General features: G+C 40.4%; 1 protein-coding gene and 3 long non-coding RNA genes across 5 annotated transcripts; 1 reads left to right on the top strand and 3 right to left on the bottom strand.

Moving 5' to 3' along the window:
- Window positions 1-22934: 22934 nt before the first annotated feature.
- Window positions 22935-26429, bottom strand: CBLN1 (cerebellin 1 precursor). The gene is made up of 3 exons (XM_027733480.2): window positions 25827-26429; window positions 25513-25632; window positions 22935-24340 (listed from the first exon to the last, which is right to left on the bottom strand). The coding sequence occupies exons 1-3, from the start codon at window positions 26091-26093 to the stop codon at window positions 24143-24145; spliced, it is 585 nt and encodes a 194-aa protein (XP_027589281.1). The 5' UTR covers window positions 26094-26429; the 3' UTR covers window positions 22935-24142.
- A 64-nt stretch (window positions 26430-26493) lies between these two features.
- On the top strand, window positions 26494-67628 carry LOC113994018. 2 transcript variants are annotated; one of them, XR_005565403.1, is made up of 3 exons: window positions 26494-26619; window positions 57999-60055; window positions 63819-67628. It is a non-coding gene; the product is annotated as an uncharacterized LOC113994018 (long non-coding RNA). The 2 variants fall into 2 exon arrangements; XR_005565402.1 differs by lacking the exon at window positions 26494-26619 and having other exon boundaries at window positions 42337-60055.
- On the bottom strand, window positions 34837-67247 carry LOC113994007. The gene is made up of 9 exons (XR_005565404.1): window positions 66713-67247; window positions 63808-64076; window positions 59365-59529; window positions 48348-48648; window positions 42599-42680; window positions 42028-42108; window positions 37305-37386; window positions 36167-36209; window positions 34837-35196 (listed from the first exon to the last, which is right to left on the bottom strand). It is a non-coding gene; the product is annotated as an uncharacterized LOC113994007 (long non-coding RNA).
- Window positions 67629-73949: 6321 nt separating the features above from the next.
- On the bottom strand, window positions 73950-97051 carry LOC120324242. Its single transcript, XR_005565406.1, has 5 exons — window positions 96835-97051; window positions 96414-96483; window positions 89576-89731; window positions 82267-82433; window positions 73950-73970 (listed from the first exon to the last, which is right to left on the bottom strand). It is a non-coding gene; the product is annotated as an uncharacterized LOC120324242 (long non-coding RNA).
- Window positions 97052-144179: the final 47128 nt, after the last annotated feature.

Raw genomic sequence — 144179 nt, forward strand, 5'->3', positions numbered from 1 at the left:
TCAGCTGTGGGAGCTTAGCAGCTTTCCACTCATTTAGTTATCTGTGGGGACTGCTAAAGACCAGGTCTCACGTAATTCTGAGTTCAAGAAAGTGTTCTGAAAAAGGACATTTAAACTATTTATGATCCTTGTAGCAGTTCAAATCCTGCTTAGTATTTTTGATGAAGCTTTTTTACTCCAAAAATCCACAACCTAAATGAAGGTCTGATAAAACCCCTCTGATTTGCCACGAAAAATCGATCATCTGCTGCCCAATTCCATTCTTAATGAAAGAGACAATTTAGAAACCTACAGGAACATGTTTTATTGATTCATTCACAAGTCACTAAAGCCTGTGCCTGTGTTCCCTCCAATAAGACTAACCACATAGTGCTTCTCATGCACTGAATTACAGGAAAAGACAATGACCTCAGATCTGTTCTGCTGGGAGTCCACTGAGACTAAACACGCCCAATAAATGTAAACACAGTGCACCACTAAGTTAATGATAAAGGTGTGTAGGAGACAAAGAGACTTATATTTCCTCTTTATTATCCCTTCATTTGAGCCTCTGCCTTCTTTGTAATCTATTTACCCAGGACAGTTGTGCCCAGATGCACACCTGTTTTTTCATGGAGGTACTTGTTTTTCTCAATTTTGTGGATGTTAAACAAACCAGGAGGAGGCCAACCTACATGTGTGAGGTCACACAGTGAACTGTAATCTGAACTGCAGCAGATGCCTGAATTCATTCAGGTTCAAGACCTAATTTGGCATAAACCTGCAGTGTAGCTGCACTGCACTGTATCTTTTATAAATATGTCTTTCAATAATCTCCCACTCTTCTCATGAAAGCAATAAGAAGCAGTAAGAACAGCAGAGTCAATACTGGGCAAGCTTTCCTATTTAATTCCACTAATGCATTTCAGCTGTGACCCGTGGTAATTTGGGCAATCTAGTACAGCTGAATGCCCCATAAAAATTTGGGATGATACACCGTCTACAAGCAAGATACAAGGAAGTACAAGAGAGCAGCTGGATACCAAGAATCATCTAGAAGTCAGAAAAAAAAGAACTTAAAAAATAGAGATTAGAAAATACAGGAAAACACATCATCAAGAAAATATGTTTTAGATAGTCCTATAGGTACTTTCAAGTACCACCAATTCAACATTCATGTCCAATTCAAAACATTACATCTGCTCGTCCTGCTCAAGGAAATATGATACACTCAGATTTAGTATCAGGTTTTGTGGTAACTACAGTTATTACAATTATTCCAGTAGAAATACCTCAAAGTATGGCATGATTTCAGGTTCACCCAGGTTTTGCCAGAAACCCAAAGTCTTCTTCCTTCTACCTTATGACAGAATAGATTTTAGGGAGTCCATTTTTCTTATATCACTCTAATATTTCTCTCCCTTTACATATGTTTTTGGTAAGTGTCCACAGACCCAGTCAATAACACTCTTCACTGCAAAACTTGTCTGTTCACTTCATGATTTAGTGGTTTTAGTACAATTCTATGTAGAGAATGGCTTCAGAAAGCAGCCTCTGCTCTCAGGTAGCTGTTACTTGGATAAATAAGGTAACAAGTAATTTAGTGGTGTATAGAGGAATTAAAATATTTTGTTATGCTCTTTAATATTTCCCCTAATTCTAAAATCAGACAAAACCCCAGCATAAAAATCACTTTTCCTTTAGAATTGTCTCTCAGCAGGGTAGTGTGCACAAGTTATCGCTTTGTGCCATACTGTATGTTCAAAGCCATCAGTACTCAATGTGCTAAGAAGTGACACTGAATCCTACAATCAGAAATAAAACCGAAAGTTTCAAAAAGATTTCAGAATTTAGATGCATATAAATAGCTGCTTTGAAGATGGAAAGCATTTTACAGATTTACATTTTGGTCTGGTTTGAACGGATAAACAGACAAAAATATGTTTTTAAAAGGAGCAATATGATTTCCAGTTTAACACTTTCCAGAATTAGATTGTAAGAAATACTAGGAGCGACAGAAAGAATAATTTATATTCACTGTACAGAAAGCTTGTTTTGCTTCTGCTTATTATTTGAGCTTCTGAAAAGCATCTCATTTTATAACCTTAACAACTATTAATGTAAGCCACAAACTTTCTGCAAATGTACATTCCCACTATCACCTTTCCCAACTAAAAGGATTCAAAATAATCACGGTGCTATCATTGTTAAGTCAAGAGATTCAGAAGGTTTATCAAAGGCTTCCTCTTCTTTTGAAACACACAAGTAATGTTGCCAAAGATTTCATACACACTTAGAATTAAAAATGTTGGGAAAAGGGCCCTGAAAGGAAAATTAATTGGAAAGATTCATTCTCTAACACTGCTTCCTGTCACTTCACTCCTAATGACTGAAGTGTTTTTATAGTTTTCTGTGTTCTCCCTTAGTGCTGTATAATTTGATTTCCAAATCCCCTGAGAGCTCTGTGACAAACCTCCAGGGTGTTTCCAGGATGTAAAGGTCAGAGCTGAAGACAATGGGGATGGGGTGTGCAGAAGACAAGTCTCAGAATCTCTTGCTTCAAATCCATCACTGACACAGAAACCAGGGTCAGTAAAGCACAAAGGGGAGTCTCTTCTAGGAAAATCTTAAAGGAACCACTTAAAGAAGTTAAGAGTAGCTGCCAGCAGAATCCAAGTGACATTCCTTAAATCAAAGGAAGAAGACAGCTTTCTCAGAGATCTTCTGCATGGAAATCAAACAGGCTTCCAAATTTCTTGAATAAAAACCACTTGGAAGCCCAAACTGTGGCTTGCACACGTGTCTCATGTATAATGCCTGGAATTTCAGGAAATCCTCCTGTGCTATATTCCTGGACTTCTTCCCACCCCATGCTCCAAAGAAGTCTTTTCCCAGTCAGCTCCTTCACTGCCCTCACAGCAGCCTCCAATTTCTGACAAGAAATTGCTGTTTTGGGCTAGATATCATATGACCTTCCCTATGCTGGCTCCATTACTGTTATATTAATGCCAGCCAATCTCTATCTTAGGGTTACCTAACAACCTTATTTTCCTTTTTATTAGTTAATTAACATAATCACTTCCTAAGAACAACTGTAATGCTAGTTAGTGGAACAGGTGCTGTAACTAGTAAAAAGTCTATAAAGAGAAAAATCAATATCCCACCAGATGTATGTAAAGGATGTACCTTCCAACATCACAAATTCCCTTTTGGGGACCTGAAAATATTCTTTGCTGCTTTTGCATGATTTGCCTCAGTTTTAACTCATTTTTTATTCTTTGTTTAATCAAGTTCTTCTGTAGTATAAACATGAACATCATTATGCTAATTTCTGCACTAGACATGCAAATATATAAACATTTGTGTGCCAAATTATTAAGGTTCTGTCTATAATGTTATGCCCCTATTTACTATCTATATTTTATGTCTTATGGATTTCTAAACATTTAAATTTGTATCAGTGCTGTCACATATCTGCAAGCAGAGACAGTTTTATGAGCACTAAAAAAGCTGCAACACACAGCCACTAAATACTAATGACATAAATGGTATCCACTAATGGTCTCTATTTTTATTACAATGCAAAACTTCAATACATTGCAATTACCATTGCTCTAAGGCTGAACCATACACACTGTATAACGCCAACTTCCATCTCCATAGTATAAAATGACATTATTTGTTGTTCAGCCCTGTACTGCAAATGTTGACTGAATGCCCAAGTCAGCAGTTGTAGCTAAAATTCACTCTATTTACAGAGTCTCACTGTTAACTAATACCCTAAATTGTCAGATATGCCAATGCATTAGACATTTTTCAAAGCCTGCTGCACTAATAGCATGTAAGCATAGCACATGTCTTGTTGTACCTGTCAACAGCCCAGTAACTTTGCAAAGGTAAAGTGTGTCAAAAAAGGGAATTATCTTCTTATGCTTCTCTGTTAAAAAAATCTTTAGTGAGTGATTTTTCTAAAATATTGCAATACAAAAGTGTATTCAACAAAGCTTACTGTCTTGTAACTGGGTTTCTATTTTGCCTTTTTAATGTTAAATTTTAAATTCTTCATTCACAATTAGAACAGTGCCTCCTTTTACTTCAGCTATCAAAGAGACAAAAGCTTGGTCTTAGAACTTTGAGACAGTGGAAACTTCAATGTTGTTCATAAAACTGGATGAAAACAAGTGCTTGGCAAAATCCCTGATACATGAATCAGGGGGTGGAGAGGTAATTTAATTTCATCTATGCATTTTGCTTGCCAGAAACTTTCACCAAAAAAAGGAGAGCTAAGTTCATCTCTGAGACTTTCTCACGCCAGTTCATCTCACATAAAACAAGTCCAGTTGGGTTCCCTTCCACTGACTTCAAGAATAACCTCCAGAAAGCCGAAACTTTTGTTTGAAACGAGATATTTTTTCTATTTCCATGCAGCTGGGAAGTCATTTACACAAGGAAAACACTGGAGACAAAGTAGGTGTCAGACTTGGTAGCTTTTTACATGCATTTTGTGACACAAGGCAGACAACAGAAACGTGCACACAAAATATTTCTTTTCAAGGGCTGGCTAGTGAGAAGAGCAAAAACTAGGAGACATTAATGTAATTATTACAGAGTTACCAAATACTGCTGGTCCTTAAAATACACTCCAATTATCCCCCATAACTTTAAAGCACAGAAAACCATTCCACCAGAAAGCAGTACTTTCTTTAAATGTTCTTACTCAGTTTGCATAGAGCTAAACACACATGACTGACTATAGAAGAACAAATGATTTGAAGTACATAGAATAATAATGCCTAAATCTTACAACTGAGAATACTGACAGAATATTACTTATTTTTGATTCTTCTTTTCTCTGCCAATAATCTTGAACAAGGCAAGTGCTCTCTAATGCAATCTGAACCCACTTCAGTCTTCTAATATTTTGACTAAATAGGTTTTAACATGGATCCCAGCTAACTACCTCTGTTCTACAACTGCAGCAATAAAATATTCCAACTGAAAATTAAATGGCAGTTTTAATTTCAGAATACAGGATTTCTCAAAAGAACAAATTCATTACTTTAAACATTTGTAGTAAAACACAGTTTTTCTAAATAAGTAAAATATGTTAGCTCATTTTCTCAACTAGGATTTAAAATAATAGCTCCTTTTTGCAATTCAAAATGGTGGGTGGGGGGTTAATTTTTAATCCTCTTGACACATCTTAAAACTTGAAACAAACCAGACTGACTGACTTCACTAATGCAAAAATTAAATATTTGAGTATATGAAAAGCATTTTTTTTTTTAATTAATTCCCTGCTTTTCTTGAGGAAACTGTTGGGTAACCACAACCCATTCCGAGGAGTATTTTGGACCTTTTGAGATGCCATCTTTGACAACTTGTATTGTTCACTGTAATTCTTTCTCCTTGCTTAACAATCACATTGTAACAAAGGACGCACTGAGCTCTTTTTAATAAGACCTGGGACAAAATCTGAGGCCTATCAACTTGAAAGAAAATGTTGACTTTGTTTCAGTTTGTAAGAGTAGTGCCTCCAACAAAAAAGTAGTAATAGGCCACAGATCTGCTAATGTCAAGCCAACAAGTGCCCAACCCATTTTTTGTCATTTTGGTTTTTTACTGCGGTTTCTTTGCTTGTTTGGGAGATATTTTTTTTTGTTTGTTTTATTCTCCCTGACTGGGGGTTCACAAGTTTGCCTGTATAACTCTGCAACAAAGCCCAATGTCATTCCCCTAACAGACCACACTTAAGTGAGGTCCCTAATTAAGAAAGCAGCTGCCCTAGAAACCCTGTAGTATCAAGGAGAAAGGAGGAGACACCTGCAGATGCCAAGTCAGATGGTCTCTACACGAGAGTGCTCCCAAGCTCCTAATGTAGATGCCTTAAGATAGCACAGCTTCATAGTCTGAAACCAGCCCAGGATCTAAACTGTCCTCCCCTAAAAGTCCGTTTCTATTTCGGCCTAAAAAGTGTATGTTCAGTGAGGGCACTGAAATAGAACACAGGGAGGAGCACAGCTGCTGCCTGGAATCAGAGCTACAAAGGTCTCTCTGGCTATTCTGTACGTTCCCAGAGTATGTCCGGTGGGTTTCCAAACTTATACACTTGACAGCTGTCTCTGGGCACCTCTCCCACCCTGTTGCTCAAGTCTCATTTACAGTAAAAAGAACATAAGCTCTTGTGGAGCATACCTCTGCCTGGTTACACACAGTGAAAACATGCTCCTTCACTGAAAAATAAAAACAAACATGGAAAACAACTAGAGGCTTTCTGTACTCTTCTATGGGTGGTCAATCCAGCCCTAAACCGAAAGTCTCTTGCCCCTGTTACCTGCTTAGAATATCTGGTTATAGTTTTGGGGGGTTTTTTAACATGTAAAGACACCATTTTAAAAAGCACTCCAGGAAGGTTGGCTGCCCGTATCTGTGTTCCTTCCAATGGGAATGGGGTGGAATATTTACACCTTAGGCAATGGGCTTTTTAAGGTGTTTCTTCTGATTACGACAGGACAATGAAACAGCTATAATATCTGAAAGCTTTAGACTTCTGTCTTGTAACCATGCAGATGAATAGTTTCAACCTTTGCAAGAAATTGCAGTATGAATGTCTGTTTTATTCCACAGTTGTGTCAGAGCAGACTATTAATAGAATACTGATAAATGCTACAATAGCTATTCTTTTTCCTCCCCTTTTGCTTTTACGCCATTGCCAATACCTATCCTTTCCCTGGTGCTGTCAGCTGATGCCTGTCTCATAACTCTTGGGGTAACAGCATTAGAAGAAAAAGAAATTAAGTTCAAATAAAGCTGCCAGGTGGAATTCAACATTATGAGATTATGGACTGAATTGTTTTCTGAAGCAGGCACCTATATGCAGAGTTATACCACTAATGACCTACAAAGAACTTACATATTAAAATTTAATTACTATAATATTATTTAAGAGAAGGGAAAAGGTACTAAAGCTAGATGCATTTCTTTTTCTAGTAGCTATGTGATTTTTAATGGCAAGTAATAACTACCTTCACCTTCTCTGTACATTTCCTAGGGACTGTGTTTGTGGCACCACACATTGCACCGTGCTCACATGAATCCAAAAGGGCTTACAAAGTCTTTGTAAAATATGCATGTGACTAACAGGACATTTACCCAGGCCTTTGCCAGTCTGTGTGCCGTTCTTGGGCACACAGCTGCATTTGTACCACTCTCTTGTGTTCACTCTTGTGTAGTAAATCTAAAGAGATTGGGAGCTGCAACCATTGGTCCTGTGAGTAAAAATAAATCAGTGACATTATGAAGAAGAACAGACAATATAAAGACTACACAATAACTATGAGGAAACCTAAAAAGTTGGATTTCTTGCAAATACTTGTAAGCCATGCAAGTAAAAATAAATGATTACTTCATTATGACACCAACAGCCTCAAATTATCAGTGTAGAACTGTTTGGATGCCTTTGTTCAGTGAGTGAAATTGTTTAATATATAAAAGTTATCCATGCTATAATTTATGTCACAAATCCTAGAACCACAGTCAGATACTTCATTCCGATTGCAGCAACTGCCATTGCCATCAGAAGCAACCAGCTCCTTAACTGGCTCTTTCAAGAAAGCCAAATAATGAAGTGCCACAGAGAACAAATATATTTTTTGTTCCCTGAAGCAATGTCTTCAGTGAGTTAGAGGAAACAGCTTTGTTAGAGAAGCCTCTAAGGCTGCAACTGATGTTTTGTCTGCTTTGAAAATTTGTATTTTCTATAGTTCTCAGACTATTAAGGTCAGAGTAAAAATAACACATGTAAAAGAAACTAAGAGAAACAAAAATCTAATTTTCTCAAAAATATCTAAATAAACTTGGGAAGAATTAGAAACATCTAGGTGTTTTTCCAATCTGAACACAATCCAATCCACAAATATTTTGTTCAAAAGGCTCTAACATGTCCACAGTTAGGAGTAACAGTTCTACTGAGTAATAAATATTTATCTTGTAAGATCATGGTGGCAAGTACTGTTGAAACATGCATGCACACATTTTAGGAATTGCTAACATTTGCTCATTACTGGAAAGCCATCTTGGTGAGGACAAACAATCTTATAAAAATGCTGTAATAAAACTAACAAGAAAACTGAATACATTATGTGTGAAGCGAGATAGTCAAGGAAAAGAAGAAATTATGTGGTGTTTTCAGGAAAGCTGAGTTGGCTGTGGCTCTGATAGGTGGAAGCCTGGACAACCACAGACATCACAGGGAATCCCGTGTGTTTGCTCACCAAAAGAAAACTGATTAGTGGGAATTTCCACACACAAAGGACTAGACTGGACACTAAAACTGTATTAAAACACTGTTTTGGGACTGGAAAAAAATTAGCAATGTCAGTGGCTGAATGCCAGTGAATGCAAACAGTGTAGGAAATCAGAAGGATGCAGCAGTTATGGTGAAACAAATATCAAAAGATGAAAGGAGATCTAAGGACATCTAAGTAGGTCTGGGAAGGCAGGTAAAACTGACAAAGGGTGCATAAAACAGGAGCTGATGGAAGAGAGGGACTGGCAATTAGTACACAGAAGAAACAAAAAGAAGCTGGAACCTTTATCAGGAGACTTATATAAGGTGATTTGTAAATATATCTTGGTGTGTAAAAAGGCACTGGTTTCTCTTCAGCTGGGTTTCTTGTGTACTTATCTGCAGTTTTAGACACTGTCAGTTTTGGAGATTACATTTTATGCATATTAATCTTCCAACATATTGAAACTTTTTTTGACCTTTTCTGAATAATAAAAGGTATTTTTATGTAATGTAGTTTTTTTCAATCTTTGTTGTGCTATCAAATACCTAAAAAATGTTGGTCATGCTTCCCATAGCACAACTATTTCAAAGAACAAACAAACTGAGAGTAAACAAACATAGGTGTTAACTTTAACAATTATCCAAAGGGACACTCAGAAACTGTATTTTAAATGCTTGGAAATTTACAGTTTCTCTCTGAGAAGTCAGAAAGCCAGCACTTTTCACATCCCATGGCCACTCGCATCGACATCTGCTCCAAGAGAACTGGAAACATTCGATTCTGCAAAGTCAGGCTGACAGACTTTGCAAGCCACACTGGAGAAAGTGTTTGTGGCATTAAGATCAGCACTGTTGAAACCTGTTCCTCACTTCCTGCACGCTGGCTCTGTGGAAGCCTGGTTGTATTCCTATGTATGTAAGCATGATACAGAGATGGAACATGGCACTAAACAAGAATGCTGTTTCCCCTCATGATTTCTCACAAAAACTACCCCCTCACATGCCCCTCCAACCCCTACTTCTCCTTTATGGTGGCTAAATCCAGCAGTCACAGCCTTTCCAGAAAGCTGTGGCAACTCATAATCTCATAACAGCACCTGACAGCCTCGAAAAGAGGTGACAGAGAGGAATGTCTGTCAGCATCTGAAGGGAGGGTGTCAGAGGATGGCTCAGTGGTGCAGAGCAATTGGACAGGAGACAATGGGCAGAAACTGATGCACTGGAAGTTCCATCCAAACATGAGGAAGAACTTCTTTACTGTGCAGTAACCATGCACTGGAACGGATTGTCCTGAGAGGGTGTGGAGTCTCCCACACTGGAGACATTCAAGAACCATCTGGACACAATCCTGTGACATGTGCTCTGGGTTGACCCTGCTTAAGCAGGGAGGTGGGACCAGATGACCCACTGTGGTCCCTTCCAACCTGAGCCATCCTGCGATCCACAGATGTCCCTGCCACCAGATCAGTCATGTGACTTCAGAAAAGCTCCAACTGATTCCCTTATCCTGTCTCACTTGTACTCATGTTGCAGACATAGCATCCAAGGTTCCCTTCCCCTCATCCCCACTTTTAAAGCTAGAAGCAGTTTGAACAAGCAAAACACTGAACTGAGAGCCCACTGGCTAACATCTGGTTATTGTTTGCATTCAGTCTTTCCAATCTGTGTTTAGAGTTAACAGGAGTTTACCTGCTATAGCCCACCTTCACCTGGAACCTTCTTCACCTCTCCCTTTCATATTTACCTTAAACCCCAAATCTCTGAGATGTCTAATCATGGGAATGGATCAGAATAGATTTAAAGAAGTCTGCACAATAAAGGTGAACAGCTACAGATCACATAGCTGTGCACTAAGCAGTAAGCAGTTGAATTAAATGCAATAGTAATGCAGAGCTGAATTTTCAGATGCATCCCCTCCACTTGCTATGTCTTTCCTAGTAATAGAGATACTGCTCAAAAACATAAAACCTAACTAGCTGGTATAAACTAACTTTACATAAGCAGTTATGACCTAAACAAAGTTTGAACAGTACATAGCCTCTGGGTACTCTTTTGAGTACATTTTGAGTTTAAATTTAGATTTTTATTGCCCTTGGAATGCTGAAATAAACTTTCAGTCCCACTGGTACAACTCCAGGAAGAGACTATATTAAATTTCTCTGTTCGTGAAGGTGTGTGCCTTCCTTCTATTCATTACCAGGCATGCAAGTCACACAATAAAGCTGAGCTGGTTTTATTCTTATACAATGTGCACCTTATTATGGGTAGCAGAATTCTGCAAGGGCAGTTCCCATTAGCAAGTGTTATCACGTAAGAGCTGAGAATCACATCAGGGGGCTGTGGGATTGAAAACACAGATCTGACACACACCGGGGCCTATCAGGGAATGGTCACAGATTTAGTTCTTTACTTCTCTAGCCTGGGATAGATATCCCAATTTTCCCTGTTTCTGCATAACAACATTTAGAACTAACTCAAATCAGACTAATCAGATTACTAAAATGGCAGTGGGAAAACAGAACAGAAAAATTAAACAACTGAGTTTTGAAAAGCCAAGCCAAGGATTTGCTTATTTGACAAGGAAAAAAAGTCTTGAATACCTTAATATTAGTAACATGCATGAGCCTTATGCATGTAACATTTTACTAGCAAAAGAATAAAGTAGGCATTGTTAGGTACAAGCAGCATTAACAACTCTAACATGGGAACAACCTGACATACTAGTAAAATTAAAAATCTGTTGTTTTGTCTGAGGTTTCTTCATCACTTCCCAAAACAGGTCTGTCTTGGAGTCAAAACAATTTAGTTACTGGGAACAGGGAAACACTTCTCTTACAAATCACAAGGAAAGATTCACCCATTCCAATAGTTGTTTAGCTGTGTAACTGGAAGAAACATTCCTTGTTTCAAACATACAAATCCATAATGCTGCACAGGCCCTGGGCAGAACATTTAAGGTAGCAGTTTTAATATACGATGAAGCAGAGACTCCTACACACGAGAACAGATGCAAATCAACACTTGCCTAAATAAATAAACAAATAAATAAAGTAAGTTGCTTTGTGAGTTTAAAGATAGGTAGATTTCAATGAGTTGAAAATAATCTTCGGGACAAAATAGCAGTAACCACGCCTATGAAAAAGAAACTATAACCAATGTATCTCTTGATGCATCTTATCATTATCTTATTGATGTTCTCTTCTCAAAATCTCATTCAGTTCTGCTTTTATGTCAAGCAAAGGTCGTAAGTCTCCAAGGCACTGTGCCCTTGACATAAGTTGTAGAGCCACACTGGTGGCAGAAACACATCTGTCTGGGGGAAATTGGACAGAGGTTATCCAAAGCTTTACCCCGCTAATAGCAGCTGCAGCTGGTATGAAATTCATGTTAACTTGGAGCATGAAACACTTTATCAATATAGTTCTCCACTGAATTATTTGCATTTCAAGGTGGCATGGAAGGGAACACCTATCGTTCTAACCATGTTCATTATAGCAGAAGAGAATTTGTGATCTAACATCTAACAGTAAGTTTAAAGAAGAAACTGTCATTTTGACAGCTCATTTTTGAGATTTATATTTTGTCGTGGGTTTATGGAGTTTTTTATGTTATTTAAAGACAGAGAGGAAGTTTGAGGAGAAAGCTGGGAGATTGTTTATTTTTAGACACTGTCTCAGCAACACAGTCAAACTGACAGTGTTTCTCTGATCCCCTTTACCCAGAGGAAAGTTCGTAATTATTTCTTCTTTTTCCATACAACATAAATTAAAATCACTTAACTTTTCCTTCCTCTTCAGCTCCTAACCTATTCAGCTAAAACTGGTTTAGATGAACTTCTCTTTTGCTGGGTTGGGGGGGCGTCTTCCATCTTTTGGCTTCACTTCTAGATGTTTCCAAAGTTGTTTTTTCCACAATAGCCTGCAATTTGTGGTTCTGGCCCTTTCTCCTCTTCTACAGTATTTTGAAGTTTAATTTTATATCTTTTACAAGGCTTTTGATTTTTTTTTTTGTAACTCCTACTGCTGCTTTTTCTTTATGCTTTTATAGGCATTGATAACATTATGAATTACATTATGCTGCACAGAAATAAAGCTCACTAGAATTGAAACTCGCTGCCATTTTTTTTCCAGTTTTTGCCAGGGGTTGAGACTCCCTATGAATTTATTTTAAAATCTCCTTTAATCCCCCCACTGGACTGATGTTTCCTTTCAGAAAAGGAGGACGTTGTTCCAGCCAGAAGAAATGACATAGCGTGAAGGAAGTGAGAAAAAAAAGTCCTGAGTCATGAAAGCAAAGAAATACAAGTGAAACAGACTTGAGAAAGGATTAAAATCCACAAACTGGAAGGGACAGAAAAGTAGGATGGAGCTCTAATTGAAAGGAAATAGAGGACTGACTCTACGTAAGAATTAGGTAGATCAAGGAGGGAATACTTGACCAAGGGAGAGCTGAACTAGCAGATAGCTCTCACCTTTTAGCTCTATTCATTATTCTCCCTCTGTCTTCTGTTCCCAGGGAGAGCTGGGAGCCCTTCCGACAAACTTTCTCTGGCCACAGTCAATGTTGAAGCTTGAAAGAAAAGCACTCGGGACAGGAGCTGTTCTCAGAAGGTCACACAAACACTACCAGCATGTAGTGATGGACCTGCACTGTCCTTCCAAGAGGGGAGGAATATCTGGGCTCCAAGGAACGTAAGTCAGTTCTTGTTCCCACCTCACCAAGAAAAGGGAAGGCCTGTATCTAAAGTCTGCCAATTGACGTGTTCTGTGACTAAGTGCTTCCCTTCTTTCCTGGTACTCTGGAAGACTGACTGCTGTGGAGGCAAAACCCCACTGCTAAGAGCTGGCACACTGCAGCTGTGTGTCAGCAGAGCCCTAAACACAGCCATCAGTAACGAACCACCACCCTGGACCACTGACCACAGCCCCCGTGCCTCCCTTGTGTGCAGCCTGGCTGACTCCCTGCAGGCCTTTTTGTCAATTAGAGAAGCAATTTTGGTTTTTCGGTGTTCATTAATCTCCTTTCTCCTCCTAAACACTATTTTGAAAAAATCCATGTTTACAGTAACTAAGTGCACTGTGCACTCATCAAAATGACTACTGTAGTTAAATCAGGGCCCACGGTTACAGATACACTGCTTAATCCACCATTTCTGACCATTCTGTCATGTGAGGTAACAGCACTTAAAATGAGAGCTGTGCCAACTAAAAAAGCTGAAAAGGCCAATATTTTCTGCAATTATTCCCAGGGAATGCCCAACTGGATTTTAAAAAACTATGATCTTTTAATATTCATCCTTCTGAATAGGATGTTAAAAAGTAAATTCCCCTGAGCATCATGGCTATACTTTAAAGATGATTCCAGCAATAAAAAAGATTTCACATGGATAACTGATATATTTTCTACTAGGTGGAGGGAAAAAAAAAAGAAGAAATACCCCAAGGTATGACAAGTTTGCAGTATAGGTGATATATGATAGTAATTGACATCCTAACAATAGGAGACTATAAAGATACCCTGAAATTATTTCCTTTTCTATTTCTTCCCTATCTGCTCTTCCTCCTCTGTTTCTTCAGTAAGGCAGATCTACCAGCAAGGCAATTTAATCTTCCAGGGATAAAGAAAGGCTTCCTTGTCTAAGAAAAATAAAAACTTCTACTGGTCAAGGACAGAAAGCCCAAGAGAAGGAATTATCTACTGACAGTGAGCTATGTTTTTTTATCTCTAGGAACGGAAGCAGCAGTATTCTGGAAGAAATAACATTGATTTAGCTAGAACGTAAGGAAGGCATCTTCTGTTTGATGTATGCAGCCTTCTGGACAAGGGTAGGACAATACCTTGTATTCCCTGAACAAAATACCTCCTACTGTGTTTTCACTACCATTTACTGAGAAGAATTTTATTCCCTTGTAACATTTAACTCTGAACCACAAGAAACCATGCTCAGTCATGAGCCTGGATGGATGCTTATGTAAGGAACTACCAATAGGATAATTCTTCTGGGCTCTTATGCCATGTATAACTGGGACAGGGAAGAGTCGTTGTCCCATCCTGTATGGCTAATAAATTAATCCACGCCAGCCAAAGAAACAGGTACAATTTACCTCCTTGGTAAAACAGATACAGAAACTAAACCTCACGTATTGCACAACTTTACCATGCAGAGCAACCTTTTTTTAATGGTTTTTGCTACTGCACTTCACAACATAGCAGTATACCAGTCAGGGTCAATAACGTTCAATGAAGTAACTTATTAGTCAAAGAAACAAACTTGCTAACTTGGGTTTATGTGTAAATACAGAACAAGCCTCCACATTTGTCTTCTTCACAAATGCACGTTTGCCATCCACCTTAGAAGCAGCTGAGTATTCCTTGTGATTCCTTCTAAAGGAATGTTCCAGTTTTCAAAAGGCCATTTTATCTGCTAGTTTAGATATAAAACAACTCTTGTACTTCTGTTACCTAGCCTGAAGGCATACATAGCCAGTAAGCTTATGCTTAAGTGCTTTAACTTTGAGAACATGAAGCACCTTGTTGCTTTCAACTGGATGAACATATTTTTCACATCAAGCACATTTTTAAGTGTTTTGCAAAACAGTAGGCTTCTCAACAGAGTAACTAGATATATTGGTATCTATCTCCATCCTCTCCTGAGGAACCAATCACAGATATGGGTAGTCAGTACTTCATCCGGAATTAACGTATTACTGGTTTCCAGCAGAGACTCTAATACTGTATATCAACAGGGTTCTTCCAAACAAGAAAAAAAATTAAGTTAGAAAAGCAGAAGCACAGCACGAACAACCTATAAAAATAGTGAAAAAAACTGGAAAGGGCTACTAAAGGCAAGAATTATTTTAAGTTAATCTCCAGGATGATAGGCAGTCAACACACAAACAGGCAGGCACAAACCCAGTTACCACAGTAAAGAGGCTCTCCTCATGACTGGCAGTGCTCAAGTATTCAAGGAGAGGAAAGATTACTAAAGCAGCTAAAACTGAAAAGCTGCACAACTTGTAGAGGAAACTCAGCAAAGGAGCAACTGCAACAGAAGGAATGTACAAAGTATGTCTCCAGATATAAAGGACTGTACTTCTACAGCACATTACTGATGTTGCAGGCAAAGACATAAACTGCTGTGGCAAAGGGTTTAAAACTCTGCCACAAGTGGTCACATGTGGCCAGGGCTTACCTCGCTTGCTCAAAAGTGTTTAGTGCTTCCTACCGTGCAATAGTCCTTCTGCTTCAAGCTTGCAAAAACACTTTCCTGATGTACAGCTGCAGGAAGAAGTGTCTTGCAATCTTCCTCTGGCCCTGAGAACATACATAGGGTTAGTCCAACCGGGCCACAGTGTAACAGGAGGAAAATTTCCGTAAACTGCAGGGGCTGAGTGAAAAGCACCTGAGTCAGACAGGACCTCACTCAGCTGTGCTGTGTACAACAGCCTTTGTGCAGAAGCATTCATTAGACACTAGTGTAGGTACAGTAAGACAGAAACACAGTGTGATATGATGTGCTGGCACCATTAAGGTAGGATGTGACAGATACATTTGGAAAATATAAAATATGTTCACACAGCTTCAAATTAAGTGAATACATGTGAAGCCAACGTGAATAAACAGCCCTGCCTTCTTTGGAACATGCTGACACTAACAGCATTGATCAGACCACCTCCTAATTATATCAATTTACAAACAACACCCCAACGTTGTATTTGCAACATCTTTAGCTTTGTTCAAAGCACATTACAGTAAGGGAGCATTAAAAACATACTTAAACATTAAACTAAAATTACCATTCTGCAGTTGATCTGTGGTTATACAGAACTCATCTATGCAGCTGCTGAAGTGTAACCAAAGGGATTTGGCTCCATTACCACTGTTATGAGCATAAAGCAGTCACGGCCAAACCTGTTGGTAGTGACTAATTGGCCTAGGGAAATCAGTTTGCCTGGTTTCTGAGGAGCGAATACGATGACCATCTCAGCTATAAAAACACACAAAACCGTATCAGAAACAAAGTTTGTATTTGTCCTTTATATTCTGTTCTATACATTTTTGTAAGCACTTTACTTGTTTTGTCTTAAAACAGCTCTAGAACAGTTCAACTATTTCCATTCCCACTTCCCAGGACAAGTCTTCAAATCTTAGGTACCCTCTGAAAGACTGCTGGTAGACAGAGGGGAGATGGTTTCTTCATAAAACCATCTACCATTTCAAGAGAACATAGTAACAGATATTATTTAAATAAATACCTTACTTGATATGTTAATTTCAATGGATGTTATTCTTTTTCTGCACCTTTAATATAAATATTTTAAGCAGGAAATGTTTGCCATGGGTTATGCACCAAAATCCCTACACTGATGGAACTTAACATGACCATCAATATAGCACTGGACCAGTTTGTCCCTGTGACATTCCAATGATTTTCAAAAAAAACCCCCCAAAAAACAGCAAACCTATCCTAGGCATCTTATTTTTTTGGACAACAGAATCCTTCCACCATATGTTTGCCACTAAAGCTATTAAATGCCTCCATACTTGTCCAGAAGCTTTACACGATCTTGAAAACATGGTCAAAAGAATTAAGCTGTGTTATGTAAAGTCACATGAAAAAAAATAAAATAAAATGGGAGAAGAAATATGAACAGGTTTCTTCAAAAATCCTAGTAATCCAAATAATCTTTGTCTCGTGCAAGTGTATCTACTGTTTGCAACAACTGAGGAAATGGGACTGGGATATATTTCTGTAACAGCACAATTTCCTGGCTTCTGCCATAAGATCCCATGGGCAGAATAAGTTGCAAGAATCTGCACTGCAACACAGCTATGCAAATTTATGTCAGCAGAAAATCTCATTTAATGACCCACTGGAATTTAAAGCCATATCTTATAAAGTGAGCCCTGGCACCTCTACTTTAAAAAAGAAAGATCCTTTCACAGGTCAAAATGCTACGTTAAACCAGTGCTCCAAGACTCAGTGATGTCTTACTTCAGGATGGGAAAATAATTTAATTCTGAGTTTGGTCAGAGCTGTGCAATTTTTCATGTGCACGATAAGCCAAGTGCAAAGCTGATAAGTTTATGTATATTAATGGTGGTTAATTACTAGCAGGGCTCTCAATTAGCTTAATCAAGCCACAATAGGGACCTGGGAATATTGCAGGAAACTCAGTGAAGATCTCTGCTCAATACATCACTGCAAGAAGTTGGCCACATGACAAACCTCACAGCTACTCAAATTAGTATTTCTGTTATGTATATAATAACTGCTGAGCCTCATCTCACTCTTCTGGATAGAGCTGGACCTGCCATTTCAAAAGAGGCATTTCAAAACTAGAGACTGCAATTCTCTGGGTTGTATGAACAATTGAGCCTCTGGAAATGCTCTTTGAAGGCTAAAATAGTGAGATTAATCACTCAGAAGACAGCAAAGGAACAATAAAACCAGATTAAAAAGAGAGACATCAGAAGCTTCTCCTTCCCCACACCTGAACAGACAGAGTCGTAGAGAAATTCAACTCTATTGACAGCTGGGAGATGCAAAACCAAGAAATTGTAAAAACATTCAGAAGGGAATTATGAGTCCACGCCAATCAATAATTTTAAGACATAACTCAATATGTGCCAAAGAATTTGGGAGAGTCAAAGTAAGGAAGGATAACTGACCCATCTGGTCCTGTGGACCAGATTTTAAAAATTATGAAATCAGGAATAGCACCACATGCATGGCAAAGCACAAAATACTTCTCCATTTTTTTCCATGGAAATGGTATTTATAAGGTCAACATAGCAGGCAGTCTGACCAATATCCCACAGTGTTTGAGAAGAAATTTTGAAGGAAAGAACTGTAGAGTTAGTAATATGACATGTCCATAACTTTTTTTTCCTGAGACTTAGTATTTTTATTTCACAACAGAAAGAAATATTGACCTGCTTTGGTGACAGCAACACCAAAACCAGTTATCATGCAATTAGTGGCATGGCGGTTTTATTATCAGAAAAGATGCAGGACAATGTTAATTTCCATTTTAAATACCTTTTTAAAAGGGTTATTACTACTGGAAAAATTGGAAAAAACTGTCAGTACAGAAGCAGCTCAAGGAGGATGGCCCTGACTTGAATGACCCTGAAGCCCAAAACATTGAAAACACATTACAGTTATTAGCATGAAGCCCAACAATGAAGTGAGAATTTCCACTACAAGCTGCATGACTATTAACTGCAAACAAAGCAGGAGTCCTCCTGTGAACCTCTAGTCCTTGAATGAGTGTTGTGTAGATGAAAAAAATCCTGGAAATATAACTGAAGTTGAAGCACGAATATTTCATTTAACATACTCTACCCAACATAAATTACTGATATGAATGACAATTATTCACATGTTCTGTCTTCATTTTGCTCAAACTCTTCCAGCATCTCTTCCTCGGGTCTTCTTTGTTCTGATAGCTTAGCAGAATTACAGTCAATTAGAAGGTCACCAAAAACAAGAGTGCTGGGAGCAGCATGCTGCAAGGAACACTCAGTACTGTCTGAACCCGTTTTTGTTAGTGATCTAGGCAGAAAAGACAGGAGACCCTTGGGAATATTTTTCCAGTCTACATGCCCATGCAATGCTAGAACCATTCTCCAATAGCTCCACAATTCCTTCCTGAACGAAAATTTTCCAAGCAGGGCTTTTCAGCATCCCAGATATGTCCTGGAACAACTGTTTCATTTCAGGAATCCCATACCATAAGAAACTAAGTGCAACTGGTGAAATGTGACAGAGCTCATTATCACATCTCCCCGCCAGCACATGAACACAGCTGCAAAAAGGCAAAGGGCATTATCTTGCTCACTTGTCCAACAGAAGGCTCAAAGCTGTCATGGGGCAGAGGGAGAATGCTCTGCACCCAGACACACACAGCTGTTTACACTGGAATCAACACTACTGTTGACCCAGGGCCACCAGAGCGGTGGCACTCCACTGCCCTGTACCCCAGGAAAACATCCTAGGAAGCCTGGAGGTGCTAGTGGGAGGTGGGGAAGTGTACCTAATGCCAATACACCCTGTGAAGGCAACGCTGCTTCCAGCCCATACTGGGTTTTCAGTGAGTGCTGAAAGTACAGAGGTGCAAATGCCCCAAGACACAGGGACTGATTACTGCTAGCCTTGCCCAAGCCCTCTCCTCCCACAGCAAGGCACACAGATTGTTTCAGTCTCCACAAGAACACAAGGCCTCTTTTCTTTTGGGGCGAGCAACAAGAGAGGCCTTTTGGCAACTCTTAGCTGGCAGAGCAAACGCCAACTTCACCCACTGACCCTGACCAAGTGGAGGCAAACAAAACAGTTCTACAAGTTTTCCCCCACCCCTGAGATTTCTGCACTATGAGGTTTCCCTCAGAACCTGAGCTTTCCCCCTGCATATCTCACTGGAGATGACTCCAACAAAATGCTCCCATGTCTCCGCTCCCAGACCACCTTTCTTTTCAAGCGGAAAAGAGTCTCAGAGGTCACCCTCACGGACACAGAGCACAGAGGGGGTACGCAAGCTGCTTAAAATCTGCTCACCCCCAGTCCTCACGGTACTGTCCCCTCCCTCCATTGCCTCTAAAACCCCACCCGGTGGCCGGCCCAGGCAGTCCCGCTGCTCTCCCCTTACCTGTTGCAGCCCTTCGCCCTGCTGCAGCCAAGGCTCTCCAGCACTTGCCGGTCTCCAGCTCCAGCCCCAGGAAGGATGCGGGCAGCGAGGCGGGCACGGCGCTCCCTGCCGGGGGCGGCACTGCCGATGCCGATGCCGCAGCTGGGCGAGCTGCCCCCCTGACCCCGGGCAGGGCTCAGCTCTCCCCGCCCGGCAGCGGCTCTGCCTCCGAGCCGCGCAGCCGCCGGCGGGGCTGGAGGGAACCGCCTGCCCGGCCATGCACGAAGCCCTGCCTCCGCTGGCTCCTCGGGAACGGCCGCTTCCAAACGAACTTATTGGGCTTCCAGCTGTACCTGGGGGGCAGACGGAGGGAAATTATGTTTTGCAATGTCGAGTGTGCATTAACTATTCCCAGAGCTAACTGCATTTGACTTGCTCTTCTGTTGGACCAAACTCGCCGTCTCCTGCTGGAGTCATTAATCTGTACATTCGCATCATCTGCGCGTAAGAGAGTTCGTTTGTTTCTCCCTTTCCACCCCCTTGCCCCCAACACGCACTCCCTAAAAACCCAACAATTAAAAATGTGGATTTTTCCTTTAATTCCCCTACATTGTGTAATTATATTCACATTAGAAATCAATCAACACTGGTCATTACCATTAGTGATATGCTCATAAACCAAACACTAGACATGCTAATGAACTGAATAAAACATAATTTCTTGTTGTGTAAACTGATGCTCAACGCTAATCAGCAATAAATTCAATCAGACATTACTTACATCAACTGAAAACACATTAAAGCCGGGTACGGAGCAGCGGCTGCTCAGTTCTGAGGGCAGCACGGCCCCGTGCCCGGAGCAGCCCAGCAGTGCCACGGCTGCGGGGGCCGGGGACAAGGCCGCCGGAGCCCCGAAGGGACACGGCCTCGCTGCGAGGGACCCCTCGGTAGAACAGTGGCTCCCGCCCGCTGTTCACGGGTCGTGGCGGGGGCACCGAGCAAAGCCGGTCCCTTGTCTGTCCCCAGCTCCGCGCAGCCCGGACGGCGGTGCCCGCAGCCAGACACCGGGGCCTGTCTGGCTCCAACACTTAAAACGGCACCTGTGTCCAATTACTTCGCCGTGGTCACCCCTTCAGAGCCCGTTCTCCTCCTAGAAACCGCCCGCGGCCCTGCAGGTCGCACGGCCCAGCATTGCCCCAGGAGGAAAATAGCATTGCCTCGCCCGCCCGAGTGCGGGCGGTTTCCAGGAGGAAAACGGGCTCCGAGGCGGTGCAACCAAACGCCCATTTGACATTTCTCTGCCAAAAACACGGGGTCAAAGCACCGGCGATGGCCCCAGGCACGGCTACGACCGGCCGGCCTGGCGGTGCCCCGCGCCCTGCCCGCCCTGTCGGAGAGAAGGCTCCCCCCGCCGCCCGATCAAGGGGCACCTTCACGGCCTTCTTCTCCCGGGGCCGGCGCCCTCTCCCCTGATCGTCGGGGTCATAGGGATGGCAAAAAGGGGCAGTTTTTAAACACGGACCGTTTGCTGAAGTAAATAACCGGGCAGCAGCCCAGACACATCCCTCGCGCTTCCCAACGCCGCCGTCGGGGGAGCTCCGGGCGGGGCCGGGGCGGGGAGGCGGTGGGACCCTCCCGCCCCGGCGGAGAGACGGGGCGGGAGCAAAGTCCCAATCCCAGGGCACCGGTAAGGGCTCCCTGGCCCGGCGGGGCAGCCGAGCTCCATGGGGTCTCCGGGCCGGCGTCTTTACCTCCCCAGCAAAGACGCTGTAACTCACGCCCCTCCCCGGGGCCTCCGGCGGCCCCGAGGTGCGGGGGGCTCGCTGAGCGCGGCGGGAGGGGGGGGGGTCGCTGCGCGGGCGCGCAGCAGACGAGTCTGTTTCAAGCAGCCACGGCGGCGTTTTGTAACAGCCGCAGAGCAGCGATTTGCTGCTATTGGAGTAATGTAATTTCCAGCTGCACAATATTAATGAGACGCTCAGAACCAGGGGAAAACTTTCAGCGGAAGGTGGCGGGTTTATTTGCTTCGCGTTAAGGGAGACGAGGGAAAAAGAAGGGGAAAAAAAAAAAAGACAAAAGACAAGCATCAGCATCATCAGCCCCCGCACCTGCGGCGATGGCCGGGGGTCCCCCGCGGCGGGCCCGGACGGGAGCTGCCGCCTGGCCCCGGCGCGGTGAGGGCACAAGGCCGCCGTCCTTTCTCTTGCAACCTATTAATTGTTGTTTCGCTCCCCCCTCCCCTTTTTTTTTGCCTACTTTGCTCACTCGCCGCGGTCACGGGAGGAAGGAGCGGTTCTGCTTGCCTTGACCATACCTTTCGCTTGCGGGGGGGGGCGCGAAGGGGGCGCGGCTCTGACAGCCGGGCGGGTGGGAGGCAGCGCGGTGCGGGAGCGGTGAGAGCCTTCAGGGCAGAGCAATGAAGTCTCGCTTTGAGAGAGGAGCGTGCGGCCGGAGAATGAGACGTGTGGGCTGTCTTGGCCAGTTTGTAACTCCAGGTGAACACAGCCCAGCTGCTTTCCGTCATTATTCCTTCTTCAGAAATCTCCGTTGTTCCCTCGCACGGCTCCTGGCCAGCGGCAAGGCCGAGGGGGCTGAGGAGGGCCGGGCCGCGACTCCACCTCTCCTGCGAGGCGCAAATCGCAACATGCGCCAGGCAACCGCGGAGCCAGAGTCAGTTTTGGCCCCCACACCCCTGGGCGACAGAGGAGCAGGAACTGAGAGGAGGCTGGTGTGTTCCTCTTGGAGTCCAAGGGCCGCGGCCATCCCCGGCTGCGGCTGAGCCCGGCCGGCCCCTCTCCCCGCCGCCGCCCCTCCGCGGAGCGCGCTCCCGCCCGCCCCGCCGGTCTGTTTCCAGGGCAGAACCTGTGAATAAAGCGAGAAGCGTTGCTTATTGTGCTCGTATTAATCCCCCCCAACTGCTTGGAGCTAATTAAATTCCTCCACGGGAGCCGGGGGTTCGTGCGGCTCCGCCACTGCCGCAGCCGGGGCGCGGGGCAGCCCCGCGCCCGCCGCCGCCGCGCCACGCACACAGCCCGGGGGTCGTTTCACCGGTTTATTTCACATTAAAGTTTAGATACAATCGAAATCCTCGTACGCACCTTTTAATAAAAGTAGTAATCTCTTTGAGTACTGCAAAATTATAGCATTTACATCTTTAAAAGACGGTAAACAAATAATACTAGCGAATCAATAGTACCAGCATCGAGAGCACATGGTCGGTTGTTTTTAGGCGGCCGTATAAAATGCGATCTGGTTTATAGAATATAATACAGATAAATGCTATAAATAAGTGGATATCAGAGTCGGTGACAAACTTCCTAGAGACGGGTCCGCTGGGGCTGCCGGCACCGCCCGCGGGGCTTGCGGGACCCGCGCGGGGGGGCTGCGGGGCAGGGGGGTGCAGGCGGTGGCCCGCCCGATCCGGTCCCAGCACCGCAGCCCCAGGACCACGCCGGTCCTGCCCCCACCTACCTGCATTGAGAAACCTTATTTCTGGTTAAGAAAAATAAAAGTCCCATTTAAACTTTATTGAATTAAAGCAAAAATTAATTTTCGATATTCACACATTATATTACAGAGTAATAGTAAAAGTTCAATATACTTCCTGGCGTTTGGTTGGGCCACATTGTACAAGAGCAAAACAAGCATCAAAACATTTAGCAGCCTTAAATTTCACAATCACTCAGAATTACATAGAAATATTGAAATACTCTAGTCAGCCTTGGCTGTGAATAGTTCTTCATGTAGAAATTTTTCCTTTTGCCAGCCAGTACACAGCAAGAATTGCATTTTCCCTTCCATCATGGCATCCATGTATTCAAAAAATACTTTGCATTTTTTTAAAAGTTAAACTCAGAGAAAGAGTCAAGATTAACATGTTTTAAAAACAAAACTACAAAATATGCTGTAAAGGACAATGAAAATATCTAAAGTCTACTTGTGTGAGGCAGAAGCCATGGGGGAACAATGGCAGATTACACCAGTGACACAGAGATGGGAACTAATTTTGTGGGAGGAGAGAGAAGAATATAAATGGGGGTTTGATCAATTATAGTGTCTCCCGCCTGTTGGCCGCAACACAACAAAAATAAGTAGTAATTCTTCAAAGCAGATGTACACAAACCTAAGCAGGATTTAGCTTCTTTAATATCTGAATGTAAAAAGTCTGCTGTCCATGACTCTTTAAACCCAGCTAGGACTTGGGAATTTGTAAGAGATCTCTCCCTTTTCTTGGACGAGAAGTGATTTAAAGTGGGAACACTAGAAATCCAGAGAATGTTGAATACTTCCAGCCTCCCATCAAGTTTCCTCTCTCCAGTTTTAGATAAGCTCTGTCTCCTTTCTCCATCTGAATCAGGACTCCATTGCTAGCAGCTTCTCGGGTCACATCTTGGTCCCCTGCAAAGGCAGAAATCACTGGCCACCCATTTAGCATCAAACTCACCTAAAGAGCAAGATAAAACAAAGCCCTCTGTCAATTAAAGTCAGACAACGACACCGCCGGGGCTCGCCTAGCAGGAGAGATACTTAGTTAAGAAAAGGCCTCTTTTGACAGCTGAAACTCCAGTCCCATAAAAAAAAGAAATACCAATCTGAACCCAGCTAAGGTATGTACTCTAAAGGAAGAAGTCTTTCACCGCTGTTTTAGACCGACAACCACATCAAAACACCCGGTGCATATAAAGCAGAACATTGATCCTATTTTGGAGAATTTCAATAGGGTGCCTGTGTTTTCAGGCTATGAAAAGAGGTCTGCTCGTACTTATTGAAAGATGGCTTTATGCGAAACCTCAGAGACAGCGAGCAGCAGAGCCACAGCCGCCGGAGTCAGCGCCTTTGAAGTGTATTCAAGAGGTAGTTTTCCTTTGTTAGGCAGCAAAGACAATATGATACAACACAGTCAATAAGCTCTGCTCAGCTCGCATTAATGATCCCGGGACTGCATACCCCACATTAATAATACACTACCTGCTGAATCTAGAGGTGTGAAGCCACTTACACCAGAACAGTGCTATATAGCTGCACATTCACCTTTGCAATGTGCATTGCTATGCAGTCCTTCCTGTCTGGGTTATGCTACCTGGCTTCAGGCCGGTAATTTATTAACCCTATCTAGAGGTGTGTATGCATCGAACCACATACAAAAGGCATGTAAAAGGTAGCTGCATACACATGCACAGATTCCTTACTGCATCCATGCCATAGGCACCTCCGTGAACCCCAAATCCCTATGAAACCTTCTGCCATCAGAGAGCGAGTGAGGAGCCCACTGGGGGCCGCGGTTCCCACGGGCTCTGTTCAGGGATGCTCCTGCCGGCGCTCCGCGACACTGGGCAGCCCGCGGGCCCGGGCAGGCTGGGAGGGGGCGGCAGGCAGCCGTCGGGCGATCACCTCCCGTCCCAGGACAGCTCATGCGGGCAGGGGCCGAGTGGAGGCCTGGTGGGGCTCCGCGGCCCTTTGGGCACCGTCCCCTCGAAGGGTGGGAACGCGGCAGGTCTGCGCTCCCGCGGCGGTCCCCGCACGGCCGCCCGCACGGCCCCGGCCCCGCTGGGCCGCGGACCCGTCCGCTCCCTCCCGCGGTGCCCGCGGAGGCAGGCGACGGCGCTCGGGGCTGACCTGGATGGTTTGCCTGTTGTACACTTTCACCACGTGAAAATTGAAACTGTAAATCCCTTTCCTGGGCGCGATGAAAGTGCTTCGTTCCGAGTCGAAGTTGCTGCCGATATTCACTAGTACCTGGAAGGGAAGGGCACCGTCAGCACCAACGCGGGGCCACCGCCGTCCAGTCCCGCTGCCCCGCGGCCGCCCCCGGCGCCCCCCCTCCCGCGGGCAGGGCCCCGCGGGGCGGCGCGTCCCCGGCCCGGCCCCGCCGCCTTCCCCGGCAACTTCTCCCGCGGCGCCGCGCCCGGAGCCCCCCGCGCCCTCCCCACCTGGTCGAAGTAGATGATCATGGTGCGGTTGCTCATCTCGGAGGGCTCGTGGTTGGTGCTGCGGATGGCGGAGAAGGCGACCTTGGCGCTGCCGGAGCGCACGGAGATGCCGAGCGCCGTGCCGGTGGGATCGGAGGTGGGGTTGGAGTCGCACACCACGAGGCACTTGCCCTCCAGCACGATGGGCTCCGTCTCGTTCTGCCCGCACGCCACCCACGCCGCGCCCAGCAGCAGCCCCAGCCCCAGCCCCAGCCCCGGGCCCCGCATGGCGCCGCGCTCCCTTCGCTCCGCGCCGCTCCGCGCCGCGCCGGGCGGCACGTCCAGGCTCCGCTCCGCTCGCTCCCTCTGCCCCGCCGCGCTCAGAGCGGGGCCGGGCGCGCCCCGCCGGCTGGGAAGCGGCCGCGAGGAGGAACGGGAGCGCCGGCACACATAGCGCGGCGCGGAAGCGCTGCGGGTGCGGGAGCGGGACCGGGCGGAGCGGAGCCGCCCGCCGCGCCGCGCGGGGCTGAGGGAGGCGGCGGGAGGCGGCGGCGCTGCCGGGGCTGCCGGCGAGCACAAAGACGGCGCGGGGCGCGGCCCCGCCTCCCCACCGGCCCCGCGCTCGCGTCAGCGCCCCGCGCCCGCCCCCGCCGCGCCCGCCGCCGCCAATGGCCGCGCGGTCCGCCCGCCGCCGCCCGCCGCCGCCGCTTTTGTGGGGCGGCGCGGCCGCGGGCGCGGGAGCAGGTGCCCGGCAGCCGCCCGCAACGCACCGCACCGCAGCCCCGCACCTCGCAGCCCTCACCGCGCCGCGCAGGTAGGAGCGCCGGGGAGCGGCGGGGCGGGGGGCGCGGGGCTCGGGAACTCCCGCGGAGCAGCTCGGCGCGGACCGGGGTATCAGGCAAAGGTTTCCGCGGTGCTCCTGGGCGAGGCGGGCTGGAAGGGAGCGCGCTGCTGCGCGGGGCAGAGGCCTGCCGCCGCCCCCGAGCAGCTACAGCATCACCCGCGGTGAGCCCGCGCCCGCCCCGCCGGAGAGCGCACCGAGGGAGGGGACGTCACTGGTCCCCCTCCCCGGGGTGTCCAGGCTCTGCTGTCTCCTTCAGCCGTCTCGTTCGCATCCCGGGGAGGAACAGACCGCAAGGCTTCCCGAACAAAAAACTCTTGACAGCGTCCAGAGCCTTTCCTGGCCGGCAGAGCACCCCGCTGTTAGACAAAGTCACTACGTGCCCTGCCCACGGATGGGTCCAGCCCGGAGCGCGGTTGTAGGGCTGTCGTCGTTTCCTAAAGTGCAAAGATTGCTTTGTGTCTGTGGACATCTGACCACTTTTCGTTCTGGATGTGCTGTCAAAAAATATCATCACCCGATATTGTAAATGAAGAAATTTACCGATGAACCGTTAGAAACAAACGACTGGAACAAAGTAATTTTCTAACTGGCAGATCTGTTTCTAAAGTTAAAACTTATATTCAGAGATAGAAACTTACATGGAGTTTGTAGCATCCTGTCTGGGAAACTGAATATCATCCAAAACTGGGCTTCTCTGCAAATCATTATGAATTTTGGTAACGGCTTTAGTTTATTTTACTGTGCTGTTCGACTGTGGGGTTCATAAGTTTTTGCCTGGGAAATCGATCTCTCTTTCTGAAAACCGCTTTAAATAAAACTTTCTTCATATTACTGCCCTGCTAAGTTAAATGTGCGTCTGTAAAGTTACTCAGAGTGTCTGCGAAGTATCCGAGTTTGCCCGTGGGTTGGTACTGGCTGGCTCTGAGGGGACGGGATGTAGCGGTAACCAATGGCATCAGGAGCCTCCTCAGGGAGGATCAAAGTACCACGCACCTACTTTAGACATTCAGCAGTGAAGCGCTCTGGAAACCAAATTAGTGGCAAAATGATTATAGGGGAAGGAGAGTGGTCAGAGAGGAGTTGGGGAGATAATAAAATAGAAACAAAAACTCTCCTGAGAAGTAGAAAATGAGATAAAAGTGAGTGGGCGGAGTCACTTCATGTAAGACATAAGCTTAAGATTTGCAATGTGTTAGTACTGTTGACGGTCTTAACTGAGTTTGAAGTCAGAATCAGAAACTTTAAAATAAAATTAATATTTCTAAGGGGTACTAATAAGGTTAAAGCAAATAAAAATCACCAAAAATGAGCATTTTGCATCCTTGTCAGAATTGACGAAATGACAAGGGGGAATGGAAACTGAAGGAGCAAGACTCTGCCCTTTTAATTTTTTTGAGGGCTTGACTCAAAACATACCTGTTCTTTCAACATACATAGCTGTTTCTTATGTAAAAAAATACTCATATATTACTCTTGTAAGACACTTCTTGTGCATAACAGAAGTCAATTCTCCTCTTTATTTTTGGCTTGTGGATTTGAATCCAGGAGAGTCTTCCCTCCTGAGCTGGAAGTTGCTTGATGTTTAGTGGTAACCCCCCTGGCAGGAAGCTGGGTGGGCCTTCCACCCCCAACCACCTTGACCACTTTGAGGGCTTTGATGGATGGAGTTACCAGAAAGAACGAGAACAGGGGGGCCTGGAAAAATGAACTAATTGCTTTACCAGGAGCCCTATTCCTCACACAGGAGGTGGGCAGACGGGCAAGGGAGAGATGTAAAGATTCCTGTGCCAGACACCCTCGTTGCCACTGGCTATCAGTCTTGCACACTTGACTAGCACCGTAGCACCCAGCTTCTGCAGTTCTGGCTGGAATAAAGTAACACCTGCCATGCAAATGAGACATGACTTCATTTTCATTAAATGTCACATGCAGTGCTAGGCAGTTGTGTTGATTCTCTCTGTATTGACAACAGTCTCTGACTCGTACTGGGAACAAAGAAGAGATGCTCAGCAGGAGGATGTAGGGACTGATATATAAGAACATGGCGTAATTAGTGATGTGTGGCAGAGAGCTCCCAAGCTAGGAGTCGAGATCTGCAAATTCAGATGTTTACAGAGGGACAGGAATTATGTTACCCATCTAATTACAAACTGCCTTGTTAATCAATGTCATTGAGATACAAAAGGGCAATTGTCATTCAGATACAATGGAAATGATGTCAAGGTATTTACAAACTAATGGATGTTGTAGCTGTTAGACTGAAACTAAGGTATTTGTCAAGCAGAGCTCTTTGATGTTTGCTTTTAAGAAAAAATTTCTTTGAATGTGGAGAAAATATGTAAACTGTGCATTGTGTGGTAACTAACTACTACCCTAATGTTGACAGATTGACCACAGACTCTTAGTTTGTAGAACTCCCCTAATGTTTCACCCAAAGAAAACAAACAAGCAAACAAACAACTTGGAAATAATCTGAAGGGAAGAAAATAATGAGTGATTTTCATTAAGTTTCTGAAGAACGGCTTCAGGACTGGATACTATCCTGCTCAGATCACAAGAGGGTTGCTTATTTTGTTCCAGAAAAAAAACTATGGAGAGCCAGAAGTAAGTTTAAAGCTCAGAGGTACTGAGCTGTTTATCTGTAGAAACCAAAATATAGTTTAGCCACAAAGCGGTTTAAATCAGGAGCAGCAGCAGCATTACCTGCCCTCCATTAAACTATCAGTGAGCCTTAATCCTGTTTTAGGAAAATCATCCTTAGAAACTCAGTCTCGCTAGACATTTAATTTCAGCTTCACTTATGAAGAAAGCCTCTAGGGGCGAAGGCATCAGCTTCTCCAAAAACAAGTGCAGAGAAATCTACTGGAAACGTTTATTTTTCCTTTGAGAGAATAATTTAGTAAGAGTTTAGCTAGCTGTGTATAAAATCACCTTTTCACTGACTACTTGCCTTTTGATTTAATCCTTCTTGAGTAAGAAATGCAAAGTCTGGCCCATAACTGGATAACTTATATGAAATTCAGTTTGTTCACAGTTCTGAAAATACAGTTTGTTCACTGCTATATTAGCTTATGAAGTATAAACAGCAAAAAGCAATTCGGGGATTTATATATGCCCATATAAACTTAAGATACTTGTCTTCCCAAGCATCTGCTGGGATTCCGTGCAAAGTCCAAAGATGTGTGAAAATGAGATTTAGTGCAAAACAACTCTTGCTGGTCCACACTGTGGCCTATCTACAACCATCTGATTTGCTGTTATAAGAGAGGTTTGCATGTATTTATGGTGATTTGCTTATGGTGTCACCTTCAGCTTCCACAGCAAGCAGTTAAGGTAACTCAAAGAGCAGACTGAGTTCACTGAGAGAGTGCACAGCAGGAGCAGATGAACTGCTAGGGTGCCATCCAGCAGAAATTATCTGAGGTGTTCCACACTCTGTCGAATGACAAAGGCCAGAGACTTGCTGTGCCACGTGCCTGCCAGTGCAGGTCATACTCAGCAGACAAAAGACAGAAAATGGCACAGACAGGCTGGTTCGGGTGCCAGGAGGAGAACACCACCAGCCAAGGGAATTCTCTCATGATCACTTGTGCTTGCAGGAGAAAGAGGGCATTGCTGAGGGTAAAACCCACCAGTAGATGGACAACTAGACAGTGCATATGCTTTCCAAGGTGTGCACCTGACAAAAACTGCCAGGTGGGCATTTGCCTGTACTCATATCTAAATGTTCTGTAATTTTATTTGATCAAATGAAACCAGATTGCTTCTCAACATTAATCATGCAGTCCTTCCTACAGAAAAAGAGTTCTAATTTTTACTTTCGGATCTCGCTTCAGGCTAGACAATATCAAACAAAATAAGCTTAGTGTTTTCCCTGAACTTCCATGTGTTTTGAAATGTTCAAAAAGATTGTGATAAAATGTTGAAATAAAAATTTGACTATTGCAGTTCAAAATAGTGGCAAACCCAAGTATCAGGAGTGGAAATTTTTGGTGGATACAGGTAGTTGCAAACTGAAGGTCAAAGGGGAAACAGTTACACAATCTTAACCAAAGTGTGGATTGTAGCAGTAAATTAATATCAGATTATCTACCTTGAAGCATCCTTGGGCTACACATGTATTTGAGTTTGTATAGTTTGAAGAATAACAGAATTATTAAGCTTATTAAGATAAAATGGATAAATGTCACCTGCTGCATTTTACTGACTGCCTGCAATACAGTATTTGACTTCTGATTTCCCATACATATTACACGCCATAGGGGAGACACAACCATAGGTCCAATTATAGGTAGATAGAGATACCACCCAATAGGAAGAGTTGGGAGGGAGAACCATAGGAGAGGGAATGAACGGAGAGAGAGGGGGCTAGTTGCCTAGGATAAGGGGTAGGATTAGGGAAGGCGAGTAATAGAGGAGATAGATAGAGAGGGAGCGAGGAGCGGAAATAGAGCGAGGAGAGAGACCATAGGAGACTGGTGACCGTTATTAGATTATTGGCCCGTGTCATTCTCCTCCTTACACAATGTCGTCTATTATTTCTTGATCTTGTCATCGCTCTCTGCGTCTCTTCTTGTGGTAGCTAGGCGACCCCCTCTTCCAACAGGTCTCAGTCTTCGCCGCTTTCACCTTTCCCCCTGGGAAAGAATATTATCTCACGGCTAAGGAAATTTGAAAACACCATCCTTAAGACAATTGTTAAACATTCTGGTTTATACAACCATAATTGTTCATATGTCGTATAGAACTCTCAGCTTTTTTTTTTTTTTTTTTTTTTTTCTGTAAAGTAACATTGGATTTCAGTCTTACCTTGAGATGTCTGTTTTACAGCTGTATTTACTGATGACGTGAGGTGATTTATTACTTACATGGGATATCAGCAGATTTTCTTTCAGGTACAAAAAATTCCTAAGTGAGCGATGATGCCAAGGTCGGGAGCTTGATTTGTTTTTCTTGTCACAGACTTCTGTCAGAACAAGTGCATTGTTACAAGTGAATAACTCAAACTGGAAATTAGTTCCCATTCAGATAGGTAATTATATTTTAACAGGGCAAAATCCCAACCCAAGCTGCCAGAGAACACTCAGCTGAAGCCAGCATGGACTGGAACAGCGTGTGTGCTCACTGTAATTGTAAATGGGGCCACCTCGGTCATGCTGCCTCTTCAAACTTAAAAGAATTAAGACCAAAGCTGTCCAAATGTTAACTGAAACTCCTAATAATTAAGGGTTATTAGGGGCTGTTGGCTGGCCTTATTTTCTACTGCAGTGCACTTGTATTTGTGGATTCTATTTATACATAGAATTAAGAGCTCTGTTTGAACAGGTAATCCAATCTCCTCTGTGTAATTTAGCCAATGATTTTTTTTCCTGGCCCTTAATTTTGGCTATGTTTCAGGGTGTACGGTGCAACTGCAATACTAAAAATAATCTCATTCAATGTACTTTGTCTGAAAGGATAAACCAGGCCACCTTACAAATGCTGGGTAAAATTCTGATTTTTTTTTTTCCTTACGGAGGAAGCCCCAGAGGTGCTGAGGGGAACTTTTTCTGTGTGCATCTTTCCCTCTAGGGGCTGCTCTTCTTGGGAAAAAGCAGCAACAGCAACACTTCAGCACCTCCATATTGGGTACGAAGTGATGGGCAGGATGGAGGAAAGGAGACAGGCAGACAAACTTTTAGGTACCAGAAAATTCAAATCTCGTGATGAGCCATATGAAGACAAAGATACAGTAGCCTTGGATTTGACAATATTTTTGTGAAAAAATGCAATGTGTTCTTGAAATATTATAGTAATTGTGATCAGTTGCATACAAGACAAGCTTCTCATAGTGTCTCACACTGATCCTTTTTGTTGGTCTGTCATATTCCTAGTGCTTGCAGGACTCACGGGGTTGGAAAACACACTGGTGACAGCCCATAAACCAGCTCTCCCTCTTGTATCCATTCCATACACTTTTCTCCTGTCTGCTACATGCTTTCTCCCCTTTGTCCTTTTCAGCAGCATTAAACCCCAACCAAGTCACCATGTTCATTGCTTCCTGTTCAGCTATTCCTTGTCTGGGATTAGTGTCTATCATACACCCCAGCACCCCTTCCCAAATTGCTATCAAAGTGATGACTTAAAGCCACAACCATCAGGAGAATGAGGTGGCTGAGACAGCACTGCAGAAACACAGATACCCCCAGGCAGAAAACAAGGCTACAGGGGTACAACCAGCACATGGAATATTTCATTGGGACTAATTTCTTGTCTGCATGCGGCAGTGCGTGGTCACAGGCAATGAAGACAATGCACTGAATTACATCTCTGGCCAGCTTTTCCAGGTGTTGAACCAGTGACTAAAAAAACAACCAAAGCCAAACAAAACAAACAAACAAACAAAAAAAACCCAAAAACCAGAGAGGGAGGAAAAACATGCTGGAAACATTCATATCTCACATGGATGCCAAACTAAGAGAGTTTTCCAGCCCTTTAGCTGAGATGTCTTTGTTCCTCTTTGCTTACTCCCACCCCTTTACTTTCTTCCATTTTTGCTAGTTTTATAGCAGAGTTGCTCTCTCCAGCCATACTCATTTATTCTGGCTCAGAACAGAATGGTCCAGTCCTTGTAACCCACAGTAGCTTGGAGATTCCCTTAGCAGTTGTCATTTATTGCTCTGACACTGTATGATAACAAAGGCTATTAAATGCCTTCTCTTTTTTGCTGCACATATTGGACATATGTGGTACCTGGCACAGAGACCATTACAGGGCATCCTGGGCATCCCAGGGCACACTTCCATCAGAAATCAAAATCTGACAGGATAATGATGACTAGCAGATCTAGGGGGCTAACTTATAACCATAAGTTACCAGCAATTAAAATCCTGACATGTTAATATTTCATTAAGGGCTTCTTCTGAGTAACTTATTTGTTATTCAACCAGTTAAAGTCTGTAGACTTCCCAGAAGAATTTAGACCAACCCATGGTTAAAAAATAAATCTTTATAATAATGGATTACTTACAAGATCTTTGAACTTCTACTGGGACAATTCTTGCTGCAGTTATTTCTCTCTAGGTTTGAATGGGAAAATTATTAGTACTTATATCTATTTTCAGCAAAAAAGTAGAACAGTAAATTTCATCAAACAGTGACTACAGCTACTTTTTATCGTAATATTTTACAAATTCCCCACCAGTGAGCTCATTAGTGTAAATGATAGAGCCTTATCTCAGGTTTAAAGTCAGCATTTTTCCTTAGCTACCAAGCAGCCTGTTTTCTTTTGTGACGTGGTAATGGAGGACTTTACTCCAGAGAGCAGGGAAAATATTCCTCTCTCTTCTTGCAGGGCAGTTGAGTAGGGCTGGTAAAAACCAAGCAGACCAAATGGGATTTCAGTGCTGTCGGTATCCTTCTGGAAGCCTTTTCTAAAAGGAGCAGAGCCCTTGTAGAGGAGAGAAGTGCTTATTGCACCACAAGCCTGTTGTGAGGGGTAGATGTCGGGGGATGACAGAGGAGGAAAACTGTTTCTAAAGAAAATAATAGGTTCTCTCTATTCTACCCTCCAAAATCTTAGTGACATACAAGCACTGCATAACATACATGGTGGTATCCCAGGAGAGCATCAGTGCTCCTCACCACACACTGGTACCTCACCAGAGCTGGAACACTTCAGAGTCCTGCTGGGAATAGCCAGGGGTGGTGGAGGTCTCCTGCCCACTTTTCAGGAGCATCTGCAGAGGTGGTGGTAAGAGGAACGGGGCTGAGCTCTTACTGGCAACTACAGATACAAATAACACTTAAAAATATTCAGTTGAAAATTATTACTTCAGATTACTTCAGTGGCAGAGAGAGGGGAATGGGAGGGCAAAACCCTGAGTACCAAATTCTCCTGACTTTTGGCTGAAAACTACTAGCCCAGTAGCTGTAGGGTAAAGCTGTCAGCCAGCATATGGACACTGTTCCATACTGGTTACTGAACTCTGCTTTTAATGTATAGTGATCTCTTGCATTCATCACAGTGCATCAAAATAATGTAATGAATCTGAAGCTGGATTGTTCAGAAGGCTCAGTGGGTTTGAGTGAGCTCTTCAGAGCTGGGGGGACTTGTCGTTATGTCCAGTGTTCATCTGCTGTTTTCTGAAATCATAATATAGCAAATTTCCATCTTCGGAGCACTCCGAAGTATTTTAACGAGTATTTTAACGAGTTGTTTGTGGCTCTGAACGAGTGCCCACCCCCCAGTACTCATTCAGGCAAAATCCCATTTGGCTCTCGGCAGCGCTGGGGAGCTCAGCTCGTGTGTGTGTCTGTGTGTCCGTGTGTGTCTGTCCGTGTGTGTCTGTCCGTGTGTGTCTGTGTCTGTGTGTGTGTGTGCCCCCGGGGCTCCGAGCGGGTGCTGGTGTGCGGGCTCCCGGCGGGGGCCAGAGGGCAGCGGTGGCTCTGCTCCGACCTCGGCAGCAGGGAAGCTCAGGGCAGTTTGCTTGAGTGACACGAGAGGGAAAATCCGAGAGCTGCGGACTGGAGAGCCTTTTCTGGTGAAACGCGAGCAATCCTCCAGCACTGCAATAAACAAAATAACAAACAAGGGGAGGTGGACACGTAGATTTTGACAGTTTGAGTTAATAGAGTCTGGAGGAACATAGCTGTTTGTGCCATCAACTCAGCAAAGATTTCTGAAGGAAACCTGTACCTAGAGCCAAGTGCAATCTAGTTAAAAAAAAAAAAAAAATCCTGGAAGTAAATTGCCTTAAGTCGAGGAGGAGAGAATACATCTCATAGAAGACAAAATGTCTTCAATTGACTAATTGGAACAACATATTAATCTGCGAAACAAAAAGTCATTGTTAATTTGGCTGGGGCCAAGCAGTGCATTCCCTCCTCTCAATTCTAGATTTCTGATTTTCCAGACAGCTGGACCCGTGTTTCCCCTGCATGGGCAGCTGCCCCCTACAACAGCATCCTTTGGTGTCCTGATTCCCTGTAAAGCTCCATCCAAAGCCTATCAGACTAAGAGTCCATTTTTTCTTTCATCATCTCTCAACCTTGAATTTACCTCACCGTCGGTGGACTCAGATGTTTTGTCATTTCTGGAGCTGCAATTGCACTACAAGATTAGGGCAGAAAAAGAATAAAGAGAACTGTTTCACATGAAGAGGACTTCTAGATTTCCATTTCTTTTCAGATGCACAGAGCACAGGGAAGTGCCTATATGCTGCAGGAAGCTCTGGGCTGTTACAAGGCTCAGGGGAGTAGAGAAGGGATTTTTTTGTTTGCTGAGCGACACAAAGACCCCCTCCATGGTACCAGTGTGAGGGGTGACTGGGCTATGTAGGCAGATCTGCTCTTCCTCGAGGGCTAAATCTACTTGTTTTGGAAACTGCTGATATATGTGAACTTCAGGGGAGATACTAATTGCATTTCATGTAGATGTGGTTGCTACTTGAGCCAAATTCTTATTTACACTGGAGTAACTTTTGTATATATATTAAATACCAGAGAGGTGGGAAGAATTGTTAATGAAAATGGGTACCTAGTTCTTCATCAACACCGCCTCCACATGTACATTTCATCCCCTGAAACAAAAAAAAATCCAAGTTAAGCCTGTCACAAATATCATATTTTCTTACATATTCCTTCCTCTAACTATATCCACAAGCAGATTGTCCATCAGTGCTGCAGGCAGCTTGTGACAAACTGCTGTTTCAGTAATTACTGAGGGTCTGTATCACATTTGTGATGCTGTTCACCGGAGGGGGGTTCAAACCTAGAAAGACAGGCATCATCATTTTTCTTCTGAAGCTGAGACCAAGACTGAGTCACTGGGCTGGCCACTGACTGGCTCAGCAGATCAGCAGTGGCACCAAACATATTGTATTTATTGAATATTATGAGGGGAACAATGAGCTGTAGGATGGTAACAGCAGTGATACAAAGGGAGCTAGACAGCACCGGATAAGGAATCCAGTCAGGTATTGGCCAGTCACCAGGATGAGTATATTTATAACAAAGATCATTTGAGGGTCATAATCGGGACGTAAAGGGAATCTGCTTTGTTTGCACATCATCATCACCATTGTTCGGCACATCTTTAGGGTACAAAAATGCTCATGTATTTTCCAAGATTTTACTAAAAAGAACGTTTTTCTTTTTGCACATGGTGACTTCTTTATTCTTTTATCAAGTAAGCTGGGAGTTCTTCATTTAGGTTATGTAAAATATTTACCCACGGAGAAGCTTACCTGCATTCAATGACTCTGCACCACACCATTTTTTTACAGGGTCAGCAAAATTCTTAAAGGCTGGAGTGTAAAAATTGTGTTGCACTGCATTTGTGCATTGCCTTTCCTTTATCCAGAGAAACTCACCTCACTTGCCTCCGTCCTTTTGCATAGTAGGTTTTATTTACAAATTGGCAGTAAAGTGCTGTAGTCTCTTTGACAGTTTGCAATTAATTGCACACAATCTGTTTAGGCTTCAAGATGCACCGTTCATAAATGATGATATATTCCAAAAGGCAGCCCAATTGGCTGCTTTGCATATTGCATATATTTTTCATATTTCTGAGACAGGACATATGCAAAATCATTTTACTGTGGCACAAACACAGGAAAGATTATTTGAAAGAAAGGCCAGAGGCCAGAGGTTCTGTATCTAATTCTTTCACTCACCTGCTGCAGACTGTGGATAAGTCATCTAATATTTCTCTGCCTTTCTTCTGCATCTGCACAAGGTTGTTTATTCTTCTAAGAACTGGAATTCAGTGAATGAAACTGTAATTTATTATTATTAATATATTCCAATAAACGATTGCAGTGCTTTAGCATTGCTTTGAAGTCAGTCCAGTATAAAAGAAATAGAGAATTGTAAGAAACGGCTGTTCAGTCCATCTGATACGTGTGCATTGAAATGCTTCTTGTGGAATGACCTCCTCTGACCAAGAAACTGATACAGGAGTATGTGCTAAATGGATCCCAGAGTCTTGAGAAGCTTCGTCTCCTTTCCCTTATCATGTGTAAAGAGTGGCATGAGTCATGTGGCCCAAATCAGTAAAAGCAACTTTTACAACATAAAGCCTTTAAATATGCCAGTAAATATCTTATATTGACATCATACCTATCACCATTCTTACAAGAAGCTCCTACCTATTTTCATTTTTCTCTCTTTCCTCCCACCCTGCCTTCCTGTTTTGATTTAATGGACAACTCCCAGAAAAGCAACATACACTTTAATGATACATGTAGTACTATAATTGAATCAAACTACTTTGTTTCCCCAAAATGCTATTCTTTATTTGCTGGGAGGCTACTTGTTTGTGATCCTAACATTGTCAGTCACATCAGGAAAGCCTTCTTAGTCATAAAATATCTACTTAGAGCAAGTACTATTGGTTCTGTATGGGGCTTTTTAGCAGTAATTATGTACAGCTTTTAGTAATTTTGAGTCACCCAAGCATCATTGATAACAAACCATTTGCAATGACATGCAATGATGCCTGCACAGTATTTTTACAAGCAAAATAAAATAAGACATTTTGGTGGTAACATGTAAATTAGCCTTGAGGCTTGCAATGTAATGCTCATCAAGTGTGTAACATTTAATTACAAGACCACTGAGCATGAGTGAGATCCCCTGAGCTTTTCATCCCTACAATAGAAAGATTCTCCCACTGAACTGACAATTTGGATCCTCTCATCAGATGTGAAGTTGCTCATCTCTCAGCAGGCCAAACTGGCTTTTAAGGGTCTGATGTCTTTCAGGACCCTATTTAGTAAAGTACTTCATGTTATTGGTGCTTGAGGTACCTTGTTGAATCCCATCTGCAGGGAACTGAGAACAGCAGGCACAAGGTATAACATACCATCAGCCCATAATCAGGGGGATTTGCACCTAAAGTAGAAGAGCTCAGTCTGGGCCATTCTGATTTCTACCTTAATAAACAAAATTGTACTACACTTTAGGAGTTAAAGTGCAGTGTCTTCATACTGGTTGCTTTTGACATACCCGAATGTACAGCAGCACAGAAAACTCCAGTGATTCTGGGTTCTGCACTGAATTAGTGCAGTTTGCATCCACTTGTGCATGGAAGCATAGATTATACCTTTCGTTGGGTCTAGCCTACATCAGTAGCACAAACCTAAAAAGGTAGTGAATGGTTTGTTGGGGTCCAGGTTTCAAACTAGGTGCCTATTTTCTTCATCTTGACCTCTGAAAATTCACAGGGTGGCTGCTGTGGCCAACAAGGGAGAAATGCCCCAAGCCAGATAAAATACACAGACTTAAGTCCTCCAAGCCCATTTAGGCCTATATAACTGCCTGTCCTCTGCAGATAGCTTGCAATCCTTTTGTTGGGGCTGCCAGTGGAGATGCCTGGGGGTCCACTGACAAAGCAGAGGACTAGCAAGTGCCTAAGAAGATGCACATTCTATCTTTGATGAGCTACTCTAAAAAAGTAAAGTAAAAAAAAAAACCAAACCCAACAAACAAAACACCCCCTAACACAACAGAAAGATAAAGAGCAAAATATACAAATATGATAGAGTAAACTATATAACAGTGTAGTCTTGCTCAAAATTTTAAGGGCTTCCTCATTTTTGAGTTTTGAATACTTCAAGCTGACAAAATTAATATGTAAAGAGGAAGGAAAGTTTAAAGTGTTTGATTATAAAAATTGATTGAAATTAATTGAATTAACTTCTTGATTACAAGAATCAAACAGAAAGCTATTTCAAAATCCAAAATGAATGCAGTTTTCCAGTAAGTTTGAGAGAGAAAGCATTACTCTCTAGGTTTGCTGGAGATAGGAGTTTCATTTTCAGTATCTGTCCAGTATAGCAAATGTATTTGATAACTTACTTGTTACAGACAGCATTCATTATATGTGTGTTGTCCCAGTTCTCTAGACCCTGGAAAATGAGAAGCCTGAAGAACTGGTAAAGGAATATGACTCGATCTGAGACAGCTACTGTTAGTGTTCTGAAATGTCTTGCCTTCCCAATATTGAAGTGTTACCTTTTTATGCAAATGGTAGTCACAAAAGCATGTTCAATCTATGCTATTTCATGATTAGTATTCTCATGTCCAATCAATAAATCCCCAGAGTGTCTCCCTGAAATGGCCATGTTGCTCAGTCTCTCCAGTAGGGAGGTCTATTTAGCAGCAAACCAAAATGTGGAATCAATACCCTGAGAATAATCTGCCCACTTGTCCTTATGAAATATTTGTATTTTTCCATGCAAGTTCTGACAGACCAAATGACTTTTCCAATATGTAAGGGTTTAGTGCCTTGTATGGAAATGCATCAACTACACAATTGCCAGCACATCTGAGAGGATCTCTCAAGGTCACTGGTGAATTGACTGAAGAGCTTCAATAAAAGTCCTACAGATACAGAACACTCACCTGAATGGTTACAAACTGCCTGTGAGCTACTACAATTTGTAGGTGAGGGTAGTCTGGGTAGGACACGGAGCTTTCCTCTCCTGAGCTTGCTGCACACAGCTTCTGTTACATGAGACAGAAATGGAACACCTCTCTGCTGTATGCATACCTTCCCTAGGGAAGGGGCACCGATGCCAGCTTCCTTTTTCACTAGTTTTTACCTGCTGCATGGTTTGCAGCCCAGTGCAGTACAGGACAGCAGCCACTCCTCAGTCTGTCCCTTGGGCAGAGAGCAGGTGCAGGGGAGCACCTCTGCATTCTGTCCCCCAGGTATCCCTCTCTGGTTTTAACTGTACCATGAGACCATTTTTTCCTTTGAAAAGTGAATACAATAACATTGTTATTAATAATTTTAATAATAATGGTGATTTAAGAGGACTTAAAAGTTATTCACAATTACTTTCTTTTCTTGGCTCCTTTAATATAGTCACAAGAATACAGTAATCTCCACATGTCTCTTCTGATCTGGAATATATCTGTTCTCATCCTGGCTTTCAAAAGGGAAGCCCTCAGCAAAGGGTCTGAGGTTACATTTTCATTTTTAGCTTGGTTTCCTAAGGAAATGAGGGTCATGCCATTACTGTCTGTCTGTCTGTTCTTATTTTTCTGTCATATTGCCTTACAGGAACCTTTGAGCCTGTCAGTCAACCTCAGTCAGAGTAAAAAAATCTTTGTAAGTCTCAAGAATAAATACATGCCTGTAAGACTTCATGGACACTTTTTGGTTGGGGAGCAGAAGGACACACAAATTAGAGCTTTTGCTGAGCAAAGGTGAGGGAAACACAGCCAGTGCCATCTGCTTGGCAGCAGCTGATGGACAAACCAAGACTAGCCACTCAGCAGCATGAGGATAAATTTGGACAAGCCAGAGCAGAGACAGCTTCTTGGCTGGCAAGGGTGCAACAGTGACCCAGCTGCTCCCATGAGTGGGAGGCTCCCAGGAGTGCAGGGCACCTCTCCCTCCCAGGCACATCTCTACTTCTGCGCTTCACAGCTGCAATTACAAGTCTGTCATCAAATTCTGCCTTCCCTGCCAAAATAGTCAGGATGTTTTGCAGATTACACACAGCAATACCATTCCTGTTCTAGAGAGATTACAATTTAGGGATATAATTTATGTTCAGTCCTAAAACCTACTAGCTGTCTAAATTTTTAGTTACAAACTGGAATATAACCTCACTGTATCAAAAACATCCAGCTGTTCTCAGATAGGGTCTGATCCTTTATTTAGTGTAGCTGAAGTAAAGCTTTCCCTGAGTTTAGTGATGCAGGACCAAACTTGGGCTGTGCTGCCTTGTATTTGATTAGCAGCACTTGACAGGATAATGTAAGTGCATTGGTTGTATATAGTTCATACACAGCAGCACTGTGTGGCAGGCAAAAGTAGTGAGAGAAATCCCCACAAAAATAATTAAAAAAATGAACAACCAATGACAGCTAAGAAAAAAAAGCACCATGGAAATCCTACAAAATCAATAGATTATGAAGGGTACTCTGAGGCTTCCACTGCTATAATCTCAAGGCTTTATTATCAAATATCAAAAAATCATTACTGCAATATCAAAACATTCATAATAACAATATAAAAACTCCACTCAATCTGTTCCTGCAGGGATCTGATCTAAAATCCACAAGAAAAAAATATAGTTGCTGTGAAAATGGCAGCTAGCCAGTTCAATCAGTCTGCCAACCTGGTTCTATAATTGTACACTAGCCACTGCACCTTGGTGCCACCACTGTAGATAACTTCAAAAGAAGTGCTCAGGCAAACAAATCGTAACTAAATCAGACAAAATATGAAATCTTTCAAAAAAAAGCTCATAACTGCTGTTATCAGGTGAGCTATTTGTGGCTTCATGTCTTCTTATCCATAGAGTAACAGATTCCCTATCGTTTAGAAATTATAACTTAAACACCCTGCCTTGCATCCTCCTGCAAAAGACCAGTTCTTACCAGCTTTAATGTTCTCCAGATTGCCTTATTTCAAAAGCAAGAGTCACTCCAGATTGCATGGGAAACCTTCATCTTTGCTGCCTGTGGGAATGAAGTTTTAAGAATAACAGGTTTCTACATGGAAGAGTTCTTTTGTTTGAGAGTAATTCCGTACCTTTACTGAGTACTTATGCATAGTATTTTCAAAACTCCTTTTGGAACCTACATACAAATAGAGCCTGCAGTTCATAATGGCAGTATTTGGCGGGGGGTGCTGGGGGTGGGCAGGGAGTGTGGGGGTGAATGTCATTCTACATTTTCTGGTATTACAAAAAAAGAAAAGAAAGCTTTCTGGTCCAGTTTGTCCAGAGTGATCTGCTTCATTCTTCACACTTGAAACCCCAAGGCTGACCTGAGATTTATAACCCTACTCAGCTCTTTACTGTGCACCTTTATTTTTAACAGATTTATGGAAGTCTCCTGTATTTGGGGACAAATCATAAATACATGCTAATAACAGATGTCTGTCTTTTCTTAAGCTTAAAATAAGTAAAGCTCACTGTAATTCCATTATAAGTTGTAAAATTCATACCTTCTTTTTTGTTTGGCTTTCCTCTTGACTGTGTGGGTAGCAGATGGCCCTTCTGAATCCCAGAAAATGCACAGTTAGCTGACTAGACCAAAACAAGAAGGTTTAAAAATTGAGGGATGTACACAGGAATGACAGGGTTAAAGCAGGATGCTTTCGGTTGGTCATGTGAGCTTACTCTGTGATTTTACATTGTGGGAAAAGATCTGTGGGAAAAGTACCCAGGCCCCTCTCCCCCCTCCCCCAAAAACCTGAGATCTTTGTAGGTGAGGAATATCAAATCACAGTGGTATGTAAGCAGTGCAGACCTGGCTTGTATGTGTTATATACTGCCTACATGTCCTTGGCTTTTCTTCCGCTACAGGCAGACTGTCTGAAGTCACCCTCCAGCCTTTCAGCTCATAATCTACTTCCTGACAATAACTAGCAAAAGACTAACATTGCACTTGGCTCTGCAGTAGACTCCAAACAGCCCAGAGGCACGGCAGGGTCAGCCTGCTGTGAGGCTGTTTGTTTATCTTGGTTGACATTTTCCTTTGTGGAGAATCTGTTCCTTGTTATTCAGTACGTACAGCCCTGCACATATCCTGTTTGACTGTCTTGGGATAAAAGTGGGTATTTTCCCGTGTCAATAAATGTTGTGGTGTGAAGCTGTGAGCTGGACTCTGAGAGAACCACCCCCTGCTGAGTATCTCACTTTTGTATTGAGTTTTCTTTGTTAATCAAGTGCAAAATAAGAAGGCTTTCTGTCTAGCAAAAACCCATCATTAATTTTTCATGTGAGCACTAAAGTCTCGAGCACAATTCTTGTGTGGCTTCAAAGAAAAAGAAATAATAAAACCAAAGAGCTACATTTTCCTTTTCCTCATCTTAGTTATTTGATATTTTAAGAAAACTTTTTAATGCAGAATTACAGTTCTCTCAGCTTCACAGTGACACATTCATTCTGAAAACTACATTTGACCTTCAACTTTGTCCTTCATTAGCAGGATTACACCTAAACACTCCTTCATTTTACTGCAAATGAGACAGATGCAATGCATATTCTGTTCGGCCCCAGCATTAGGATTATCCCAAGAGTGGCATTTATGTTCTTGTAGTTCCTTGGTATAAATAAATATCAAAGTAGGAAGACCAATCTGTACTCCACCAGGAATAATAAACTAAAATAATATGGCACTGATTCTGTTTGGGTTGTCTAAATGTGTTTTTATGATTGTATATGTTTATGGCTTTCTCACACAGCCACCATGAATTCCAGGCAATTAAAAAGGACATGAGTTCTGAAGCATTTTAAAAGGGGCTTTGCTTTCCAAATGGTGTGTATTAAAAGTAGAATATATTTTTTTGACAGAACTACTGCAAAGTCAACAGTCACACATTTGCCCTGCTCCAAATTTCTTCCCCTTCTCCCACCTGAAATAACTAATTAGAATATTTCTGTAAGTTGAGAAGAAAGGCAGGGAAAGATTCCTTTTATGTTTGCACATGTATTAGATGCATTGCTAACTTAAGTCTCAGCCTGCAGGCCCCAGGTTTGAAAGTAGCTCAGAGGGAGAATGTAGCAGGTCTTGTATAAGGTGCATCAACCCGCTGTACCATCTGCTTTTCCAGGGTGAACCAGTCCAGTGTCACCACTCCCATGATGGAGAACAGTCCTGCTGAACACTGCCTTGTGTCCACCCCTGCTTGACTGAGAGGCACAGATTTTTCAGTTGTAGGTGTAGAGAAGAACAGTATTTAATTGGATAAATGAGTAACTCTGCTCTAACCTACCTTGAACTGCTCGGTCTGTGTGGTGTCATGAGTTATCCAACAAAGAAGTAAAAATACAAGTAGTGAAGAAACAGTACTTTTGATCAGACCGTTAAATATTTTTTGCTTGCTTCTGCTATTTACATCAATTCAAATAGAGTGTAAAGGGCCAAGAGAAGAAAAATGTCCTTAAAAATTTTCCAATTATGAACTAAGTCCAGGTTCAAGTGGTTATGTTCAAGAAATACTTTGGAAGACTAGGGTAAACTGGATTTGATAGGTACCTCAAACAGGTACACTTTTAAAGGTATAAATGCATTGTTCCTCCCTCAGGTCAAACAATCCCTAACCACATGACTTTATACATGAAAGAAGGTGAATAAATGGAAGAGAGAGAGAGATAAAGCTCAATATTTTGCTGCTCCACAAAGTCTCCCACAGCTGTCAGTGGAACAACTTAAGGACTTAGGCGTTAACAGCATAATGTTTCAAAATTTAGCCAGATTTATCATGAAAGGAGAGTTTATTGAAGTGTATGGCTACAGCAGTCACTCACCTGTTCATAACACATCTGGAACAAGCACCTGAAATCTCTGCAAGGGCTGGAAACATGGCATAGTAGTTTCATAGATGGCACAACCTTTAATACACAATGGATGTGGGCAAACATACATAAAAATTCTGGGCCAAGAGTCCTGAAACTCTTTCAGAGTTCACAAGTAGTCATATTTTGTGAGAAAATCACTAAGGATTTCTGCTAGTTTGGTCATAAGGTGTTGCCTCTTCTGCATTGTTCACTGTACCTTTGGTCCATCCACCTGTTACATAAGTATTTTACTGGGTGCACAGTCCTAAAGGGAATTGTTAGCCCATTGTGCTTAGGTGCAGAATGTCAGCTGTTTAGTAGAAATGTATTATCCTGTCATTATTAAACATTTATTTTTTGTAGCACCAAGAAACCAATCCTATCAGGTTTCCTCTGTAAATTTTCAGTGAATGATAGTCCCTGACAAGCTGACATGAGTGTGAAAGAGCAGGAATTGACACAAGCTTCTGGTGTTTCCAGAGGAAGGGTGTAAATCCTGCCCAGGGGACTCTTGTTTAGCAATAACATCCCTTATGGAGATAAAACAGGCGCTCCTGAGGCAACCTCTGGCAGCAGCAGGGCAAAGAAGAAAACCCTGATGAGCCAGAAGTGTTTCCAAAGGCAAGAAAAAGCAGTCCCATCCCTCTGGGGAGGTTAGGAGGCAGGAAAAGAAAATAAGCAGAATGGGGGAAGTCCAACTTATTATTTGAAAATTATAGCCCAATTTTCACACGTTTAATCAAAGCAAGCTCTGAGCCAGCAAAATTACCCATCATTAGTGGACACAGCCAAGGTGGCTGTTCAGTACCAGCTGCAGCAGCAGAACCAGCACTGCCCTGGGTAAGAGCTGCACTGCAGGAGCCCAGCTCTCCTCCTGGACTGGCTGGAAAGTCTCTGGCTTGTCTATTACAGCAGGAAATGTTTTTAAATCTGAACAATGCAGGAGATCTGAGGACAGGCAGCACAGATAATGAAAAGAAAAAAGAACTATTACTTGCAAATGATTGTTGCTTTGTCACTTTTCCTTAATTTCCTCAGTAACTGGTAGAAACCGTTCCTTAGAAAATATTTAGGAAATAACATCCATAACACTATTTCCCTGTCTCCCTTAGCTATTGTTTCCATCCTTTTACTTTCGATGACAGGTGAGTTTCAATTGTAGTCCTTTTTATGAATACTCACTGTATAAATTATGCAGAATAAAGTCTCTAATTTCACAGTAAATTTCAAAGATTCTTTTCTTGTTGTGGTGTGTAACAACTGCATAATGTTTTTATTTAGTTCTTCAAAGGCTTTATGATCAAAATTTTTGTTTTAAATAATGCCCATAAAATCCCTACATTCACTTATGAAAGCAGAAGATGAAAGAATTAAATAGCAAGGTTTAATCTTCATTTGATTTGTTAGACTCAGGTAAATAATACTGATGTCCACACTGTAATTTGAAAGGAAGAATGTTTTATGGTTTTTTTACTTAAGTATGGTCCATGGCTAAAACCAACTGACCATGAGTCAGACCTTCACCTGGTGCAAAGTATTCTTGAAGTTAATGCAGAAAAAGCAATGTACATCAACAATGAAATAAGGTATTATCAAGGCTCTGATTCTGAAAAAAAACCCCTTTGTTGATCCACACTGAAATTAGGGAGCTGCATCTAGGGGGCAAGGATTCAGCTGTTTGGATTTTAAGGCTCAGAGCTCAAGGTTGGGAAGTAATTTCCTGCATTGACATTTTCATTTTTGAGCTTTCTGATCTGTTTCTCTTGAATACAATAAAGAAAACTTTCCTCGTTCCACAAAAGATTTTTGACTGTCAAACTTCTTGTCAGACGTTGGTATGGAAGAGGTCTCTCAAAGCCACCAGCTCTAATAGTAAATATTTCCCTCCAGTATGTAGAAGACCAGAGTCCAATGGATACTTATTTATGTAACATGAACCAGTTTGATCAGGAGCAGTTGAACAAGGCCCTGGAAAAATCCACTGCTTGATGGCTGGTAAATTAGTAAGGATGCAAAAGGTATACATTTGTGTGCCTGGTTAAATCCAGCATAGAGATCTGAACAGCAGGTTCCTGTGTTTCTTGCATGAGCTCCCTGACTCTGTGCTGCTCATCACACCAGTGCAGGCAAAGGCTTTGTACAATCAGTATTTTAGCTCCTACAGGACAGCTTTGGCTTTGAAATTTGGTGCCTTACAAGGACATGCCATTTATTGGAATATACCTAGTTGTCCTGAATTGCAAGTTCTACTATTAAAGCCCAAAAAATTAAGATGGTACCAAAACAGAGAAATATCAAATTATCCTGAAAATCATGCATAGCTTCCTTTTGTGCTGAATGACAATTAAACTGCTGAAGGTCAGCCACAGCCTTACAGCTCTTAGGTTTGGATTGCTGTGCGTCACAAGCCTTTTCACGAGCACCTGACAAATCTCTCTCATTAATAACAAATGACAATCTCACTGGTGCTACAATGCATGTTACATTTAATCAATTTGCTATTTGTATTCATTATGTACATCTCCTATTTTGAGTCATGAAAAATTGAGAAGTAATTACAACGCGGAAGAGCATCACGGATAACAAATGAGATAAGATGAGAAAAAGTACTAATAATTGGTCAGTTGTTCTTGTCAGTACATTTAAAGTAATTAAGGCAGGAAATGAGATAAGACAACTGTATGCCTTTGAAGTGAAACAGAGCATCAGGATAACCACTGGTATGGTACACTGATTATGAGAAAAATTCAATCATCTAAACATGTATGGTAGTGAGACAGGCTTTAGAGAGTTGTTTAACTACAGCTATTACTTAAAGAAGCCAAAGTAACTTCCCTGAGTGAAATCTAATTGTAGTGCCTGGTAGCCTGATCCTGCTACAAGTCTGCCTGTCAACATCTCCATTATAGCCCCTACTGCCAGGGGCTGCTAACTCATCTTTTTTACATTTCAACAGCCTCAAAGAAGGCAAATAAATTAGTGACTCAGATGTCTATTTCTGTACTAAAAATAGGAAGACACATTAAACTTTTTAATCAAGAGAATACCAAGATGATGACAACTTTTAGGATTTCAATTGCATTTTCTTCTGAACCCCAGGATTACCTTAAAAAACGGAAAGGGAAGAAACCGTGTCTCTGACACGGAGACAGGCTGATGCAATTTTGCACCTTGGTAAGATTTTGAAAAGTGGAATAGCCACACTATCTGCTTTTGAAAAGTGGAATAGCCACACTATCTGCTTTTAATGAACAACTGCTGAGTACTTCTACCTGTTAGTTCATAGGGCTTTTACCAAACTCAGTAGTCCACATTCCCTGTTGCTGTGATAGACAAACACAAAAGAATGCAGGTCCACCTTAAGAGACAATGCACCTAATTGAATCTTGAACAGAGCTTTGAGGAACTTACATGTCTACAGCAGATGCAGCAGTCCCAGGAAGTTCTCTGTCCAGCCATTTCCTCTGGGCCCCAGAGATCCATAACTCTCTCCATGTGCCAACCAGGATCAAACTGAGCAGAATGCTCACATCTGGACCCAACCAGTGCAAGCAGGAAGCACCCAGGCTAGTCCGAGTAAGCACCCTGGATTTGGCTTCTTAAAAATGCTATTGTGAACCCCACTTCAAATTAAAATCTCTAACACCTAAGACAGTACTCAGAAGAGTCTACTGGTCACAGGTAGTATTCTGTGTCTGTATGGTAGATCTTCCTGAAAAAAAAAAAAGGCAATTAAAATTAACACATTAAATTCTTAATAACTACTTTTTGTGCTTCAGAATTAAAATTCATTCTTATAATCATGCTTTAGGAGAGGTAGTGGCCAGAGGATCCTGCTATGCAGAGTCACAAGTATAAACTTCATGCCATTTATGCTTAAAAGGGTATGTTTAAGGTTGGATTCAAACAGAAAACAGAGTAAAGACACAAGAACAGAAAAAAACATGGCTGACAATCACTTTCTTGAGAAAGAGAACCACAGTGACAAGGGAAGGCAAAAGTGCTGAGGAAGGTGATGACTGAATTGCTGTGACATCTGGAAAGTAGAGTTTGGTCATAAAAAACGGCCCAGCATTAGCAATTATAGTAGCTTTTCTTTGACATTGCCCCTGAAGTTTAGAGGGAATATCATTGATTTCATAATGAAAGCTATTCATTTTGTAAAGGTTTATTGTAAAGTGTCATGAGGAAAGGCATCCTCAAGACAGTAAGGAATATAACGAAAAACCTGTAAAAAAGGTGTAAAGAATTCTAAATCACTGCATTGCCTAGATATTAATGTAAGTAGGTACTAAATGCACTGGCTGATTAATGCTTCATTCCCCTTAAGGAAAGAGAATTAATAAAACAATATTTAAAGAAATGCAGGAGTGAATAAAACCAGCACTAGCAGCACAGTGATTACATGGGAAACAAGACTCAGTAAGGCTAATGTGCTTTCTCAGGTAGGATTTGGTGTAGAAATTGACAGCTAAAGCTATTCAAAGAGGCAACACGAAGCCTTCATTAACTTCAAGTAAAACATTTTTTAATCACCTAAGTCCCTTACCAGCTCTCTGTGTGTCTATTCCCCATCAGCAGTGGGGCGCAAAAGTTCTCGGCTTAAGCCATTCTGGAAAAAGAGTTTCAGCTTATCAGGGAGCTTTTTTAAGCTGCCTGTTCAAAAGGATTACAACTGTTTATTTGTCACCAACCTGCAGTCAACAGAAATGATAGGTTTTTGTGAAATCATAGAAGTATAAGCTTTTTGAAGAACAGACTATACATGTATGTCTACTCTGAAGACCCTCTCTGAAGGAGAACAAGGATGTCTGTGTGCTGGATACAGGGCTTTGTAAATAAGGCTCCAGACAGTTCATTGGTATAAACAAAGGAGTAAAGGCAAAGCTAAAAAAAGCAAGTGATATTCAGGACAGGATTTTCTAGACTGGTGTGAACTTCAAATGGAAATAGAAGAGTTTCTGCCAGGCCAACAAGACCTCAATCCCTGCTCAGTGTCTCAAACTGCTGCATTGGTGCAGAGCCTCCTGCAGCTCTCTGCAGGCACAGCAGTCCCACAGCTTGTAGGGCTGGGGCTGGAGTAGGTATATTTTATATGCAAACACACAACAGATATTTCAGGTATTACAAATATTAGGTGATGTAATTATGTAACTTAGGACCATGCATCCAGGCTCCTAGATTTATTAATATGTTGTAGGTCTTGTGTTTATTTAGAAGGAAATTTATATATCAAGCACTCTGAGTAGTGGTATGTACTCAACTGCTATTGACTCACAGCTGGTTGGAAGTAATTATATGATTTCTCAATGAGCATCAGAAGTCAGCCATAAAGTTCAATTATTTTGACATAAGAGATCAATACCAGGAATCTGAAGCAATTATAGGCCCATGATTCAGAAACTACTTGGCTAAAAATGATCATGTGTTGAATCAGTCCCTGACTACAGCTACAAGTTCAATTGGCAGTGTGGTTCTTCACATCAAAGCACATGTAATCAGTGGTTTATGCTACTAACATAAGCTGTTATTATTTTGCATTTCCAGAGCACACCCTGCACCATGGACAGCATCCTGGACTGAACGCGTCCTTTCCCAGAGTAATTCTGAATGTAATATTGAAATCTGTCATCATTCATATCTGTGAAAAGCACAAGAGATAACAGTGTACATTCACTTCTTTTAAATCAGCATCAACGTGTTGTCTCTCACATTAAATATTAATCAAACTTCTGAGTCAACAAATTTCATCACTGAAGCAAACAGAAGGCAGTACTAGGATGCCTACTGTCAGGGCCAGTCCTGAGCAACTGTGCTGGATGCTCTTCCAGAGCACTCCTGCTGCCCTTTCCCTCCCGGAAAGTGGACTGGCAGCAAGCACTGCTGTCACAGCTCAGCTGAGTGGCCAAGTCATTTCCATGTGCTTCCCAGCTCCACACCACGCTGCCTCCTGCCACTATCCCACAGTGACACTGCAAACACCTAAAAGTGTCAATAGTACAGAGGTACCATATCTCTATAATGATTGCCTTGCTCCTGGTGTCTTCTCCCACTTCCTTTGCTGGAATCAGCAGACAGCTGGCACTAAACACCAGGGGTTTTTCCTGGGTATGATAATGATTTGACATAAAAGATAATGTTAGACACAGTTAGGTACAGATGTGACTTTGGCAATTCCCTTCCTTTCCCATTTCCTTCTGCTGTCTTTAAAACAAGTCTACAGCAAGCAAAAATGAGCAATGAATGTTGCTGCTCTCTGTTTTGATTTATTTACTAAGTGGTGCTACATCCAAACAGACATTCACTGCAGTTTCATCTGAATGGACCCAAACAGGGTCCACCCTTAGGAAACAGAGATATTTCCACTTCTTCATTCCAAGAATGTGGAGAACAGTTCTGAAGTATAACACGTTATCTTACAATGCAAAAGAAGTAAAGATACGTGTAATTTAGGCTCCAATATTTGTGCTTAGGGTCACAGCCCAGGCTGTTCAGAAATATATTAAATAGAAGATATCATGTTGGAAAATTTGACCAACCATAGGGCTATGCTCAAAATGCATTGCCAACAAACCCCCCCACACCAAACACAAGAAGGATTTATTTTAGTAGGTTCAATAGTTCAGATATTGTTCACCTTAGTGATGAACATGTATTGTGTCCTTGTGAAGACAATTAAGAATTTTTCTGTGTCCTTCTACTGGCGACAGTAATAAGAGACCACGGCTTCAAAAAAAACAAGACAAAATACTTTCCCTTCTTACTTTCTGTCCTAATTCAAAAGTCATTTTTATTTTAAATGGTTTAACCAATACCAGAATAGCTTAAACACAGGAAAAAAATGTAATGGTGTTATTTATATTTTTCCCTTACCAACAGTCAAAATCCTCACATTTTATTTGCAAAACTATAAATTTTGGTGAGCTTTTCCCACCAAAAATAACTCCTGAAAAGCAAGACAATCTCATATCACTGAAAAATGTTAAAGAGTACCCTTCAAGTTTCCTGGACAGCTGACCATCAAGAAACCAGAGCTTTCTTTGGAAGCAACCAGAAAGACTGTGTGTAGACAAACACCTGAGCAGCATAGCCTGTAAGAAAAATATCTTAAGTCTTTTAAACATTGCATGTAAAACTGTTTTGTATCCTAAAGAGCTATAAAGGAAATTACTGATTTTACACTAGTATCATCACAATATCAGTGTGGTCTTAATCAGTCATCATAATAGCACGTCTCGTTTGCAAGTGTGGGTTCATTAACAGGACAGAAATATCCCAGCTTGTTCAGACCATTCAAACTGTGCCTTAAACCAACATGGTTATGTGCTGGTTGTGCTATAGGGACATCTCAGATTAGAGCTTGGCACTGTTATTTTCCCAAAGGCTGCTGCTGTGAGTACACAGGCTACTACCCATGTGTAAGTGCAAGGTGATAGAAACAGCTCCTTGTTTCTTTTGAGCACTCCTGAGAGCAATCCTGCTTGGAAACTCCCAGGCTCGTTAAGGCTAAAACATGCCAGGAATCCAAGGCCAGCCAGCTCCTCAAAGGAATCTCAGGCTTGGCATTATGTGTGTCCTTTGTCCAGGGACAGAACATTTGTGTCTTGAAACTGGAGCAACCAGCGTAACTCGACAGCCAAACCAGGTCTCGCTGCCTGGACTTCTTCCTGGCGCCTCTGCCACCTGTTTCCACGCCAAGGCTCATCTGCTCCCTGCATGAGGCATTCCAAAACCAAACTCCTTTCTGGCCTTTCCCCAGTGAGCCACTCACTCCTAAGCTGTCCCTGATCACTGGGGCACAAATAAGGCAGCAGAAATGAGACTCGGACCACCTCTGTTAAAAGGAGGCAACATCTCCTGCCACTTGACACTAGCATACAGGTTTAGTGCTATCCTGTGTTTTCTGCCATGTTTTTTACTGATTTATAAATATTCATATGTGTATTTTATTTGTGGTGGGGTTTTTTTTGCCAATTTGTAAAATTTGAGGTGAAATTATTTTACTTTTTCCTTCCTTGGGATCTGTGGAAGGCATCTGTGCCATTCTGCTTGTGTAAGTGCTGACAAATCCATCCCTTGAGAGACAACTAATTAGTCACAGGGAAGTTTAAGTCTTGTTCCTTAAAGAAGGAGGTAATGTCATGGTGGCAAAACCTGTCACCTTTGCCTGACCAACCTGAAGGGAGAAAGACTGTTATTGCACAGTCCAATCCATTTGTGTGACAGGGAAAATGAAACTGTATTGTCTAGGGTAGAAAACGTAATAATCTAAAAATATTCAAAGAGAAATCATCTCCAAGCAGTGCTAACATTTTCAGAGGCAGCTCTCTCTTCCAGTGCCACAAACGAAACAGATTATCAGCAACTAAGTGATGGGCAGTTATTTAATGAGTTAATCTCATTAGGATATTTGAACTCTCAGAAGAGACTCAACTCATTAGATACATGAGAGCTTTGAAATAAGCCTTTCAAAAGGACTATTAGAATATGTTAAAATGTGGTTAATACACTGTAGACTTAACCAGGCTGTCTGGCAGGAGGAAGAGCAAGAGGTCAATGCCATAAGCCCCACAGTCATGGCAGCCAACAGGCCCCAGTCACCCCTAGAGTCCATCAAGTAACATCACTAACAATTTGGATTCTTGTTTCTAAGGTTAACTTTGCCATTCTGTACAATTTCACCTTGCTTTCCAATTTTGAAAGCTATGCTTTTACCGGATTTGGATAGTCAAATCTGGACTAGTCTTATTTTGTATATAAAACAAACAAAAAAAACCCCAAAACAAAACCCCCCAACTGTAATAATAGCTTTAAGTTACTTCACCTCACATTCTCCATAGTGATGGAATCCCCTCTAATTCTCTCTCTTTTTTTTAACTAGAACATAATTCAAAAAAATGCAGACTGTGATTAACTACATTAAGAACAACAGCAGTCTCATCTAGAAAAACATTTTGTCATTACTTCGATTTCAGTGGGATACCACAGCTTACACAATTGCACCTTTGGAACTTACATTCTATAACTGGTTTCTGCTCTTTATATTTACTTATATTAGCTTCAATAAAATAATTCACATTACTAAAGTGAATAGTATTTGACCCTATAACATTAAATGAAAGGCATTAATTGCAGAACCTAGAGAATATCTTCCAGCAATAATTAAAACTCAGGAATAAATTTTTCCATCATCATATATCACATTGAAGTGTGGATACCTAATGCCTGATTATTCAGATGTGCTCTACAAAACAGTCGAGAAATGTCCACCACATAATTGCTAATGCTAATTGATTTAGTCTATGGTTTTAAAAGCAGCGATATGAAAGGTTCCAATTGTTTACAGTGTTGTAAAATGTGACTTAAGTAAGGCATTTTCAGGAGTTTGGGGAACATTATTAAAGTTCATTTCCATTGTGCAGCTGCAGGAGTTGGAATTATGGAAGTGAAGAAGCTGTAAAATCGAAAAGGTCAGTAATGACATTCATCTATTCCAGCTGTCAAATCAAGGGAATGTTAACAAAACTAGTCTCTGGTAGAAAAGCTAATTGTCTACTTGTGTTTTGGCTGCCCCAATACACATACTCTACTGTGCCTAAACCATAGGAAAGACCACACTGGAACAGTATATCATTTTTTGAACAGGCTTCTTGTAAACAAATAAACCTAATTTCCCTGAATTAGCAAGCTGTAATGATTCCGTAACATAAATCGGTCTACAAAGCAGCCAAAAGTTTCAAGTTTAAAGAAGACAGTAGGTGAGTAAAGTTCACTTGTAATCCTGGAAGCTTTCAGAGTGCTGAGAGTACAGGGCAAATTTTAAATTTTACACTGATGCAGTCCTGCAAGCAGCATTTCAAAAGTGTCTCCTGCCAAGGCATGTTTTATTACAACAACATATAGGAAAGTTTCTTTCACAGACCAAATCTTTTATAGATGACCTGGATTTAATGATCCCACAGTGTGAGGGACCTTGTCTTCAACAGCCCGTTCCCATGGGGTGAGACAGTGCAAATGTAAGACACCTAAACACAAATCATCAGTGGAGACTGAGTCTAAGACCTTTGTTATGGAATGACAGGCTCCTGCCACATGCAGAAAGAGCCCTCATCAAGAAACAGTGAGAGACATGCTTTTTATGATGCACCAAATCCTGTCCTATGCAGAGAATGACATCCCTCAGCAACTGAGGCCAAAGAAAAGGGCCCGAGACGTGTAGCATGCAACTCATTCAAGGGAATCCAGTGATTAACCTACACAGTTTTATTGCAAGCCCCCCTGGCTATTTTCTGTTGCTCTCTGGGTTTGTATTTTCACCCTATATGCTGCAGATGTTACCAGAGGTTTATGAGGACTGCTTGAACAACCCCACACAGCTGACACTCGGTGTGAAGACAGTATTCCCACAGTGCACATATACACCACCTCAGATTTTTATTTGTCCTGTGTTATGTAATAAAAATGTGACAGAAAAAAATCCAACTTAACCAATGACAACATAATAATGGGTCAATATGTGGGTTATTTTAAAAATCTTTCTGCTATCTCACTTGTTTCCTATGCAGAAGTGTTGCAAAAGCTAAAAATACCAGCAATTCATGAAATATTCAGGTGTACAGTTGCAATTCTTTAATAAATGGGAGTGACCTTCAAAACAGACATCTCAAAGATTAAGAGAACTTCTCAAAAGATGGCATTTGTCACTAATCAATGGCTTGAAGAACTTACACTTTTCCTAGCAATGAATACAAAAAAGACCTTTCAGGATTATACCACTTTAAAAGCAAATCATTCACAAAACCCCCACAAAAGAACATTAATGAGCTAACAAAACAGCAGAACAAAACATCACACAAGGCAATTGAAAAGATAAATCCCCTTCTGTCTATCAGTACCTACATCCATATCTGGATTGGTGGAAAGCCACTGACACATCCATCTGCTGTTTCCAGGGGCTGGACAATGCTTTTCACATTAAATACATGTCTTTTATTGTGATACTGTACATCAAAATACTTATAACATTTTACAAATGGATTTCCTCTTTCATAGACACACAAGTATCTTGGCTCTAACTGGGTCACTATATTGGAACAGGTGTAATCTCAGCAGAATACTGTAGGAAATCTGGGCTACATTAATGGCTGATCCAATTACAGCGGAAATCTCTAGAAAACCCAGATTTATTAAGAACCAGGAGATAATTACAATGTACTTCTAGGGATGACCAGATGGACAGGCCAGTCTCAAACTCTTTAAGGGCACTGGAGCTGAACAAGAGGTGCTTATGCCATTGCCTACGTAGTTGGAGAAATTCCCATTCTGAGGACATGGTGAAAAAGCTGGAGGCTCACTGCAGACCCCTGGGGGGACTCAATCCCAACACATCCTAGCCCAGGAAGTAGCATGGTTTACATGCTGCTGTGAGGACAGGGTGGCAGAGGAAAAGGTCTCCAGGAAAGAATGACAGCAGGAATCAAGAAACCCCAGGCAGTTTTTTGTCCAAGGAGACTATTTACACAAAAGAGCTCCTTATGACTTAATATCAGGTCCTCTTGACAAGCTGCATTTTCTCTCCTGAATAGGAAATAAATGCCACCTCCCAGATGCCCATCTGATCTGACACTTAGAAACACAACCATCTACCACAGGCTTGGACCAGAAAAAGAGAATGAAAAATACTTGAAAAATCCGAGTATAAATAGGTCTTTTTACCAATCCAAAGGCAAAACTTCATAGCAGCCTCTGTGATTTTGCCAGCATGCTTCATCAGAGGGACCTGCCCTTGTCTCTAGTAAAACTGCACCTGTGAGTTGTCCCATTAAGGTAATTTGGATCTAAGAAGATGTCTGACGTTAAGCATTTAGTTAGTTATGAACTTTGCTGAATCACGGTCTTTTTTTTTCATCTAAATATTTCCCTAAGAAGATACATTAAACAGTAGAACATAATGTTTCTAATTTATGGAACTTCCTGCCAGCTTCAAGCTAGTAAATATTTACATTTTAGCCACTGATAGCTAATGTGACCTTTCTGTTATACACTTTACACCTGTGCTATATTTTACTTTCAGTGTTAACATTCTCTCTAGTCCATCTTTCATTAACAAGCAGTATTTAAATATATGCAAATTTCATATTTTAGCTGATGTTTTAGGAACATTTTTAAGGTCACCCTGTTTGATCTATCACATAGACATAGCAAATTTATGCACCATATATCCTGTCTCTACTTGTTTTTTACCTACATCTGTCTTCTCTGATTGCATTTGAATGAGCTTATTTTTTATTTTAAATAAAAGATTTATGCCTTAGCTGTCATTTTGCCTTTATTTGAAAATTTAATTTTGTTTCTAGAAGTCTAGATTAACTTATTAGATTTAACTGTCCTTTGTGCATTACAGCAATAGAAGAAGTATATTTTCCCCTGTGGATAGAGTACATAAACAAAATGCTCTTGACTTAAAAATGAAGAATGTTATTACTCAGACCAGTACAATACAGTCCAGGATACAAAAACTGGTGTTGTCATTTTTAATAATAATAGTGAAAAATGGGAATTGACTAATAAATATGACAACTCACAAATCCAGCAGCCTCCAAAACCTGGGAAGTGCTTTGCAGAAAAGGCATGCTCCCCCAAAAGTGTCCCCTACACTTAGGTTAGTGAATATCCTTTCATGACACAGCACCACTGGGACACACAACTTGATTCCTGATACTAATGGATTTATTTAAATGAGGCAGAAATGAGAAACTGCACCACTGTTTCCAGTTAGTCAGAGGGCTGTTTATTGATTCCATGTGGTATATCACATCTTCAGTGTGACACGTTCTTTAGCATCTCTCAGCAGTGCTACATTCATAATATTTTCTCTCAAGTCCTGGAATTGTAGGGCTTTCCTGAAGGGATAACCATCTCATTGCAATTGCTGCCTGTGGTCCTAGCAATGTCCCAAACAGCTGAGGTCTCTGGAGCAGGGGGGGCTGGTGCTTGGGGAAGGTTAATATTTTCAAACGTGTTCATACATTTTGACACTTTTTCCCCATTTTTCATTTCTAGAAGTACCTGGGCTTCTGACCACTTGTCTTATTTTCTCTTCACACTGTGACATCCACGTAGACCCAGACAGAATCTGGTTTTAATCAACCTCTGCAACTCCTATAAACACTCAAACCCTACAGCTTGTGATTCTGCACTTCAACAATATGCAATGGGAACAGAGAAAACAAAAAGCTGAAGGATAAGTATTTACCTATGTTAGTAAACCTTTAGTCACAAAGTGGCAAACCTTGTCCTGGCTCCCTTTGTTAAATACTGAACATCATGAAAACAGGTCTTTTGAGGAGAAAGGAGGAATTCCTTGTACAAAGAAGACAATGAAGGTACCTGATGGCTTTTATCATTCACAAAATATCAGCTAAGAGTTCAATGGCACACACGACTACAAGGTCCCCTACTCCCCCAGTTCAGGGCAACACAGCAGCTATTTAATATCAGCTATATTTATAAGCTATTTAATATAATGATGAAGAACAGCATGGCTACCCACTCTTAAGGAAAGTAGGACAGGGCAAAGCTGAACCTGTTGGCAGCCTTCAGTCTGTGCCACTATATGCATAAAGTGCTATCAAATCCAAGTAACTGCAGTAACTGGTCAATCTTGACATTGGCCCAGTAAAAGTTAAGTGAAAATACCACAAGACACATCTCCATGTACACAAAGCCATCAACACAAAAGTGGAGCCTTCCCAAGATTCTTGGAAAATCTTATCAGCTCAGAAACACTCTAAGATACATATTTTAGACACTATCGTTAATATGAGCCTCCTGCTGTCCTGTCCTGCTAAAGAATACGTGACCTCTGTGGCACAGAATGACCACACCAGTGGAGGTACTGGGCAGGTAACCACCCAGCAGGGAGGGCTTACACTTATCTGCTCTCCTGGTAGCAGGTTCCTCTGCTGAGGATCATGAGTAAAGCCATTTCAGCCTATTGCTTCTGCTCTGATAGCAAAAATTCATCAAGGATGTGTTACATTAAATCTTAAACGGCCTTTCAAAACATCATACAGGACAAAAATAAAAGGCTAATACCTGCAAGGAAGCAAACTGTGCAGTACACACTTAAAGGTTTCTTCATCATGCTTAAGAAGTAGAATATATTATCATGACAATTATTTGTTACAGATAGCACCTTCGAACACCAAATAAATTGTACAAACCACTGCACCAGCAGAGCTGAAAAGGCTGCTCCTCCTCCAAAGTGGTGTCGCTTTAATTTAACAAGTAATTAATGAATACATAAACCCCGGACAGAACTTTAATCTATCCCAGTGCCAAATAATTAATCATTCATTCCACGTTTAATCCTGCTCTGATAAATGTAATTAATATTTCACCATGACACTGCAGAATAGAACAGTACCTGGGAGCAGAGAAGCCTTCCATTTCTCCTTTGTTGTAACTCTGAAGTGGTAGCTGCTGTCTACAACTGACAGGTAATCCAGAATGCAGTGTTCCCCCGCAGTTGTAAATTAGGGTTTATGCATGGCATATATTGTGATTGTAATGAGCCTTTTCTTCCTCTGACCTATAATTAAAAAAACACAAAGCAACATCAACAAAACAAAGCACAACAACTATGAAAAATAAGTCACCTGAGCTTGGTCAACCATTTTTCTGACATGACAGCGTTTGGGAAACCAGAGCTTGCAGTAATGTTTTGGTCTATACAATGTCACTGACCATGTGCCAGGGATGTGGACAGAGAACAAAGCATGTGCAGATTGTCTGCTTCTGTCCACAGAGAGCAGTGCTGTGAGAAAAAGCAACTGGGTGAAGATTTAAGTCCTAATTTTACTGCAGCAAAACACTGGCATCTTTTTTGAAAGCTTAAAGTCTAATCAAGAAACGTGTTGATGTGTACAAAATTAAATTTCAGGAACTCCTCTGCTGATTTTTTTCAGGGTGACACATCTCAGGTATCCACATATTTCAGCAAAGAGTTTTGTGAGGAAGATTGTATAAGAAACAAATTGCTTCGGGATCCTGCTGCCCAATTACTCCGAAAAAGAGAGGCATCCCTTCAGAGTTGTCTCCTTGCTCAGCGTTCTCCAGTATGGCTACAAATTCTTCTCTCTAAACAAATGCTAACTATACTGTTATAATTTATTCTCATTCAAATGCAGAAAAAAACCCAAACCCCTTGATCAAGAATGCCAATCGTTCTGACAAGTTTTTACAAGAAATCCAGCTCGTGGCACAAAACCTTCCCAGAGTCACGTACTGATGCTCAGACAAAGGCAGCTGTAATATGTCCCCTTCCTAACATGCTATATCATGCTGCTATCCCAGCTATCATTAATCCAGTTCTCCATTATGTCCCAAATCAGTAAAGAGACAACTTTCAGGTGGGGGGCTCTGGCGAAGTAGGACTAAATAGTGCCACAGAGAACCAGGCAGTTTTAATTTTGGGACCTGTCAAGACCTATTTTATGTGCAAACTAATTTGCACACCTGATAACAGCTTATCTGAGGTGACTGATATTTTTAACATCTAGATGGCAATTCGAGGCAATTATGCTGGACAGCATTAACATAGTTACAGAGAACTTCAATTTAGGATCATGGTTTTATCACCTGATATTAATTTCAAAATACTTTGTTTTTCATTAGCTCTAAATACTTTTAAAATGCACGTAACTTCTTCCTACTTGAATAGAATCTACAGCTGTTAGGAACCTGAGTCATACCCCTTTTTCAGAACACTTCTCAATGCTAAAATGAGACCAAAGTACCTAGTAAATGCTAGTTTTGTAAGAAACAACTGACCTGATTAGGAGTAATGAGTCACTGAGGCAAGTGTCCTGCCTCAGCCAGCACCTGAAGCTTCAAAGGAATGCCCTGGCCCCACAATAAAACCTAAACCATAGGTTTTATTTTTTGTGTTTCCTGATTGAGACAACAGTTCTTTTGCACAGCAGACAACTTAAAAACTAATCTATGCCACATCTTTAACTTGTGCTTGCAGCAGTGGATGATATTTATACCCTTGTACCAATAGTCACATGGATTTGTTGGCCAGCTGCTGCACTGTCACCTCATTTCTGAATCCCACAAGGAAACCTTTTCCATATTCATGAACACTGCATTAATTTCTAAGATCCTGGAAACCCTCACTGAAGCTATGTGTTATAATCCAGTTGATTCTTTTTTTTTTTTTGCTTAGGATCAACAAAGCCTTAATTCACTGTAGAAACAGTGTCAAGTGATATTTCATATACACATGATATTATCTCTTTGCTATTACATGTGGATTTTATTTCTATTCATTCATTCTAATTATTTAAAATAAGGGGAAGATTAAATTGATAGACATGAATACCATTCTACATTAGATTTTACGAGATTGCATTATGAAGAGTAACTCTTGTAGGAGAAACATATTTCTACTTTATAAGAAAACCAATGTTAAATTGAAATGGTAGCTATCAGCCAAGGCTAGACCCTTTCATGCTAATATGACCTTCAATTAGTGAAGCACACATCTTGAGACCCAGCCATTTTATCAGACACACAGGATAGGATAAGGAAATGTTGGTATCCTTGAAAAATTCTACTTTGAGGTGACCTTCTACTTAGCCAAGCTCATTATGCAAAACAAAAATAATTGTGCATCTTCTTCCTGGTCTCACTTTAGAAGATTTTCAGCAAACTTCAAATTACAAATAATGATTTAACTCATGGATTTATGCTAATACATAGCAGCTCAGACAGTCAACACATGCATCCTGTACAATTCCCCTGAGGCACTGGTTTACAGAGTTTTCTTTTACTCAGCAGCAACAGCTATTAGCTTTTACTTAAAAAACACTACACATCCACTTGGGTCCAGACTTTTTAAATAGTAGATACCATTGTGACACCCTGAAATAGCAAAGAACTCAATGGTCCCCCACAGTAGTTTTCTCACTGAGGTGTCCAAATAGCAGCAAAGTTCTGCTGAAAATGTGGCTAACTTCAATGCTGAAGTAGCTGAACGTGAGATTCTTTTATTGTCATCCAGAAATAAATCACCTTCGACATGACAAACAAGTGGATATATGTTATACTCCATTTGTAAGCTATAATATGTTCAAGAAGTTTGTTGTGCTAAACAAATGTTTTTCCTAGCCAGAAGGAAAATCAATGAGATCATCATGTGGAATTTTCTCTAATTTTTTCATGAGCCCTTTCAGCAACATGCTGTAGGCAACAATAGAGTTCCATACAATGCTTATTTATAAACAGTTGTATTTCTTTCAAGTTGCATATTAGAATAGAGAGAATTAAATTAGAGAGATGCTTAAGTACCTAAGTAGAACCAACAAATACAGGTAAGAGATCTTAAGGTAACTGGAAGGTTGACTATTGGAAAGCAACTACAAGGACTAAGAGCAGTACAAAGTTTATGAGACTGGAAAGGATTGTAAATCATCATAAGTCTCAGAATTGAAAGACAGAACAATTGGTGAAAAAAGGAGGTCTTCCTGAAAAGATTAGAGAACTGGCAGGAACAGAGGGGGATGCACAGGGAGAGACAGCTGGTATATGTTGCCAGTGCTGACTGAAGTCAGGTGAGATATAACAACTTACATAAAAGGATTTGGCTGTGCAAAACAATAGATGGGATGAGATAATAGGTACAATGGGATCACGTTATATTGTTAGTACAGGAGAGAGAATCTGAAATAAACTTTCTTGTACAATACCTGTACGCTTCCCTTTAGCTTTCTGGCATGATCTGGGTACTCAAATACGTCACAATACTTTTTTTTCTTCTTTCCAAATTTGTCTTCTCTATTGAAACTGTTTCATTTGTACCCCTCTTTGGCTGTGCTTGTCATCATTTCTCCACATTTCTCCAGCACTCCCCCAGTCAGCTGAGGATGGAGACATTCCTGGGTCTTTCAGCATGTTCATACAGACCTTAGATTGGGGATTTGGGCTGTTTGTTGGTTTGTTCCGATTTGGTTTGGCTTTTTTTTTTATTTGTCGGTTTTTTGGTTAGATTGGGTTGGGTTTGTTTGTGTTTTTTTTTCTTTTGGCTCTTTGTTTGTTGGTTTTTACTTAGTTAAGCTGTTTGAAAACAAAGCACATTTTGAGCACAGCCTTGTCACCAAACAGGACAAAAGAAACTTATCCAGCACCAATTTGATGTGAACATGCAGACACTTCTTTATTCAGCTTGCTGGGAACACGGGGCATCGCTCCTCCAAATTTGTTCCACTTAGCAATAATACCCATTCATTTTTATACCTTTCTGTTACATAAGCCCATTCTTCCATTCATTTCTATACTTCTTTTCTGTTACATAAGTCCATTCTTGAATTTAACCTTTACAATGATCGGTTCCATAGTTATATATCTTTACTCAAAACCAATCATTGCTTAGTTCTACTTAGCTATACTGACTGGAATTCTTGATACTCAAATCAAGATAAGAAGGATAAGGGGATTTCCAAGCAGTATACATGGTCCAGTAACTTCTTAGTGAGGTATCTGTGGTTGCATACTTCAGATATAGCACTCCTAACAATTCTATACAATATGCTTCACAATTTTCTACCTTTAATCGAACTACTCCTTTTATACGATCAGATCTCGATTATTTTACTGCAACTACTACTTCTGTACGATCAAATTTCAGTTATTTGTGAGACTATTGGCAACAGCCTTATGCTGGTGCGCTCAGTCAAATAGCTGGGCACACAGTCCGCTATTTTTGAGTAGAATTTGTTAATATTTACCACTTTCTTTTTCCCTAAACGATATCAACAGCCAGAGAAATGAGTCCCTGGAAATGCCTTCCTTTTCTCCCCCTTTTTACCTCTTTTCCAGTCAATGAAGAGGCAGCGAGCGGCGGTTCCTGCAGCACCAGCACCATCTGCTGCCTCGCCCCGGCAGCACAGAAGCCCCACGGAACTTTCCTCGCTGGAGCGTCCAAAATAACAGCAAAGCAAATTTTTTTATTTTTTTATTTTATGGGGGGCAGCCCGATCCGCAGCGTGCCCTGCAAAGCTCCTGCTGGCCGAGCGGGTCGGTAATATTTACGTGACATTTTCCGGCAGAGTGGTTCTAAAATCCCGGCTTTCTCTGCTGTGGTGAAAAAGGATAAAACCAACAAAGGAAAAAAACTGGTATGATTCTGATTAAGTGCGGCCACCAATGTAAACACTGAAGTGGGAGACTGTCACTTGCTCCCCAGAAAGACATCCGGCACCTCTGTTGGAACATCTTACGGGGCTGAGAGGGGTGAGATACAAGTGTGGCAGCAGACCAGGATGGTATATTAAGAAGAGTGTAGCTGCATTTCCTAGAATAATATTTCTAAGTCATGTCTTTAAAGTAAAGGAGTGTCTCGTCTCCCAGGATTGTGTTCTCTGTCAAGCTGTCACAATAGCTTAATTTACAACTAATTAAGACACATTCACTGTTAATTTTGCATGCAAACCCAAACTTTGCTTGCTTACATTTGTGGGAATATGCTTAGGGTCTTTTTAAGAGGAGACTTTTTTTCTCTTTGCCACAGTTTGACAGAAGTCCTTCTGATGTCTTACAGAGCAGCAGTGGCCTACAAGACCAGAGCCTGAGAAACAGCCCCACAGATGGAGCTGCAGGGATCCTTCATTTATCAACTACATGATTAATTTGATGTGGACCGATACTTGCTCTTGGCTTTGCTCTCTTTGCTCTTTGGGTTTTTTTTGTTGTGGTTTTGGTTTTGGGTTTTGCTGTGTTTGGTTTGGTTGGTTTTTTTATTTATCTTGTGTTTATAATATCTGCAGTAGATCCTTTTATGTATAAAAACATAAAATCATGTATTGTACACAGGTAGTAAAAGCACTGATTTGCTACTGCAGTGTGTTTCTCAAACTAGCTGAGTTCATTTAGGCAATGTACTTTATCAAAGCTGTATTTTGCCCACAGCAAAACAAACTGTCAGCTGTTACAGAGGAATAATTATTTTTCATATTAAAATGTGGCTATATGACAGTTCATTGCATTCATTAAACAACTACCTATTCTTCAGTCTGGAGTCAGAACTGCTTTCAGAGAGTATCCAGCTTGCTACTGAAATGATTTAAATAGGTCGAGTGTAACACTGTAAATATGACCAAGGCAAAAAGCCAGTCAATAAAACTGTCAGTTTTACCCTAATAAAGGAGGAAGGCCTTTGCTATTTCTCTGTAGCAGACAGTTTATTGTCCAGCTGTATGCAGCAGCTTCAGGACATCTGGCCACTTAATCACTGAGTATCAAGTCCAGAATGCCAAAGGAGCCACAAGCAAAATAATCAGTGGTCTGATTTTCTTTAGTACTGAAGACCCTGCACATAGCTCTGACATCAGCAGATGGTTTTGGTGTGAAATGCATGAGATTTCAACATTCCTGGTGGCTGTCAGAAAATGACAAAGAGTTTTGATGGAACAACAATCTGAAGAAGCACATATTGCCTAGGCGAGATTATATTGCTTATATGGTGGGGCATAAGTCTGGGAAAGACAGGAAGGCATTTATCTCTGCCAGGAGATGGTCAGCCTTGTCCCAGTGCCTGCCTTAAGCCACAGTTGGAAGCAACAAGAGCATCAGTGGTCCCAGCTGGAAGCATACACAACAGTCTCAGCCAAGGCAGGGTGGCTGTTAACTGTTTCTGCTTTGAAAATAAGGTACCTGGTTACCTGTAACCTAATTCAGAGGCAAAAAGGATGGGCTCAAGACTATGCCAAAACAGTGTGGTCAATGCTCAGTACTGCTGGTGTGTAAGGAAAGGGTGTTCTTTGCTCTAGTTACCCTAGAAGCAGCTCCTGCCCAGACTAAAACATCCACCGAGTTACACAACTAAGTGAACCAGCTCCTTCCCCCTGCAAAGCCTTCTGTAAGGCCTCAGGTAGTCCTGTGCACATAGAAATCCCCTTGCTTTAGCAAACACATCAATCTCTCACTTTCATTGCTACAGATTAGGGCTTAAAAATAGACTTGACATCAGGATTTTCTGGTTTATACAACAAAGTTAAAGTTCAATATATTGATATGAGCTGTAAGGCTTATTTCCTTCAGGGTGCAATCAAAACATGTGGATTTCTACAGCTACAAGTGCACAGCTTTGGTACGACTGCAGGTGCAAAAGCTGCTGTGGGAGCCCACAGGCAGCTGAAGTTAGACAAGACTGAGACCATACCGGTGGGCAGTGTTGGCCTATCTGTGTTTCCACTTTGGGAAGGGATCCCACATCCTGTGCTTTAAACCAGGAGAGTTCTGGAAAGCAATTTTGCATCATGATAATGCCTGCCCTCATCACCATTTTCTCAGGACACATTGCTCCTCCCTGTCTGATGAGTCTATCAGGATCTGTGTTATCTCACAAAAAGGACAGCCATGGATCTGGAAAGCCATGAGGCTTAAGTGATCTACTTCCCACAACTGTGCACTCAGAGGGGCAGTTACAAGGAGGTTGGGCTAACACAGACACTGAATCTGCTGCAGAACTGACAGGAGGCAGTCATCAGCTCATCTGTTTAGTTGTAGTAAATTATCACTAAATCCCCAGACACCCTCGGACTATAGAGGTTTCCAAGGTACCAAAAGGGAAGCATTAATACATTACATGGAGGAGGAAAACAAGAGAAGGACACAGAGTGTTAGGGGTAAAAATAGGAAAAAATCCCCAATATCCCTTCTTTTCAGGTGAGTCCCTCCTCTACTGAAATACAGAGCTGTCCTCTGTCACCTACCATGTTGTTTGTGCTTGTTCAGCTGTGGAGAAATCCGTCTGATGAAATGAAACATCTCGGCCCAGAAATGAGGTAGCTGCTAAGTGAGAGTACTGGCTTCACACAGCCATCAAGGCAAACGCCTTAGGACTGAGCTGTTCAACCTGCAATGGAAAACAATTTTGCTTTTTTTTCTTCCCACTGGGTATAAGTCTTCCCTGTCTCTCTGTTGTGCTAGTGAAAGCAAATTTCACTGGAAACTGAATCCATTTACAAATATTTTGACAGATTGAGACAGTTGCTTAGGAAAAAAAATGATTAAATGTATGCAGATAAAATATAGTGTCATGTGAACAGCTGCTGCACAGACCCACAGCCTGTGTGGACATAATTTTATTTATGCTTTCTAAAGTCTATGTGGGTGTCCCTGTAAAACAGAAAGTGAACATTACTCCTGTTGGTGATAAATTAAAGAAAAATCTCAGATGATTAATCCTCCAAAATGTGCAGTCTTGACTTTTTTTTCTTTAAGTTTTTTGACAGGAAGATATACATGCAAAATGGTACCAACACTGCTCTTGTATACGCTCACACGTCCCATTCTATAGATCTCATTGGCAACACCCTTTGAGGCTGTCTCTGTTTCTGACTGGAACAGGTCATTATGTGTGTCCCTCAATCCATCACTTTTGAAGTATCCTGCAAAGAGATTGCCATTAGAAGCCAGTGCAGCAAAACCAACTATCTTCCATCTAAAAAATGACTTGCATTTTTGTATCACATCTTATTTTTCTATTTCTAACATTATATTACCTATTTATATAGTTACTCTTCTGCAGGGACAGAGACCATGCTGTATCTGCTTTTCCTGTACCAATTACTGCTATTTTAAGATGACTGTGTAGAAATGTCTGCAAATAAATATTTGCTGGAAGTTCCTGATGCTTTCCCCTGACACTGTCATTGGAACATTATGACCATAAACCCCCTTGCCTATGGCAGTTATAATTGATTTTGTTTTAAATTCTGGACACCTGAGCAGTGAAACACTCTAAGAGTTCCAAATACCAGGATCAGCCTATAAACAAAGGGCAACAAATTTCAGATGCAGCTGTTGCACTGAGTGATATGAACGGACAAACTGCTTCTCCATAAATGCCAGAACTTGCTATAACCTGCCTTGCCAGGCATTATATAGAGTACTGACAATCTGCACAAAGCTGTGATGCTGACTGCATATATACAGACACACTTTCTCACCTTTTCAGAACTCGAGATACATGTTTTGACACCCAAATTCACATACTCAACCCAACACTAGAAAACAAAACATCATTGGGGGGGAAATAATTCAATGTCCATTGCTCTCTGAGAGTTCAAATAATCTTTTCATAGAGTAAGGTTGCAATATCTATATAAAAAACATGCTAGTTCAGCTGGATTCCCACTTAAACAGAAAATGAAAGCACAGGGTGTTCAGACAGCAACATGAAGCTGCCTTGCACACTCAGAGCCACGCTGCATGTGAGCTACCCCCAGCATGACACAATCCATGAATGAGAGGGCAAGGTCAGCAGGTTTGCTGACTCCTGCCTGGCCCCAGCCAGAGCAGGGCAGATGATATTCAAGGCCCTCACAGTGCTGAACCAGCTCCTGGTCTCAGACAATCAGCACCGTAAGACACCTTTATTCTTAAACGCAAGAAGCCTCACAGTACCCAGCATGAGGTTGTAAAGAATTTAGAGGTGAAGGGGATATGCTCACCCAAAGGCAAATCTTGCAAGGATAACTTGGAATAGTGCTGAGAGTTTTAAAGAGTAAACCACCCCACAGTAAAACAGGTGATAATAAAAATAATCTATAAGTGCTCTATTCAAATGTACAGGATGTCTCTTACTGCTTATCGCCCTTTGAGCATTTTCCTTGTCAAATTCCACTTTGCAACTGACGAAAAAAATATCCACAGCATTTCATAATGACAGGGCACAGCTACTTTAAGGATGCTGATGAATAAGGAGGCCTTGAACACCGCTATGGCCGTGCTTTTTTTTGTTGTTTGCCACATCAGAAAGCAAATGCCAAACCACTTCATTCAGGGTCTTCTATTCATCAATCCCTTTAGAAAAAAAAAAACAGGAGCAAAAGACTGGGACTAGAACTAACACTGTGTGGAACAACATTCTCAACACCAGTGCCAGCTTACTGGGAGCTGCTTGTGAACTGGTTCTCCAGCTGACCAGTATGCCCTGCTCAGGGAACAGGGACTATTTGGCCCTTATTTTCTTTTGCATTGAAAATTTGGTGAGCAACAACTGAGCATACATTTAAGAAACCTTTTCATAGCATTGGGCATCAACAGCTGGATTATATCTTTGCAATCGTTTGTCTTTTGGAATTGTGGTGCATTTGCTGACCCCGACTAAAAGGCTTTTTTTTTTTTGGACCAAAGTGGAAAAAGAAGAAATATCTACATATTCACATAGGATGATAAAAAGCACGTCACATCACAGCAAGGAGAACAAAGGCAACAACAGCAACCTGCATACCCGGCAAACCGGCACCGTGTCAGCAGTTACTGGGGTCTGCCAGGAGCAAGGATGGGGCTCAGGAGCACAGAGCAGTCAGACTGAAAACCACAAAGCAGAGTTTACCATCTGATCTCTTGAGAGGAAAATACTGCAACTTCTAATCTTACACCAACAGTTTCAAATTAATTTCAAAAAGAAAGCTTTCTGAACTATGGAATTTATTTTTTTATCACTTTGTTTAGAAATACTAAGCAGGTGCATTTACCACAAAATTTCTTCACGATAAGATGTATTCCAACTTTATGAAGAAGCTTATACTGCTGCTAATTAAGATGAATAGTTTCAGGAGATTCTGAGAAAAATAACACCTATACTCATAAAACTTGATGACAACATCTGATGCGTTAGAGAGAAAAGTGATTACTCTAATGCACTATAATGCTTGATACATAGTCTCACAGCTCTCCCCTGCTGTGCTTTGTATAGCCTATGAAGTCAACAAAGCACTGATAAAGAAACAAATTAAAGGTAGGATTCACATGATTCATACTTCAATAGAGAGGAATTAAAATAGATAATGGCTCCAAGACAAAGAGGAAAAAAAATAGCTTTTTTTTTTTGTAGTATTTCAGTCCTGACCCCATTAGAACTTTGTTATACTGCAGATCCATCCTCTCTCTAATTAGTCCATACATTAAGAGTCACCTGAATTCGAATTATGATTTACATCTACAACATAAAAACTTGGTACTGTTATGTGGCAGTTGGATATAGAAAAAGTTGTATTCTTAAAGTACATGCTTCAGCAGCAAAAAAAACTATTGTAGGGAATTTGCAAATACCTTTGTGGAGCACTAAGCCCCCTGCAGGCTGCTGCTGGCATGTGGCAGGTCCCGTCAGTGGAGCAGGATTTTCCACATCCCTCACCTCCTTCTGTTGTCCCTGGTTATTAAATTTTGGAAACACTATAACCATCTTCCTCTTCTGCCCACTCTGCAGGAGGCTTTATACTCTCTCTGCTTTTTTCCTTGTCTTCTATTTCCTTTCTTTCTTGAAACAAAAACCTTGTTGCTATCGGTTCTAATTTTAATCATAAGAGTTTTCATGAATGGTGCTTTCCATCCATCTTGAACACACTGAGTTTCTTGGTTTCACTCTGCAGCTGTGCTGGCCCCTGCATGGTGCCTTCTCAGCCTTGTAATGATGAACAGCCACAGGGGAAGGAACAATTAAAACATACCTGGATTGTCACATTGATTTGATAGGAATTGTTTACAAATAGACTTCTGGCAAATGAATATATGTAAGGAACATATCCCAACACAGGATCACAGTTGGGGTGACATTTGTTATGAGACTCAGAGAAGTAAGGTGAATTGTTGGTTCATTTAAATCTCATTGACATTGTTTGCATGGCCTCCTCAATCCATGAAAGGGTCTCTCAGAGCAAATGACTCCAGGCACCCACAGACAGCTTTATGTGATAAAGAGTGCCACCAAGTGAAGGCTGAACACCTCTGTGGTGTTCGACTTACTCAGATGCCACATTGAAATCCTTGTTGAGGTGGAAAGGCAAAACTCAACAGCACAGTCACAAAAAACATCGGTCACTCTCATCTCCTCTCAAGTGTGAATCATACCCATGGTGAAATGAAGTATTTCAGGTGTTTAACCCTTAATAAAAGAGCAAGAACTTGGACAGCAAAGGGGTTGAAGCTCAGGAATTTTCTAAGTGCACTTGGCAAGCTTTCAAACCCACGAGGCCCTGTTCTGGTAACACACCACACAGGCAGCTGAGCCCACACACACAACACAGAGCCAGTTTCTGCTGTCCTAAACATTGCATAGTTGTTCATAACAGGCCAAAGCACATAGAAGGGTACCAGAACACAGACACATGAGTACTGTTACACTCTTTTTGTCACCTTCCCAAAATGCTCAAGAAAACCCTCCACATAAACAGAGGTGGTGGGGTTTTTTTAAATCTATTGAAGTGGGGGAGAAAAGAGAAAAATAAACCAGTTGGCAAATAACGTATTTGAAAAACACCATACCCTGGTATAAAGTGTTTGATGAATGTTTGAGAATCTCTATCTTTTACTACAGATCTGCATTTTTAGCAAGCCTGAACAGCTGTCCTTAAGCTCCTCCTCATCCAGTGAAACAGCAGTGACCTCTTTGAAAATTTCTTTCCATGGACTATTCTCACCTGCACCCTCCTCAGCTCATCTCTCTCAAAGAAACAAAGGAACTGAAAAACTGCTTAAAGGAATAGGTGAAAAGCAGAATGTGACTGCTTTACCAGTGCCACACACTAACAGGAATCTCATCCTGTAGTCCTTTGTTTCTGAGCACAGAACGGATTTGCTCTGGTGGCAGCAGCAGCGTGTTGCCAAAGCTGCAGTGGCACAACAGCCTTGAGCAGGGCAGAAAAACACAAACACTTTTCCTGTGAGAGACCTTGACAGTACTGCCCAGGAGCCCCCAGCTTTGAGTGCCATGAGAAACAGCTTGCTACTTTTCTGTACAACAAAAATATTCGGGGCTACCAGCTGCTGACAAGAATTTGCCAAAGACATCAGCTTTGCTGTTTAGACAAGACACTGGAAATGCCACAGTAAACTCTTCAAGGGCCTTCTGAGCTGTATCTTGCTAATTATGGCTGAATATATAAAAGTCATCATTGTGTTTAAACATCATTTCTGACACAGAATCCTGGGCCTAGTTACACCTTTTATTTCTCCTGTGCTCAGCACAACACAACAGGATACATTTTAACTAGTTCATTGTCTAAAGCATCTATATGTATATCCATGGCTTGACTACAGGATTGTTCTGAATATATTCTGCGTTGCATAGCTGGGCACAACAGAGAATAATTGCTCAAAATGTGCTCTCCCACTCCAAGGTAAACACTAAAAACTGATTTCAGTAAATATTTGTGCTGTGTTATAGCAGTTGAGTATTTCATGTGCTCTGTGTTTGGCAAATGAGCTGTCCCAGGGACACGTTCATGGACTGTTCGCAGTTCTATAAAGCTCTCATCACACCTACTCACTAAAATAATTTGGGATATTGAACTATTGAACATCAAAAAGGGCTCTACAATGCAAACAGTCATGGCCTTCATTGTACTGCTTAGAGTTTGTCAGCTGTGAGAGCACTTGATGGAATTAAGCTGAGCGGGAACAGGTGCTCTGCCTCTGCCCTGTGTGCCAGTGAGGTGTCCACACGATCCTGGGACAAACCACAGAAACCTGAAACTGTTACAGGCAACCAGGAACTGGAAACAGCAGCTTCGATGGCTCATTCCTTCAACTGCAAAGGGAAACCTTCAGACAAACCTTACATAAATGCACAGCAATGTCCCTTTGGTGACACAGGCACTTCTCCTCACCCGATATCTGTTCTTGGACCTCTTAGATTTATCCAAAATAATGGCGAAGTCACCTTCCCCTGCTTGCCCCATCTCTTTCATGCAGTGAGGTCCTAAACTTAGCAAAATGAAGAATATCTATCAGCAAAGCAAAGGAGCCAACAGTAGAAGAGTAGAAGGAGATACTTGGCAGCCTGCTGCAGGTCCCAGGGCTTACTCTGACTCTCCTGTCTGGACTCCCTAGGGACAGCAACAGTCTTTCAGACTGTAGGTACTGAACTGAGAACTTGGCTGGGGACAACAAAATGAATGCTTCAGTCAAATACTGCTGAGACGGGGGTAAGGATGACTTCTCTCTCTGTCCCAGGCTGCCCACATAGGAGAGTCCACTCCCTTGTTCACTAAGTAAGTATGTAGCCTTCCCAAGTAGCACATAGCACCTCTGTCCCAATCTTCTGATGAAAAGGAACAGAAAGGGTGGAGATCTGTTGCTCAGCTGATGTCTCATCTCCTCTTTCTCAAGCCTTCTCAGTGATTTTAAAAGCCAGCAAAGGATAATTGTTTTTCTGGGAAAAGCTGTGGCAGTACATATAATAGAGAAGCAGGAGATGGCCTTTGGAATCTGCAGCACTCCAAATACTGTAAAATAGATGCCCAGTCCAAAAAGTAACTGGAACACTTTTGGAGCCAATGTCCAAGTGCCAGACGAGAAATAAGGGATGATTTTCTCTTTTCCAGATACAAAGAGGGCAATACGCTTTTCTCTCTGAAGAACGAGTTGTTTTGTACAGAAAAAACAATTCCTCGTTGCTCCCATGAATAACATTGTCAAGAATCATAGAGAAAAGAAAACCAGCTCTTTAATACAAAAAAATAAATTCTGATACTTGGGATATGTAGGTGGTTTGTACAAAGATGCACTCTAGAAACTAAATAACAGATGACCAAATCAACTAGGAGGATACAATGGTGTGCTGGTAGGCACTTATCTAACTGAAAAGCAAATCTTGACTTTCTATGAGGTATTCTACCTTGTGCATTCTTGCTGAGAAAAATAGACACTTACCAGCATTTATCTGTAAAGGTAACCCTTGTGACTACAAGACTTGCTGCAGGAGGAAAGCAGCAAGGTCTGTTGATGAGGTACAGAGAAGAGGTATTGCCCCCATAGCCCAGATTTCCATGAGCAAATCTGTATCTGGTTCAGAATCCTTTACCCTGCAGATAACAAAGACCAGAAGAGCAAAGGATAAAGAACTTACATGTGGAAACAAACAAAAATAGACAAGGACTCTGTCCTCAATATTCAGGTCAGAATCTAACTCTGCCCAAAGTTCAGCAACATCCAGCTCTGGGGTTTTCTTCAAGGCCAAATCTGGGAAAAAGAGAGAATGAAAGATCTCATTATGTGTGTCCATTGCATGGAAAAATCTCTTCAACACACCATGTGAAATGCTTTATATTTTAGAAATCTATCAACCAGATCTAGTGCACATTGAAGTTAACAGAAAGCCTCCCACAGGCTTCACTGGGCTTTGGTTTAGGTTACGTGTTTTAATTCTTTTTTCCTTACAACAGAGAAGCACAGTAAATTATAGAGGTTCTCCTTGCTCTGTTCCCCTCCAGGCTACAGGCAGCATGCACAGAAGCTGCTCTCCATCTTCTTCCATGTTCATCTTTGATGGGGGCTCCATTAAACTCTCCCAGTTGTTACTGCTCAGAAGGATTTAATGACTGGTGTTCAACTCTAATAGCACTTAAAAATAGCATTTATGGAAGGAATTTATGCTACAATGGTTTTATGACTTGCATAAGAATGTAGGAGCAATGATAATAAACCGGACAACAACGCCTTTTTTAATTCAAACTCTAAGGCAGACGTCACAACTCTTAATAGTTAAGACAAGTGAAAATATATTCTTGAATCATAATCTCTCATTATATCATTTTCACAATTAAAAGCCAGAGGAAAGAAAAAGACATTTTCCTGTACTTATCATAATAGAGATTATACAAACAGAAATGTGCTGTTTAAATTTTTTTGTAAGTTTTAGTGAATACCAGAAGAAATCAATATAAGCAGTGATCAAACCCAACCTTTCCAAACTTCTGTGTAATGCTCTGGAGGCCATGACTCCTGAATGTATGCAATCAAGTATTTTAAAAGGCCAGACACCAAAACTTTGGTGATTAAATACCCCACTTAGCCCTGGGAGAAGCATTCAACATATGTTTCTTCTGTGGCATTAAACATTAATTTTGGGTCATCACATTCATAGCATATTTTATTACTTTAAAGCAGCATCCCCTAATGTATACAATTGCCTGAGAGAAACCCTGAAAATGAGGACTGATATTTGGTGGGAAGAGACATCAGAAAGATCATTTACCATTTTAAAGTGCAGTAGATGGATGACCAATGAAATCATCCATTCCAAGGCAATTTTCTTCCTTTACTACTAAAAGGTTTCATCCCCTTAGATAAGGCACTCAGTTAAAAAAAAATGCAGGCAGTTCTTCATGATGATGCATTAAACAAGGTTTGGAGGTTTTGTTGGTAGTTGTTTTGGTTTTTGTTTGGGTTTTTTTTTGAACACATTTGAGCATTACTGGGTTTCTAAGTCAGAGAAAAACAAAGTTTCTCTCAGAGGGACATTTTCAGGGAGGAAGCAGAGAGACTTCCTTTGTTTGCTTGCTGTCAGAAGGTTTAGTTTGATTAAAGTATAAAAACAAGCTTCAAGTAGTCCTATGAAGCATGTCCAGTCTCATCAGCATTAGAAACATTGCTCAAATCAAATGTATTTAAGAATCCTCATGCAACTCTTTCCAGCCAGTCTCTCGGTTGGCTTGTCAGCATCATGGGACACACTTCTAGTTCTGTTCCATGTTTTGACCATTTTCAAAAACCTCTTGCCAACCGTCCCTTGCCTTAAATTCATCTCTACCCAACTGCTCCACCAAATGCTGCCTTCTCCCTCCTGCTCCATCTCTCTGCCACTGTACCCACTCTTTTGCCGCCTGCTCGGGGCTGCAGCCACAGCTGTTCACACAGCCAGGGAGCAGCGCCGCTGAATTTTGCAAGAGAAGAGCAAGTGCAGCCCTTTGCTTTGTTAAGAGACCCTCTGCATTATTTGTTTCAGAGGCAGCCACCTTCACTCTCGGATTTCTAAATGGGACAGGGGAATTAGGCAAGCGTGCAGGCAGATGCCTGTGCAAAAAAGCCCTTTCTTATAAATAAATCTTCCAGATTTTAGTTTGCAAATCAGATTAATAATGCAATACTGGATAGAATTTAGAGAAACTTGGAACAATGCTTTACAAAAATAAGGTAATTAACCCTGTAGCATATGAAAACACTGTCTCAGTATTAGTGCATGTCTCTCACCTTAGTAACAGGAAGAAGTATATTTTTTTTCGTTTTGAACATATCAGGTTCTCAGAAATGTAGACTACCATGCTATCTAGTTAATGGCAAGGTTTATAGACTCTAAACATCAGAGCATCTGCTAGGTACTTAAGGATTTATTCACAGGCTGCCACGATGAGGCAGTAGCAAGTTGTGGTGAATTCAGCACTTAGAGCACAAATGATGCTGCTGAAGTGCTAATTAGTGCTAATTTGACTTGGCCCACTTTGGACCTCTGACAATCACAGCTCTTCAAAAGCAAACGGGTCTGGCATATGCTCATCTAAGGAAAACTTCCACCTCTCTATTTCCCCATCTATTATGATATTTCTAAGGCAATACATTAAGAAATTTAAAATATCTATGTTTTCCTAAAGTAGTAGCCCAGGCCAGCTGTCTCTGCAAATTGATTTCTAGAAGAAAATGTTATGATATATTAGGCTTAATGGGGATTGTCAAAAATATTAGAGCAAAGCTAGGAAGAAAACATGTCACTGAGTATAGATTTGTGTGTTGAGTTACACACTTGTTCAGAAGTTAATAAAGAAAATAATTTTTTTTCCTTCGAATAAGCAAAAACTGTTTCCCAAAGAGAGGGTCATGAAGAGACAAGCCAATTTTTCTACTTTTATCCTCTGCCTTTGGGCCTTGATAACCGTACTTGCCTTCCCCCCATTTTCGCTAGATGAATCAGGCTAGAGAAGAAAAACAGCTTAGAGATTCAGTAGGTTCATCCTTTGAGAAACATGATGCAGTAAAGTGTCTTGATCAGGAATATTTTTTTCTACTAAGATGAGCTATATAATTTGGTTCCTTAAAAAAATGCGACTTTGAAGCTACACTCTGCCTCCAAATACTTGTCATTTGACCTAGAAGGCAGTAAGTGAAAAATTCTGAACAAATAAATCAAAAAAGCTGACATGCTTTTCCAGGTGGTAAAGCTTTCGTGTGCTTGCAAAAGGCTTGATTCTCACTGCTTTTGATCTCTGCAGAGTGACAGACCAACAAAAGCACTACTGGGTGATCGACAGTGTAGCAGAATGAGGCCAACGGAGTCAATACCCAAAAGAAGAGAGTAACTACTCCAGTGAGTTCTCAGGTGGATTAAACGCTGGGCACTGTTTTCTTCCTTATCTAATGAGAAATCTAAAAACACTAATAGAGGAAGAATCTTTTTTACATATACAAACTCACACACTGGTGATAATGTCCTGCAAATACAATGATATTTTAAGTTTTCCTTAGTGTCTTTTTACTTTTTTTTCTTTACCCAGACAACCAATCCCTCCTAATGCCACACGAGGTAAAGACACACAGCCTGGAAACTCTTCTTTGCAGGGGACAACACACGTCAGTCATTCTTGTTTAGCCCTATTCCAGTTTTCTGTATTACTGTACAATCTATTTCTGTGGCATAATTATACCCGTGGAGTTCCCCGAGAGCAACAACAGGGAGAGTTTATGTATAATATTATCCTTTCTCTCTGGTTTCTGATGGATGACGTCACATTTAAGTGACTCCAAAATCATTCCAATCTCAAAAAGCAGACAAATATTGCAATAACAGAAAGACTTAGAAGACTTAGAAGTCTTAGAGGAAAAAAATAGGTTGCTACTTGTCTTTTGGTGACCATTGAAGACTGCTAAATTACTTTCCTTCATGTATTTGATGGCAAACAAATTTTTGAAGCTCTGATTTTATGTCTGCAGATTTGAGGATTCAGCTGCAGCAACTGTGACTTAGAACAGGCAGTTCAGAGCAGCAGGAAAGGCAACATACTTGAGAAATCTTTCACAAAACAACACCTGTCATCATCTACTATTAATGTTCCTAATAGCATATTTTCCTTAGAGTTGTCCTGTGCAAAGTAACATTGTTGGGACTTCCATAAGAAAAGTGGTTTTAATTTGCAAAATTCCTGTTGTGACTCAGGGACACACGAGTTCTTCACCCCTCTCAGCACCAGGGGGCTCCTGGAAGTGAGAAACTGGAGTCCACTGACTTCTCAGGAAAAACATTTTAAACGTGCTCTCTGCACAAGGCCTGTGATGGTGTCTGTCTCTGCAGCAGAGGTACTCTGAGATCAGGGCTGGGCTCTGAACACTGGCCCAAAGTTTCTCATCACTAAAAAAATTCACTACTGAGATGTGCAAAGCCCTTCTGTGCACATCTGAATGAATTCTCTTTCATCTTCAAATTGGACAGTTCAGAGAAATACCACTTTTAATTAGGACTAAAACTTTCATCCAATGAATATCCTGCATGTACAATTAAGACAGATTTCACAGCGATGCTGCTTGTACCAACACATTCTCAATCCCCTTTCTGCCTTTCACTAGTGTCTCTTCCACACCAGCCTTATTTGTTTAGCAGGTAACACCTATTTCTAACACTGCTGATGAAAACTGCACAGCTGGTGCATGGGTACAATCCACACATGTGCTGACAGGACTGAATGCAGAGTGAGTTAAACTATTAGCTGTCAAAGACGATTAAGAACTGTGTGCAACTTAATTCAAGCAAATCAAACACTGCTGTAAAAGTGCCTCAATAGGAAACAAAGCTTTAGAATAAGCTGATAAGTGGGCATTATACACAATGAAAAACTACTAGAATTTTGGGATATTTTGTTAAAGGAATTTTAAAAGAGGCAATAAGGACAAATTACTACAAGGATACTTTTTAATAAAAAAAACAAAACAAAAGCAGCCCAGACAACTCTCAGATCCAGAGTGCAGCAAACCATTTGCATAAGTAATTAACAGTTTTCATGCACAATTACCTTGTTATTCAAAATATACTTATGATTACGATGCATTTAAGGTGAAATTTAATGCTCTGGGGACAGCCTTTGCACAGTTTAGTGCTATTAAATACCTGTTTGCTGAGGTGTTAAGAGATACATTTCTTAATGGATGAATTTCACTAGAGATAAGCATTACCCTTTGTTGATGCAGCTCCAGGTTGATCAGCCCTGGAAACTGGCTACATGTAATACAGGATAAATAATATTTCTAGAGACAAAACTTGGCACTGTTTCAGACAGCTTTTTTAAGAAAACTACAGTTTTAATTCCTTTTGTGTGCAGGTGAATTTTCCTCCTAAATAATCAATTAACATGAGGATGCTTTCAGTCTCTATTGCAACAGTAAACCTGTGGCTGAAATCATTCCCTTAACCTGTTCAAAATGCGAGTTTTGCTTCCATAAGTATTAAAGAACTAGTTTTAAACAGGTCTGCAACAAAATGGACTGCAAAAAAAAAGATTTCTAGGGCAAACTACAGTCTCAAAATGTCCAGTATTTGGCTCATACATCAAACAGGTTTCCTTAAAACAATACAGCTACTCCATGCATTCCAGCACCAGCAGCACAGGCCAGACTTATCAACACTGGGGAAAAACTGGATCTTAACACAGAAAAAATATTGTTAAATAATTTTAAACTAAACATCTTGTGCTTGGATTTTTAAAGAGCTCAGAGTGTGTGTCAGATGGGGGATAATCCACAGTGATATAATGATACAGTTAAAGTGCAGTGGCCTGCCTCCACATCTCTCTCCATTAGAGCAACTTTCCTCTTAAGCTGTCCTCTCTGGTTCTCAAATGCTTTTGAAGAAAGAAAACTAAAAGTTTTTGACAGTGCTATTAAGGCAAGTAACTTGTGCTTCCAACTCCCTTCTCCTCGTGCCAGTAGGCTGACTCACCTCCAGATATATATATACACACAAGGAGAAGTGGTTTGGGTGCTCTCTTCTTCTCCAGGTACCTCCAGCCACATCCTCACAGATCTTCCCTTCGCAGCTGACACGCACCAGGTCTGAACGTGGTCTGATGAAAACTGAGTATTGACTCAGGTGACATGGGAAGCCTCTGGGAAAGCTCTCACTCAGCCTTTTATCAGTCACTTGGGTTGACTGCATGCCTCCTTGCTCTCCATGTATTTCCAGACTGCTTTTTAGCATTATGATGTACCAGGTATTTCTTCAATAACAGCAGTGGAGACAAAGCTGAATGTTGTTGATAATTTCTCTTTATTCTCTTTCTTGCTTGGAAAAAGAAACCAGAAGACTGAGGTCAACACTCTTCCAACTGCCTCTCCTCTGAGAGACACCAGGGGGCCTGCTCTCTCCAGGGCCAAGGGAAACCCAAAGCACCTCTATCTGTTTTAGAGTGCACACACTATTTGGTCACTCATTCTGAAACCAACTCTGGCACAGCTGCTTGGGACTAGGATACATGGTTTAAGAGCCAACTGCAAAACCTCTCTCTCTCTCTCTGGGATCTCCATTGTAGTAACATGTTACACCAGCTCCATTTTGAAGCTTAAGTTTAATTTGTCCATGGCTTTGAAAATAAACCTGATTAACGAATATGCACGAGCATATCTTAGTATGGTCAAATTATACTTGTATACTTATATCATGATTACTTGCTTACAGAAAAAAGAGTGATAGATTTTGATGAGAGGATGGAGATGTTCCTTCAAAACCAAGAAGGGCTTGCACCAAGGGTGCAGACAGTATTGGTACTGTGTGGAATGCTATAATCAGTCATGAATTTTGATTTCTTTCTCTGCTCTCACCTGTTGAGCAGATATCTCAGACACGACCCACCTCCTTCCTCCTTTCCTGGTTTGTCTGTTTGGATTGCAGATCCATGAAGAAAGAATGTTTTATCCAGTGGTAGTATAACACCTTACACAACACAAATCTTTTATCTGGAACCTGAAGGCCCCCCTCAGATATACAAAAATATACAGGAGTGCAGGCTACAATGAAAGCTGCTTGGCATGATGGCTGAACAGAATACTGAATGTACAAAGAATGAAATGTTCAAAGCGTTAGATATCATCAGTTAATGAAGTAAACTCCTCCCCTGCAAAAGTACTGCATAAAATAACCCTCACACCATTGGAAGGACTCCCATTCAGCTAACTGTCACAGTATTGTGCATCCTTGTAAAGCTTAAATGGTCCTTTTCCCCATGAATTCAGAGAATTTTCTTTTAGCTGCATATGTAATTTTAAATAATTACACATGAATAAATAAATGAAAATCAAAGAAACTGCTTGTGCTTAGAAAACCAGCTTAATTTGGCATGCTCTGCTGCACACTTCTGAAGGCTCAGAAGCTTTCAGACCCTGCTTAAACCAAATGCCTCCACACTGTGCAAGTAATCTTTATAAAAAAATATTAAATTAAATCTGGCACTAAGTGAGGTGTGAAATTCTTAAGCTGTCTCCTAAAAAAAAGAGACATTGGGTTCAGAGGGTGACTGCCATCTTCTTGCCCCCAAGCACATGTTTATTTAGAAAGTAAAACTCACAACCAACCATCAAGTTAGGTGGAAAATCAGTGTTGTTACAAGTCCCCCTTTCTCTCTGCAAGAGTCAGCACGCTTTTTAAACTGCTCTTTTGAAATCCATTCATTGCATGGCTTGCACTGATTCAGCTGAGCTATTTCTGCTTATTCTCTTCTTGGAGCAGGCTGCTCTCCAAGGTGCCTCTGCTCACTTTTACTGCTTTGTGGATCTCCCAGAGCCTGCTGTGCCATTTTCACTGCCCACTCTGGAAATAGAAAGTCTCAAATTTTACTGATCACTCCATCCACTTCCTTTCAGTAGCTATCATATATCTCCAGGGTAGCTGGGCACCAGTTATGTCCTAACCAGGACACTTAATGAGGGGACCACAGCTCTGTGATGCCTTTCCTCCCTATGGCCTGAACCTGCTGAACAAAGGAGGAAATGTTGAGTCCTGGGGACTCACTTGCTCAATTTTCCTCTCACAGAGGGGGTCTCACAGGTGTTCAATATGACAGTGATGCCAGTTCCTTGAAACAAAATCATAACAGGAAATCCCCTAAACTAAACCCAAAACAAACAATTCTAAAAAAAGCCAAATAAAAACACAGAAGGAAAGGTGTGGAAGTCTAATTTATATGATGGCACACAATTTCTTGCAACTATAAATGTGCAAAGCCTGAAATCAAATACATTTAAAGTGTAGTATAAAAATGGAAATAACTAAGGGTTATTGGCTATAAAACCTACATAAATACTTGAAATCCTCAACTCTGAAACACATTATAAACACACATTTAGAATGGAGACATGAAGTAGCTCAGAAGTTTTAAAGTTCTACCACTTTCAGGACAGAACTTTTAGAGAGCTCTGAACTGCATCGATTAACATTTCAAATCCACGTGAGTCTCCCTGGAGTACATGGAATCAGCTCTCCGTCTGGACAGTGTTTTCTACTTACAGGAGCTAAGGATCTGAGGACCAGACGCTGCATTGGCATGTCCACTTCATTTCAGAAGGAGTCTGACAGTGTGGTATCACCTAAATAATGAAGCGCACATCTGGCGGGAGATTGCTGAGGTTGGCTAAGTTTGTACAAGGTCAGTTCATCCTCTAAGCTTCTGGATGCTGAAAATTAAGCAAGAAGTTTACATAGCAACAAGCAGAACCAACTGATTGATCTCAGGGCTTGTTTTTCCAAGTAGCATGTCCTTTGTGAGTCTGTTTTGATTGCATAAAAATGGGAGGGAGTGCTATTGTGCTGCTCTGAGCCATATTTTCTGAACCTTTTCATTAGCTACTGCATACCTATTCTAAAATACAATGCTTTTTCTTTTGTAAGGAAGTAGAAAAACTACAATGAACCACACATGGCACATCAAAAAGTGTACATATCTCTTCACAGAAGAACTACCCCACTACCCTGCTTTGCAAGTTATAGGCTGGTCTTAATAAAGGGTGGATGGTTGTTGAAGCAAGTGGAAATAACACAGGATCAGGCTTTGGAAAATTTATTTAGTTAGTGTTTTCACTGATTTTCACAGAAGGAAAATACCTGCTAAATATGAAATTTGAAATTCAATATATTTACACATTGTTATCATCTTCCTTTACAAAAAATTCAAATATAAAGTTCTAATATAAAGTTTCATCTAGAAATTCTTTCTATGTTAAAAAAACCTGACATTTTAATAAACTCAGAGTAACACAGATATGAGACAAACATAATGAGAAATTATTTTTATCATTCAATGGTTCACAACATTTAAAAGCAATTTAGAAAGTAAGGGTTGTATGTTGAAGGTCAGATCTCAATGAATTTTCTCATTCTAACAATTCTACAAAGTAGCCTTTCTTCAGCAGGTGGAAGTCAGCTACCTGCATCCCATCTTGGTGCTTTAACTGCAAGCAATCTTTTCATCTGAGTCTCTAGCATTTAAAAATTAAAAAAAGCTCAAATTTTTCTTATTCTCCAGTATTTGAAGATATTAACTTCTGCTTCTTTTTTTTGTTGTTGCTTTGGTGGCTTTTATAATTTCTCCATTTGGCAAACGCTGGTTTTTCATCAATGCTCCTGTCAGAGCATGAACCAGCACTATTCTCTGTCTCATGCAGTGACAGAGAAAGAGGAGAACTCACCCTCAGATGGACACACATACAAACACTGAACTATCAGCAAGAACACCACTCACTCTCTCATTGATCCTCTCCTCCTGCTAGCTTGTTCTTCTTGGAAGGGACATTGTCAAGTAGATACCAAGGGAAGGGATCAGAAAACACTATCAGAGTGTTTTCTGACAGATATCAGGACTTGATAGCTGAGCTCATGTGACTGGGGCTGTCTCTTCCCACAGAGCAACTCAGTGCTTCAGCCATCACGAGCCATTCTTTCTGATCTCATTGTTTCTTGGCATCTCTTTTCTGGGGTTTTGTCCTGAAGTGACTGAAAATCTAGAGGAGAATCTTAACAGAGAAATCTGAAACAAGAGAAAGGTTTTCCTTTCCTGGCTTTTCCCATTGCTCTCAGCTTTATATTGCCAACCTGTAAGAAAGGTCAGCCTCCTCTGCACCCAGGATACTATAACAGGGACTATATTACTGTTGTTCCCATTAAAAAAATGGCCTTTTCAATGAATTGCCTTTTCTAGAGTAATCTTGGTTTTAGGATTCAGTTAAAAAAAAAAAAAGAAAAAGGTTAAAAGTCCCTCTGATGACAATGGAAAGTTCTGATATGTTGGCACAAGTCCGTTATGATACCAAAGTAACATCCCACAACCCAAATACAATTTGAAGTATCTCTCATCTGTGGTGTTCTTGGTTGTTTATTTCAGAGAGCTAGTCAAGATGCTTTCTTCCTGTGTGGCTTAAGAGCTTCCTATATGCCTTACCACAAAAAAAGATGTTACTGATGTAACATGTTACCATGGAGAGGAGCCACTTCATGCTTTGCTCGTGTTGCACTTATTCCCTTTGTTTTTCTACCTTGAAAACAAGGACATTATATTCTTCTTATATGTGGAAAGCACAAGCACATTCACTTTAGCAACACTTTTTTTTATTCTTTTTTCCTCTCAGAGCAGCAAAGAAGCTGTACTGTCAGATCAGTTTGTGCCAATATTTGATTTCCTTCTTGCCTCTAACTCGGTCAGTAGCTATTATTTTGCTTTCTTAATAGAGACAGACAACTTCTCTTGGCAAGCTCATTGCAGGTCAATCTCTGCTGATGTCTTTCTTCATAGAAAAACAACTACCTGAATGGGGGGAAAACAGCTATTACCCCTTTTTAAAAGAGGTGTCAAAATCTGGAGATTCATGCACTGCAGCACAAGTCCTGCAGTGTTCCCACCTCTGAGCCCCATAGCTGTGCTACAGCCTTGCAGCCCTGGGGACAACCCTCTTCTGAGAGGGGCCTGGAAACAACTTGACTTTAGTAATGACTATCCTAAAATCATCTTTACTTTTAGGTACTTTGCACTGGCTTCTCCACAGTGCAACAAGGGACCTGAAACAGAAGGATGAGGGAGTTTAACAAGTGCTTCACCTTTTCAGGCTTCTGGACAGCGATCAACAATGCTTGGGCTGCTCTGTCCATGTCTTCCACTCAGCACATGAAAATCCCCGGGACAGGGTCTCAGCTCTGCAGAGTTACATGCCAGCAGCCACGAGGTGGCACGCAGAGCAGAACAAATTTGTCCTGTCTGCGGCAGCACCAGAAAAGTGCAGCAGTGCCACGAGGATCCAGAGAAGGACATCCTGGCTTTCATCAGACACCAAGAGACTGGACCTCTACTTGACACCTTTACCTTCTGTGCCTGGCCTGCAGCTCACTGCTCATCTGTTTTGCTGGAGACTGGGCAGTCAGAGCAGCAACACAGGGGAGTGACAGCAAAAGGGATTATCAGGGTGATGAAGGGGCACAGACCCTGCTTGACGGGAACACGAGCAGAATGGCTGCTGCCACCACAGGGGCAACCAGTCAGTCTTATTATTCTACCTATTTCCTGAAAGAGAAAAGCTGGTTGCTTATTCTTCCAAAAGCTCTGCTTTGGGAAAAGCTGATTTCACACTGAAGCACAGTATGTGCACACCAGCTGGCCATGGCAAAAGGGACACTGGAGGTAATAAATGCTATTTTTTCCCTCAATTAGATCTAACTGCAGAGAAGTAAATGATCTTCAAACTGTATCAAGAGAATAAGTCCCAATTTGCCTTGGTGTTGGGTGAGATAGCCTGTTCTAGCCAAGAACCTCTTGTGCACAGTGTACGTGTTTAATTACTCCAACCATTTCTTCCCATATTAGATACTGCTACCCACAAATTTGAGAAGAAAGAGGACAGAGGCTGAATATCCTGCACTCACAGCCTACACAAGTCAGGAGTATGACCCAGACATCCTTACATGCAGGCAGAGCACTTCACTGCTGGAAGAAGAAGCCATTTTATATTGCCAAACATGCTCACACAGGAACAATTATCTTTGGCAATCTGTAACAATAATTTTAAAATGTTCTCTTCAGTATCATCACTGAATTCGAACTGTAATTTTTTTTTTTTTAAATCCACTGTCATTCTCCTTTCTAGCTCTAATTGTCTGGACTGCATCCACACCATGAAGCAGAATTGTGACAAAAAAGCAATCACCCCAGAGATTTCCTAGAAATTTGCTTTCTAATTGGGTTGAAAATGCCTTGGCTTTCTGCATCACATTTTGCACATAACTGGGTTTTCTATGATCACAATCTATGAAATGCAGAAATGCAATATCGTAATTATTTGTGTTGTCACACCACAGCATCTTATGTTGCTAGGTGCTGTACATAAATTTAGGCAAAAAAAGTGTCACGTCCTGTGCAAAAGAAATGAATACGAGGGTAAATCTTTAAAAAACAAACAAACAAACAAAAAACACAAACAAGCAAATAAAAAAAAATGGAGAGAGTAAGACAACCTTGAAGTGAATATGTGTTACTCTATAAGCATGATTTTATAATTCTACTGCAAAGAAAATAAATATCATCTGCTGATGAAAATCCAGACCTTTCCAGGCTGTTGTTTACAGACATATCAGTTGTCATGTAACATCTCTGCCCCTTATTTACTCATTGGTAGAATGGAAATAATACTTAGTATGTCTTCCTCGTGAAACATGATTAAATGCTCACAGTGCTTTGCAATCATTTGTTTGACAATATGGTTGTGAAATACCTTTGCTAAAGACATGCTATGCTGTAGGTATAGCTGATACAGTATTGACTAAGCTCATCTTTTCTGGTTTTAAAGTTTTAGCTAAGCAATGCTTAATGAAATTTGCCAGACTGACTGCTCATGTTGTCTCTGCTGGTAATGCAAAAGCAAACGGCTGTAAGTACGGTACCCTGAAGGCAGACATTAGGAGTTTCTCTGTTGAATCCAGCAGAGAAGTTTCTTGCATCTCCGTTGAATGCCATCACGCTGTGATTAGTTAATCATTAAGTACATAGTGCTTTTAATTAACTGCCAACTCTGCTTGGGCATCTGTTCTGAAAATCACATCCGATCATGCTTTTCCCAGTCTGTGGCTATGGAGCTCTTCAATAATACAGTTGTTGCTCCATTCTCCAGCTCTCTCTGCTACAAGACAGCTCAAGTCCAGAGTGTCCTACATGAAATGAAATATAAATGAACTATCCTTCCAAGGGAATAAAAGTAAATGGGAATTAAACAAACTTATTTGCCTCAATAGGTAATAAATGCCGCTATTAAAAAGCGGATCAGGCCAATTAGCATTTTTTTTCTGGAAGAAAGAAGAGGTTGGAAGAATCTTTTTATTCTTCATTATCATCACACAATTTTAACAGCTATTTTTTTAAAAAAAAACCAAACAAACAAACCTAACCTTCAGTTGCAGACAATAATCCTTTCTATTTTATAAGGGGCAGTGAGGTCGATAATAAATACAACAGATTCTGCAAAATATTTTGCTTGACTTAGAGTGAAACATACCCAGTGCAAACATTCCCTTACAAACACTACGTTTCACCATCTACATAGCTCAATCTCTGTTGTCTTCAAAAGCTTAATTTAAAGTGTATTTTAAAATGAATCATAGGATGCCTTAAGTTGGAAGGGACCTCAAAGATCACCTAGTTCTAACCCCTCTGCCACGTGCAGGGACACCTTCCACTAGATCAGGTTGCTCTAGGCCCCATCCAAACTGTCCTTGAACACCTCCTGGTATGGGGCACCCACAGCTTCTCTGGGCAGCTTGGGACAATGTCCCACCATCCCCACAACAAAGTAAATAATTTATTCCAAAGATTAAATCAATATCTTTGCAGCACATACCTGATCTTTTGATACAATATTAGCAGTTTCAGAGAGACCAAGAACTGGCTGGGTTCTTCAGCCTAAACACGGGGGGCTGGACCCCTCAAGAGTTCTGCCCTACACTAGAATAGTCTGACCTGCCAGGTTAACAACAGAGCAGGTGTTTCATGGTATGAGAAGTAGCTGTGCCAGTACACACCTGCTCTGTTATCCCAACCAGAGCTGGTACAGTTAGCCAGAAAGCAACAGTCTCAGTGAACACTCTCATGGTCCAGGTGAGATGCTCGGTCACTCTACATATGTGTGTGGGCCATGTAAAGGCTCCTGGATGCATGGCCATGCAATAGAAAAAGCTGTAAATGCAGTCACACGACTCATTCTACTCAAAACTTCTTGATATAAGATGAGGACATGCAGAAATGCACTGTACAGTACAGAGGACCACAGCAACTTCCCTCGCTGCCACTCCCACACCAGTGTGTGCTGTCTCAGATCCTCCATCTCAGAGCTGCTACTTACCACATATGAATCCAGCCTAGAAAAAAGAGACAATTCATAGAGTGTCTATTATTTCTATATAGAAATATATGTCAAGGAAAAGGGTACTCTTTGTCAAGTGCTGAGAACAGAAAAGCATAAACCATCACTAAGCTTTAAACTTGGGGTTCTTTCAGGAATGGAGTTAAGAAACTCCTATGAACCTTCCAACATAGAATGAAACACTACAGTTAAACAATAGCCAGCCTATAGGACAGGCACGTAACCATTGTGGTTGATGTAAAAAACACTCACTGTCAGACACACATTTTACATAATAACCCTTTTTCAAGAAGTTCAAAGCAATTCTACTGTTTTCTTTAAAAATTCCACCACAGATGTCAAGATGTGCCAGTACACAGAAAAGAGGTATTTCATAACAATATAAAAACATGCATTTCTTATTGTTTCCGTGCTGAACTACTCTGAGGGCAGCACTTTTATATATGGAGTTCAAGGTATTCCTGGGAACAGGCTGTTTTCTGATGACATCATGAGAACACTATCACTCAGGCAACAACTTGCTACTATGGCAACCACAGCTTTTACAGATGCTGAACACCAATGAGGTTAAAAACACCATTCGGAGATTTGTTAGTTAAAAGTTTCCCAATATTTGATGCAAGAAGCAATACAGAGTCCATTGCAGATGCACAGCATTGTGCAGTTCTCTACCCATTATTGGAAAGCTGAGAACAATCAGTTTTATCTTCCAGCCAAGGGGTTCCTGGGGTAATTGCACTTTCAGGTACAACCTTAAATGCACTGCAGACAGAAATGTGTGTGAGCATTAACTTTGTGATTTGGAGGCAGCTGGAAGAAAAGGACTGCTGCCTTGTCTGAAAAGTCCCTAAAAATGTAGACATTTGGACATCTAGAGTTTTAATGCTCTTAGAGCAGAGACCACACAGAATGTGAAGACAGTCTGTTGTTATTATATAAAGATACATCTTTGGGAAACTGGTTTATTTATTTTCCCCCGACTGTAAAGAATTATAGAATATGAGATAAAAACATCTGGTTTTGTAAACAATTGCTATCTGTGCTGAGACTACTGTCAGATGAAATCAGTCAGTTACAAAATGTTTTAAAACTAAAAGCCACATGTTTCTGTTCTAGAACTTTATGCATTTTACTAACTGCAAGCAAATCTCAGAGGTACTAGAAAGGTGTCAAATTAAGGATAGCAACCTGGCCAGTAACCTGCCCTCTGCAGGACATTATATGATTTCATAACTTCAATCACAGGTTTGTTCCACCGGTGTTATCCACAACCTATACAGCAGAGATTTGCAGTCAGCATCCCAGTAAATCAATTTCCTGAATTATAAAGGGTCCCAAACACTCTGAAGGGTCAGAACCCACTCAAACTTAACTGAATATCAGCAGAGTATTTCTGAATTTTGCAGGAGCAAACCTCTACTCACTTAGATCCTTCAGGAGTTGTACATCTGCCAGGTTGGAGAGCTGCTTGGAGTGGCCTGGCCAGAGAAGGAAAAACAGCAGCAGAAGAGGGGTGTACAGATTTATCCTTGCAGCTTCTTTTCTTGGCAGCACCTTACAGTGAAGGTCCTCAACTAAAACTGTAAAAAAGTGGAATTTAACTATGTGTGTTAAAAATGCAAAACCTAAGTTGTACTGCTTATAATGAATTTGCTGCCACATTTGAACTAACTGGCCACTACTGGCAGTCTCAGAGGAATATGTAGCCAAATTATAACACTATTTGTGGGATGGTCTCAATAATGGGATATTGAAATGCAACAACAAGCTTTAAGAGTTGCTCCTGTTCTGGATTTGTATGGAAGTCATCTAACTCCAGGGCGATGAAGACAACATGCTTGCAATACATCCACCTACTGTACCCTAATGTTTTTTTCCATATGTGTCCTACTGGGCATTTTGTAGTGTTCAGGACATTTCTTTTTAGTCCAAGAGGATATTAAGGCCATTGCTGGTTTTCATTTCTGCACGTTAACCAGCAATCCTGGATCCTACTGGCAGCAAGCACCCTCTCCATGCAATTCTCCCCCATCATCTGTGAGAAAAGAGATGTGGAAGAGGCCAATTACCTTTTGGAGAGAAGAAAATTACTTGCTTATAATTGAGTTCTCTGAGCGTGGTGTCCGCTATTAGAGCCACACTCATCCTCCCACCTCCCCCTGAGAGCTGGGGTTTTATTCCTATTTAAGTTCTAATTATTATAATTAGTCTGAAAAGGATTTGGGAGTTAGGGGCTATGATATGCCATATAGACCCCTTAAGGCATCTTTTTGTACTAACTCATTATGACCAGTTCTAAACTTTACCATTTAATCTAGTCATTCAGTACCCAAGGTCACAACAGCTGAGACCCCCTGAGCATCAATCCATAGAGACTCCCACCTTCAGAGAACTACAATTAAAAGGTAAATAATTCCCTTGCTACCTTCTCTGTGAGGCAATGCTATAAGTCAGAGAACGGGATCCAACCTCAGCCTAATTACTACTTTGGCAATTTACTCAGTTGCAATGAAAAAGTTGGTGAAAGCTTTTTCATTTAGCAAAACAGAAGCACAAGGCCGGCTACAGGTCATTTGAAACTGGACAACACTCAGCCTTGCAACAGTCAAGTTGTAAACCTTGTCTGTATCACCCAAACTGCAAGAAATTCTGAAAAGCTATGCTCCAAGAAAGTCAAATCATCACAACATGCAGACCACAGAAGCAGTATTCTTCACCATGCTAATAAAGATGCAATCCTTTCCTTTATTTATTCATTCACAAAACTGTTGAATAAATACAGCACTAGTTTTAAATTATTTTAATCAGTCTATGCTTAAAAGGATTTGAAACACTCAAAGTTGAGCTGAAGTTGAACAAGTACACAATCTTAAAAATACCAATACCCAAAGCTGACAGATTCCAAGAAATTCAGTAGATGCTGGTATTTCCTGAAGGACAGCAGCCTACAGGCCTGAAAACTGTAAAGGAAAACAGTTTTTCATAGGGCCAGAAGCTGGAGTCATAGACCAGAGTGGCTTGGGTTAGAAGGGACCTTAAAGATCATCTCATTCCACCCCCCCTGCCAGGGACACTTTCACTAGGCCAGGTTGCTCAAAGGCTTGTCCAACCCAGCCTTGAAGACTTCCAGAGCTGAGGCATCCACAGTGCACTGTGTCAGCGCATGGAGAAGGGGGCAGTTACAAATACTTCTATTGATGAATTTTTTGAAAGATAATGAATTACACCTGCAAATATGCATCAGAAAAACGCATCCACAATTCTACCAACAAAATACACTGTACCACAATGTAATGTTTGCTAATTACACACGCTCTTAACCACAATAACAAGTACAAAACTCAATAGCTGTATTTAATTCTTAGTAAAACAGTGGCTCTTTGAGCCAGAATTCGGAAAGAGCAAGTAATAATATACACCAATTTCTAAGTAGACAAATCCATGTTTAGTTCATTAAAAAAAAATTGGTAAATTAACTGTCTCTAGATGCTTTTAATGAGCAAATTACAGCTTGATACATGTTATTACAAGTCTGTTACAAGGTAGCAGGTGAAATGTCCATAGTGGTTTGGTAGTACATACTGACATCACACCTGAGGACTGGACAACTCTTTGATTGCAATGCTGGGGGGATGGGGTTTTGGTATTTGTTCTCATTTTCTGCTAGAACTATGAGTGCCAATTCTTCAGCTTGAAAGCAAGCTGAATCTCTGTCCTGGGATCACAGGTGTATCAGCATCAACACTGTTCCCAGCCATACAATGTCCTCCTAACCAGGCACACAATTAAGCACAGTAGGTAATCTTTGCTCTGAAACAGGGTCCACAAAATGAATTATCTTCCTCCCAGCCAACATTAGTATCACCCTAGGGACCAATATGAAGAAGTTTGCACTGTTGCTGTCTGAGCTCTGTGTTTGCAGGTGACAAATAGACTTCAATTTCTAATGTTGCTGGGTCAGAAATAGCCTTCTAATTTTCCTAAATTAAATTATAGGCTACTGCCATATTTGTAGCCAGGTATATTAACTATAGAAGCAATATTTCAGCTGCTATTTCATCCTCCAAGAAAACAAAGTGGGGGAGAATGTTGAAGGACAAAGGTGGGGGAGTAGGTCGCATATTATATCTTAATATGGACATGAAGATGCTCTTGTAGCTGTTCAAATGGATGAGGCCCCATATAAGAATTGTGGCAAGACTAAAGATTAGCCCCAGCCATCATGTTACTTACAGTTCCTGAAAGTCAGTTTTTACTGGTGGCCATTCAGCTTTAACTACATTGTCAGAGGCACACAGACCTCTGGGGGCATCATTTAGGAGAGTAAAACCACTTTTGTTTCCACCTATTAACTGAGAAGGTTGTATGTCATGTGCTGCTCAAAGTTTTCCAGCACCACAGTCAAAAGTTAATTTCCCCTCCTAACAGATGAGAAACAAACCAGTATATTCTGTATTTACCACTGGCAGCAGCAACACTCCACACAAGGGTGCAGGAGCCTGGGCAGATGTGTAGTGCTCCAGGGTGGGTTGTGAGCTCTCTCAAATCTCCAAGCTGCTTCCTTCCTCCTGCTAACGATGTTGACCCTGAGAAATTCAAAGCCCAGTGATGACAGTTAAAGGTGTGCAGGCAAGAACTGAGCTGCCCTGTGCCTGGGATATGAAGCCATGATCCCCAGCCCCTTTGAGACTTTCCTTCTCTTACACCACCAGCACCCAGAGAGATGCCTGCTCCCCTTGCCCAACTCTCAGCTGAGTCCCTCTGCACTCCTACCATCTTCCCTCCTAAAGAAAGGCACAAGCCCCTCTAGCCCATCTCCCTCTTCTGATCTCTTCTGCACAAGATGTGGAATCCACTCTTTTCCCAAGACATACAGGCTTATGCTGACATAGACAACAGCCAACCCAGTCCAACCCTGCTTGCTTCCATCCTTCCTGCTCTAAACCTCCTGCTCATGAAATTTGAAGGGGGGTGGGGGACATGACATGAGTGTGGGCTCCCTTTCCTCCACCCAGCCCAGCTCTGGTGGGAAGCCAGGCTGAACACTGAGCCCCAAGGACTGTGGGGAGCACCCTGCCCACACCCGCTCTCTGGGGGTGACACACTAAACTTCCCTTCAGTGACTGCTTGAAAGCAAAAGGTTATTTCCCTGCAGGAGAAGTTGCATACACATATGGCTCAAGCAGACTACAATTATAAATTAAAGGGGAAAATTAAGGTGCCAAGTCTTTGATTTGTATTCCTGGCAGCAAACTGGCGATGACACAAAAAGCTGAATTTTGGGTTTTTCCTCGTACGTGGCTTTTACAGAAGGTTTTACTTTAAATCAGAAGACAAACATGGAAAAAAAAGTCTTACTAATGAAGCCTGTTTATAGTGTGTTTTCCCATGCTTCATCCTCTGTACTTAATGGTCACCTCAACCAGAACTGCAGATTCACTACCAGGTCTTCTTGTGAAGTGTTTGAAGAATCTATACCATGTAAGATTGTAAAAATGATGCCTTCCTTTAACAGTGTGGCTAAGTTCCCATTAAGTAACAAATATATTATTTAATCTCTCTGGTCTGATATCTAGCATATTCTATAATCATTGAAAGCCACAAGTCTCTCCCATGACGCTGCTCTCAGTACATCATATCCCACAGTTGTTAGTTCATTGATCTTCCAACAGCTCTGGGAAAAGTCCATTGCTATAGATATCTACATCCCAGAGGAAGCACTTTTGTTTGAGCTACTCTGTTTCATCAAGGTATTAGATGACCTGAAGTCCCGGGGAGCACAAGATTAGTGAATCCAGATTTTTGTGTATTTTATTTCTGACATTCCCCTGAGAGATGGTTGTAGGTGAATAATTCTTCTTTGTGTCAAAAGATGAATTGGTTTAATTTAATGCATTTCTGCAAACATTCACCTTTGAGACCCACCTGGAGTACTGCACCCAGCCCTGGGCCCCCAACACCAGAAGGACAGGCTTGCTGGAGCAGGTCCAGAGGAGACCATGTGGATGATGGGAGGGATGGAGCACCTCTCCTATGGAGGCAGGCTGAGAGAGCTGGGGTTGTTCAACCTGGAGAAGGCTTCAGGGAGACCTTACAATTACCTTCCAGCACCCAAATGAAGTCTACAAAAGAGATGGAGAGGGACTTTCTACAAGGGCATGTAATCACAGGGCAAGGGAGAATGGCTTTAAACTGAAAGAGAACAGGTTTAGGTTAGATACAAATATTCTTCACTTATAAGAGTGGTGAGGCCCTGGCACAGGTTGTCCGGAGAAACTGTGGATGCCCCATCCCTGGAAGTGTGCAAGGCCAGGCTGGATGGGGCTCTGAGCAACCTGGTCTGGTGGAAGGTGTCCCTGCCCATGGCAGGGGCGTTGGAAATAGATGGTCTTTAATGTCCCTTCCAACCCAAGCCATTTTATGATTTGTTCCACTCCACAATAGCTACCATGTTAACACCACTAACATGCCTCCCTTCTCTTTGTGTCCTCTAGCAGCCAACCTCTCCTCAAAACTGCACAGCTTTGTGAGTGTGTGGCTCTGAATTCAGCACTGCAGGACAGCATTCAGGGATGGAAACACCTGCTGAGGGGCTCCTTGCACTTCCTCCCAGTCTGCCTCAGAGTTCCTCTGATTTCCCACCTTGCTGTCTCTTCTACCCTTAACCTATCTTTTTGGGGGTTACTTACATAAGTTGTGATTGAAGTGGTTGAAGATGATGAAAAACTAAAATAAAGCTCAAACAAGGAAAAAAATGCAAACTTAGGAGAAAACCATCCCTCACTAGACATGAAAGAAGCTCCAACTTCTGCTTTCAGAAGAGAGAAATATTCTACTATACCTCTTCCACACCTAAAATTTAGTTAGTTTTTCTCTTCTCTTTCTCTTTTCCCTGAGTCAACGAGGGCTCAGCTCTGACACAAAAATTGCCTGTGCTGTACCTTTGGTCCCAATCATATTTGTAACAAGTCTCCAAACTTGTTATTTGTAGTCCACTCTGAACATACAGAGATTAAATATAAATCACCCTGAACATCTATATAATTGCTCATTTGTGCAATTCTTAAAATCTCTCTGGAAACAGGACTCTAAAAATGCAGAAAATGTTGCTTTTATCATGACCAGCAGCCACATGCTGTTTTCTAAACACCAAGCAACAGGTAGAAAAGAAAATCTGTTATGTACCCCACAGTAGTAAAGATTCTTCCATCAAAATGCTGCTTTTTGGTTATTCAGCTGCAGATAAAGGGATAATATATTTATCTGATTGTATAAAAAGTTAAAAATTTGTTTCCAGAAAGGATGCAAAGTAGAAAAAGCATTTACAATGTAAATTTATTTTGAAAAACGTTTTATAATCCAGTACATACACTGAAGGCTTTTATAGCCTCTCAAGTTTTCAGTGTGGAAAACACACACTGGGAACCTTTGTGAGACAACACAAACAGAAGTGTAGCTGCTTAAATCATTTCCCTGTTCAAAATGCTTTTCTACAGTAAAGGATTTACAATTGCCCTCAACTTAATTAAACTTAATTTAATGGTTAAGCTACTGCCCCCATTGGAGAAAGTAGACCTTGCCCTGCTACAGTGGTAACTGCTCAGTTAACACTTTCTGTCTGGTTGCCAGGACACCCGCCCATGGCACAACACAGTAAAAGTCAGTTTATTTCTTTTGAATCCTGTAACTATCTAACACTCTCTCTAAAATCAACCATCATTAGCCATTTTAATACAGGACTGTTAATATTAAATTTGAGATGAGAATGTTACCATTAGGTAGAACCACTATCGTTCAGCTGCCATTCATCACCACCAGGACCTGTTTGCCTCAGCAGCTCAATTACCTTTGAAATGATCATCCTCCTCTCCTCACCTTTATGAAATCTGGCTGGCATGAGTTAGAAGATTGTAGTGAGGACTGTTACAGGCCAGCTGGACAATAAAATAGCTAAGACATCGAGTGTCTTTACCAGTGAGTTATTCTAAGCATAGAGTAGAATAAAAATGTGCAATTTGTCTTTTCAACATCTAAACTGGAGGGGAAAGAAAGGAAGAGGGAAATAAAAAGAATTAACTGAATTTATCATATACATAAAATCTAATGGAAGAGAAGATCTAACTAACCATGGTTAGATCTTAATTGTCTTAATCATAGAAATGGCACTGGTTATAGCTTCAACTAACTTGAAAATAGACAAATCTTTATTTTTCTCACAAACATACATAGGCTATCACAAGTAATTGCAGAATGCTAACTTACGAAAAGTTGTGACACTTCTCACTTAACATTAACAGAGTCCTTGAGACTGTTAAGGAGCTTGAATGACAACCTGATAAAGCAGAAGGAAAGAAAAATGAAATTAATCATAAAAAAAAAGCTAAACATTTACCTTTATCAACAATTAAGAAAAAAATTGCTGCCTTGCATATGTTTTTAAGGACAGACCATAATAAGTAAGTGCAGTTTTCACAAGCATAGCACGGCAATACATAGGCTATCACTTAAAAAAACCTTCTCATGAGGAATTAGCCTGAATCTCCACCATTCCTCCTTCTATCCCAGTTCCTAAGTCCAAAGAAACATCAAGGATGAGCAGTAACTTGTAGGTCCGAGCTGAGTCTCATCCATAGCAGGTGTTACCTGGGAAGAGTATATTCATGTGTAAACCACATCCACTTACCTTGTGTAGTGACCATTATGAAAAGAGCTGTGACTTCGACAAGTTCCTCAGAGAATGTCACCCTTTTCCAGATGCACAGGTACCAGAGACTCCAAGGCTCTAGGGATAGGTTTCCTATGTCTGAGGAAAGTAAAAACTAGAGAAATCAAATTTCTCAAGGTTTGACAAGGGTGTTAAGTGTAGGCAGTTGCTCTAGGTTTTTGATTCATTTTTGCAAGGATAAAGTTTCACAAAAAAATTGTGAGAAAAGTAAAAGCACAAATGCAGAAGAATAAAAATCTTAAGCCAAAAGAGTTTCTCAGACAGTGATGATTTCGTTCATGGCTGAGGATGTATGGGGGCTGTGCAGGGTCAGGAAGGTTTTTATAAAGCCTATTTTTTTGTTTGCTTATTTCTTTAAAAAAGCAAGTGATATTGTAGACAGCAGAATGTTTATTTCTGTATAACATCTTTTAACTGTGCTTCTATAGCATTTGTGGGGTTTAACGTGCATAAAGCACCTGGTAAAATAGGTCCATGAAAACTGGGTCTAATTTCATAAACCACAGGGATTTGGAGACCTGCATGAGAAAAAAATGTGAAAATGTAAATCTTTGCTTTGCTTTTAAACAAGCACTACAGCACCCACTCCACATGCAACACTGAGTAAAGGTCTGGTGGCTTCCCAACCCATACAAACTGAAATTAATTGCCTCACTTGCCTTCACACCAAAATCCCTCACTTGCTGTCACACTGATGCTGGAAAATAAAGGAAATAAAATCCAGTATTTGCTCACCTTTTGTCGATGTAAGGAGCAGTACACTGATAAGGTAGGCAACGTATTTGTTCTGCTATTCAGTTGAAAATACCTACTAATGTCTTACACTGATGTTTAACAGCTTGCTGGTGTCACCCAAGGTAAGTGCTGTTATAATATATCTAAAGTACTTTTAAAGTCTCCTACAAATTACATGCATTATGACCGCTCAAACTTTTCTAGTTTGATGACTCTGAATATTTAAATTTATTTTTAACTGCAGTAAATGGCTACTTAAGACCAGATTTTCTTCCTTCTCTCTCCACGCTTCACACACAACAAATTCCCTCTCCACACCCCAGACCTGCCTCAGGATTCCTTGACTTTGACACATAGATAGGATTTTTAGTTATGTAGCACCTGCCTATTCTAAGCATTAAGAACATATTTCCAATTAATGTAAAGAAGCATCAATATTAGACTACGATCATTACAGGGGTGCTGGAAATAACTGTAAGAACCTCTAATGCTATAGATATCCAAACTGAAGAATTTACCTTAAACTGACAAATAAACAGCCTTTATCAGCCTGGAAATAAACTGTTTTGACTCACAGAGAATATTAGCTATGTCCATTAGTGTGGGTTAACATTTTGGAGCCATTAGTGTTGAAACAGAGTGGGTGGCTGTTTTGAAAAATGGCTTCTGTTAAAAAAGAAATAGATTAAAAAAAAAAAATCATTTTCATCCTCACTCCTTTTTCAGACCCAACCAGAAGGAGGTGGCAGAGAGTTTGGAAGAAAATATTTTTACATAAAATTATCTGAGAAAAAAGTTCTATTAATTAAAACTCTGCAGAAGATGAAAGCTTCACTTACTGAGACCGATCCAAAGTTATGTCCTGTGTTCCCTGCACAGTTTATAGATATTATTTTAAACATGACAGATTACAGGATTCTGCCCCTACAGCTAACACTGAGACTGTGAGGGGAGAAAACCATTTGACCTGGGGAACCAAATGTTTTGAAAGGCATGTGCTTACATAATTTTTAATCTGTAATTTGAATTAAGTCTCTATTTAAAGGGCATGTTCTAGAATTATGAAAACACAGTATTATTCACAATTAAAAAAGAGGTTGGTCAACTCTAATTTACATGCAAAACTCAATTCATTTCTAATTATGAGAGCATGACCAGTTCTTAAACAGTACATTTTCTCCACCCACAATTCAAGCACACCCCTGTAGCGTTGGTTTCTTCTGAGGAATGAATACAAATTTCTTTCTGGTTGCATTTAACAGCAATTAAAAGGGTGGCTGCACCCAGACACTGCCAGTAATGAGCAGGATTTAAAACACAGTAAGAGGAAAAAGATCAATTTCATCATAACTCTCCTATAGTTAAAGGTACAGGAAAGGTCTGTACTTTGGCATATTAATTAATGTCATTTGTATGGAGGAATTTAATTCTAAATTTTATTGTATTTTATTCCTATTTAATATTTAAATTCCTTGGAATGACTATCCTAAATATTTGGTTTGTAATTGCAGGAGCTGCTAGAATGGAAACTGGGCAGCCTTTAGAAAAAAGGCTGTGGGTTCCTCTGGCTCACACTGGCAATGGAAAGTAATGCAAGGTGCCACCTACGTGAACCAAGAGGCCAACCCACCATGCCTGGCCCAAGAGATTCCAGTGAAACCACTTCAGTGACCATCTACCAAACTTCATCAGCTTCCTGCAGCCATGAAAAAAGCAGGTTCAGACAGGGGGGATTATAAAACTTATGCCATTTTTATGAGGATTGATTTACCAGATTAAGAAACTTAATCCATTTTCCTTACTGCAGTAATTACACTGAGTCTGAAGAGCATCCTCCCTCTGCTTTATTGACACAGTTGTTTAAATTTAAATTATAGTTTTAGAAATTATTCTTGAACAGTAAAATATTCATTTTTCTTCTGTCTTTCATTTTAATATAATTAAGAGATAATGTCAATGGAACAGAACCTTGCCAGGAGATAATGATCTCATGCTGACAGACAAATAGCAAGGTGAAGAAAACATTTAGAGAAAGCATATTTTTTTAATCTAGTTATTTAAATGACTACTATACCAACTGATCAGCATCTAAGTATAACAGTCTGACAGACTGGTGAAGTGACAAACCTGGTACCATAAATGTTTGTCGATCCACATTCTCATTGTCTTTGGAGATTGTAGTAGCCAGGAAGAATGCTTGCTTCCACCCTAATGGAATGTTGTTCCTTTGCACATGCAGGCATCCTTTAGGACATTTCCTTTTGGAAACCTGCCAAATATCAGTGCTCACCACCATTTCTCTTACAAGGTCAATTCTCATGCAGCATCTGATCCACAGTGCTGTTTGTTCAATATCAGAATGATATTTTTCTTATCCTACTGGAAGAAAGATTCTAAGACCTACCAGTAACATGGAAAATCAGGTCTCTACACTGAATACTCAGCTTCTGGACTAGCAGGTTAAAGAAAGTGATGATTCATTCCTCTATCTTCAGCTTTTTGTTCATAGTTTGCAATAGCAATATCTGCTCCTCAACTTATCAAACCCATGAGCAAAGCAGTGGTTTAGCAGGTGAATTCTTACTGGCATTGATGTGTTTGCATTTCGTAGACACCATATCCCAGTATTTGTGATAAAACTGTTATTGCTTTTGACAAGTGACATGTATGTGTCACTACACAGTCACCTCTCAATATTGGTGGACATAGTCATTAGTGTTTTAGGCCACCTTGTGCCTACCTAAGTGTGGACAAGATGTAGGATCCACTAAGGTCAAATAAAAAAAAAAATTGTATAAAAAGCAAATTGAGGTCAGTAAGAAAAAAAATGCATAAATCATTAATTATGGTTATAAACATAGCACGAAACACTGTAGTGTAAGTGGTGTAAGATACGCACCATGGCAGAAAAAAGGATTTAACATTTGGCAGCAGTAGACAAAATGGGAGCATACAATACTATGTGCAAGGGCACAAGCTAGTATTGGTCTTGGATGAGTTACAGGGAAAGTGAATATTAAGTAGGCATTAATAGCATTGCCCTGCTTAGCGATACACTACAGCTGGCTCAGGTGCTTGGAGTTTAGGAAAAGTGTTTAAAATATTAGAAGAAATACAAAGAGGCAATAGAGGAATTAGAGGGTAAGATGTGTGAGGAGAGACTTCGGGAGCTAAACTTACATAGTCTCAAAGAGAGAAGACTCAGGGGGCCTCAATCACAGTCTATAAATACCTTCAAGGTAATAATATAAATGAAGGAAGGGAATTCTCCGGTCTCAGAAGATAGCAGGACAAGGAGCAATGGCCTGGAGCTAAGGAAGCAGGAGCGCGGGGTAGGTTCCAGGGAACAGTTCTTCACTCTGGCCTCCGCTGTGCCAGATGAATCCACTGCAGGGAAGAGGAATTGCTCTCCTTCCACCGACTCCAGGGCACGTTGCCCACACACATGCACACACGGCACTTGATGCATTCAAGATGTTTCTAATCAGCCAAAGATCCCACTCCCCCCCCAGACCTGTGCAGCACTGAGCTGCACATCAGCATGGACAGAGAGCCACATGTGCTGTGGGCTGTCCCTGTCTGCATGGACTCACAGGTCTCCTTGCAAACATGGAGTGATTTCAGAGTGAAGGCATTCATTAACCTGGCACCACTTCAAGTGGCATTGTGTTTCTCCATGGCCGCACTTCAATACACCGGGATTTTTTCTAGTCATAGAGCACTGTTACAAAGGTTGGTTTTGAATATTCTGCAAAGGGTGAATAAAGCTCAAATCACATTTTAGCTGGCAAATGGGGTGGTTTGACTTCCATTTATCCACTTGGTTCAGTGGAGAACAAAAAGTCACAACACTGTACCAGTTAGACAGAATAAATCCTCATGCTGCTTATCCTAGGATACATCCATGTGCAGACACAGTAAAAAAACGTGACTCCTCCATTTTTTCAGGAAAATCTTTTTCTGTCATGGGAAAAGACTATCCCAACATTTTCATCTTTTGTGGTTGTTCATAACCAAATTCTAGTTTCAGTTTCTCTGGCTATTTTCTTATCCTCCCATCTACCTGAAATTGTGATGGTGGCAATTCACAAGCTCTGACACAAAAAAGACAGAGAATTCTGCAGATGCAGAGAGACACCTGCATCCATGAGAGGCCAAAGCTCTGAAAATGAGGAAGGACTAGAGTGACTGACAATAACTTGAAGTTTCTGCAGAGGCTTGACTGACTGACTGACATGGCTGGTGACAGAAGAAAAAAGCAACTGAGAGAACACGAGCTAAGCACAACAAAAAATAATCATGGCAGCAGTATCAAGTACTGTTCAAAGAATTCAAACCAGAAGAGTAAATAAAAATGTCTCTTACTCCAGTGACCCACAAAGAAGTTGGCCTTTCTTGTACATTAAAGGATGGCTTCCCCAAAAATCATCTTCTCTCCTCTGGACAGGAAGAAATAAACCTCCAATTTCTAGGAAGACCCCTGCAGTTTTTACTGGACACAAACACAGAACAAAACAGAAGCCCCAACACTGCACAACTTCTTTTCTATCCAATCTGTTTATATTGCCCTTCCTCTGATTACAGGGAAGGATTTCAAGCAAAGGGATTTGATGTGTATGCTGTAGGCACAAGCAATATTAATTTTATTTAACAAGAGTTTCTCTGTTTTGTTCAGAAAACACCATCCCTCCTGCATCAAGCTCCCCATCTACCAAGCTAACATATTAGCTCAGAGCCAGAGAGGAAACTGGGGTGCAGGTACCACATCATTGTTTTACACAGAACCAGAGCAACCACCTGTAAGCTGGTAAGCTACATTTCTCCTTAAATCAACAGCAGAGAGAGATCAGGAAATGCTCTGGATGTGTATCAAGCTGTCTTTTTAAGCTTCTCTGCATTTTTTAATTCGACATCTCCTGAAATCATGCTTTATGTTTGCAACCTTGATGGGAATTTGTGTCTTGCCTCAGCCCAAAAGCTGCCGTGCCTGTTAGCAAAAATTTATGCTTAAAAACAAGGAAGATGTTATCAACATCAGATGACTTAATGATGGTTGGACACTTCACATATGGTGCTCAGCAACTCTGGAAAAACAGACCTCTCAGTAGGGCACTGACATATGTGTTAAAATTCCATAGGCAGATTGTCCTGAGATGGTAAACCTGTAAAAGAGTCATTGCCTTGTTAAACACAGTCACCTCTTACTTTAAAAAGGGAGTCAGAATAGAACTCTTGTACAGAAACCTACTAAAAGGTGCAGCTTGTGCTGTTGTGTCCTCCCTCTTATTATAAAATAAATATTTGAGCTACTGTTAAGACAGATATGCTCAAGAATTTCAAAAACTGTTTTCTACATTTATAATTGAACATACTTAGCAGTATCAGCTCCATTGAGGGCTTCCCAGCTCGTATTTGTGTGCTGCAAGTTACAGTTTAAGTGTACTAAAGTATATATTTGTGCAAGTTACTATACCACATATTGACTGAAATCCTAAGCAGCTTTGTAAATACACATTGAAAAAATTATCTGTCTTATTTGTATGTTGTCAAGAGACTGGAACCACTTCTGGGTACATAAGATACATTTTTAAAATTATCTAATTATGTACAGTATTTAACTTGAAAGACCTGTAGCCATTTTGGCCTCTTAGGAAAAAGTGCATACATGTTTTATAACTCTAAAATAATGATCTCTAATAAAATATTAGAAAGTATTACAGCCTTAAAAAATTACATAGTCCAAATTAGTCTACATCAAGCAAGGCATATGTGGCATCTACAAGAGTTTAGTTGGTAACACTATTTTCACTGTGATTTGCTTCTGTAGTAGCAATTCTTTTCCATTCTTTTCCATTAACTTCTTTTTTCTTTTTTTTCTTTTAAGGGTAGCAACTAAATGTAAAATCACTTTTGCTTTATATATTCAAAAGCAGTGAAAGAAAATCTCCATTTTGGTATCTATCAGAACAATATCAGTGACCATTGTTAACATTTATACTCAGCAAGTCCCAGGGCTTTTCAATACACATAGAACAACACATAACTCAGTAGTAGCTCTTAACAAAGGTCAATTTTACTTTCTTCACATGCCAATCATTGAATACTTGCCTGTCCTAAGTAATTGCTCTGTAAAAAAGGTATCAAGAAAACAAGCAAGCATTTTAAGGTAAAAAGCATCAACCTATTATTAGAGTTCTTTGTTTTATTATTGTGCAATCCTGCTTACCAACAGCAGGGATCCAGAACCTATCAAGTGATGCAAACTGATGCAGAACTATGTCACTGTCCTCTTGACATCCAATACTACTCATCCTCCTCCTTGGAGTGGTATCTTCTATGCAACCGGATTGGATTTTTATTTAAGACACATTTTTAAATTGACATCTCTAATCAGAGGCTATCAATGTCTACCCTCTACAGTGCAGGGCACATTTCTCAAAACTGGGAAGAAAAAAAAAAAAAAAAAGGAGAGTAACAAAATGTGGGAAAAGGGAGACACATGGAAAAAGAATATGGCCCAGTAAGTACTGAGGGAATCTCAAGCTCTGGAGACGTGCATTCAACTCTCTGCTCTGCCAAATTCCCTGCATAATGCGAGGAAATCAATTAGTACCTTATCTGTGAAATGGGGATACTCAATTACACACAAGGGGATTATGAAACTAAATAAATAGTCACAAATTTCAAGTGTTTTAGACAGCATAGAAGTAAAAGACAAACAGTACCAAGAGAGAAGCACATTAAGATTTCTATTCTACACCACGCACAACAAAATTCCTCCAGTGATCTTCCTGCAACAAAAATAACTCCCCTACACCAGCACTTTCAACTACCACTTCCAGTGGTCCAGAAAGCAGCTCCCACACTGTGTCCCTAATGACCAGCACCTCCAGGACGGGTAGCAGCATTGACCAGTTTTAACATGGATAACAGTAGCTTACCCAACCCAGAAGCTGCAGCAACATTTCCTTCCTTTCAAAAGTTACCAGAAATGGGAGAGAAGTCGTCATCTCCTCCGCTCCACAGGCATGAACAAGCTGCATCTCCAATTGATGGAAGCTGGAAGATCACCTGTGAAAGGACTTGCAGTGAAGAGATTTAACCACAGACCCTTGTTCCAATCTGACTTAGAGAACTACTGAGCTGCAGGTTAGGCTACTGTTTCTGTAAAAGTAGAAATATCTCAAAAGATTTATAGTGGAAAAAACAGGCATAACAGGCATCATTAAGAGCTCACCAGCTCCTAACAGTGAGCACACAGTGTCAGATGGGCTACTGTATTTAGCTTCTGGAGTTAGCCTGGAAACCAACCTACACAGCACCATGTGCTGCTGCTGGCAAATGATCTTTTAATGGCAACAGCTATATGGGGTTGCTTCCATTCAGCTACTGCATTGCAAAATGATGAAAAATGGTAATGAGAAATTATTACAACTATCAGAAGTATCAGTAAATATTCCTACTGCTTGGTATTATAAATCTAGAGAAATCTTTAAGACTCATGTCAAACCACATGACGCACAACACACAGTTAATTTACAGTCGATAACTTGAATTTTGGGAGCAAATTTAGCACTACTTGAGCAGGAATCTATTAATTCTTTAGCATGCCATAACTATATTTAAGTCAGCTATGGAGGAACTTCAAACATATGATACGGTAGTACTTGACAGTAAAAAATAGTTGAGGATTGGTGCAGAGTGTGTTTAATTTTCTTTCCAGCAATTTATATCCTCTTGTTCCATCACTCCACCTCCAATGGCAGAAGTACACCCATATTTTCAGTAAGAGCTTTTGAAATCTTGCAAACATTGAACAATTTAGGTTAGAATGGATCTCTAAAGAACAGCTACTGGGAGACAAAGAAGTAAACACATGAGCTCCTTTTAAGATTAAACTAAAAACACCAACCAACCACCTTCTCGACCTTTCCCAGCTCACAAACCTTAGGAAGCCACAGTGATGACCTGGCCTAGTCAGTGATGCTTCCTGCTGCAGCAGTGCCAAGGAGGGAGAGCTCTGCCTTTGTGTTCTTGCTCAACCTTTGCTTGCACCCTGTGCTCTTGGGGCATAGGTGGGATGCAGTGAGAACACTTTCCAAATGGCTGAAAATTGTTTCCCTTAGCAGTGTTGTCACTAGGGTCTGAAATCTAAAGAGCCTCTGTACAGGACTTTTACCTGCCAAGAAAGGTCATTTATTGAAATAAATCATGAGATTACTTTTTTTTTCTCTTTTTAAGAAGGTGCCAATGACTTTACTGACAAAATGTTTCCCTTTTTGTTTGTGGGGGTTTTTTCCATTTTTTTCCTTTAATTTTTAGTTAGCTAGTAAACCATGCAGACTGTTGGATTTTTTTAAAATAATATAAAAAAATATAATCCAGTGTTTTCAAGCACCAATAATTCAAATGAGGTGTATTAATGGGTTACCTTTTACTCCAAATACTGCCGAGAATGCCGTAGGCAGTCATCAACTCGAAATTATTTTTATTAAAGAAGGATGTGTGTGCCCACAGAACACAACTGAAGAAATGTCTCTAATGAGGCAGTATGAAACCATTTAGTGACAACTATGTTTGAAAAAGCAAAACAAAAATTAAAAGCTCTTTGCAACACACTTTATTGCATTCTCTTTCATGCAGGTATCTGGACCTGTCTCAGAGCAATATTAACACTGCCTGAGCCAACAACAACACTGCTCTCTCCTCAATGCCTAGCACAACTCTATAGAGCTTAAATTCTCTCAACTAGCATTTACTGTCATTAGATCAGCTTTCAATTATCTGAAGTTATGACAACAGCATATTAAATTAATTCCTTTCTCTTTTGAGCCTTGAAAGCAGCTCAGGTTTTGATTGCTCTGTTCTTTTAAGAGCAATCACCTCTCAATCCATTACTACAGGGTTCTGTAATCATTCTTTTAATCAGGATGAGAAGCTGATAAAATATATATTTTGAAAACACTATTCTTACAAATTAAATTTTCAACAGGTTTTCAAACTATAATCATTACTGGAAAAGGACAATGTTCATTTAGACTGGGATATAACCAGTCAAAATTAGAAATAGTTATTGTAAGGCTGTTTTCCATATACCTCATGAGTCCAGGCTACAGACCAGCTGCTTGGTATAAGATTAACTCATCTGCTTTAATGCTCATCTCTCTCTCTGAACAGATTGGTCAGAGATATGGATGCATTAGCAAAATAAAACCATAAGAGGGACCTCTAAGGGCAACTGAACTAACCCAGCCCCCTGTGCCACAAAATGTCCTGGTTTCACTCTGATTAGTTAATACAACAGATCCTGGACTGTAAGCTTAGAAATTTGTTCAGAATTGGACTAATTTTTTTATTTTATTGATACTCCATTTTTCTGTTCACTTTTTTCATATATTCAAGCTGTAGGTGCTGTTATGTGAATATCAAACAACCCACCTGATTGCACCAACACCCAAAGGTTGGCTGGTAGTTCCACATATGTGACTTGTTGAATTTGCTGCTGTTTTATCATTACCAAAGTGCAATTAAAAAATCCTTTTCTGGAAATTACATTCTTGTATGTCACAAAATCAGTGTTCAAATTAATGTTAAGACCTGGCACCTTCAAAACATGAAGTGCTCTTGGCTCCTCAGAATTCAGCACCTGAAAAATCAGCACAGAGCCCTCCCAACAGTCACATTGAAAGAATTCTTAAATCATCACAGCTTGTGTGCTGTTTTTTCCACCTTCTTCATGGCACATCCCAACCTTCTGATTGTGACCACCTCAGGCTCATCCTGGCCATTCACAGTGGGCAATATTTTCAAAAACATGTAGAAGACCAGAGAGGTTGAGCCATGAAGACCTAAATGGATGTTCTCAACAATTGTTAAAGAAAGTTCAGAATATGCTTTCAATTTCAGAAGAAGTAAGATTACTGACTAAAAGGAATAGCCACAGAGTTGTAATTCTGTTTGATATTTCACAATATTTGGCAGTGATCTGTTTCTAAGTCTGCTGGTATGCAGGGCAAACAAAATTAAGTAAGTGCAACAAACTGGCTTTGCTTTTTATGAGCCTTACAGAAGAGGTAAAATTCCTATTGGTTTATACATATTACAACATCTTTTGTGGTCTGAAATATTGTTGCATATTTACCTCTATTTTATCCTTAAAAGAAGCTGGTGTCAATTCTAAACTTTAGATCAGAGTGCTTCTGGTAAGCAATGAGTAGTTTTAACACTTGATCAAAAAAGAAGAAGCAGATTTACTGTGTACTATAAAGGAATATATATTACTTTATAGTATGCATCTAACAATAGCAGTTCTTGAAATTGTAACAAGTTTGAAATCAGAAAAAAGGTGGAACTTGGGAAAAAAAAAAAAGCAATCGAAAATGTATGGCTTTGTGGAAACTTTAACAAAACTCACATTTTCCCACATCATACAGTTTTGACTAAAATCTTTTTGCAGGGAACAATTCAGAAAAGCTGTCAGAATGAAAAATAAAGACCTAGGTTAGAAATCAGGTCCACTTCAATCAAGATCTGCTCAATAACTTCTCTCTCTAGTGACACACTGCATTACATAAATACAAACTCCAGTATACAAATGCCACACAACCAATTTACATTGCTAACTTACATGGGCTCAAAAGGTACTTTACATCAATTCACATTCAAATCATCTTGTAAAGCTTTCTTTTTCTCTGAAATAAAGTTGGATTCACTGTATGTATCCACCCCAAAACAATAAGAAAATACAGAAATCTGACAAATACAACTTCGAGAATTGTGGCCTCTTAAAAGCAATCAAGATCAGCAATTATGTTTCATGGTTATGTATTCCAAGTATCACTGTGTTCCAGATCCTAAGGAGATACACAGTGGCAAATGGTCAGACTCAACCATCCTGCTGTACAGTGCTGCATAACATGTCAAAGTTTTTATGAACTCATTCTGATCATACTCAAAATCCTCTAAGGCAAAGACTTACTGCTGTGTGAAGGTGCTTTAGTCAAACTTTAATGCCCACTATGAGCCACCAGTGAGGTTTGTGGTCTGTTAATGCTTCTGTAATATTTTCTATTGTTCTCAAAAATCCTATTCTATCAAAGAATATTTTATCCTGCCTGAAAGATGAAGCAGCATTTGGAGTTTTTATAAGATTTCCCAAATCACACCTTCCCTTCCCCTCAGTCTAGTTCTTTTCCTGCTAACACACCATCCATCATTTAATTAGCTATTGTATCTCTTAAACTTGATTGCAGTCATCCTACTACTGCCCACCCATAAAATTGCTGATGCTGCTTGAAATACATGGCAGTTACCACCGAAAAACAACATTAGTTCACTCTGTCCTCTTTCCTCTTCTACTTTCAAATTCTCTTCTGCACATGGGTTACAAACCCCTGGCATTCACAGCTCTTTGTTGTTACAAATAAGAGCAGCTCCAATTTGAAAAGCCACCCATATCAATTCAAAGGCAAATTAAAACTTAATACAACACTGATGCGTTTACTGAAGTCTACACTAGAAGTGGTCAACTTTGACCCCTAGGAGAGACATTGGTGTTATTTTTAGTTTGGAGGCCTAAAATCTTAATAAAAAGCAGCTTAGACTACACACAGCATAATAGTTGTAGCCACTGCAATTAACAGTTCATGAGCAATTCCATTATATAAACGACACTGATAAGCTTCCATTTTCATGGCAATTATATTGGGTTTGCATAGCAAGGCTTTGGTGGTGGGGGTCTACAGAGGTAGCTTCTGTGAGAAGCTGCCAGAAACTTCCCCAACGTCCAATGGAGCCAAAGCCAGCTGGATCCAAGACAGACACACTGCTGGCCAAGGCCAAGCCCATCAGCCACAGTGGTAGCACCCCTGAGATAGGAAAATTTAGGAAGGGGGAAAAAAGAGGCACAATGGCAACAGCAGCTGGGACAGAGAAGCAAGAATATGTGAGATGAACTCTGCAGATACAGGGGAATGAGGAGGGGCAGGAGGTACTCCTGGTGCTGGAGCAGAGATTCCCCTGCAGTCCACAGTGCAAAACATGGTGAGGCAGCTGTGTCCCTGCAGCCCATGGAGCTGGGGGAGTAAAGTTAACCCTGGGAAGAATGGAGGAGTGAGGAGAAGGTGTTTTAAGACTTAGTTTTTATTTTTCATCATTCTACTCTGATTTGATTGGTAATAAATTAAGCTAATTTCCCCAAGTTGAGTCTGTTTTGCCTGTGACAGTAGTTGGTGAGTGATGTCTCCCCATCCTTATCTTGACCCATGAGCCTTTCATTATGTATTCTCTACCCTGTCCAGTTGAGGAGGGGAAATGATAGAGCAGCTTTGGTGGGCATTCAGTATCCAGTCAGGGTCAACCCACAAATTTAAGCTGTCACCATCACAGCAATTCAAGAAGCATACTGTGTAAGGCATCAGAGGTGAACCAGAGCAAAAGAGAACTGTAAATACTGACAGGGAAACCAGTCTCCATAAGAAATGCTGAGTACTGCAGTGTGAAATTATTTCACTCAGCCTAGTCAGAATTGAAATCACAGACTCCCCAGCCCTCCAGCAAAGCGGGAAAAGGGTTAAATTTGCACAATTTGTACCGTGCAAGAAGATAGTGCTGAAGGGAAAAGAAAGATCTCATAAAATCCCCATATACAGAGCTTCACGAAATACAGAGATTCACAGCAAATTCACAGCACCAGATAACATAAAATGGTCTAAATATTAGTTCAAGTGGGGATGCAAAAGCCATGACTCAGCCTTAACTTAGCCATAATTCAATTTCTCAGCCTTCTAAGATGCCTTCAAATAGAAACCCCTTTCCAGGTTGTTTAGAAGAACACAGCATGTACTGAAAAATGTCCTCAGATTGGTGTTACAATTAATAAGAAAAGCTGAAAGCCATGCAGACCATTAGCAAAAACTGGAAAAGAAGAATGTGATTTAGCAAGCTACCAGAACTGTGATGGAAGATTTGAGAAAGAGCAGTTGGCACATTACTGATTAATACTATATGTTGAGCAAATTTCCTAAACTATTTATACAGGACTCACAAGCATAAAACATCCATTTCCTCTTGGCTACAGGAATTCAGCAACGCTGCTTCTCCTGTAATCCTCCCTAAAATGTCAAAGGTAAGCACGAAAGAAATGAACAGAACAAAAACTGAAACATTCAAGTTCAGGAAAAATGATGCCATGTTGAAACAAGCAAAAGCATGAGTGCAACATTAACTACTATCTGGTGAAAGAGGGAGAACAGACATGTCACAGCTGGGGTAAGACAGGCAGCCAGGGTTCGTGGTGGTACACACAGGACCCCAACAGCACCCGCCCTTCACCCCCGTGTGGAACACACCAATACAGTGCAGACACTCCCTGACTCATATCACAAACTACCTACAAATACCTGACACCCATAACTCTAATAAACTTACAAATTTCATTTATAAGAACACAATTTTACATTGGGTAGCACTAAAGCCAGTATGGGTCATACAAAGCTGTATAGGACGTATAGAGCTATAAAAATACCTAAACTTGAAGAAGGGTAAAAAAGATGCATATTTTGAGAAATGAATGAGAATTAAACTCCTACCTGTGGAATAATAAAGACCTGAAACTTATTATCTTGCATGCTCAATCCCAACCCAGCTTTTCTGTTGGAGAGGTTTTATGAGAGGCTGGAGCACAGAAGCTCCTAAACCTCACACTCCTGCAGTTTGGTCCTCTCTCCATCCAAACCTCACTCATCTGCTGGTTTAAGAGAGGAATGGGTCAACCTTGCTGAGCTGTCAGGCTGCACTCCAAAACCTGCCTAAAAGGAGAGTGTCTGGCAGGCACCAGAGATGTTTTCAGTGTAGAAAATGCTAGAAAATGCCACTAGGACCTAACCCAGCCAGGCTGGGGTCACAGTGGCCTCGTGGGGTCACCCCAGCAGTCCCTATCTCTGCCCTTTCTCCAGCAGTTCCTGTGTCAGCTCAGACCAGCGCAGCCAGGGGATGGAGCTCCCGGGAACTGCACATCCTGGAGCTTTGGCTGTGATGGGGAGTCCACGCAAAAGTGTAAACCAAAATGTTTACCACACTGATGGCAAACCTACCCCTGGAGTCACACCAAAACAGGCACTGGCACGGCAACCCTTAACTCTGCAATAACCACTACAAGCCTTGACTGTACATCAGTGTAGACCAATTCCAGAGCAGAAATACAATGGAGATGCCCAACTTGAATTTCGTATGCACAGAGTCTGTCAGTGCTTCCTTTCCAATCATTGCCTTCGTTAACTGGTGAACTGCCACTACCTTGAACAACAAAACCACAAAAGCTTGTGATAGTTTTTCCAAAAAGTGTTGGAGTCCACAAACAAAAAACAATTCATATTGTTTTTCTAAGCTGAAGAAACTGTTGATGTTTATTTTAATCAGAAACGCAAAAAAGTTAGAACATCACAAGCAAGCATTTGCATTAAAATTCAGTCCCCACAAAGGACAAAAAAAAAAAAAAAAAAATCAACCTGTCTGCAAACCTTCTAAAAATACTTTTTTCATTCTTTAATAATAGTGATTATTTTGCACTGTAGAGCTGGGTATTTTAAAGAAGTGTCGTGATTATGCTGCACCTACGTGCATATATATAATTTATATAGTTAAATCTTTGATCTTTTGCAAAGAGATTCAGAGTTTTTTGTGAATCTTTTCCCTGCAGTTACAACTTCGGTTGTTTCTTTACATCACCACCAGATGGGGCTCACTTATAGCTCAAATCCTTGAACATTACACAATTTTATATTACAGACACAATTTCTATCGTACACTTACGTATTTCTACTGCATGAACATTCATTTTCAGAGTATATTTGCACACTTTTCATCTCATGAAAAAATCCATATTTTTAATTTACTGATACAACTGGTTATGGATTTTTAAAACATTTTTTTAACAACAACATTAATCTCAGAACTATTATTACATTGTGTGCCCAGTTTAGATCAAGTTGACAGTATTAAGAAGAGAGGATATATTGCTTGAGAACTACAGTGCCAGCTTTCTAACTAGTTACCAGGTTCATGGGATCTGTGATGGGAACTACCTCATTACATGCCTTAGAGGTACAAAATGCTTTCAAGCATGCTACATCCATTCAGCGTAAACAACAGCAGTAAAAATCAAATGCAATGCTTTTGAGCAGTATTTCAATCTATTAGAAACCTTCAATATTATTTTGATGTACCAACATCCTTCCCTCCCCTTTTATTTTTTTTAAGGTCAAAAAAGGAGGAGTGAAACCTCTTGCTGTACAGCTGGAAATTCAGTCAGGGAAATGCCCTATTTTTATCACCTACTTTCTCTCTTTCTGAAGGCTTTCCTTGCTACATTATTTTCTCCCCTCTTCCCAGTTATACATGAGCAGTAATTCCCCTAGAAAATAACTGAGCTTCCATTTTAGCTATTCAAATTTCTCAGAACGGATTTTTTGAGTGCAGAAGGGCTTTAGCCCATTCTCTCAGTCCAAGTAAGCAGCCCTGGGAACTCTCTGGTTGATGTCAATCAGAAACGTACCATGCCCAGGTTAAGCAGCAGCAGGGACCCTCAAATGCCTATTTCATAGGAAGTTGACGTAATGGCAGACAAATAAAGGAGATAAGAATTGCAGAATGGGAGAAAATAACTTCAAGTCCATTAGCTGCCCAGCCACAGTGCTGAAAATATCAAACTAAAATTAAAACAAACGTAAATTCATTTCATTATTGATAGTTTAGAGCCATAGATGATAATATAAAAAATTCTGTGACTTCATATTTGAAGACTCCAGGGGGCTTAATCAGACCTGGCTTCTGCACAGGCTAATCCTAATTCTGTATTAAAAACTGTATCTCAAACACAGAGTGCCTCTGACTACATGGTTTGGCAGCACCCACCTGATTTACATGGTGCCTACTACCATAGCTCTCCATTGATATTTTTCAACAAACATAATCACAAGAATATATTTTCAGCCAGTGAAATTTCAGACAGCAATTGATTATCTCTCAAGACTCATCAGATTTTAAATAAAACCTATATGCAGAAAAGAGTCTTCCATACATCACCAACACACAGTGACAAAAGGCAGCCCTGACCAGCAAATACTATGATGCCGGTTCATTTCTTTAAATGGGTGCCCGAAATGAAAACCTCATCCTAAGACAGGACTCAACAGAATCATACAGACTTTTCAGATCATATCACTTGTTAAGGAGATTGATTATTTCAGTCTAATATTTTAAATAATTAGATACTTAAAAAAATATTAGCCTTCTTCTGTAGTATTTCCTTTTAGTGGATGCTGGATTTACCCCTGACATTTTCAATTTAATATCACACTAACATACTTCTGAGAACAACCTCTGAAACTGTGAAGTTAGGAAAACAAACACTGTGGAAAACAATAATTCAATGGTAATGCTTCCTAATTTCTGCCTTTCACAAAATATTGTTAGCTGTTACACTTTAAGAGATCTTTATTTCCTCCTTGATGCTGAAGAAATTTTCCTGGCTGCTGAGGTAGAAGGGAGGTGAAGCAGTTTTCCTGAGCAGGCACAGACCCCCAGTGTCCCTGGCCCTGGCTGCAGGCCAGGAGAAGGCACAGGGGCAGAGTGGCCCAAAGTCACCAGGGAGAGGAAGCAGACGGCTCAGCAGGCACAGTCTGCCACAAATATCACCCAGTGTCACTCCTGGCCGAGTGCTACAGCTGGGCAGAGGGAGTCAAAAGCAAAAATAAGGAGTAACAAAACAGAAAAGAAGGGAATTAAGGTCTGATAATCCAAAATATAAGAAAAGAAGGGGAGAAAAGGAATTACCTCCTGCTTAGCCAGCTCTCCCAGTAGGCTAAAGTAGTGGACGAAGCTACTTCACAGAGGTAAAGAACAAGAAGAATGAAGTGCTGGGACTCGCACGAACAAATAACAGATATCATCACATACAGTGTTGAAAGATGTTCAGAAGCTTCAGATCACATGGACTGCACTTGCTTTTTAGATGTTTACATGAACCAACCCCAGCTTCTCAAATCTTCCAGGTTCTTTCATTTCTGGTTTTGAAGCGTAATGTTTGTGGTAACACTGACTCACAAATATTCTGTTTCTCCCAAGAAATCCAAGATGAGGAAAAGAATGATTTTAAAAGAGATACATGGTCAAAAGTTCCTGTATAATTCCTTGAAAGGTTAATTTCCATCACATTTCAACTCCTCAACAGGCAGGTGGTTAAAGATTCTTAATAGCAACTGTCCCTTTCGCTAGCAACACCATTTTAACTAATACATTGTTATTACAATGGATTTGGAGGGAAAAAAACAAGGTTATTCTGCAGCCAGTACAGTAGCAAACAGAGAAAGCTGACCACAACCAGTATTTAACATTGAAAAGTGAACTAGCAGCAAAAGAGCTGCTATGGAGCAACTTGAGAAGTTGGATGAATTTACTCCACTGAACACCTCCAGTACATAGCCCAGTTTATTCTGACTTCAACTACTGAATCCAGCAGGAGAAGCATATTCTTTTCTTTTATGCTCTAGAGTAGCACAATACAGACCCAAATGTATATCTTTGAAATATAACCTTTGTTGTGCTAATGGAGTATGCCTAAATGGTAACCTGACCCAATAGCTCCCATTTTTCCTAAAACATAAACGTGTTTTTCAGCTTTCATACTAATACTTTAGCTGCCTTGATCCTATGAACAAACCCAATCAGAACCATTGCATCCAATGCAATCTGTCACAAATTTTTGTTTCACGTTTGCATGATCAAGACCTTATTTCTGCCTCTAAAGGCTGCAGAGTCCTGGTAGACTAAGTGAGATCCAGACAGCTATTCTTAGCCCCATCTGTGACTTTCAGTGTAAGGCTTGTGACCCAAATGCATCTGAAAATGTGTTGTCTTCTGCTGTAACAGTGCCTTGGTAAGGTGAGCACCAGGAAAAGGTTAGACCACTGCTGTAACAGCATTTATAATTCAGAAATTAAGGCTGGTGGACACAAATTTTTGAATTTCCTCATTCTTCTGGCTCCAAAGTGCAGGAGAAGAGTTTTGGCACATCAAATAAATTTTAGCAGACTGACCTTGAACATTCATTCATTCTTACAGTACACCAGCAGCTATAAAGAAACATATTTAAACATAAAGCCCTTCCCCGAAGAGCTTACATTTGAATGCTTGACAAGACCATGACGAGCAGTAGGAAGGCAGAGGGATGCACACTGAGAAAAGGAAGAGTCACAGTAATAGGATCACAAGACAACTTCACTTAGCAAGGGTACAGTTTGCAAGTCTATGAGCTTTCCAAGAACTAATTACTGCTCTTGTGGGTGAAAAAAATAAAACTGAACACTTAACAGTTTTAAATGGAGCTGAATAAATGTGGAGGAAGAAATAATGTTTGATGCAAAGTGTGAAAAGGAAAAGGTCTCAAGGCTCATATAATTTACAGAGGAGGCAAACAAGAATTGACAAGTCACGGAGATAGGCCAGGGCAGAACTGTAAACAGTTCTGGAGAAACAAGAACAAGCTTCAGCATTTCTCATAGAGCAGAATCTGAATGGATCAGAAAAAAAAAAAAAAGGTAAAAAGTTAATTTCAAGACAATATAATAAAATATTAAAAAGGCAAGTACTGAAATGTGGCATTTGTACTTAACACACTTGATTGTCAGTGCAAATGCCATAAAGTTTAACATTTTAGCTTGAACAGATGCTTAATTGTATGCACTTAATGAACCATCATAAACCAGGAAGATTCCTGATATGGTTGTAAGCAATGTGTTACACAGTGTAATGGCAGGGAAAGATAAAGGAATCTCAGCCTGATTGCCATGAACTGGGTATGGCAGACACAAATAACCAGAGAGCTGCTACGGTCCTGATTTTTAAAAAACCTTTAACAGTTTAAGCAGGCAAAATCATTTTGTCTGAAAATGGCAGCGAAGGTCCTCGATTTCGGGAGGCAGCAGTGGCCTTCACTGAGGCAAGAAATGGACATTGTGTTACTTCTAATACAGTCCAAGGATAGTTATGGCACAACAGAGTGGTACAGAAAAGTAGTAACCCTAGAAAGAATTCCCGAAACATGAAGAAGCTGTCTTTGTTTCTGTCCCCTTCCCAATGTGACTCATATTAAAGGCTTATGACACTTTTAAAGAGAATAGTGGAATATTTTCAGAAAAATACCCCTTATCACAGATCACATCTAGTTCTTTTCATTTACAGAAAAAATTAAAGGTACAAACCCCTTTCATTACTGTAAAGTGTCCTTAGTGTCTTCTGAAAATTTCACATTCAAATGTAATGACAAAAAGCATACACTTTAGTTTTACCCATTTTACATACTTTCCCCTATTAACTTTTGGAAGAGTTTGTTAAACTAAGATCGTATCTAAAGAAAAATTTTAATGACTCAGAAGCTTATGTTGTTGTGGCCTGCAGCTCTAAGAGAAAGCAAGTGTCCTAACATGCATAGTCCTAACCTACAACTGCCCCTTCAATAGAAAGCCATCAAGAAATTAAACACAGGGAAGGAAGAAGTTTTAAACGTGTGGAAGGAAAACCAAGAAAACCTATAGATGCTGCAAACAAAAAAGTAATGGAAAAAACAAGGTCAGATGCTATCAGAGTATGAAAAAAATGGTCACTTGAATGTCTCCTGGGACTTGAGCCACTGTGCATCACAATGCTACTCATCTTTGCAAACAAGTTGTTAATAATGTTTCAAGAGTAACCGATGAGTGGGTATGAGAGGGTACTGGTTCTTTCTTTTTCAAAGTTGTTTGCATCTGTGAAGTCCAAACCTGTTCTAGCAGTTTCTCCCATGGCGCAGACAGAACGGCACACCCGCCCTGCTCTGCACCTCCCTCCCAGTCCATCTATCCCAGCATAGCTCGTTCTCTCCACACTCCTCCACAGCCACAAACCTACACATACAACTCTGCTCAGGCACTTTGCCAGGGAGATGTCTCAGCAGCCAGTCAGGAGAAGAGAGGGAGCAGAAAAGGGGGACACCAAAACATAGCACTCCCAAAATCTCCACTGGCCCTCAAAAGTATGCAAGGAGTAGGTGAGCTCTGCTCAGCACTCCTTTTCCTTCCTCTGCTGAAGGACAGGCCATGCCAGTACTCCCCTTTCAGTTCTGAGGAAGGGGGATGCACAAGGAATTGGGATGAGGTATTACAGAGTAAGCTGTAATACCAAGAGATTCACCATAGGTTTCCAGGACTGACATCTATTACTTTTGGTATCACCTAGATGCTGTTATGATTTCAAAATATTGCATATTGCTGCATGAGTACGTTGCACAGCACCTCTGGGCTCAATCAGCAAGACCTTGATTTTTCCAGCCTCTGTTACAGAAAGCATTAGATTTGTATCATGAACACAAGCACATTATGAATAACTACATTAATTATCTGGAGAAGTTAATCGAAAGGTTGCACACTACACTCTCACTGACATTGTTTAATCTTTATGTGCATTATGCATACTAAACAAATCCACAGCTCCCGCACCAAACAGCCAGAATTCCAGAACTCTAAAGACAAGACTGCTGAAGTAGGATAATTTCTCATACTTGAGGTTCAGCATCTGGCATTTTCTGAAATCTTCTATTCTTTTTTTTTTTTTAAAGGATTCAGCTATGGAAACACAGTTTGTCAAAGGGCTATTGATCTGTGTGTACACCCCTCCTCCCACTTAAATGAGTGTGAGGGGGAACTGGGGTGCCTGTTAAACCAAAACCACTTAAATACATTTAAAGGTACCTTGTGACACGCACTTTAAGGAAGGGCTGCTCTGCATGTTTCCCGGCTCGCGGCTCCTTGATGCTCACTGCCATGCTGCAGGAGGCATCCAATCAGAGCGGCTGCCACTGAGGGCCAGGGAGGCGGCCGGCGAGTTTGATTTTCTATTCCAGCGACAGTGCAGGGGATGTGAGGCACTGAGTGTGTATGGCACGAATAATGAGTTGTACTAATTCACAGAAACTCACTTTTTTTTTTTTTTGCCGTCACACACTGCTCCTTTTTTCTATAGACCAAGACTTTGAAAGTTCATTTTTATGTGTCATTTACTTCCCCAGGGTGTAGAGCCTGCTAAAAATACCACCATTTCTTCTCCTCTGATAACAGATTATTTATGCAAAGGCAGAATAATTATTCTTGACATACTGGAAGGCTCCCCCCTCCCTGCCCCCAACTAAGGTAGTTTCATAAAACACAGAGAAGGTCAATATTGTCAGCTAAAGCTCAACATTGAACATGAGTCTTTCGAACTCAGAATGCTGGAAGGCTTGTTAAAGGAAGGAAATTATTTTGCAGTTGTACAGGGCATTTGATTTGAAAGCATGAAGGGAACGCAACTGGGACAATGAGGTTTCTGTAATCAGTTACCCCATTCAACCCTGAAGAAAATGAAGAAAGATTTGTATGGTGTAGAAATACAGTAGCAATTAAAATAGACAGAAATATATGTGGGGGAAATCCTGACAACTGGCATCAAGAGGTTAACTCTTCTTTTCTTTTTAATCAGTAACTAGTTCTGTCATCTTTTGGTTCAGTGCAAAATCTCCCCAGAGAAGTGCCTCCATTCTTTGAATGTCCATAAGGCAATTAGGTTTTACATTTTTAAAACTGAAGGGTTTTACAGGATGAACCAATTTATATGTTTCCATAATAAGAAAAGACTCAGGGCTACTGAAATATCTATTTCAAAATGGCTTAGGTGGTGCATTATTGAATCCTACAAAGCCAAGGGGCTTCCAGGTCCCAGAGTCTTTAACAGTCATTTTGAGGGAACTACCTGGGCAGAATACAGAACAGCTTCATTTTTGGAAACCTGTAAAGCAGCCATTTGCTATTTGGAGTTCCTTCGACATGGGCAGTACAGAGCACTGTAAAGAGAGGTCCTGGCTTGAACACAGGCACCCAGAGGTAGAAGGGGGCTCCCACAGCACTGGGTGCTCATGTTTCTTTGCTCCTGAGCCTTTTTATTGTCTTAATGAATGCTGGTCAAGTCCCAGTCATAAAAAACAATTGAGTGGATATAGCTGTGAGCAAAAATGGGTGATAGCTTTCAAACTGGAATAGTGTAACAGCTCTATCTACCAATTAAAGCCATTCAGTGAACAAATCTGATGATTAACTGGATATGTAATTAAGCCTTTATTATTAGTCTAATTGGATGGTTAGGGGAATTATTAAAGCTGTTAAGATTCTGTGTAGCAAGCTGACTGTGCAGTACAGGCAATATGAAATTCAGCTCATTACAAGCAAGGCCAAATGAACATATTTTAGTGGAAATTTGAGACAGCTGCATCCAAGTCTTTCAAAACAAACCCAAACAAACCTTAAAGTCATGAGTTCAGCTCAGCAGAGAGAGCTATAATGCCCCACTTGAACATTCATGACAACAACCCAAGCACAGACCCATTTCCAGGAAGCTAAGGAGAGAGGAGAGCTTTTTCTGTGATGCTGGCTAAAACATCCACCCTTCCCCCCGTCCTCACCCCCGTCATTTCTGACACCAGGATAAGGAGGGATTTTTACAACAGAGGCATCTGACAAGCTGGGCACTGAAATACAGCTCCTGAAGTGTTATGAAGAACAGAAGCCTGGTTGATTCCTGAAAGAAATTGGTGTTCCAAAATCTGGTCTTGGGAACTTAGAAGAATAAGAGGGAAGGTAAATGCAGATCACTGTGTAGACTTAGCAAAACACTAAGCTTTCCATGACCATTTAGTCCATGTTCTACCCGTCCCATGTCAAAGTCTGGACTCAGCAATGGTAACATGCCAAGCTGAGAGCCAGGCCTCTCGTGTCCCTTACCAACAGCAGAAGTCACTCATTCTCACTTCTCCGTACCAAAAATTAATAATAAAGAAACTTATAAGGAAATTCCCAGGCTTACCTGGTGACTGAGAAGGTAACTTAAGCAACATTTAGGTAAGTGGAATTATGATTGTTGAAGAGTTATCTCCATTGGCAGACACAGATTGTGCCAAGTGAAGTCCCTCAGTCCTTCATATCACCAGCCCAAACACATAATAAAATTCTAACAACAACAAAGATATAGACAACTCTTATGCCTGCAATTAATACCAATGGAAACCACTCCCCTCCATGTTTCAGATGTAATCACGCTGCTTTAAAAATGCCAAAAGCAAGATGACACATGATCACAATGCTCTTGCATACAGACAGAATATATCTAACTCTCTGTGGAAACCAGCGATAGATCTGATCTGCTTTAACACTCTGGATAAGATGAATCTTGTAAGTGACTGTAAAAGTGAGACAAAATGCTACAGAACTCACAGTGTGTGTTTTGGGTCTGATTTAAGTTCTCTTCCCCTGTATGAGCTACATGCTATTACTGCTACGAAAACATTTCATTCAGATACAATTTCCTCAACTCAAGACCATGTAACCAACAATAGTTTTCTCTGGGAGAAAGCCTGGTATGGACCAGGCATCAATATCTCCAAGTAAATAAACATAGAGAAACAAAAGAAAACAACATATTCAAAAATATTATTAATTCAAAAAGTATTAATTGAAAAACTTGTTTTCTAGAATAACACAAAGAAATTGTAACTAAAATTAAATTAGTATACATTAAAGAAAAGGATGCACACTAACATTAATAATCAAAATCTAAAGAGACTCCATTTTATCTATACATGTGAGATCAGGTTTTTTTCTGTTGTCCATTAAATTACAATGCTTTCTACTTTCATGTGTGAAAATGTTTCCTTATTCTGTAGAGTATCATGCCACAATGTTTACTTAATAAACAAGCAAACTAGAAAAAAATAATTTCACAATTTGAAATAATTTACTTAATAGATTAAAAAAAACCTCTAAGAACAAAAGTTCACAAATAATCCAAATATTTTCTCAAAAACTCAATTGGAATGCAATTTGAGTTTTTATATTCAAATTGACACACACAATTATATCTTACATATTAAAATACTGTGATGTGAGAAAATATGGAAGGAAGGAGTTAATTACAGAAAGGCACTCAGTCACAAAAAAATACATTAGAAGAGCACGTATTAGGAAGGCCCTTGGAGCAGCTGCAGTTAGAAGAACAAAGTTCAAGAGAATATGTTTGCAGGACAATATGGATAGAGCATTGTTTAAACAGAAAGAAACCCTAAAGCATCTCATACAGGCGACTCAATAAAATGACATATTAAGCTCTTCAAAGGAATGTTCCTGCTTGTCCTTGATAAAATCTGGGACACACACACGCACAAAGAGGTGGAAAAACCATACTGCACAAAACCTTAAACATGGGAGAGTTGATCTGGGCCAGATCTCCAGATGTACCTTGTGTTACCAATTTTCTCAGAAAACATTGGAAAAAATATCTCTTCCAAGTTACTGCAACATTTCAGTTTTATTTATTTTTCCAGTAGTTAAACATTTCATTTTTATAAAATCCTTTGAAGTTTATATAAAATAAGCAATAGACTTCTGTGAAAACCACTGCCGCAGAGTTAATTATAAGCAGGCACTGAGCTTTTCCACAAACAAAATTGTTTTCAGTTCTTTTAGACTCTGACAGGAAAATCACAGGCTGATGAAAACCAGTTGGTAGCTTATAACCCCCTTAGTCCAAAAAATGGGTGTGCAAATCTGTACTGGTGTGTCTTCATAGACCACAGTGATTCTGCCTACACTGAACTGCCAAAATTGAAGCTTAAACAGCTCAAAGAAAAACATCATCCTGTAAAATGAAAAAAAAAAAAAAAAGGAAAATCAAATAAACCAACCAACCTCACAAATTTTTACATTTTGGTGACAATTCATCATCTCTGGGGTGAGGTGAGTGTTCCTGGGGTCAGCCTTGCACGACATGAAAGCAAACTGGAAGACTTCTATGTATTTTCATAAGAGGCCACATAAACCTCAAGAGTAAAAAAATATCCAAGGCCACTGGAAAAAGAAAATACCACTGGTATAAAGATGACATTGCAACTTACTGAATAAATTGCAACATCCTTCAAGATAGAGGTGAATCAAATCTGCTATTTCACTATTTTATTCTCCTATAAGAAAGATGAAGAGCTGTCATTCATCCAAATAGAATGCTTATTTTAAAGGAAAATAGGAAAAAATCCTACCAATAATATTCCAGATCAAGAAACTTTTTAAGTGTCAGCCAGTTTTTCTCCAAGAATTTTGCACTGGGTTGCTGTAAGCAGCACCTACACGTCATGGACAAGGCTGGGCAGGTTTCTCCTGCCCCTCTATTCAATAGTTTATAAGGGACTGAGAATCCCTAATAAACAGCAACTTCATTAGTACTCTCATTATCATTTAGAAAACAAGGACTGTAAATTCCACAGTGCATATTTTAGCTTGAACCTGATTTGTAATATTATACAAAAGCTTTCTGAAGTGGAAAGTAATTGCATAAAAAATAATATTATATCCTCAATGAGTTAATAAAATTTTATTCTCAGTAGAGTCTCTAAAAATACTCTCAGTGATGCAAATATCCATGGCAAATAAAGCACACAGATCCAAAATTTCTAAGGCTGTACAAAATATTAGGCAGGGTACAGGGCCAGCTGGAGGATGCCATTCATTAAAAAATGTATGTGAAAATTCCTTGTCCCAAAGGCTTCTCATAGCACTTCTAATTTTATTAAAGTTGAAAGAGATTTCATTCATTTCAAGTTTTGGAAGAAAGTTGTAGATGGAAAGAGTGCCTTAAGAGAAAAAGAAAGAAAATATTTTAAAAACCTATCTTCGTCCATTCATACTAATCCTAATTCATCTTTTTTTTTCCACATAGGAGCCTTGAAAAAGCCCAAGAACAAAGAATTGACATCCTTCCACTGTACACTAATCTGCATTGTTGCCTACATATAGGTATGGTCTTTAGTTAACTTCAAACAAGTTCCTTTACTTATTCTTGAGAAAGCCTGATTTCAAGGTTTTGAGGTAATGCTTTGAGAACTACACGAAATGTCTCTGTCAAGCTGCTGCCAACTTGCTTGTATTTCTGTCCTATTACACTGTAAGGAAAGCACCAGTCATTATCAGACATACAGGGCCCAAAAGCATTTCAAGTACACAAAATAACGTGATTTAACCAATGCACACACAGTCAGTTTCCTATTTTTCGCAAAGTCTGATCAGCATTGTGTGATACACACAGAAAATTTAATATTTGAACTTCACAATTAAAAAACTACCTGTCTGAATGAACAGGTAACTTTTTTTTTTTTTTTGAACTTTTTGTATTTGGAATCACTACTTGTAGCAATAAAAAAGCATAAATCTTACAGAGCTACAAAAAGAGGTGAATGGGATACAATAACCAAACAGGTACCCTGAAGCACTGAAGGTCTGGGACACTGATGAGAACTGCTTGCAAGCTCATACCCTTTATACAGCCCAGTCTCTGTACAGGATGGATATCAGAGTTTTCAGCTTCATATTCTTCCCCCAAAAGCATGAGAAAGTGACCAGTGAGAAAATAAAAGCAAGCCTAAAAAGGGAATGCACAGTTCTTAAAATAACATCTTGAAAACTTAAGACTAAATTGATTTTTTTATGAAGTAGCAGAACTACAAAAGAAGTGGGAAATATTCATATCTTTTAGCTGTCCCTCAAATATATTTACAGTACTAGTTGCCTCCCTACACCCATAAAAATAGGTAGCGATCACTGCAGTAGAAGATGAAAATACAACTATCAAAATAAAATTATGCTGCTGAGACTCTACCAGAACCATAGAACGTCCTACAGAAAAAGGAGAAGCTTCTTCAAAAAACATGAATGGGTGGATGATGATCACTGTGCTATAAAAATCCTGGAAAACTACATATCAGTAGTAAATGCATCTTCAAATAACATTCAGCTTGAGTAGCTATTAGCTATAGTTTACAAGCAAGGTAACTGAGAGCTGCTACATAGAACACTACCATCTGTGATTTTAGGTGGCTAGTGTAAAACCTGTCAGCATCCAAGAAATGACTGCTGGTATATGCCAAAAAAAGGAAGCTACTCAGAAAAGTGCCAGTGCTCAGTATTTCCAAGAGTCTCTCATAAAATTGTGAAAATAGATGTGAAATTACTAGAAATCCATAAACGGCTTCTTAATCACTAGATTTGTATCATTACCTAAAGTAATAGCAACTATGTGTAGATGCCAAAGGAAAAAACAACACTTGTTCAGTCTGCAACTGTACATAAGAAAGAATGGTCAGAATTATTTTGATTGACACCACTTCCCAGAGAGAAAAGATTTCAAGCCATAAAAACCTAGTGAATATTAATTACTCGTGTAGACAAGACTGTATTTTTGTGTTGTCCCACTGACTTTCAACACAACTTGTGTTTCTCACTCAGGACAAAGCCTTGGAAATCCTTCTATTGACTGCAGACTCATCTGGTCTAGCTCATCCTGGAACCCTGAAAGAATGGCCCCTGCCTTAGATACCTGCTGGGAGTTGTGACCACATGAGCAGGACTAGCACCATCTCCTGATGTTGTGTATCTGCTGGTAGTTAAAAAAGCAGTCATCACATCCCTAAAAGAAAGCAAGAACAAAAGTAGGCAGATAGTAATACTGAAAAAGGGTAGGACAATCAAACACTCTAGAGATATTTTGCAGTTGAGAAACTGAAGAACCTTTTCCAAAATAACACAAACACTAGTAGTTGTGGAAATCTCAAGGTCGGGTTTTCTAGCATACCTCTGGCTTGACCACGCCATTCTCATCCCACCATCCACATGCAGCACTCTTTCCAATAATTCTTTTCTCAGGCCGAACTCTGGGAAGATAATTATTTTTCACCCCTTTGTTCCCAATGTCTTCATTCAGTAAAGCAAGAGAAGTGTCTGCCCTTGTCTCTGTTCCACATCAGCTTTACAACCCAAGAGCATCTGATGCCCATTCTTGCAAGAAGGCATCGGCGGAAGCTCTGAAGTTAGTACATTATTAATTAGGTACCAAACCAAAATAACCCTCTGGGACAGAGTTCAAAAATTTTGGCCAGACCCATTTAGCTGTTGCTTGTCATCTCCTAGTTCAAACATTCAGCCAGCATGTCAGAAACTGAAAAACAGTCTATAAAAAGGGACGCCTTGTGTACTGAAAAGTTTCTGCCCTGCAATGTAGTGTGAATATGCAGAAGAATCTGATGGAATAAATAGCTATCATTATGCCATCATGTGAAAGTGTTTCTGCTTTGCTGGAATGGATTTGTAAATCCATGTGTTTATTGTGGTTGTTACTGACACCTGAACAAGAGCTCTCAGGATAAACACTTCTACAGAAGTGTAGTCTTCAAGCCTTTTACTGTGAAAGAAAGACCTTGCAAGGTCAACTGTAGAGCAAGGGCAAAACCAGCAGCTCCACGCAGAGGCATCAAGCTGCAGCATGTGTGGTTCACATGCAGGACTCTAAGGAAACTCTGAAAACAGCGGGTCAAAGGAGAAAAAGGAAGAAGCATTATAGCATCAGCTAGGTCATGGTCTTAGCAGCTGAGCAGCAAGAGATACGTGAGGGCTGCTTGTGAATGAGAGGAAAAAACCTCACAACAAAACACAAAAAACCCAAGCTTTCTGCCAGCTCTTGAATACAGTCTCAAACCTATCAGCGTTTTTTGATTGATTTTTAAAGAAGGACCTAAATGTGCTTAGCAACTACAAGCACCAAACATGGCAAAAGGTCAAGAAACATAGTATAAAAATAATAATCTAAATGTAAAGGGCAAATTCTCACTTGTGGTTTTTCTGCTCAACAGACCCACCCCTTAATCAAAACAAGTTCTAATAAATGTACAGGTTAGCCTTGATTATCCAGTCTCAAGTTATTTGAAATTCCAGGATAACCTAAGATATATTGCCTTACTTATTTGCTGAAACTATTTTTACCAAGAAATTTAATTTTCCTTAAAGATTTTAAGAAATTTGGTATGTCACATATTAGACAAAACAGAAGCTGGGGTTGTCCTGTAGTGTTTAGCAATGATAATAGTTAATGTTTCTATAAAATGATTTCCAGATCTGTGTTAATGTGCTTAAAGAAAGGCAGTGATGGGCATAGCTACTGTCCTGTGAGAAGAGAAACATGCCCAAGGTCAAACACAAACACACACTGAACTCAAGTTTCCCAAGTTCAAGCATGGTATCACATAGATCAGGTCTACGCCACGCAAAGAAGGATAAAGTCTTAATATCAGCACAGATCAAGCTGATTCCGAGCACAAGACAAGGGCAGCGTGCTGTCCTATGGGGGCAGAGTGATGCCCCTGGAGCACAGTGCTGTGCTAGCACACCTGTATTGATTTGGGACTGGAGTCAGTAATCTCTATGGCATGATGTAGACAGTATGCTGAGAGCCCTCCCCAGTCACACTGCATCAAAGCACACCAAGAGTCCCCACCTCTAACAGAGCCATTGTCCTCACTCCACACACAGCAACGCCTGCTGTAGTCATGGACAACACTCAACACATGGAAACAAGCACTCCTAAGAGCCATACCCTCCTCCATTTTGAAAACCTAAGCTAAAGAGTTTCATTTTTAATAAAATACAAAATACTCCACCATTCTTGATGACTTCTACATTCACTTACAGCAAATATTTCAATCCACAGGGACCTTTAGGCCCTGCAAATTTATTTGTCTTTTTTTTTTTTTTTTGGTCTTGGTCATCTTCCTCCCTAGCCTTTGAGGTTAAACAGCTTAAATGCAGCTGTTAATCATCTTCCTTGATGAAGCTAATGAGTATATCATGTCCTCATCTGAATCCTACCTACTGGGAAGGAATCCAAAGCAGCACCTAATTTAAGGCTGCCAATATAAAACTACCAGATTCCAGCCCTGTGTTTAAGTTCACATTGTTCCAGCCTATGTACTCAATCTTTGTTCTTTCATGTTGTTCTTGCCTTATTTTTGCCACATAATTATCTGTGCAGATATGAACTACCTGGGTAAATCTGCAAGGCTCCTTTCGTACCGAAAATTTATATTTCTCCTAAATACCAACTTCTATCCTTCCCAGGGAGAACTTGATCCATTTATATAACTTATCCTTACTGGTTAATCCAAAAATACCAAATTTCTGTTTAGATGTTTAGCTGTGAGCTCAGAAAACAGATAGTCCTTTCACCAGAATGAAAATATTCCAGAAATACTAAGTAAATAGGTACCTTTTTTTTCTAATATAGAGGCAGTATAAAGAAATTTAAATTCACATGAAAATACATCATTAATTTGAATATAACATTGTGGCTAAGTAAAAATTAAAATTGTTTGAATTATGAAACAGGTGTAAAATATCTGCATTAATTAAATATTGCAGCACCTTGATTCTCAATCATAACTTGATAGCCATATTAAAAGAGGGGTTTTATCATACCTGTAAAAAAGAAACAGTTTTGAAACTGTAATCTATGAACATACACACACACAAAGCTCTGTTATACGACCCAAATTATTGCTATTTGTGTGGGAGGGACAGTGAGGGTGTTTTTGTGGGCAAGACACACATATTGTTTGCTTGCATAAACCTCACATAGTACAGTCGTGGCCCTTATATTTGTTAACACGTTTTACTTAGTGACAGGAATGTGTACACATTTGTAACGAATAAATTTGGAAGCCCTTTTTTTTGTTAATTTACACATCTTTTACATGAGGTCAGAATTCCTCAAACATGTAACATTCATACAACTATATACAACAGATTCATATATGGTACTTTGATGACCTGATTTAGTGCCAGAGCTCACACACACACACAGACAAAATGAAGATAAGGTAGATTCTTTTGTCAAAGATGTATTTGAGATTAATGGCAAGCTGGCAGACTGAATGGGTTCCACTGCACTGAGGCAATTACTGCAGTAGGTAAAGCAAGTGATAAAGATTTATTTAGTACAAGGCTGATATTCATTAATCTCTTTAAACCCCATGTTAAGGTTGTTTAAAGTACTGTAGTTCTTCTCTGGAAAGGTCTGTTGAATCTATGACAGAAAAGGCAGACCTGCATAAATGCAGTGCAGGTCTCCACGGACTATGACATTTCTATACCTCCACAGGGAGGCAAGTATTTTAGATTAGTTTGGTTAGCACTGCAGATGCAGCATGCTGATTTACTAAACTCTGATGCAAGTTCCAAAAATAATTAGCTTATCAAAGATCCACTTCCCTTCCTCTCTTTTATTAGTGTGCTAAATATGGCATTGTTGCAAGGAAATAATTCATTTCACTGGTATTCAGACATTAAGCACAGACTTGTCAAAACTGAATCTTTTTTAAAAAGAGCTCATTTTCAGCGCTCACTTCTTTTGAAAGATATTCATGTAACATGACTAACTGAACAAATGTCATTCAGCTGTATAACTCCTTCCCCACTATTAGGAAAAAACAAGGAATTAGTAAGCATTTCTGAAAGTCGAGTCATTTTATTGATCCAACATCATCAGAGCAAGCAACACAACAGACAATTAAACACACACATGGAACAAAAGCTTTTAATGAATCGGCTTTGAGGTGCCACACAAGAAACTTGTTGAATGGAGAAGAGGCTAAAATTTCATACTTCTGTGGTAGATTTTTTGTTACACCTATTCATTTAAGAGGGCTTTTTTCCAAGGGAAAAAAAATATCATTTTGATTTGGCATACAGAAAATACTCCCTTTGAAATAGGTTAGTTCCTTCAGTGTGTAAGCAAGAGTTGTTTCTCAACACATCAGTAAGAAAGAATATAATTTCAAAAACCACGGTCAAGGTTCCCAGTTACTATTGGCATGCATATAAATAATCAGCAAGACACCCACGGCCCCTCCTAATTTTTTATCTTCAGAAAGCATATTAAAATGATTTATTTCTAGCCTGCTACTCATAGTGAATGCAAGTCAACCTCTCCTTACCTTGCCAGTGACAGGGATATCAACAGAACCCCAGGTACCAACTCCCCAGTGAACCATGCCTGGGGCAAAATCAGCTGCAATAATTCCAGCAACTGGAAATAAAAAGGAATGTTAACAGTAGAAGATAATCCAGCACACATTGAAGTTTCATCAACGGCTTATATTATGTAGCAGATAAAAATAAAAACCACCAACTGTAAATGCAAAAATATATTCTATGAGCAGAGAAACATGTTTTAATCATTTTCAATTAGAAGATATTTCAATTTCTATATTAAAACTTTCTTAAACTACTAGAATCATGCAGAAATGGAATTGTAAAAACCAGGTTTGCACATAAAAGCAGACCAAGTCAGCAGGTGTCATCTTCATTTAAATAGTAATATAACAACCATTTTTTGTAAGTGGGTTTTTTTGTGGTTTGTTTTATATTTTTTTTAATGAGGTTTCATACTATAGGGTTACTTAACACAAGTTATCACAAAAATTATGGGGTTGGCCCAGTGTTTCTCTAACATTTTTTCACCCATACACTTCCTTATCTCTTCTCTCCCTCTCTCTATGTGGCCTCTACAGTTTCGTATCTTCATTGAAATGCCTTCCAGAAATGCCTTTGTGCTGACAGAGTTGCCTTTTCCAAAAGAGCAAAATTCTCCAGAGACTGGGGTTTCCAGATCTGAATGCTTAATTTCATATTCCAGCCCAGCAAGGGCAAGGATTCAAAAATACTGCATCAGGTAATCAGACTACAAGGGCTAGTTATGTTGAAATATTTCCTTATTTTCCAGTGCTGTTTCAATATTAACATCTATCAAAATATTTTTGAAGAGCTGTATTAACATATCATAAGCTTAACATCCAATCTATCAGTAACTCTACTCACTACCCACAGAACTCTGCGCCAGTTATTAAATGAAACTACAAATAAAGAATATTTTCATCATGTTAAATATCTGCTTTCCAAAATAATAATAAAAACCAACAACCCAAAAGACTCAAAACAGAAAACAAGCAAGGCCCACAGAAACACAAACACTTCTCTCCCCTCAAAAAACAAACTCAAAACTCTTCAAGCTTTGCCAGTCAAAGAGCAGCAAATATTTAGCAACCACAAGTTCCTTTTATCCCAGTTATTAGTTGCTCTCCTTTCCTTGGCTATGAGGTAAATAAACTACTTTTTCAATATACAAAATTGAAAAAAAACCCCCTCAAAACCAAAACATTTGGCCCTGAATTTAGGAGAAAAAATATCTTAGCATCACATACATCCCACTGGTGTTACAGCTGAGTTTCATTGCCAACTTCAGTTTGCATTCAGCTTAGAGAAGTTCTAATCATGACTTTTTTTCCTAAGTCTTCTATGCTGACTCTAATATTTGAAAGGTGTCTTTATTAGTTTCCAGGCAAAAATCTAGAAATCGATTTATCTGACTGAACAAGAGTTACATAAAAGAACTAATTAAGTCTCTAATAAGCAAAACACTTCCTCCTCTTTCAGGTTATTTCTTAAATGTTCAGGTATGGAGTGTTTAAATACAAGAAGAAATTACATCTTCCATGTCATTTGTCTTCAGTTTCAAACTGTATCTCCAATAAAACCATCATATAAATGTAATTCTATGAATTAACTTTATCTGTGGGATTGTTACTAATTCACAAAATCTGTTGCTGTTGTCTGTAACCTGGTTGTAAGTAACCATCAGTGCACTCAGAATTTTCAGTCATCATTACCTTCTAACAAACAATACAAATTTCCTAAACAGTAAGTTACTGATCTGCATAACATGGGGTTCTTTCCTCCCTTCTCAATACTAATCAGAGTCCCTTTATTACTTGAAATACCTCTAATATCATGATCAAGTAAAGTAAACAAAATATCAAGGCCAAAACTACTTTTGAAAAAAATCTTGAGTTAGTACTTTTTTTAACAGGTAACATCAGCAAAAACCCAAACATCCAAACTAATGTATTTTGTCCTTCAGTGATGCTTTCAACATCTGGTACAAACAGAAAGATATGCAAACAAAATTATTTCTTAGCATTGCACCCTCTCCTCACAGGTATTCTCCACAACATCCCTCCCATCTCTGTTCTGATGAGTTTTTCCTTGCAAAGCAATAGGTGAAGGCTCTCCTTTTCTTCAGGATAGCTGTTTCATAAGAAAGGTCTTGAAAGGGATTGCTATGGAGTGCACACAGACTGTGTGGCTCAGCTCCTTTCAGGGTTGTAAGATATGGGCATGAGACTGGGATGGTGGGAAGCAAATGCAGACCTTGGGAAGCAGAGTTCAGTGTCTGCTTCAGGTTCAGGTCCTCCCACTCAGCCCCCAAAGCAGGCAGTGCACTTGTCACACGAGCTCAGGGCTCCAGGGCAAGATTCTGACAGGAGGTGCACGAGAAGCTCAAGAGGGCTGCTTGGAGATCCCGTGTGAAGAGGACAACTTGAGCCTGGCTAACAAGGACAAAGGACTCTGGGTCTGGGCTATCTGCAGATGGGTACAGGGCAAAGAGCAGAAGCAGGACGCTGCCTCTTGTCCTGTCATTGGGGACCAGCAAAAAGAGCCTTGCCCTGACTTTTTCACACTCTTCTTCCAGGTATTTGAAGGCACATTGGTAAAATCCCCTGAACCTTTTCTTCTCCAGGCTAAACAGTCCCATCTGTTTCAGACTTTCCTCTGGGGAGAGATGATTCAAAGATGATTCCTTAATCATCTTTGTGGCCATTTGCTGGACTCTGTCCAGCAGCTCCATCCCTCGCTTGCCTACAGTACTGGCTAACACAAGAAGGGGAGAATTCATGATGCTACAAAAGTTGTTATCACAATTTAAACATGGTCATGTTACTCATAAAAGGTGAAATCATCTGTGAATTTATTCATATTCATCAAGAGTGCTTGCCAAACCACAGTACCAGACGATCACATTTTCTGTGTGAACCAAATCATTTACAGAAAAGCTATTTTAAACACTGCTTATAAGAATTTCCAATATTTTCATGTCCCAATACCTCTCAAGTCAGGCTCCCTCAGTGCCCTTAGTCAAATGATATCAGCCTCAGAATGAGAGAAAGATTTTAACAAATACATTTTAGAAATCTCAAAGTGATTAAAGTAGTTTTTCTATGCATAGTAATGAGGTGGTTTTCAGGTTTGCTCTTAAAGGGCTCAAAGCAAGTTTTAAGATGTGATCTCAGAGCTAAAAGTGACATGCTCACCAGAAAGCTGGAAGTGTCCCCTTTACATTATTACGCTGAAGCCTAACGTTTCTAACATACAGGATTGTAAAATACCTGTCTTTAATCTCATTGTTATCACTAAAACTGACCCTAGGCCAAGGTACTCTAGTTAGAAATTCCACAGCAAGAAAGAGTAAAAATAGTTATTAGTAGGGGAAGTTTAAAAGACCAAATAAAAAAAAAATATTCATTTAAAGGCAGAACTGAAGTTTAAGAATAATTCTAAATGACAATAGCAAAATCATTCACTCACTGAAGATGCCAAAAGCATTTGATAGCCATTTTTCCATGTATCTGTGTGATTTGCACTATTTCTCTGCTTCACAGGTATTAAGAATTTATGCTAAATAGTGGTATAACTGTGCAACTATATGTAAAATATACTCAATCTAAAGATTCCAAGGAATTGCAAAAATTCTGGTTGCTTAGAATTAGTTGTAAGTTCTTGGTAGAATTTTCGGTATCCTATATTTAAAATAGATTTCTTGAAATTGCTGAAAAACTAAAACAAGAAAAAACAAAATAAGAAAAATCTAAAAGATCCTAAAAAAACAGGACAGTTACAGGCTTTTAGGTCTTGCTGTCAAGGTCAACTGATATCATTAGACTTACATGAACAAGTTACAGTAGGGAAATCATGTTAGGAAATATGGGTCAAGTCATCATGCAGTAATAAAGCTGTTACCTCCAGACTCAGTTTTTGAAATATTCTTTAAAATCTGTCATAGTTTAGCATTTCTAACATTACAGTCATAACTGAACAATGAAATACATCAATGTTTATAAAGGGCCACTTAAATATTTATTTGGATGTTTTAAAGAGAAAACCCAAACAAACAAAAACAACCCCTCAAAAAACCACCAACAACATGTAAATAAAAAAAACCCTCAATTTAGTCCACAACTACTTTGTCCCTAAATATGTAAAAGCAGAAAAATAAAAGAAAATTTTCTCTCTCTCTCTCTCTATATATACATAAATACATGAACACATATTCTGCTTATGCATACTGAAACATTTAGAGTAAAGAGCTTCTTAAATGTCTGCGTGGGTACAGTATAGACCTGGACTGATAAGACCATTACAATAAAAATACAAAGACCAAACAGACAAAAAGAATAAATCCCATGTAAATAGGAATTACAGTGCCAAATTCAGACAAGGTGGTAAAGTGACATAATCAAGTAGATACAGCACTAAATCTAGGGCACTCTCTTACTACCATCACAAGCTCAGTCTAAAAATTAGGTTGCAACATTCTCAAATGTATATTCTCATTTACAGTTTAGGGAGGCATTTTCAAAGCACTCTGTGTTGGCGTAACTACTCCCACTGAAGTCACAAGGACCTTAACAATTGATTTCTAAGGAAGTAGGGTTAGGCTGAGCACTTTTGAAATCCCACTGTAAATGATTTACATGGAGAGAATCTGAGCTGGTACAGCATCCTTAGGATTATAAGCACCTCCAAGGGCTTAAAAAAAACAAATGATTAGATACAATGTGCTTGGGATACACTGAGTAAAAGCTCACAGAAACCCTTGGACATTCGAACCTGCTTAGCTAAGAGGAAAGTGTGCAGATAAACTAGCCTCCATTTTTAATAACTGCTGCTCATATGAACAAACTGGTAGTTAAAGATTATCAAAAGACAGCTACAGAGGGACAGCCAAGAGCTCCATACACCACACACACAGATCCTCATTCCCCCCTGCCTATTCCCAGCTCAAACACTCCTTGGACCCTCTTGAAAATTCATGCCTTGGCTCCAGCGTCTTTCTTACCCTCTCAGCCCTGCTGGGGTGGAGAGAGCAGCACTGCCTGTAGAGGTGGTTTCACAGCAGGTCAGGGGACAGACAAACTATCCTGGAAGGAGGACAAGAAAAAACATGCTAGTGCACTGCATTGCCTGGCCATGATGTGGGTTTAACGGGGATGGTGTGTGTTTAACAGCACAAAAGATTTAGACATGTACAGAGTGATTCTGAATACTCTAACATTAGGTATCAGAAATGCTGACATTGTTCCAGTCAATCACAGTAACTGAGTTGGTTTACCTTTTTTTGTATGATTTTATTTTTGTACTTTTAAAGACATGTTAAATGTAACATTTTTTCCAAGTTTAGCATGGAAGCACATACACAATCGTTCTATATGTTGCTCAGATTTAGGCCTCGAAATAACTTGGATCTCTTTTTCAGAAGCTAAATACAGTGGAAGCCATTTAAATGAATAATGCATTTTTTTAATGGAACAGCAAAGTAATATAAGTGGGGCATGTTAATTCCCAGGCATGCGAAATTTATTGTCACTTAGGTGCCCACTGGGAATAATTTATGCATCCTCGATTAAGAAAATATTTTTAATTTGAATTTGCATATTTTGCTCATTATGACTAACCTTGACACAGTCCTTTTTGGAGGTGCCATGCCCGTAGGTGGGAGTTTACAAAATGTCCACTTACCAGGAAGAAATAATGAAACAAAGATGCACACTTGTTTTCCAGCCAGAAAAATAATGCTTTGACTTACAATGGTTTTTGCTTTTGTGTAGTACAATTAAAACTAGGTTGGATTTCATTCTTCCTTCTTTAAAGGAGACATTTATTCAAGTGCTTAAAAGCTAATGTAAGGATAGTATGGTAAACTCCAGCACAAGGTGATGACTAAAAAAAAAAAAAAAAATATCACAAAATCACAAGGGTCAAATTGAGAGAGAAAAAACTTTCAATAAAAGTAATCTCTCCATCATCTGCCACTACAACAACATATGCACACCAGTGAGAAGTCTCTGGAAAAGCATTTGGTCTTTATAACTTTCTTCTGACAGGTCCAGCAAACGTAAAATTCTCAGATTTATAAAACTTTTCTCATTAAAGCACTGTCACAGTCAATATTAAAACTCTGGTCTTTAAAACATTCGGAAGCATATATACTAACAAAAAAGAAAAAAAAAACAAGAGTCACTAAAAGCCACATGGATAAAAAACCCCTTTCTTTCCACATCTGGGCTCTGCTCCTCTCTGATCAACACCCACAGGTTTCACTGCCATGTGGAAGAGATGGACAGAGCCAGGATCAGCAAAGCAACAACACTGAAATATGAAGAGGCATATTAGACCACATTGTACATTGTTTCAAGCCTTCATGACAGAAAATATAAAAGGATGACTTTGAAAAAAGTGAGCCTGGGAGGAGCCAGAGAGCCCTAGATCTGGCCTCCTCGGTTACAAGGCTTTCACAGCCGTTCCTGGTTTGTGCTGGTGGCCACAATACCAACCAAATACAATACACCTCTCATATTTGAACAAAAAAATATGGAAATAGTTCACAAAAGAGCCAAAACAGAATTCTAAAGAAGCTATTTGCTTGAGATTTCCTGTCCAGTTCAGATAGGTCTAAAGATTCAGACCACTGTGCGTCTAAACTTTTACTCACCTCAGTGCCAACATCCAATTACTTGTCAACTAAAAAGCAGAAGAAATAGGTTGTTTCAGAGAACAAATAACCAATAAAATGGAAAACATAAATGATACTCAGTGCCTACACAGTTAAAGACCTTAAATGCTCAAGGGCCACCTTGGCAGTAACTTAGTATTTCCTGGGCACCCAATGGAAAGGGCAGGAGTACAGCACAATTAATGCCTACACCAAAGGTGGGAACACTGCTGCAAGCTGTTTTCTGGGAATTAGAGACACCCCATTCCAAATACGGAAGGAGGTCCCCCACACCACAAGCATGCCTGAATAATCCCACATATTGGCATCCACACACAGCTTTCTCAAAGAAATTAATCCTCTTTTAACTGCCAAAATGAAAAAAAAAGTAGGAAAAAAACTGCCATGGAAGATGAGATGAAATTCCAGACTATCTCAAAGGCTTCTGAAGTTTACATTTTAAAAATATAATTGTTTTACTATGAACTTCAGAAAAGACATTTTAATTAAAAATCTCCTACATTCTTAGCACTAAATCAAACGTGTTATAATTTTAGAGGCTTTACAGAACAACTGCACTAGACAGAAACTAGGTAGGCTCTGCAACCAACATCATTTATCAGATCTTCACTCTTAAGAAAACCTGTCAGTTTAACAGCTGATTTCATCGGGAGGGCTGCAGATTTCCCAACTCCTTACAAGAAACACAGCTGAAATGTCATGTAGGTTTCAAATAGAATTGAATTCAACTTGATTACCAGAACGTGTTGGCATTGTGTTGGTTACAGGGTGAATGCTAGAACACTATTTAATTTACAGACTGCAATCAGACCCATGCTGGCCGACTCCGGCGAACACAAGACCCCACCATAGCTGCTACAGATGATCCTGTCACTCACCAAGTGAGATTAGAGGAAATGGGACTGACTCTCAGCAAATTAACTAGAACCTCACAAATACCTTATGCAATACACTTAAAACCAAATAGAAGAGCACCTTTTAGAGGTGTCTAAGAACTACCTAAAAAGCACACGCTGGCCCTGCTAAGGATGCTGCAGTTTCACAGCCGTAGTGCAACTCAGAAATTCCCCTTAACTACCCCCACAGCTGTACTCTGGCAATTATAACTTGTGTGAACTGCAGCTAGCCCAAAACTTTCTCGTAACTTTTTCTAGACCACATCTCCCTTTTTGAATTAATTTCATACTGATGTTCATGAACAGCAGAGTATTTCCCACACTGCTGGGTCAGCTGCCCAGATCCCAAAAGGCCTAGCGTGGCACAAAGGAAGGATTTCTACTGAGTCTGTACCTAATTTTCATAGAATGGTTTGGGTTGGAAGGAACCTTAAAGATTACCTAGTTTCTTCCCCCATGCCATGGGCAGGGACACCCTCCCCTAGACGAAGTTGCTCCAAGCCCCGTCCAATCTGGCCTCGAACATTTTCAGGGATGGGGCAGCAACAGCTTCTCTGGACAACCTTGCCAGGGCCTCACCATCCTCACATGGAAGAATTTCTTCCCAATGTCTAATCTATGCACCTTTATAACCAGTTTGGCTGGATATATTAAGATGAGAATGGCAAAGCCAGGGGCCTTCATTATAGGCGAACAGCTGCTTCTTTTGCAGGACACCTTTCAAATGAAATTCCCTCGGGAATATCTCTGTTTGTATTACAGGTTCTCAACTGAAGTTTAGGAATTAAAAAGCTCTGCAGAGTTAATCAGCTGTTTAGGCCAGTGGAACTACAGACCAAAGTATTCTTCACTTCTTGTTTACAGCAGTGGAGATGGTGTAAAGACCTAATTTCTGTGTGTATGCATGTGTTTTACACATACATTGCTCCAGTTCAAAGGTTGTTTTACTTATCCATAGATGTTTTCAGTTTCCTGTAATACAGAGACACCTAGGATTTCATGTTATATTGATAATAAATACTTAAAATAGGAGGCATGTAGTAGGTATTAGGTGTACTACCAAGCCATTTATAAAAGGGTAAAGAAGCCACAACAATGCAAGAAAATAGCTCATATGGGATCAAATGTATCTTTGCTTTAACCTGACAGTTTCCCTGCATTGCAATGGGGTACTCTGCCGGCATGTCACAGATGAACAATATCTGAGCTGGCAGGGAGTGGAAAAAGTAACTAAAAAAGGGTGTGATAATCAAATGTTGTCCTTAAAATGGATATCCCTAAATAAATGGATATCCCTAAACCTACTGCACACAAAGCTATTCTTAAAAGAGTGTAGTGCAAAGTTTAAAACAAGCATTTTCTCAATGAAAACTCCCAGATTACGCCACTTCTGCAGTAGGTTGAAGATTCATTCCCTCCTCCTTCTCCAATGTACCTCATATGGCATGTTCATGTGCTACAAAAATCTGATATTCCAAAAGGAGAACAATTTCATAAAGCCTGTAAGTTCACAGGAAACATCATCAGTAGAAAAACACTGTTGAAAACATATTTTATACATTATTTCATATGAATAACAAAAATCCAGGAATCAAGCCTGACTTTTCACATACAGAGACACAAACATAGAGGTTTTGCTGAATCATTGTGCTTGATTCTTAGAAGTCCATTTTAAAGGGGGATTCCTCATAAGCATGTGCATTACTCTTATTTCTGAAGTTCCACATTTCTCTATACCATCCTTAGAGCATTAAACATCTTAATTAGAATCAAAATAAATTGTGTGACATTTTCCACCTGGCTGAAAGAGTGAAGGATTTAAAGCATTTTAAATATTTTAAAAAAGAAATACTTGAAATATTTACCTGTACCTACTATTTTCACAAGATGATTTTTTGAAAAATGTATTAAAAAGAAAAGCAAGTCAATTATGATGAAACTTAAACAAATGATAACAGAAGACCATTTTGCAACTTTTTACTTAAATGGAAAAAAAATTGTGTAAACTGAGAAAAGGAAAGAAGAAAAGAAGTTATCCTGGTTTTGGCTGAGATAGAGTTAATTTTCTTCTTAATGGCTGGTTTAGTGCTGTGTTTTGGATTTAGTATGAGAATAACATTGATAACACACTGATATTTTAGTTGTTGCTAAGTAGTGCTTACTCTAAATCAAGGTTTTTTCATTTTCCCATGCTCTGCCAGTGAGCAGGTGCATAAGAAGCTGGAAGGGACCATGGCTGGGACAGCTGATCCAAACAGGCCCATGGATATTCCTGGACATTCCATAGAATATCATGCTTGGCATTGAGTTGACTGGGAGGAGCTGATCATGGCTCAGGCACCGGCTGGACATCAGTCAGTGCATGGTGAGCGATTGTATCACTGTTTCTCTTGTTTTTTATTTCTCTCTCTCTCTACCTTTTTAATTAGTATTATCATTGTTATTATTATCATTATTATTATATTTTTTTCAATTAATAAACTCTTCTTATCTCAACACAAAAGGTCATTTCCTGATTCTCCTCTATACTGAAGACTGGGGGGAGAATGAACAAGCAGCTGTGTGGTACTTAGTTGCTAGGTAGGTTTAAGCCATGACAGAAGTGAAAAAAGACTGGGAAAAAAATTACAAGATAGAAGATGTTATTTATTTTAGAAACTTGTTCTTTTATAGAATTTCCCCACTGAATATCACAAAAAAATAGAGGCTAAAAGGTATATAAATGAAAAAAAAAATTCAATCTTGATAAAAATGAACAATTGAGCCACAACAGTTTTTTTTCCTAAAGGTTAAATGCTTGAATCGAGAACTGTAAAAGTTCTTGGGCACAGAGTCTCACCCTCCTGTGGGAGTTCTTTCCCATTTGCCAAACAGTCAACTGACACGATCTCCTCCAACACCTGCATCAGAGCACTAAGCAATATAGAAATTTGTCAGGAAGCAACTCAGTGCTACTGTAACCTGCCAGAAGATAAAAGATAAGGCCTTGGTTTGCATTGTGATTCACCTGACTTTTTCCTGTGTTAAAGTGAAAAGGTGACACGATTTTTGTTGGAGGGGAAAGGACACTAATCAGCCTAGGCCAGCTGATCTCTGGGAACTCTCCCTAAATGAGATTTCTTTTAAAAGGATATTCCACAAAGTCACGAGAAAAAAAGCACTAGAAATGAATCATTAAAGTAATGGTTTCTAATTCAGTTAGTTTGAAAACAGTAGAGACCTCACAAAAACCCCTAGAAATTGAAAACCCCCAAGAAACAGCCCTACATGACATTAGACCATTGCTATCCAACCCCCATTGTTCCACTGGGCAGATGTTTATTAGCAATGCTGCACCTGCTTTGTGAGGACAGAGTCCATCAGCAGCACCAAGATGTGCAGCATGGCACACGAAGCACCACTGACTCCCTCAGGGCTCCCCGACAGGGCTCCCAAAATGTCCTGCTCAGTGTCCCCATACCTTGCCAGATGCATTTTCAATTTTTTTATCTAATTCTTATGTAGACTCAGATGACAAACCCAAAGCACAGAGTCCATTTCTTGTAATTAATGATTTATAAATTCTCATGTCCCAGACAATTAAAATTCATCCTTTCTTGTATCTTCCAGAAAAATCATCTCACCTGCTGAGAGGACAGAATAAGTGAAATATTTAATCAACTTCAGTACTGGTTTCAGGAAAGTAACCTTACAGAAGTTATGTAGCTCCAGTCTGATTCCTTAAGAATATAAATATTTTAAATTATCAACTCTCCTTAGAACAAATCTACTGATTTAAAAAAATAATACCTGAATAACTCAATTTTGAGTACATAATTTTACCAGGTTTTAATTAACTAAAATCTTCACATTTTCTTGTTGCTACTGTTCTCTGTATGTGTAGGGTACATCCTTAATAAATTTGTTTACTACAAGTCTACAACCACTTTTACAGGAAACAGACTAATGAAAGGGGAAAAACACTGACACCAGCCCATGCCCTTCCTCAGGGAAGTGGGTGTGAGTCTAACAGCAGTGCAGATCTGGTCCTGGGCCAGCAGTTTACTGAATTTCAAGTGTCAATATTGCAAATAGTTTTTATGAGAAATAAAAGATTTTAAATAATTTAAGGAGTCATAGCCACTCTAGCATTGATACTGCCAGCCTTCTAGGTGCTAAAACACAGAATCCAAAGACTGGACTCAGTCTTTGGCACGTTACCTCATTTTGGGGATTTGGAATTAAGTTCCAGCATTGCATATAGCATAATATTAAATCACACAGAATGCACTATAAGCAATCCTCCACTGGCTCAATCTACTAAAATGATTTATGCAGAGAAAGTTTTAACTGTACAGCAGGGAGACTGCCGCACATTTGCACCTTCACAAAGAACCCTTGTCAAGCAAGTCACTGGTATAAATGCCATTTGGGCAGGTTTAGACCAGTGTGAGATTTAGGGGTTTGAAATAAACCCACCTTCTTTCAATGTGAAAGGACAACCAACATATTATATGAAAAGTATGCTGTTTCTTATTCACAAACATATAAATACATTTTATGGTAGTCACCTAACAAAAAAAACCCCTGCCAGCATTAAATAACAGACCTGCCATAATGCAACCTGTTGTTACTCCTTGGAGTGATTAAAATATTACTTCACCATGCTGGAGTGTCTCTCCTCTCTCTCACACCAGCAAACCCTTTCTTCCTCTGCATTTGTTATACATTCTCATTTATATTATCTCTCTAGCTGTCCATCCTTATATTGGAATCTGCTTCCAACGGGCACTTTTCCTTCTTGACCATTCACTGAGCACTGCAGTTGGTGGTACCACGGACAAATATTAAATGAACCTCTCTGAAAAGAGACAGGTGTAAGAGGGAATTCTATTGTATAAAACAACCATTCCCACGGAAGAGAGCTGAGGTACTTACCTGAACTAGTTTTTATTCAAAAGACTATTCAAAATATTGAAACTCTCTGTACATCGTTTGCTTGTATGGAGGCACGTACAGTACAATTTTAGGGGCCTCATCCTGACCACCTTTCAGAAGCACAAGCTTCTGTTGGTATTTTAACAGGAAATGTGACTTGTGTAACTGTTTTGGGGAGTTTAATCAGTGCTTTTAAAAATAAGTCAACACCAGAAAAGGGAGTTGGGTTGTGATTCCTACTTTAAAAGCTGGTTATGGAGTAAGGGCAAGATTCTTAGCAAAACTGCATTTCATCTTGCAAAGGGAACAATGCACGAATGAAAAATGGGCACTACAGGCTGACAGTATCTCTAGAGCACTTGCTTTCTGCCCTGCTGTAAATTTCAGTAACCTTGCAGCATGAAGCAACTTTGAAATTAGAAGCTGTAAGAAAAGACTTTCTATATTATTCGTGTTAGTGCTTGCAAGTTTAGCTTCTCTGAGGATCTCCATCTAGTTTTATAAAATTTGTCAGAAAAATTATTTCCAAGAAGCTTCATTGAAGTGGTAAAATAATTCCACAATTAAAAACCTCATGAAAAAATTAAAAAAACAAAACAAAACAAAACATGAGTTGTATTCAGGTACATCTGTGAAAAGGGTATACACGATTTGCTGCAAAGCTCCACTCAAACCCCCTCCAATCCTGTACCCTTTTGCCCTCAGCATCCACCTTCTCCCCTGTTGAAATCAAGAATGCAGAGTGGATATTGAAATTAACTAGTACAGTAAGTGAACTGCAGAATTAGTGCCAGTCTAGCAAATTAAACAAGGGAATAACCTAAATTTTTTTCCATTTTTCCTTTTTTTTTTTTATTTCCAACAAATTAGAGGGCTCCAGTAGATTTTATCAAATACTGAGCTTGCCACTCTCTTTCTCAAACTGTATAAATGCCTTGAACTCCCAAAAGAACATCACCATTCCTTAGCCCCATGTAGTTCTCTTTCATTTACCCACTTCCACAGCACCATTTTCAAAGACTTATTTTAGCCAAAGGGAACAAAAGTGGAAATCCTGAAAGGAGATCTGCAGATTTTTCCAGAATTTTTACTCTGCCCCCTCCACCAACTGTCCACAAGACCTCAACTCCCCCACTGGGATATCCTTTATGAATGACTCCTGAGGCACTTAAAGATTAAAACAAAGGACGAGCCTCACAAGTCTGCAATGCTGGCCACAATAGTTTAGTCACCCTCTCTGAACACAAAAGAGAAGCCCAGCCTCACCTTTGAAGTTATAAGCCTTAGTCAAATTCCAGAAAACAACGGGCAGACATGACAATATATTATATAATTTATTTTGTGAACCACACAGAGACACACACATACTATGTGATCTGACCGGACTCAAGTGCAAAACAGAGGTATCACCTACCAGGTTGAAAGAGTTTTCTTTAAAAAGTAGTACTAAACCAACCAAACAAAATTTACAAGTAACCTCATGGAACAACACTAAACATTTAGAAAAATAAGGAAAATGTCTCTTTAATGCATAAGCCATTCAAAATTGGGCCCCAAGTGTTGTGCGAGGCGCACTACAATAGAGCGCCTGCAGGCTGCTTCAGAACTGCACAGGCACTGAATGCAAAAAAGAACCACAGTGTTTCCACGGTGGCATCAGTTCCAATTCAAGCACAATAATAGGGCAGAGCACAGTATTCTGCACTTGCATCACAAAAGGAAGAGACCAGCAATCTCAAATTTTGTGTACAATCCCTAAAACAAATGCTAAAAACCCACAAGAAAAAACCCACAACCCTATTTTACATGAGGTTTCCCTCACACAAATTACAAACATCTACTTTATATATGCAACTCATTAATTCATTGTAAACCTTCCTTCCTTATAATAATAATTTTCTTTGCTTTCTAATAACCCATAATTTCCAACCACTCCCATGGTACAATTTAACCTAAATAAATCTGTTCAGGTATGCTCCTGTCATCAGTTATTTTGCAGAGCACTAAATTCTAACTATGTATTATGGGGTGGGTTTTCTGCATAGATATAATATTAGTGATAAAAATAATAGGCCAGTTACAGTGATAAATTTCTTTTGGTGAACTGAAAGCTTCACCTACAGCTCCTTCTCCTGGAAC

The sequence above is a fragment of the Pipra filicauda genome, unplaced genomic scaffold (genome assembly GCF_003945595.2).
Source record: "Pipra filicauda isolate LSUMZ 115617 unplaced genomic scaffold, ASM394559v2 scaffold46_size3722508_pilon, whole genome shotgun sequence".
Lineage (NCBI taxonomy): Eukaryota > Metazoa > Chordata > Aves > Passeriformes > Pipridae > Pipra > Pipra filicauda.

Excerpts from the sequence above, each read along its gene's own strand:
- CBLN1 (XM_027733480.2), bottom strand. The coding sequence starts at position 26,093 with ATGCGGGGCCCGGGGCTGGGGCTGGGGCTGGGGCTGCTGCTGGGCGCG. Across the intron at positions 25,633-25,826 it reads TGATCATCTACTTCGACCAG|GTACTAGTGAATATCGGCAG; the intron begins GTGGGGAGGGCG and ends CTTCCCTTCCAG. Across the intron at positions 24,341-25,512 it reads ACAACAGGCAAACCATCCAG|GTGAGTTTGATGCTAAATGG; the intron begins GTCAGCCCCGAG and ends CTTGCTCTTTAG.